The following is a 144,179-nucleotide window of genomic DNA, read 5'->3' as shown; positions in this document are numbered from 1 at the left end:
ATAAGAAAGTGTCATGGAGTACAGGATTGTAGGATGAATGGCTCTCGGTGTGATCTTGCGGACAGGCAGCAGAATTCCACTGCAGAAAGTGCAACTCAACCTTGGCATCTATGGAATGCTGTAGACCACAGGAGCAGCGGAAGCAGAATTCTAATCAACCACAATCCATATATTTCAATCGAGATATTCCCTCATTTTATTATTAAAATCAAGCTGATGATTGTTGCTGTGACGTCTGTGGGCGACCATACCACGGTCATGACCATGTGCACCTAAAACTGACAGCAACCGTTAAAGCTTTTGCACCTGACTGCTTCCATTCCAAACAGCAACACTAGCATCTGACAGAGTGCGAACCGATCTCAAGACAAATAGACCCATTTAGGCTCTGCGGTCCTGAAAACCAGCCATCAATAGAGATGCCCGGTAAAACAACTTAACGGTGTAATGGGCTTCACAAATATCCCAACCCAAACGAATGTAACAGCCTTGCACATCGGTGAAAAAGGCAAGGGTGTAGTAGCTGCTCCATCCTCAGCCAAAATTGGGTCTATTGTCCACCTCTTCCTCATAATGATGGACACAGAATCACAGATTTCAGTCTTCATCGAATGCGATTCGTTGCAAGTGACATGAAGAAACGGTTGAACACAGAAGAAAAGATAAAGGTAATGGATCATGAGACCATTCCTGTAATAGGACTGAGACTTGTGCTGCACAACAAGCCGTGTCTCTGAGGAAGACCGTTCACATTCCAGCTCCAACTCTGACATCTACATGGCGATGTGGAAAATTATTCATATATTTCCACTCTCCAAAGAGGCGAATCATTATAATCTGACCAATAACCACCCCCTAAGTCCCATCGAGAGAGTAAAATTGGTAGGAGTTGTTTTGAAAGAGCTGTCAAGAAACAAAGCTCTCAATGTGGTTTTGGATAGGTTCCTGTGGAGCCTTTGTGGAAATGTCACTGGATTATTAATCCAGACCAGTCTAATACTCAGAGAAAGTGAGCATGCAAATGCTGGAGGTCAGAGTTGAGAGTGTGGTTCTGCAAACTCACAGCAGTCAGGCAGCATCGGAGGAGAAGGAGAATCAATGTTACGGGCAGCTGTTAGCTTGTCCAAGCCAAAAACAATTACTAAATTATCGAGATCGAAGATTTAGTATCAGTAATAGTGACCTTGAAGCCAACATCGACTGTGAAGACCAATTAACTCCCTTGATGTACTTCAAGGAAGCGAACATCCCATGCATTCCTGGTCTGCCCTAAAAATGACTCCAGAAACACAGACATGTGACGAACGCTTCAATGGCCTCAGAAACGACCAAGCAAGGCAATCAGTTATATCACACTGCCCCGAATTATTAACGGATATAATCGGTCAGAATACCTGGCACCAGCCTCTGTATCAGAAAAGGGAATGGGAAACACAGTCCCGATGACACTGCAGAGGCCGACAGACTGCACAGAAACACCGAGAACAGAGTAGCGCGTTCAACACATTGAGCCTCCTCCATTCATAATCGAACATCCACTCAATGCAATGTACCTATCTCTTGACGTGATTAACTATCAGTAGTTATGAAATACGAACTGCAGTAGTTTCTCTGATGCATCAAATGTTCTGCCCCATTCAATACTACATTGGTTATTTCTCCATCTTCATATCTTTCACCTGCTCACGCCCCAGTCCTATATTGTCGAGAAATCCTTATTAATGTTCAATGTCTTGGCTTCCACAGTATTATGTGAGAATGAATTCCCCAGATTCATCAGTCTCTGAGTGCGCAGACATTTTTCAGAGTGTCTGATCTATACCTAATACTGTGAGGCCTCGTTTTCGAGACCCAGCCAGGGGAATGATCATCCCTGCTTCCACATTATCTCAGCCTGTCAGAATTTTATGTGCTTCACTGAGATCGCCACTCATTTTCCGAACCCGGTGCAATGCAGGCCCAGTCAACCCAAACTCTGCTCCCACATCATGCCCGTCATCCCAGTACTGTCTGGTCGTCATTTTCAGCCCTTAAATATGTCAGATTTGTCCTTTAGTGGTTTAAGGAGACTAAAAGTACACAAAATGCTTGAGATGAGGTTTCTCCAAGGCCTAGTTCAGTGGCAGGAAGATAACTTTGCTACTGAACTTTAATCGTTAAAATGAAGGTCAGCATACCATGTATCTTCTGAACAGTTTCTGCTTCCGCAATTTTACATTATGTGACTGGTATACAAGGAAATCCAGATCCTCTTCAAAATTACAGCTACGCACTTGTTGGATCTAGGTACACTTGACAGCGTGTCAATGCTATTCCCAGTATTGACTTCTGGCTTTAGAACTGACTGCCCTGCACGGGGTTTCAGAACACTGCGCAGAAGAAAACAAACAAAATGGTATTGTGGGTCAATTTACACATAATTTCCCAACCAATTCTTTCTCAAATGGTAGTTTGCTGTTCATTTATTTTCCGAATGAATAACACAGCGTTATATCTATCCACATGGTTCTTCATCTGTCATGCATTTGTACATTCAATCCACTCGTCTCAAGACCACTCACAATCGCAGTTTTTTTTCCAACATAAAATTTGAAAACATTGCATTTGATTCCCTCAACAAAATGCATTGTGAACAGCTGGGACAAGCACCAGCCCCTGTGATATCCCACAAGCCTTCCACTCCAAAAATACCGATTTGTTGTTACTCACTAGTTCCTGTTAGCTCTTCCATTACAACATCATGTCCATACAATAACGCCTAGCCCATATGTTTTCACATTGCACGTTATGTTTAAGGTTCTATCAAAAATATTTTCCTAAGTTCCAATGCCTTGCACCCATTGTTGCTCCATAATTTAACTGTCACTTGGTTTCTCAAATATGATCCCCTTTCATAAATCGATGATGGCTTGTTTTCTATAGCCGTTACTTTCAGTCCTAATTATTTATTCAAATGATTTTATCTCCTAATTTCATTCAATTTCCTTACTTGCCTGACTGAGGTTTTCTGTTATTGCTGGAGATGATTTTGAAATGTCCTTTTTTTCTGTGAAGACAGAACCGAAGTAGTTAATTCAAGTTTCTTCCATTTGCTGGATTTCCGTTCTCTGGTTGAAGACTGAAATGAAGCTGCACTGGTTTTCCCTTATCTTTCACATTGACATAACTTTTGAAGCTATTATAGACAACTCTTCTCATCCATGTTAACGTACTGTTCAGGAACTTAATATCTGTAAGTCCTGTCAGAAGCTGCTCAATGATTGACCTTCCAGAACCATATAATCACAGGTAAATAGATCGTGGACCATCAGAAATGCAGCACGGTCTATATTAGTCCCAATTTCCTGCAAGAGACCCCTAGCAGGTAATGTTATGAAACTTCAAAAGGTCATCTAAGTATTTTGTAATGGCTGTGAAGTCACCAGTGACAACACCCCTCTCAGGAAGTTCATTCCATACCCCAACATCCGCTGGATACAAAGCAATCCTACGATGCTCTCTGAACCTCAAATCCTTTACTTCTAATGAGTGCTTAGTTGCTCGTTATCATTTAAATAAAAAGAACAGCTGATCTCTCTGTGCTCTGCTCATGCCGCTCATATTTTAATGTCTGAATTACTTACCACCTCAACTTTTTCTTTCTACGGGAAACCTGACTGACATTGTTTTCCATAATGCGACCCAGTACTTTACCTTCACTTGTTTATCTTCAACATATAGATACAAAACGCTCTATGGAATCCATGCCAAAACATCTGACTGCCCCTCACAATACATGACACTTGAACGAAATGCCTGTATAAATGTTATACATATAAGCGAATTGCTACTTCATTTGTTCCTATAGCTTCTTCTAAATGGGGATGCGTAAATGAATGCCAGTGGTGTATGTGTCATCTTTTTGTTTCTACATTCTGTGCATAAAGCCTTATTTGATGACCATTGCAATGCATCGTCTCTCCTTAGGATCGTACCTGCTTCCTTAATAATGCAACACGACTTCGCCTTTTGCACGCTGTCCTGTCCTGCATTTAGTTACTATCCCACAGAACACTCAGTTGCCAATCCTTACCATATTCAGTCACGTCTCTTGGCAAAAATGCTACAACTCCGCATGTCAATCCATACCTTTATGACATGTCTCTGAGTTATAATATTTTCTTTATTAGGGTAAATGACATTCTGGAATTATAACCTGGAACTCTCTGTAACTCGGAATTCTGTAGTTATTCACTGTTTGCTATTAAGCTGAATAATCCATGAACCAAAACTGCAACTCTGGGACTCAGAAAAACGATATTTGTTGAATGGCACTGTTTTGGTTTTCAATTTATTCAAGAAATCTAATTTTCAAGAAATCAGCATTCTACTCCAAATCCCATGAGTTTCTGATGATTACCTCATTGCTCAATGAGCGGACTGGCAGTCTTGAGAATGCAAAGCATTGTTTGTGTTTCACACAAGATCACGGCCGACCAGCAATTTTGCCAGACTATCCAGGGTGCCAGCTTGGACTGACCCTTTGCAAGCAATGACCAGTTTCGCAGTGGTAGTTCTCCGGAGATGGAGTTTGTCACACAAAAAAGTTTGGTGCCTTTCTGTATTTTCCATTTCCTGATCTATAGAAGATTGCAGATCATACTTGCGCAGGAAGGCAGCACAATACATAGCCCTGAAATAGAAAGCAGTCTGTCAGTGGGATGAACAAGGCACTGTGGAAAAGACGAGTTGAGCAGATGCACAGAAGATATCAGTCAGATTATGGATTGTTTTCAATTGGTGAATACGTGATGAAGTGGGGTCTGTGACATCAGGAACCTGCGGAAAGGGTGCTCAACCAAGGCTTCCACTTATGGTGCATATGTTTAAATTTAGCTGAGTCTCAGTGAGAGAAGCATCCAGTTATCTACGGCAGACAAAATACACAAGAATTAATTATTAAAGTGATTGTCTTTCCGTTAGCTGTTCTTTTCTTCAGCAACACTCTACCAGTCCGATCTCTTTTTGAAACCACTCAAAACTACATTGGTGACTCATTTGTTCATGCGTCGTCTTCCACGGAGGCGTACATTCCTTAGTTTGATACAAGTGAATCAGAAGTTGAAATATACTAAATATGGTTTCAGAGGAACGACTGAGAGAGGTCAGATGCTTCAGCAGACTGCCAAATTCGTAATGAGTTCGTCAAGGGTCTTGACTGGGATATCGACTTATGAAGACTTGGAGGCAATATGAATGTCATCAACTTAATTAACTTGTGCAGCTTGGTTATGCCACTCCATGTCCACACATTTGTGCTCTACAATAGGCTCTAACTGCAGTTGGGTTTGAAAGACCCAGTTGCTGGCTAGTCATTGGTATCTAGTTCCGACAACATTTGTACCTATATAGAGACCAGTTACAGTCTGTTGGTTAGATTTTCACCTGCTCATCTATGACTTCAAATTCTTTATTGTAAAGGAAATATTGAATGAATGTCCTGACCCAGGTTGGAAACTCTCTGTACAGATTTCGAAGCAGAACCGTGTATTACTCTGTATCATAGGCAGCTGTGAGTCCGAGCATCAACGTGCCAGAATTCAGTTCTTTTCAATCTATTTACAATGTAATTCATGCTTGCAGGAAGATGATATTACTGGTCCGAATAATAATCAGATGTTTACTGTGTTTTCTGATTTGGGCAATAATCAGATGTGAACTCTGCTGATTCAGCTAATTTTTTTGTATATCTGTGAAAACAATTAGTTAGTTACTTCATTTATGGAAATAAAATCAAAACTCATGTCAATGCATTATAAAACAAAAAAATACAGAAGATACATTTCATTTTATGTGAAGGATGTTGTCCCACTATTGTGGTGATCACAATTTCATGTTCAATATTCAAGTGAAAACGCTGTCGTTATAACATTCCCGAAGTGGTTAACCCATGGAAAACGATATGTTCCCAGTGACCAAATGATTGAACAATCAAATAGAGTTAGAATTCTTAATAATTTGAATAAAATTAAACAATTTAATTTCTCACTAAAATGTCCGAGTTTCAGCTATTGACAAACAATTTAAAATTGACAAAAATCAGCAATGCACTTGCATATGAACTACAACATTGTGTTATTCAATTGTAGTGGACAATGCTTTGAAAACTTACAATGTTTTAAATGAATGATAACTTACGGACAATATAATTATTGAAAAAATATAAACATATGCTCGTTTTAATTAAAACTCAGACCTTTGGAAAGTTTTTGTGTCAATAAACAATTAAATATTTGTTTTGGTACTTGGTATACAAAGTTTAAAATGTACATGTTCTGAGAACTAACAGACTTTGTCATGAAACTGGACTTGCAATAATTAGATTTTAATTAGATTTGCACCAAACACGATCATTCTCTACCAGCATTTAGAATGGGGAATAATCTGATACTGGTTTTTATGAACAACTGTACATGGTACAATACAGAAATTTAAATTACAGAAGAAGTCCAATGGGTCGCAGTGCATGCGTCAGGTCCTGAAGTGTCTACTCAGCCCGTTCTATTTGCGACCCAGATTTCCATAGCCCTTCAAAGCCAACATCTCCTGTTTCTGTTTTCAATCCACATCTTTATGTCTCGCAGGCAAGGGACTCCAAAGCCGAACAGCTCTCTGAAAAAAAGAAGTTTTTCCTCATCTCACTTTGTGCTGTTTTGTTGATTATCCTGAAATTGGGACAAGTTGGCACTGTAGCGCCATGTAACGAACGCATGATATTTTTTTCCTGTAGTTTTTTTTCCCGTAATTTTAAGCGCGTCAAAAATTTCACATCTTCGTATTTTCTGCCACAAGAATCAAAAGAAAATTGTCTCATCCTTCTTCAAACCAAGTTTAAATAGCAAAACACCAGGTGACAATTCTACAGTTTTATTTGAAAGTATTCGCTTTCGAACATCTGATTCTTCATCAAGTGATTGTAGACCAGAACCACAAAACGCAGAATTAATAGCAAAAGTGTTGTGGTGTCATGCGGCTGACATATTAAACAAATTTAGATTTAGCGTTCCATCGTTTTGGATGATTTTGCTAACATCAGCTCGTTAATATGTAAATCCCGTAAGTCCTCTTAAGTCACATTCTGAAGATAACTTCTGGTTATCGAACTAAAAGTCTCATTCCAGCTCAGACAATGCATAAAAGGTGTGAGATTAAAGTGGGATTTAGATATGGAACCAGGCTGACTCACGACTGGGACACTGTCAGACTTTCACCGTCTTTAGCAAAACCATTCTAAAGGATAAAAAAAACTTTATCTACGTTCAATCAAAATATTTCAGTTGCGTTTTGCTATAAATTCTGTGTTGTGTGGTCCAACTCCACAACCACCTGATGATGAAACAACCCTTCAAATGTTAGTATTTCGAAATTAACCAATTGGACTATAACCTGGCGTTGTGTGATTTTTTATTTGGTCCACCTGAGTCCTCAGCTCTCAGCTCCTCCAAATCATTCCTTCAAAGAGTCCTTCATTCTATTTAGCTTTCTAATTGTTTATAGTGTTGTTGCTGATCATTGACAAAATAATGAATTTGTGTGTGTGCGCGTGTATGAGTTTGTGTGTGCGTGTACATGTTTGTGTGTATTTATGCATGAGTGTGTGTGAACAATCCTCTATAATGGGACTGAAATGAATACAAGAGAGTGTGGACTGAGAAATTAAATCATTAAAGGGCAGGACGGTGAAAGATTAGCGGTAAATACTTATGAAGGTACTAAATACATCTCAATTAATCCAAATCGCTGTGAGAAAAATTGATTGTATAAAGGTGAGAAAACATCTATATCTTTACAATGACGTGAATAATTGCATGAAGACACAAACAGGGCATTTCATTTTGCAGGGGTTTGTTGTGCCCTGGAAGGTTGTACAGGCATTTGCCTCGGCGTATTATTTTGGACAGTTCATGGAGGGACACAGAGAATTTTGTGGTGATTGCATTTGAATGTTACCCTTGAAGATGGTGGTGTTCCAATTCAACTCTGGAATTAATAGACAAATGGTGACCAGGAATCGATTTTCAGGGAAAAAAAATCTAATTCACAAAAGCTTTTGCTGAAAAGAAACTGACATTCATATCCAGTAAAGCTGACACATGACTTCAGATCTACAGAAATACATTTGTTTCTTAGCTAACATCTTAACAAATCTGGATGAGCAATAAATCCCGCCACATCCAGCGACGTCCTCATTTTAGGAATAAATAAAATATAAAACTTTAAATTCAGCCCACAGTCACTGAAAACAAATGCAAAATTGCTTATTTGACCGACGAAATGAAAGGAGTAGAAAAACATAGCACTGCATGCCAAAAATCTTTGCAAGTTTAAACAAAGGAAGATCAGAGTGAAAGGAGACGTTGGCTCTTCAGAATACAGCAAATGTTCGATCATAATGGAAATTCAGAAATGGCAGAGGTACTCAAGCATAGTTCCAGTTTTCTCTGCGGAAGGTAATCTCTTCTGAGAGACTGCAGTTACTGCAGAGGATTGACATGGAATTATTATGATTTGGAAGATTTTTCAAGGTAAACTGATAGGATTGAAGGGAAGTAAGTCGCCTGGGCCTGATTCCTTGAACGCAGGCATTTGAAGGAGGTGGCAAGAGAGACAGTGAATAGATTAGCTTTGATTTTCACGGAAAAAAAATTCCTTCGAATCTCGAAACATCGTTGAAACATCGTAATACAACACATTTTTCAAAGAAGGACATAAGCAAACATGTAATTTCTTTTATTCATTTGTGAGACTTGTCAAAATTGATAGTCCGCTACGATTTGCCCTTCAGAAGATAGTGATGTGCTAAATTCTTGAATCGCTGATTCAAGAACACCCAGATTCTATGGGTGTTTTTGCCTATGACATCCGACTGATTGAAACAATTGACTGGCTTTCTATGCTATTTTGGAAGGCCGTTGAGACTCACACATCTTGTTGCGGTTCTGAAGTCACATGCTCACAATTGACTTCAGATTATTTTATCCAATTCAAACTTTATCCTATGTCGTGCCAGGATTCGAATCTATGTCTCAAGAAGATGATGCTTGTCTTCAGAATTAGTAATCAAGCAACGATGTTATTAGGCCAGCATCTATGCGGAATCAGAAGCCACGGAGATTGACGTTTGTAGTGGAAAGTTGATGCATAATTGTCAGAAAGAGTATCCTAGTTTCTTATTACAGATAGATTTTGGTAGCCAAGCTGAATGTGCAGAATCGGTCAGATTGAGATTTCTATGAATAAATGTGTAGTTGTCCGTTTTGACACAACCAATACATGGCTAAAGTATTGTGTAAATAAGGGAATCAAAGTGCACTCATGGTGAAGGATCTGGGCATCTTTGTACATGAATCTCAACGTAGTTATTCAGGTGCAGCAGATAGAAAAGGGAAGTTATCTTTATTGCAAAGCAATTCGGTGACAACAGTAAAGTATTGTTACAATTGTAAAAACACTTTGGTTCGGCATTTGGAATATTGCCTGCTTTCGTCTGCTTACTTGAGGAAAGATGTCGTGGCACTGCAGGCAGCTCAGAGGATGATCACGAATTTAATGCCATTGCAAAAGGGAAGACGGTGGAGGATTGGTTGAATACCTTGTACTTGTAATTGCTGAAGTTTAAAAGAATGATGCGTGTGTAGGATTGAATTATACGAAATTCTAAAGGAGATTGATAATATGGATGTTGAAAACTTGCCCTCTTGTGGGACAGTGTTGAACAAGTTGTCATAGTTATAGAGTGCACGAAGGCAGGTTCAAAATTAAGACGAAGATAAATTGTTTGTCTGGGAGGGCTGTGACTCTGAGGTACTCACTGTCCCAAACTGTAGTGGAGGGAGAAACAATCGAAAGGTTTTATGAAAGTAAAGACATGTTTCTGACTTAAAGTGGGAAAAGGACTATGAGGAGTCCGTAAGAAACAGTAGAATAAGATAAGACACGATCACATTAATTGGCGCAGTGGAATCGATGTGCTGAATTACCGATTGCCCCACCTAATTCCTATGTTTCCACGTTGTTCCATTTGCAATTCTTTGGTTTCAGTCATTGTTAATGGATGAGGTGGTAGGAGTTGATGGGTTGCGCTGAGCACATTTCACGCTTGCTCGGTTTGTGGGAAGCAGGAGTGCAATGTCGAGGTAGGAGTGCAATCAGGTCATAATGATTGCTGAAGTGCACCTGGGAACCACATGACCATTTCAGTCCTTTGTTAACGTTCCCATTTCATAATAAATGGTAAATGCTTACTTAGATTGGAAGTAAACTGAGACACTATTCTTTTGATATTGAAAGGTTATTTTCTGAAATTGCAGGCGGGCAGCTAATTGTTGGAATTGCGTTAGCTTTGTCGCAAGTTGATAGTTTAGATAATGTGGCCCTATTCAACATCTTTGGCAAAATATTTTATCTTTATTTTAGTAAAATATGAAATTTGAAAAGGTTAGAGACAGAAAATAAGAAGAGGAAGAATTAAACGTGTTTCAAAGGAAGAGGCAAATGTTGATGTCTGGAACACAGTAGGAAAAACGTTTTTGTGGTCTAAGATCCTGGCAGGTGGAATGGAAAAAGCAATATGTCCTTTCAATGGAGCATAGAGAAACTGGAGTACCTTGATCACAATGCAAAAAGAAAACGACATCGGAATGCTTTGATGGAGGCAATATAAATATTGAAACTTTCAGTAACAGAACATTTTCAGAAGTACAGAAAATGTGTTTATCTTCAGTTGATGAAAGTAATAATGAAACCACATCGAGAGAGTTCTGGTGTAATAACATTTCAGCAGTCCAGAAAAGATTCACTTAATTTATTCTTGTAATGAACATTTATCTCAGGAGGAAATCTTGCCCAATTATCTGGCTGAATCTATTGGACGTTGTACCAATGACAAAAAGTGTTACTTAAATGCATAACTTTCCACGCAACCTATGGAAATTGAATTCTGAAACAAAAATTCAATTTGTGTGAGAGATTTCCAATCTGAGATATTCAAACGAAAAAAAAATTCTGGAAAGAAGTGCTAATTACATTATCCCTCTGAAAGTGTCGTGTGTTTGTGGACCTCTCTTCCCAGAGAGCGATGGAGGAGAAATCGTTGAATATTCTTAATGCAGAAAGATATAGGAGCAACATGATGGTGCAGATAGGAGATTTTAATTTTCCAAACATTGACTGGGATTCACTTCGTATTACAGATCGAGATGGAGCAGAACTTTTAAGGAGCGTCCAGGAGAGTTTTCTAGTGCAATATAAAAATACTCCAATATAGGAAGTGGCCATGCTGGACCCAGCGTTGCGACAGGATCACGGCCAGGGGCTGCGTCCTTATTATGGTATTGCTATATGAATAGAGACCAAAATTCTGGAAATTTTTGAATGCCCATGGAAAAAGACGGTCCTAAAGGAAGAATTCTATATTGGGGCAAGACAAACTATGTCAAAATTCGGCAGGAGCTGGGGAATATTGATTGGGAGAAACGGTTTGAAGGTAAATCCATATTTTATACATCTGAACCTTACATAAAAGATTGATTAGAGTTCCGGAGATACATGTACTTGAAAAAAAGAGGCAGAGAAATGTCAAGATTAGGGAACCATGAATGTCAGGTGAAGTTGTGAGATCAACGAAGTGGGAAAAGAAGGCGTGTGGCTGAAGATTGACGAAGCTTTGTAAGAATATCAGAAATGTAACAAAAATCTGAAACGATGAATTAAGAAGGCTAATAGGGGTCAAAGATATCTTTTGAAAACGCCTTTCCTCATAAGGCATTACCTCTATTCCAGCTAAATCCCAGTAAATCTCCTCTGCACCCTTTCCAAAGCTTCCACATCTTTCCTATAATGTGGTGACATAAACTGTATACAAAGCTCCAAGTGCAGTAAAATCAGGTGTTTATACGTCTGCAGTATGACCTTGTGGCTCCGAGACCCAATCCCTCGACCAATAATAGTCAACACACCGTATGACTTGTTAACAATCCTGACAACAAGGGTGGCAACTTTCAGGGATCTACGCACATGGACACTGAAAACTGTCTGCTGAACCACAAAACGACAATAACTTACCGTATGGAACGTTATCAAACGCCTTATTGAAATTCATGAAAACCACCTGGATCAACTGCTTTACGCTCATCCACCCGTTTGGTTACAATTTCAAACAATTCAATGTTTTGTGAGGCACTAATTACCTTTCACAAAAACGTGCTGAATATCGCTAATCAATCTATTGCTCTCCAGGTGAGTATAAGTCCTATCCCTTCTAACCTCTTGCAACACTTTACCCACAAACAATGTAATGTTCAGGGATCTTTAATTAGCAGGGTTCTCTCTGCTTCCATTTTTGCACAAGGAAACGTTTGCTATCATCCAATCTTTTGACATTGTTCCTATCGCCAGTAATGATATAAAGATCAAAGCCAAAAACTCTGTAATGTCCCCTCTGGCTTCCCACTGAATGCAAGGATACATCCCATCCAGCTCAGGGAGATTATCTATTTTCAGACTTTCCATAATTGCTAACACCTTCTCCTTTTGAAACTGAATCTGTTCTAGTCTAATAGCCTACATGTCAGCATTCTCCTCGACAACATTTTATTTTACAGTTTGAATACTGACAAAAATTATTCATTTAGCGCTTCCTCTATCTCCTGGGACGCCACGCATAGCTTTCCACTACTATCTTTGATTTGCCATTTCTTCCTCTGGGCATTTAAAAATTCCTGGCGTTCCCATAGAAAGCTAGACAGTTTTCCTTAATCCTATCGACCAACGTCTTTTCATGTCCTGTCCTGGCTCTTCTCCGCTCTCCCTGAAAGTCTTCCCTTGCTAACTTCTAACTCTCAAACACCATAACTGAGCCTTCACTTCTCATCCAACAAAAAGCCTTCTTCGTCCTCTTGACAAAAAAATATTTTTTTAACGAAACCACGGTTCCCTCGCTCGACCACTTCCTCCCTGCCTGACATGAACATACTTCTCAAGCACACGCATTAGCTGATCCTTGAGAAAAGCTCCACATTTCAATTGTGTCCATGACGTGCAGTTTTCTCCCACATCATATGCATCCAAAATCTTGTTCAATCGTATCGTAGTTGTCTTCCCGCCCCCCGCCCCCCCCCTACAATTACTCTTGCCCTGCGGGGTTTTTTTTAATCTATCCCTTTCCATCGCTCAAGTAAACCTAACTGAATTGTGGTTTCTAACAAGAAACTGCTCATCTTCCTCGAAATGTAATCCTTGGTCAGTTTTATTACCCAGTGCAAAAGCAAAGTAGCCTTGTCCCTTGTTGGCTTTTTTCACACGCAGTGTCAGCAAACCATTCTGCACACATTGGACAAAAATAAAACTATCTATCGTACTTGAGCTTTAGTATTTCCGGTCAATATTTGGAAAGTTAATGCTCCTCACAAAATATGTAACCTCTTACTCTCGCTCTTATCCAGAATTATCTTTGCTATCATTTCCTGCACATCTCTGGAACTATTTGGAGGCCTACAGAAAAGTCCATACGGTTGCCCTCTGCTTTCCATCTTTCTAATCTAAGCCCATACTACCTCAGTATACGCGTCCACAACCGTCCTTTCTGCCAGTGTAATACTGTCCTTGACTTACCATGCCACATGTTCCCCTCTTTTACCATCTTCTCTGTTCGTACTGAAACACCTACATCCCGGAAACTGCAACAATTCCTGTACCTCTTCTATCCATGGCTACGAAGTGGCCACCACATCGATATCCTGAGTGCCCATAGTGTTGTGTGGAGATGTTCATGCCTTACAAATCTATTAGAATTCTTTGAGGAAGTTGCAATGTTGATTAACGAGGGAAGGTTTGTGGATATCATATATGTGGAATTTATAAGACATTTGATTAGATTATACACGGTAGGTTGACAGAGAAGGTGAAGTAGCATGGGATCCAATGAGTACTAGAGAGATGAACAGAGGACTCTGCGGGCAGCAGGAGACAGAGTAGTCCGAGAGGGCATTTCTGAAAAAAAGAGACCTGTGGTCTGCGCCGTTCCACAGGGATCAGTGCTGGGACAACAATTGTTTATGATATACATAGATAATTGGATGAAAGTTAAGGTGGTCTGATTTTAAAGCTTGCAGATGACACTAAGATTGCTGGAGTAGCAGGTAGAGAAGGCGGCTATCACCGAATACAGCAGAATATTGAAAGATTGGAGTTTTGCAGAGGTGATTGGCAGATGGAGTTCAGTCTGGGCAAATGCAAGCTGACCCATTTCATAAGCGAACTATACAGCGAATGAAAATTTGCTGCGGAGAATCGATGTTAAGAGATTTCAGTGCTCAGGTATATTGTACCCTGAAGGTAGCACCATAGATAAATGTAGTGGTCAAGAAGGTATACGGATGTTTTCCTTCATCGGACGGCGTATTGATTGCAAACGTTCGCAGGAAATTTCAGAGTTGTAGAGGATTTTGTTTCGACTACATTTGAAAGATTGCATACAGTTGTAATTGCCACATTACCAAAAGGACGCGGATTCTTTGGAGAGGGTGCAGAGGATGTTCTTCTGGATGTTTCCTGATATAGAGAGCACGAATCATGAAGTGTTGCCGAGCAGTTTAGGATTATTTTCATTAGGAAGATGAAGGTTGAGTGTGGACCTGACTCAGGTCTACAAAATCATCAGAGATACAGAGATAGTTGAGCGAAATACGTCTTTTTTTCAGTGTGGGGGATTTCATTAATTTTTGGACAAGTTAAAATTGAGAGTGGAAAGGTTTAGTGGAGGAATGCGTGTAAAGTTCTTCACTCAGAGGGTGGTGTGTGCCTGGAACGCATTGCGATTGGAGGGAGTAGGGACGGGCACCGCAGTATCATCTATGATGTATTTAAGCAGATAAACGGATGGGAATGGAGCGAAGGGGTACAGATCCTTAGGAATTAGATGACAGATGTTGTTAGAAGACCTGGATTAGTGCAGGCTTGAAGGGCCGAAGTGTCTGTTTCTGTCCTGTAATTTTCTCTGTCTTTTTATTGTATGTCAACTTGTTAAATCTTTTGAAATCCACATACATTAAACTCTGTGTCTGTATCTGTGCCCGTTGTGTGGAAGATGTTCAAGAAGGCAGCTCTCTGTCAAGGTCACCAGGACACTTGGATGATAAATAAACTCTGCTGTTGTTATTGCCTTCCAACATGAGGGGACGTATGGGGATATATCTTGCTAAAAATAACAAGATTCATCGTGCTTTCATAGTTTACATTAAAATCTCACAAAGCTAAGGCCTTGTTGAATGAATGAGAACCAGGATTACCTGATGCACGACATGACATTGATATTAAAACTCCTGTCATTTAGTTCAGTCACATTCAGAGACTTGATCGTGTATTGACAGCACCGCTGAATTCAATACTTTCATGTCAATTTATCACAATGCAAGACGTCATCGCTATTAGGTAACTTTAACACAGAAAATATGACACTTAAAGTCAATAACTAAATGTTCGAGTGTCAAATGAAAAGAAAGCTTCTCTTTTCTGATTCAGATCAGGCAATTTGTAGCAGTCCAGAAAGAAAACATATTCGAAAGTGCTCGAGAGAAACTAAGCAGGTAGGACAACGTCCAAGAGGAGGGAAACAGAATTTACTTTGCGAGTCCAATATTTGGAGATGCCAGTGTTGGACTGGAGTTTACAAAGTTATAACCGGGTTATAGTCCAACAGATTTAATTGGAAGCATACCATCTTTCGGAGCGCCGCTCCTTCATCAGGTGATAGTGGAGGACACAATTCTAAGGCACTGCATTCATAGCAAAAAATTACAGTGTGATGTAACTGAAGTTAAACATTGAAAATATCTTGATTTGATGTTGAGTCTTTCATCTGTTCGAATACCATGATAGTTCCACTTCTTTCATGTGTAAATCACAAAATCCTTTTTTTTTTAAAGTTGCATTCTCAGGTTAGCTGTCACAATGTGTGTTAGCAAGACAATATGTTGAAAGTGTTAGCCCACTGCGTTTTATGTCTATGCCATGATGTTTAGATTGATTCTAATCTGAAAAGTGAAATAACAGAATTTTGCATGAATTAATGCAGTTTTTGAGAAAAGTATAATGTAACTCTGAAGTACAAACTCACCCCACAAAATGTTTGTGTGCATGTGGGCCTTTGTCTGTTTGTGTGTCTGTCTGTCTGGCTTGGGGGTTGTGAGAGTGAGAGAGAGTGCATATGCGCATGTAGGGAGTGTAGAGTGCCTTAAGTCTGTGAGGGCGTGCATGTGTGAGTGTGGGAGTGTGTGTGCATGTCTGGGGTGGGGGAATTTGAGTTCCTGTAAAGCAAAGGCTACAACAACGGATGAATGGGTGCAGCACAACAATCAACAAACAGGAGGGTTCCCTTCTGTATGGGGAACACTTCAAGGGTCCAGGACATTCGACCTCGGACCTTCGGGTGACCATCCTCCAAGGCAGACTTCGGGACAGGCAGCAGCGAAAAGTGGCCGAGCAGAGGCTGATAGCTAAGTTTGGTACTTATAGGTAGGGCCTCAACTGGGACCTTGTGTACATGTCACATTACAGTTGACCACCATTGCCCTATACATACATAAAGACACTCCTAAACACACACACACACAGGCACTCCGATGTATGCACTTACTCACGAACACACATGTACACAGACACGCACACAGACGCTCACACACGCCCTTACAAACACACACACTCGCACACTCACACAGACATCCTCTCAGAGACGTTGACAACTGTACATTGATGCACACACATATACACTCTCTCATAAACACTCACAACCCCCACCCCTGACACGCACACACACTCCCATACTCGCACGTGCATTTCCTCACAGATTTAAGACACTCTACAATCAAAACACGCACATATATACTCTCTCGCACATCTTCCCAACCCAGACAGACGCACAAACGCAATCAAAGACCCACATGCACACACATATTTTGTGGGGTGAATTTGTACTTGCAGAGTTACATTCTAATTTGCTCAAAAACTACATGACTCAAAAACTCTGTTATCTCACTTTTCAGGTTGGAATCAATCTAACCATCATGACAAAGACAGAGAACACAGAGGGCTAACACCTTCAACGTATCGTCGAGCTATCACTCATTGTTGTTGATAACCTGAGAATGCAACTTTTAAAAAAAGGTTTTGTGATTTACACATGAAAGAAATGGAAAGTATTCGAAAAGATGAAAGGCTCAACTGAAAATCAAGGTATTTTTCAATTACGATTTTAGTTACATCACACTGTAATTGTTTCCTATGAATTCAGTGCCTTTGAATTGTGTCCTCCACTATCAGCTGATGAAGGAGCGTTGCTTCCAATTAAAGCTGTTTGACTATAACGTGGTGTTGTGTGATTTTTAACTGAGCCCAATGTGGTTGGTTTAGAACAGTTTAATATCAGACTGGATATAGTAATTATGTTTGTCTCTCCAGATGTTGCCTCAGAGTATCAACGATAATGGAAACCTTTACTTCTTTCCATCAGGTCCATGCCGAACACAATCCCAATCTAAACTGTTCAAACCTGACTCCTCTTAGCCCATATCCAACCAAACATTTCCGCGTCAAGTACTTACCGAAATATGCTGTAGATGTTGCATTTGTACTGATCATTTGCATCGAATAGTTCCTCATGAATATCATCCCACATGCGAAACACACTGCACGTAAACGATTTCTCTCTCTGAATTTTTTTCAGATCTCCTTTTTTCTGCGTTTCTCCAACAGTTTCTGTTTTTTTATTTCAAATTTCGATTATCCTTAGCACTTTGCTCTTACTGGCGCATCCAAACGGTCAATTGCTTATATTTGGACAATACGATTCATTCCAGTTCTTATTACTTTCCTGCCATGCCTGTGACGTTGATATCTCGCAAGAGTCTCTTTCTTCTTTATGTTCCAATAAAACACTTTTTGTTGTTATCCTCCTGAATGCGCAATCTTAGGAAAATCATTTTGTTTGCACATCATGAAACAACAGAAATAGATTATTAATCATTCCACATTCTGTGTTCTTCTCTAAACATTTTTAGCTTCACATGATCAGAAACCATTTAATACCGATGCAAAGGGTGGCAAGGGGGCTCAGTGTGTTGCACGGGAAGTGAATCATAATACTTGTACTGGAGGAACGGTTCCTCAGCAGTTAGCACTTCTTTTTTATAGTGCGAGGGAATGTGGTTGATTATCACCATCAAGCAGCAACGTGTGTGGAGTTCACGCATTCTCCTAGTACCTGTGATTTTTCCCTCGGTACCTTCAATTTCTGCCCCCAATCTATAGATGTAACATTAGGTGGATTGACCATGTTAGTTTGCCGATGGTATCCACTCTTGTGTGAGTTACATGGATTTGCCGTGAGAAATGTAGTCATAAGATTGTGTTGAGTTTGGGTGGGATGGTCTTTCGAGGGTTATTCTGGGCTCACGGTTCTAAATGGCCTCATTCAATATTGTGAGGGCTATGTGCAATGATTTCAGCAAACGGGATGGTCCAGGAGCCATCAAATCTGCAACCAATCGTGATCACCTGTGTTTTCCTCTTATTTGTAATAATCCTGTTTTCTTCCCGTCGCACTTTACATTCTGTTAGCCGTGTATCTGTTATTAATTTTGAATACCCTATGCAAATATGCGCAATCTTATGCACACCTAATGATTAGACGGTGTAAATAATATTCCCTCCATTTCAAAGCGTCCTGTTCAGTTCACATTGTCAACTGGCATTGTCGCCCATATTTGTTTCCTTGTTCTGCATTACATTTCATTCCTTCTGTTAGAAAGCGTGATGGTGACAGGGTCATAATTTCCAGACTCCATTACCAAGGCACTTACTCATTTAGTCCTCCTAGCCGACGTTGTATTCATTCTGATCCTCACCCATTAATACATGGATGTCAATGAACCAATTTCTTGTACATGCCAATCCTCGTTTCTGACTGAACTCAGATTATACTAATGTGACTGCTGGTAAAAGGCAATAAAATATTTGTCAATTTATTTTTTCAGAAAAAAGTACTGAAATGTATTATGTGTTGAAGATATGAGATTGCATTCTTCGAACGTCTGAACAAGTCCACACGTCCCCCATGGAACAGATCGTATGGGCAAACGTTCCTAGTGACAACCCTTTGGTGAGTATTTGTTTCAGATGAGGAGAGATCAAACTCGGAACTAAATTTTGTTTATCATTTCTTTCAGAGTTTCCGGGTTGGGGTCAGGTGGCCACAGAATTGTACATAGACAACACAGCAGAATCATGTAGTCTGAAAAACAGAAAGGTCAATCATTTCTTCCTATTACGTTGTTCATCAAACCAACTGGCGAAATAAGATGAAACCAATGGCGAACGACATCAACATCCAATTCAGTTTATTTAATACTGTGAACAGAAATTGATGCCTTGGAACTGGTTAACAAAAGCTGTTTGTTTAGTAACTGTTATTGATGACAGTCTCCATGGATTGTCACTGTGTTCCCAGAGATTTGAGCTCATCTATTAATAATGGGCTTCTTTAAACAAAGAATCCGATTTGAGGATCACATCGCTTACCTCCGACAATAAAGGGGATCAGCATCTGCAATGACAATGTGAGGACAGATCAGAATATTAGGAAGACAGACTGGAAAGTTATAATAATGGAGCAGAATCTGGAAACAACATACTTGAATGTTTCAACAACTGGTCAACCTCCAACAAGAATCGTCTGGAATGTTTTCACATTGGACAGGAGCATATCGACTGGGTTTTACTATCTTTCCTCGGAATCATTACCATATCGAATATTAGGCATTCTGATGTTTATCCAGGTGTGGTACTATCCCCTCCTTGCTATTATTGGTGTTCCTGGTAAGTCTCTCTATCACTGCACATTAATTCATTTAATACATCTCGCCAAACTTTGGTGCCATATCTGCGACCTATATTTGCGAAAGAAAGAAAGCATGCTTTAACATTCAGTTACAAAGTCAATTTATTTGCCCCAAGTTCAGACTTGATTTTGCTATTTTAATGTGAAAGCAACTTAACGTTCTCAATGAAGCCATGTTTGTTTTTACCTTGAAAGTTAGCACTTTATGTCAGTATTGTAACATGACTGTTTCCGGTAGTTTGACAGCACAAAGTGAATGTTGTCCAGGGTTTGTGGCGCAAGGAGCTGCTTTAGAAGTTGAATGGAAGCAAAGTGTCATGGATTCGTTGTGATCGTCAGTGAAGATCCCCATTTTTGATCTTGTAAACTGGGGAAGACGTTGATGAAGCAGGTAAAGTTTTTTTTGTTTTTTGCACAGGCAACTACTGAGGATTTCGTGCACAGATGTCATAGAACAAATATGCACCAACCACAAACATGTTCCTTCGTGCTGTCCATGTCTCTAATCAGTGGCAAATTGTCCACTCATTTTCATTAAGTTCAATATAGCTCGAGCTTCTGGATTTCATCACCAATTAAATATTGCCTTGTTTTACCAGGCCAGGCGCTCTGGAATTGTATCCAGAGCATTGTCCATGTCAATAGAACATGGGGGATACATGGGGAGTGCTTCCTGCTCACAGAGCGTAGTGACTGGACTCCACAAGAACAGGGAGCTAGGGGAGATGCATCACTGATATTTTGGATAGGAGGTGGGGGTAGGGTGGTTCGATTTTTCTGTGACACGACAGAGTTTTGGGGCTAGACGGAATTGGACTTGAAAGATGGTTTGTCGTCTAGAACAGATGAGCTATCATCTTATTGTCGAGAAAGGCCCAATTCATGGACTGAATGCTGCACTCACGTATGCTATGTTGTCATATGCTACTTTGGAAATATAGTATTTGATATGTTCCTCGAAGCTTATTAAGAAATGTTACAGTCGGACAGATCCGGAGGATTTCTTGAGTCATCTCTGCGTGCGGTATGAGGACTGCTTTCACAATGAATCTGGGACGAGAACTTGCTCAACAAATTCAGACAAGGCAAATTGCGTAATGAGAGATGATTGGGTTGCTTCGCACTGAATGATCTCCTTGATCTGTGCTCTAGGTACGAGGAGTAGTTGGCCTCCACCAGCTCCTGTGTATCAGACATGACGTACCAAATATAACTTCGGACATCGGACTGAGAAGCAGGAGTCGTTCCTTCCACACGTTGACTCTGCAACATTAAAGAAACAATGTAACTGTGGTCTCAGCCACATTTTCCTATCTGTAGTCCATTATCCTTCACTCAATTTTCTGTCAAAAGTCTAAATAACCCACCCATGAATAAATGCAGAAACATCTAAGCCACAAACTGCTGGGGAAAATAATTTCCACTGAAATGGCCCTCTAAGAACTTCTCATCCCTGAACAGATTGGAGATGGACATTTCGTATTTTCATTTCATTTCCTACTCATTCATGGGTCATGACAAATCTAGATTGGTTGGTCTCAGACTGTTAACAAAGAACACAGAACGACGACAATTACATCACAGCAATAGACACTTCAGCCCTTCAAGACTGCTCCAATCCATAACAACTATCTTAAACTCCATCCTGTTCTCTCACGATTGCATTCCTCTCCTCCCTGCCCATTCATGCGTCTTTATAGACACATCATAAGTGAAGCTATCGTGCCCGCTTCTACTATCCACGCTGGGAAATCGTACTAGGCTCTGTGAGAAAAAACTCACTCACTTCTATAATTTCAGTCCGAGACAAGATCTGAATCAGTAGTGCCCTTTATTTCTCGCTTGCAAGCACGTGTGATTTCCACAAGGCAGGGACAAAACACACTGAATTCAACAAATACTAGATATTTATATAATTTGGTTTCTACATTTTTTTTCTTATTTCATTGTTTCCCACCCCCGTTTACATCTTCCACTTCCCTAAGACCGGTACCCATTACTCCTGTTTATCTCTTGTCTTATCCGGCCCTATCTGTGACAAAATGCTTATGTCTGGCTTCACAGGGCCATTTCACCTCGTCCTGCTGTGGGCACATCCTTGCCTTATCATTATCTACTCCTTCCATCTGTGCTGCCCTTCACAGTATCTTATCTCGTGCCTGTATGTTTTACCATTGTTTTGGAGTCCCGTTTCTTTCTTGCATACATTTTTAGCTATAATGCAAAAAACATTATTCATTTCCTCCACATAGTTCCCATTCTTGTTGACTCAGCTCCTGGCTAAAACAATTACGCACTGATGTGAGTTCATTTATTTGTATAATCAATTATAATTGCAGAATTCCAGAAGTAACATTAATTTATCTATATCCCGCAAATTTCCCCATTTTCTTTCTTTACCATTTGTTCTCTTCTGCATTTTTCTTTTAAGCATCGCCCCCGAATTTCGCAAGCATCATTCCGGAAATTCCATCCATCTTGGTCTCACTCATCTCCTCATTATTCAGTTGATAAAGTTCATCTGCCTGATTTCCTTTTAGGGGCATTTGTTTCATCAAGACTGTCTCAATCAGTCTTTGGGTGAGCCCTCGTATACAGGGTGTGATACAACAGCCAGTGGCGACCAATACCCCAACTACTACTATCAGGGAAGTAAGGATGGAAACTACCACCCCCTTCCATCTTCCAAACCAGGATTCAAGCCATCCCGTGAGAGATGCGTCTATTCCTGAATTCTCAGCCAGTTCCTCTGCTTAGGTAGTCAATTCCCTTAAGGCCCGAGTAATTGAACCATCAGGTGCAGTGTTATTAGGAATAAAGGTACAACAGCTTCCTCCTAACATTACACACACACACGCACACACACTCTTTTTCTGCTAAAATCACATCAAGGGCCATTCTGTTTTCCCATGCCATCCTACTTGTCGCATCAAGCTTGCCTGATATTCCTTTAACCGCATCTCTTGTATAATTTATAAATCGCTGTTGATTATAGAAAATGTAATTTATCCAATCTACATTTTTATTAATTGTTACCCACCAAAACAGAGCTGACTCAAAGCCTGCTGCTATCTGGCTATGAGCCTTGAATTAATCAGGTAACCCCCTAGGGACTCCTACCGAATAGAAATAAATCCTGTCATCGAAATAAGTGCCTAACAGTGATCATTTATCCCTTCCCTTTTTCCAACTGTCTTTTCCTTTTCAAATGCCAGTGTAAATGGAATTGCCAATTGTACAATTGCCATTTCCAATCTGGAGGTAGGGTGTGTCTCAATATTTTGCCTCCACAGTACACAACAGATCCGTTCGGGGAACCTTTAGTGCTGAGTACTTTCCTCCTTTCTCCGTTTCGGTAACATTTTTAATCACTATACACAATTTCATCTCCCCCAAATCTCTAGACCGATTTGTACCTCGTCTACACACACACACCGTGTAATTTCCAACTGCAGCAGAAAATGTGAGGGGTGCTTGGACATCTTTCTTCTCCAAGGGAGGGAACATCAGAGATAGGGAGGTACAATTCCTATCATTCCATGCAGCCTCATCCTGACACAGGGCTATCATACATTTCATGCCCTTCCTAACTCGCTTCCACACGAGCGGAAAGGGTACCACCTGGGCCATTGGCCGACCGGAGGCACATGCACAGCAATTGCTTTTGTTCAGACTTTATGCAGTATACTTTACCCATTCAACCCAGGCATTTGCATCCCCGTACCCAGATTCTATTTCGATGGTCTGTTTCAAGTTCTTTCCCTCTATAATTTTTACTACTTTAGGATCAGCGGGAGGGGTGAAAGGTTGTTGCTTATTATCCAGTAATTCTGCCCGTTGTCCCTGTCCGACGCTAATTCAAAAACAACAGCATGAGAAATCCTTCCCATTTGCTTTCATTTCCATCCCAAATGTTTCATTTAATTGTACCTCATAGGTGCCCCCCACCAAAAAAATTTGCTTTGTGTCATGTGGTTTTCTTTATTGTTAGGTATATTGAGAAACACTTTTTATTGGGCCAACCACGAGCTGGTTGGAAGGGGGTCCGGTGTACTGTGATGACACCATTATAGCAAGTACCATCCGCAAGGCCATCTCCATAGGAGTTAAGATGCATCTCGGATTATCTACATCACCACAATTTACTAAGCTGCATGCATCAGCGTCTATTAATTGTGGATTATCTGACTCAGGAACCATTAATAATACATATGAAAATGATATTTGACAACATCCCAATACTAAGAGGGCTAGCATCATAACTCTAAGCATTCCCAGTACTTTAAACATCATGCAGAAGCACAAAATGACTTAATATACATTCCTACAGAAATAATCCCTGCGCTCGCGTCGCCATTGTATAATCAGTTACTCAAAGTCTCGTTAGTCTGAGTTTCAGCGGATCTTGCATTGATTCGGCTGTCCAGACGTCTTCCTCAACTGGAGATTCCATTGGCCCTTTGATCCGAGTGTACTGAATCCAGCCTTTTTCCGCCGACCTTCTTGCCCTTTCGGTAGTCAAAAAGAGCCTGGTACGGCCCTTCCCAGTCCGGCTGAAATTTAGTCTCTGTCCATGATTTTACTAAGACCCAATCTCCCGCCTGGATGGGATGAACGGTGAATTCAAGGGGTGGAATCTGTGCCAATAAACCCAGTTTCCTGAAGAAAGACAAAGAGGACAAGCCCAGTATATACTTCTGGAAGAAAAAATCTTTCGTTTTGGGAATTAGCAATTCTCCATTCGTTCCCAGGTGAGGTAATCCAAATAAGATTTCATAGGGGGATGGTCCCAAATCTTTCCTCCGCCAAGGGACAGGCCCAAAAGGCATCCTTTAAATCTATCACACTAAACCATTGTGATCATGAGGGATCTTACTCAAACGTATAGGAGTTTGTCACCACTGGATGTCTGATCTGTACTGTTCGATTTCATGTTCTCAAATCCTGCACCAATCGATAAGTTCCATCAGGTTTCCGCACAAGTAGGATTGGGGTATTATGAGGAGACATACATGGCTCCACCAAGCCATCTCTAATCAGTCCCTCAATTACTGGTTGCAGTCCTCATTTACCTTCTATGGAAATGGGATATTGTCGCTCACAGACAATGTCCCCGTCCTTTTTTAACTTTACTTCAAGGGGAGGGATCTGTAGTCCTCCACGCTTCCCTTCCCTAGCCCATACAATAGGGTCTATCTCTCTCTCCATATCCTCTGTCAACATTGCCATTTGTACAACTAATTCTTTTTCCTGAATTCCAATCTCCAGTCCTAAGAGGATAATTAAGTCTCTCTCTAGTAAGTTACTTCCTATATCAGGGATATAAAACAATTCCCCTGTGACCCTGTCCTTAGGACCCTCTATCATCATAGGTTCAAATACTGGGATAGTAAATCCCTCCCCTTTCACCCCAGAAACAGTAATTGACCGTATCGACATTTTTACTTTCTTTGATTTAAAATTCAGCGATGACTGTGCTGCCCCCATATCTACTAGGAAGACTACTTCTTCCCTACAGGGTCCCATTTCAAGTTTATCAAGGGTTCCTGGTGGGTCACCGAGGGCAGGAACCCCTGATACCCCTATTCATTATCAAAAGTCATAAGCGGAATTGCTCTTTCTTCCCTTTGTAGATCAGGACAATCCCGCCTAAAATGCCCTATCTTTCCACAATAATAGCATCCTTCCTGTGGAGACCACCATCTCTGCCCTTGTCGCTGGAACCCTGTATCAAATGCTCCCCCTTGTCCTCTCCTTCTCCCCGTTCCTCTCTGCCCTACATGCCGCCATCCGCTGCTCCGGTTGCTCAATCCTGGTTCCATTCTTTTCTTAACTACCTCATCAACAGTAGGTACCATCATTTTCACCTTCTGTTTCTGTCTCTCATCCTCTCTCTTTACAAACACTTTCTGTGCCTCTCTTAACAATTCATCTAATGGTTTTTCACTCCACCCTTCTATCTTCTGTATCTTTCTCTGTATGTCCTGTCATGCCTTTGACACAAAATGTACTTTCAAAAGACCCTGTGCCACTGGGTCCTCAGGGTTCATGCCAGAATATTTTCGCATTGAGTGTCTTAATCTATGCAAGAAAGCTGAAACAGTCTTATCTTTCTCCTGACTAACTTCAAAGGCTTTAGTCAGATTCTGCAACTTTGGAACTTCCTCTCTTATTCCTTTTAGAATCATGTCTTTCTTCTTTATGCTCTGGGTTTTGATTTTCCCACTGGGAGTCTCTGAGGGGAAACTTCGTCTCTCTCTGTCCAGCATTCTCATCTCCAATCGGGTGTTCCCTGTCCCATATTGTAATGGCTGCTCCCCGTATAAGTCCCCTTTCCTCCCCAGTAAATAGTGCATTCAAATAGACATTAACTCAGTCCACGTATACAGACTGGGCCCCCAAAATTGAACAAGTTGTTCAGACAACCGTACCGAATCCTCAACCAGGACCTTCATTTCCTTTTTAAATGTTCTGACCTCCCCACTAGTGATGGGGGCACACACAAACCCAATCTCTTTGTCCGCTATTGGTACCTCCCGAAGGAGATAAGTCATTACGTTCTTTCCCTTTTTCTTTTTTTTTAAAGAAATATTGCAATGTTTTTAGTTCCCCATAACTTCAAATACCAATTCATCAATTCATACTTGACTAACATTAAAGCCTGTTCCTCACTTGTAAATATATCTACATGTTTAAGTTCATTTAATCTGTATTTAATATTTAAAATGTAAAATGCATACAGTTCCCAATTTTGAAATCCACTGTAATTACCCAGTTTTAGTCCCCTAATTTAAATCCAAAATTAGTTTTCTTATGTAGTCCTGACCAATCATTGCTTAACTGCAATACTATAGGTCGTGAAATAATCAGAGCTGCCTTAAAAAGAATTTGTCTATTCAAGTTTAAAAAAAATGTAATGCATGAACAATGGTCGAATCCAAGGTCACAGATATTAACCATAGAAGTTTCGTTTTTACTACAATCTAATGTTGGACTGAAACTTCAACTGTCCTCCATAAATCGCTTTTATGTAAGGATAAAAGAGATTAGTTAGAAACTGATAGTAAAGCAGTCATGACCTGTGAAAAGAACAGGAGTTATCATTTTTTTCATAATCTCTATAGAAGCCTTAACCTTAAAAGAAATCATGTTAAGTTTCCATAATCAAAATCAGATTCAAAACAGTCCTGGAACTCAAGCTCCAGGGAATAAAGCGCAAACATTCAATCACCAACAAACAAATGTGCATGCAAACCAAATCACAAGGGGTTAAACTTTCTACCAGCTGTACAGCTCTTTTCATTCTCTCTCTTTCACTCATTGACAAATAAATTCAGATATTTACAAACCGAGCCTTCGTCCGACCTGTACTTTGGCTAGAAGACGCTGGGACCAGCAATGGATTCCTAAGTCCATACAAAGCAAGAATATTTAATCATTTTTCCCTTGTACAAGTATAATTTTCCAATTCCACAACATTCTGCCCAATGGACTTTCTGGAGGTCTGCTGTAAGAGACCCGCCTCCATTTCCATTGCCTTGTTCTTCTTTCTTTTTCACGGAAGCTTTTTCCTTACCCACGGCACAACCCATGTTGAGTTCCTTCATTAGTCCCTTATTAACTACTAAAACTCAATCCCGGCCACCAAGGTAATACTTGTAAGTCAATTTTCTGACCTTGGTCTGTGCACAGAGTTGCCTGGCCCCTTTTTGCCGTATTTTCTAACGATCTTCTTTCACTGTCTGATTCAGATGTCTCTCTTGTGGGATTCGTACCAGTTGCCCAAGGGAGCGAACCAAACCGGGACAGGAGACCGCTCCTCAATGGGGAATGGGTCGCGTCTTCCCAGGGTCCAGGGCCAGCCACTCCCACCGGGGATGGAAGAACATCCCGGACAGCCCCAGTTGTGAGAAACAAAGCTCACTCACTTCAATAATTTCAGTCCGAGACAAGATCTGAATCAGTAGTGCCCTTTATTTCACACTTGCAAGTGGGTGTGATGTCAACAAGGCAGGGACAAAACATACTGAATTCAGCAAATACTAGATATTTATATAATTTGCTTTCTACATTTTTTTTCTTATTTCGTTGTTTCCTCCCTTGTTTACATCCACCACTTCCCTAAGATTGGTACCCATTACTCCTGTTTATCTCTTATCTTATCCGGCCCTGTCTGTGACAAAATGCTTATGTCTGGCTTCACAGGGCCATTTGACCACGTCCTGCTGTGGGCACATCCTTGCCTTACCATTATCTACTCCTTCCATCTGTGCTGCCCTTCACAGCATCTTATCTCGTGCCTGTATGTTTTACCATTGTTTTGGAGACCCGTTTCTTTCTTGCATACATTTTTAGCTATAATGCAAAAACAAATTATGCATTTCCTCCACATAGTTCCCATTCTTGTTGACTCAGCTCCTGGCTGAAACAATTACACACTGATGTGAGTTCATTTATTTGTATAATCAATTATAATTGCAGAATTCGAGAAGTAACATTAATTTACCTATATCCCATAGCACCCACTACCCTCTGCGCAAAGAACTTGCCAAGCATATCTCACTGGAACATTGCCCTTTCAGTTTGAACTCGTGATGCCAAGTAATTGTGTCCCCCAATCTGGAAAAAGGTTCTTCCTGTCCACCCTGTCTACTGTTTCCATTACTTTGTAGACTTCAATTAGTTCCCCCCTCAACCTTCATTTTTCTATTCAAAATAATCCGAATTTACTCAACCCCACTTCATAGATAGCACCCTACATACTGCTGAACCTCTTCTGCACCCTTTCTAATATATGCACATTCGTTGAGTAACGTGTCGACCAGAATTGTACGCAAAATTCAATATTTCGCCAAAACAATGCATTACATAACGATAACATGACTTAGCACCACGCCCGATGAAGGAAATCGTGCCATATGCCTTCTTCACCACTCTATTGATCTGATTTGCCACATTCATGTTACAATGGATCTGAACAACCAGATCTGTCTGTTCATCACTTTCCCCCAGGACATTTCCAGTTACCATACAATTCTCTCTTAAATTGTATCTTCCAGAATTCATCACCTCACATTTGTGCAGACTGATCTCCATCTGCCATTTCTCCAAACTATTTATATTGTACTGTATTCTCTGATATATCTTTTCACGCTCTGCTACTTCACCGAACTTAGTGTCTTCTGCAGACTCGTTAATGTTATTGTCTACAACAGTGGTCCAGGCATAGATCCCTATGGAGTACCACTGGTCGCAATTCTCCACTTTGAGAAACTCCCTTCCCCTACTACCCTGTTTCCAACCAGTTTTTTTTCATCGCTCTAACATGTACACCCCGGACTCAGTGCGACCTCACATTTTCCCTCTGTTTCTTTTCAAACACCATCCAAAGGTCCATGTATATGACTTTGACATCCCTTCGTTCATCAATTCACTCTGTCATCTCCTCAAATAATTCTATTAGGTTAGAAAGGCATGATTTTCGCTGCACAAAACTGGGTTGCCTATCACTCATAATCCTATTTTCATCCAAATGAAAATAGGCGCCATAAGGTTCAGTTTGAGGAACAGATCAGGTAAAAGTTTGAATTTTTCAATAGGAACTCATCCATGACAGAAGCAACATTACTAAATCAAGGATGGAAAGTCTTTTTGGGAATTAAGACGTGTTCACATGAATATTGTGTTGGCACGCCGGTGAACTCTTCTACATTCAACGAAACTCCCAGGAAAAAAACTAACCTCGCCTCATAATCTGTCAAGGTATTAGTGACAGTAAACTCCCACATTCTACTGTCGTCAAGAAGGAATATCAATTTATTATTGAACTCCAAAAGTGAACATTAAACATCAACTTACAACTCTATGCCAGCTTTCTCTTATCGGTTTGCGATCTACCTCCCACTCTATAACTATACTGTTCCACTCATTCCCCGAATAAAACTGCATCAACAAAGTTTTGAAACCCAGACGGTGGCGGTAGTAACCAGTCTCTGCCTTACTCCGGCTGTAGTTATCCCCGGCTTATTTTCCAATTTTTGCTGCAGAGTTGTTTCATATAAAAAAAGTGCCTTTGAAAGAAAGTGACATGAATGACAGTCTCTCTCGATGGCCATTTACTGTCTCCAGCCTCTTTCAATTTTTCAACTCCTTTATATGCCAAATGTCAGATCGTTATTTTTTTTTCATGTTGTCAAAAACAATAAAGTCAAATTCGACTTGTTTTTAGTGTCTTGGGTCAAAATTAAAACTGATTCGTTACTCTTGATCCGCTATGACAACAGCCAAACGTTGCATATTTTCAATTTTCCAGCCCGCTTGAGGGACTGCTTGTCACTCACATCACAGATGCCTGCAAGATTAGATTAGATTAGAGTAGATTACTTACAGTGTGGAAACAGGCCCTTCGGCCCAACAAGTTCACACCAACCCGCCGAAGCGCAACCCACCCAGTCCCCAACATTTACCCCTTTATCTAACACTACGGGCAATATAGAACATAGAAAAATACAGCGCAGTACAGGCCCTTCGGCACTCGATGTTGTGTCGATCCAAGCCCACCTAACATACACTAGCCCACTTTCCTCCATATGCCAATCCAATGCCCGTTTAAATGCCCATAAAGAGGGAAAGTCCACCACTGTTACTGACAGGGCACATAGCATGGCCAATTCACATAGACTGTGAGAGGAAACCGGAGTGTTCGGAGGAAACCCACGCAGACACGCGGAGAATGTGCAAACTCCACACAGTCAATCTCCAGAGTCGGGAATTGAATCCGGGTCTCTGGCTTTGTGAAGCAGCACTGCTAACCACTCTGCCACTGTGCCACCAACCAATGTAGGGGTATGGGTGGGCTGCGCTTCGGCGGGTCAGTGTGAACTTGTTGGGCCGAAGGGCCTGTTGCCACACTCAAATGTAATGTAGTCGAATGTAATAGTTGGATTTGATTGAATTTTATTTGCAAGAGGCAGTGGGGAGATCTAATCAATCCTCAGTTGGAATCTTCCACGTCTGTGAAGGATGGCTCACGGATTTTCAGCTGTCATACATTGGAATAAACAAGATCAAAAAGAAGATGGTGAAACAGTTCGTTACTTCTCAGGCAGGTTACATATCCACGTTCTCTCTAAGTTGAAACATTTATCCAACCAACAAATTCGGACCATATGAGAATTCCTTTCAAATTTCTTCAGGCTGTGTAACTCCATCTCTTCACCCGGGAAGAGAAATTCCGAGCTCGGAAATACATTCGTTAGCATAATGTTTCTACAAGAAATTCATATATTCACGATATCTGTATGAAAACGAATGCATTGTTTTATTAAAAGTAAGTCTTTATTTTTTTGTCTCCCACAAAGGAGAAGTTATTCATCAGCTTTGCACCAGACACACTCTCCTCTAAATCTTATCCTAATTCTCAGGCTCAAAATGTTATGACTTTGTACAGGTTTATAAGACCATGACTGACATGGATACCCTCCAATAGCAAATGTTATTTTCCAACAGTGGGGCAGCCTAAAACTAGAGGACATAAATTATATCTGAGAGGAGTGGATTTAAAAGTAACGGGAGAAGTCATCTTTCTATGAAGAGAGTGGTGCATGGATGGAACGAGCTGCCAGAGGAAGTGGTAAAGGTGAGTAAGAGTAAAACTTTCAATAGGTAAATGGATGGGTATATGAATAAGAAATAATTGGAAGAATATGAACCTCTTGCAGTCAAATGGGTCTAGATACTCGTTTAAGATGGAGTTCTGTGATTTCTGTTCATTTAAGTAGCTTCTTGTTGTTTTTTTTTCCTTCCATCACAGCCTCAGATAAGCAACGTTATACTATTTCTGCTGAGGATTTGTATTTTCACCCTGCTGTCTGTATTCCATTCCAGACCCTCTACTTTCACTTGATATCCAAATTGAGTTAATTGCGGTTCAAACTAATCCGTCTCTTCATTGAACTTATTGATGTAGATTGGATATCGTTGCTGATCTCGTACTGATACTAGGGGCACTCCAAAAAGTTACTTAGTGTAACCATTTCCTGATAATTAACCAAGGTTCCCCTTTCCACCGAGAAAGGTTTCATGGACTCGTTCTATGACATGTAATGTGCTGAACGTTCTGAATTACTTAATTCTATTGTAGCGTAAATCCTTAGGAGGGCAGAACTGTCACCTTCTGTCTCATTGTAATGATGCTGACTGACAGAAAGTGATCTTCCTTTTCCTCTGTAAGAGCGTCGAGGAGTTCAGTGAGAGCGCACGCATGCATGAGCGGTAACAGATGGCTAATTGGGTCCTCGAACCTGCTGTTTGTAGATGTGATTGCAGCTGAACACCCTCTCCTTTATGGTCCCAATAAAAAATCGATTCTCTTGTTCTTCAAACATCGATGGAACTCCGACTGGAATATTTCGAATAACCCAGTTTTCGGGATGTTTGGAGACGAAAATAAACAAATCGCACAACCCTGAAGATAAAGGAATATTCCTACCTCAAACTGCAAATGAAATACCGTTTTTTTAATGTATTACCTCAAACCAATCAATAATATTTTGAGATAAAAGAGCGCAACAATTATGAACACATAAACACTATTTAGCTCCTTAAACTCGTCCACGTATCTATTAACTCGCTTCAATCAAATGCTTATCAAATTCATCCTCCCTTGAATTAACAGAAAAACAATGTCACATATGATCAGGTCGTAAAAGAATCACAATCTGCAATAGATTTTGGATATTAGGTATTCGACTCTTCTGTGTCTTTTTAATCAAACCAATTCTCCTGTTTTCACGAACTAACAATTTATCCCCTCGTGGACGAAAAAAAAACGTAGCTATCTCTGCCAGAAAGACACAATGTTGTGGCAATCTGATGTGAACCCCGCTCTCCCTGCCGCATTGAATACCTGGTTGTTTTCGCCCTCGACTGTCGTTGATGCATTCCAGTGTGAAGGCCAAAGGAGGGGGGCATGGCAGGACCTTAAACACTGTCTCGTCTGTCAGATTCGTTGCTTACACATCTACACACAGAAGCGAGCACTGATGCAGATATATAAATGCACACTCACACGCACAGGTACAATGACACTGTTACAGATACAGAAACAAATACTAATAGACAGACATTTATACCAGTGTTTATTTTGCTCCAATGTGATTACCTCATTATTGACCTTGCCCTGTCTGAATTGTGTCAGTATTTTTTTGGTCGCTGCGGAGTGTGCTGGTTGTTCCCATTATCATGTGATTGAGTTATCAGTATTTCAGAGCTTCTGTGTAAAGGGTAGCTACAGCACAATATCAATTCCTGCAGATCCCAAACTTTGAAGAAATTTAACGTACGTGGAGGGTTGTGTAGCAGTCATTTCGAATTATTGCGAAGTGAAACGTCGATTCCCCCCTCGCCTTTGATGTTCTGCGTTTGCTTTGATTTTAGTTCCAGCTCCAACCTTTACACACTCCGACTCTTCACTTCCTGCAATCCTCGCTCTGTACTGGAACACGAAATGAATGGGGAGAAATTAGCTTGGTGTTCAGCCGATGTTGTTCAACGCAAAACATCACGACGTGATGCACTTCATTAACATAGAAAGTGGAGGCAGGATGCGCCATTTTGTCCTTCTAGCCTGCATCAACATTTATTATGATCACGGCCGTTCAGGCAAATTCAGCATCCGGTTGCTGCTTTCTCTCCATAATCTTAATTCCATCAGGCACAATACCAAATCAAGCTCCTTCCTGAATATATGCAACGGAACGGCCCCAATCGTCTTCTGTGGGAGAAGATTCCACACGGTCAGAAGTCTCTGACTGAAAAAAATCCTCATCCTGTACTGAACATTGTCTTAAACGTGATTCCTAGTTCTGGCCATCCAAAATATCGGGATTATTCTTACACCATCCAACCTGCCAAGTTTCAACAGGATTCTATGTATTTCTCTGAGATCGAAACTCATTTTTTCAAATTCCAGCGAGAAAGGTCCAGCCGATCCAAATTGTCTTCATATATCAGTCCTGTCATCATGGGGAGCTGTCTTGTAAATTTCCACTCAAAAGCACGAACGTCCGCCTGCAGTATAGGAGACAAAAACTGAACACAATACGTGAAGCATTGCCTCTCAAAGACCCTGGATAACTGCCGTAAAGATATTCGCACTGCAACTTCGACATTCATGATTGCTTTCACCAAGATCGACGGACAGTACACATACTTGAATACCAAAAACTTGAACGTCCATTTGAAGCCTTTTATCATTCTGACATGGAAATAACTCGGTATTACTATATTGTCGCTTGGTAAAAATCCTGGAATTCTATTTTCAATGTCATCCTGTGTCAACCCGAAACAGGTGGTCAGCAGCAGATCAAGAAAGCAATTCAACACAATCTTCTCAATGAGAACTAGGGAAGGGCAATATATGCAGGTCAGTCTGCAACGTCAAAACGCCAAACTGAATATTTAAATAAGTATCATGCACGTTGATGTGACGTTGTACACATTTGTGGAATAAATAGAAGGTTAATACCTCTTGAAGAGGACTTAGATCCAAGATCTTCAAGTACATGAAATTCCAATACCAGTGTGCATTTACCCCTCCTTTCCCTACCCGCAAGTGGGAACTTGTCAAATTTAAACCGTTCTCGATCTGCTTGTACATTAACTACTGAAAGAAATATTACGGAAAATAGTTTGGGAGATAACTGGTGCGTTGTTCTTTATTTCAAGGATTCTTTGAGTGAAAGAGGGAGGAAGTCTTACTGAAGTTGGACAGGGCCTTGACGGCGCCGCATTTCGAACATTTTGCAGCATTGTGTTCAGATTTGAGCACGTTATCTAACTAAGGATGAACCTGAAAATGAGGCAATGCACCTGATGATGAGCAGACTCATCTCGGGGACGACAAGCTTGTTGCATGACCAGAGTTTGGAGAGCATGGGTCTCTATTCCGTGAGGTTTATGGAAATGAGTTGGGATTTTGTGAAAAATAACTGTTGCAGACAGAGTGAGATAGATTGAAAGCAGAAATCCGACTGGGACGTCAAAAATAAGGGGCCAATTCATTTGTTAGTGGCAGGCCACTCTGCGTGGAAATGCAAATATCTGTACCCAAGGATTGGTGGGCCTGGAGAATTCTCTTCGACATAAAGCTGTGGAACACAAGGCACTGAATATCAGTCAAGATTTATCAAAACTGAATGGACGGGGCGAGAGCAGGAGTATGATGTGGAAACAGAGTTTCGACAATCATTACTTTGAATGTAGGTCCAAAATGGATTAACAGAAATAGCTGCTTCAGTTCTTATTCTCAATATTTCTGATGATAAATCGCTCTCTGTGATGTATACCATGTGTGGGAAAAGTGAAACGAAGAGATGGCCAGTCATGAACGAGAAAGAGCAGAGGCTCAATGTGTTGAATGGCCTACACCTTTCACAATGTTTCTGTGCAGTCTGTCGTAAAGTTATGCGAATATTGACACAATTTCGCTGATATAGGAAGGAGGCCTATCAGATTCGATTGGATTGGATCTCTCGTTAACTCATCTAACAGCGAGGTTTATGCCAGGTGTCCTGTGTGATTTGTTCCTGCAAGAGATCAGAACGGCTTGATGCAAAAAAAAACCTGCTTAGCTTGGCCGTTTACAGATAAGTGAAGAGTTCATTAAGTGTGTGCGTGTATGTTTGGAGTCACTTTTAGACTAGATCAGGAATGCACTGTAGTTTTGCTTCTTGAAAGAACATTGGTGAAGCAAATTGTTGATTGCAATCCACTTTGGCTTCAAGGTCACTATTAGGGTCACCAGTTTGTAGATCTAGTTATTTTAGTAATAGCTTTTAATTTCCATCAGCTACCAGAGCATTTGCCTTGTCTCTATTGGTAATTGAGAGACAGTTCCACAGCAGTACCATCTCCTCATCAGAACTGCTGTAAATTACACTGAACAGATTATTTTCTGTGCTACCTGATAGCTCTGTCAAATTGACTATGGTGATGAGACTCAGGAAATGTCACATATATTGTAATTACTGTCCTATTAACTTACTAATCAAAGCTGAGATATTTTCCACGTTGTCAGGTACACGTCTGAATCTGACCTGGAATGAGACAGCTTTCCTAGGGCCCGATTCGATGTACCACAAGCCTTCAGTTCTTTTGCAGGAATAGCGTCAGGGTTCATTTCCTTTGTCTTATCTACTGTGTTCGATTGTTTAATGATGTCCCATGCAGCGAATCAAATTGTCTTTAGATTGTGATCTCAGATTCCGTAGACATTAGGATGTGTGTGAGGAGTATCGCCCACTCAACACGACTGGCTAAAGATCTTGGTGGTGAAAGTAATGACTGCAGACGCTGGAAACCAGATTCTGGATCAGTGGTGCTGGAAGAGCACAGCAGTTCAGGCAGCATCCAACGAGCAGCGAAATCAACGTTTTGGGTAAAAGCCCTTCATCAGGAATAAAGACAGCCAGCTGGAAGCATGGAGAGATAAGCTGGAGGAAGGTGGGTGGGGGTGGGGAGAGAGTAGGATAGAGTACAATGGGTGAGTGGGGGAGGAGATGAAGGTGATAGGTCAGGGAGGAGAGGGTGGAGTGGATAGGTGGAAAAGGAGCTAGGCAGGTCGGACAAGTCCGGAAAAGTCATGGGGACAGTGCTGAAATGGAAGTTTGAGACTAGGATGAGGTGGGGGAAGGGGAAATGAGGAAGCTGTTGAAGTCCACATTCATGCCCTGGGGTTGAAGTGTTCCGATCTTGCAGATATTACATCTTTTTCTGTCGTACTGACGTTCTGGGTTGTTCATCATTTAGGATTGGGATATTTTTAAAGCCCTATCCGAGAGTGAGTTGCCTATATCGTCTCACTCCGATTATGACTGGATTTAAAAGGGCTCAAAAGCGTGGGCAGGATCTGTAAGTCTTCGGATCGTGTCACTCTCGATCAGACAGTTGTTTTGAATGCAAGCAGTCATGGGCCAAAAAGGTTGCCATCAGTTTTGGTACCCGTAGTTCTGACACCGGCATGTGCACCAAACTCGTGATTGGACCATAGATTGACTTTATGGTCATGATAAACTGAGGGATTGTCACAGGGAAAGAATTTACAGTCTGTGGTTTAATCAATTCCGCTTCTGTTGCCGCACAAACTGGACATTAAATGTTCGGCTCCAATATTTGTGATGGAATTCTGCTGCCTGTGATCCAATTTACAAGGAGACCCATTCATCCACCATCCCTTCACTCAGCGACCTAATCCGTTTTACAATGTAAGAAAGCTTTCATTTTAAAAGTGTCATTTTTTTCTGAAAGTCTCACCGTGATATCACGCTTCCATTTTTTCACATTTATAAAAAAATGTTTAATATATTCACCTGAACCTTTTCCCTGCCAGCAGTGTTATTTTCTGCGTTCGGTGTCAATCCAACTTCCTCTGCTTCTCTCCATAGCCATGATTAAGACTCATTTAGTTTCAGTGACAACAATCTTATCTAACCTCTGAAGCAATGAATGTGTGAACCTTGCACCTTCCTTCATTTCCCGCTGTATGGCCTTTCCTGTTGTACATGGCGCTTGACCAGATTTAAAAACACGGATTTGAAACCTGCTCACAAGGGAAATATGCAGGTCTGGCAGTGTCTGTGGAGCGTACATCAAGTTTATCTTTGTGACTCTTCTTCAAAGCTCCCAGTTTATCCAACAACTTTTGTTTGGAGTATCACATTTTGTTCATTGAAAATGTGGTCTGCGCCAGTTCATTTCTGGAGACACACAGCAGGTCTGGCAGCATCTGAGGAGACAATGACACAGAATTAAAGTGGTGAGGAGTTGTGACGGGAAAAATAAGTGTATGGAATTGCAGTGTAAAACAGAAACATTCTTCTTTACTGGTGAAAGAGAAACATATGTAAAATGCATTTAAATAAAGTTGTAATTGCGCAAATGGCTTCTCACAGTTAAGTGGAAGATAAGTAAGACACTGCAAAACAAAGACAAAGGGAGAATATGAGGAAAAAATCATGACAAGTGGAGGAAAGTCATAATGTGCTCAGACTGGTGAGATATTGAATTGTGCATTAAGTCCTGCTAGGTGTAAAGCAACAAGTGTCACGTGAGATACTGGTCAAGCTTTGTCCATCTTTCAACCGAGCATTTAAGCTGCCCAAGACCAAACTGTTGCATGAGAGCAAGGTAGGTTATTTAAATAAAAAGCAAATAGAACCTCGGGTTCATTCCAAAACACAGAGTGGACGTCTTCCTCAAAAAAGTCTCTGCTTCGTCTCGCCAACGGAAAGGAGACTGCATTGTGAGCAGCAATGACAGTAGATGTGATTGAGAGAATACAATTGAAATATTTCTTCACCGTGTAAGTGGGTTGAGGGCCTGCGATAGTAAAGAGGGATGAGATTATTGGGCAATTTCTGCAGCTTCTGCAAGTATATGAGAAGATCTAACAGTCTCCTGTTCCTCTTTAACAGACTCGTGAAGCTTAATGGCTTATGGCTGTGTAGCTGGCTGGACAGATGCAATGACCTGTCTAGTTCCTGTGTAACATACTTAAGATTCTGAATGATCTCCTCCTTTTCTGTGTAAGAGAATCGACAGGTTGAGTGGCGTACTACTGTTCCTGTGTAACAGGTTGAAAAAGCTGAAAGACAACTTATTGTTCCTTTGTAACAGGCTCGAGAGGCAGAATGAATAGGTACTGTTCTTGAGTAACTGATTCAAGATACTAAATGGCCTTATCTTGTTCTTTGGCAACAAACATAACAGGTTAAACGACGTACTCCTGTTCCAGTCTAAAAGGCTTTAGTGGTTGAATGGCTTCTGGCTGTTGCTGTTTGAGAGAGTTGAGGGGCTTTATGGCCTCTTCCTGTTCCTGTGAACAGATTCGAGAGGCCAAATGACCTCCTCCGTTCGAGTATGACAGGATTGACATGCTCAATGGCTAAGTAAACAACATGTATTTTGTATAAAAAAGGGGGACTTTCATTGACTTACCCCGTTTCTTTAGTGACAATTTCAGATAATCAATTACCTTCTTCATTTTTTTCTGTACAATATACACAAGAGGTTGAGTAGTTTCCTTCTATTTCTCTGTAACAGTTTCGAGAGGTGGAATGGCCATCTTCTGGTCACGTATAAGAGGAACAAGTTGCTGAACGGCTTACTGTTGTTCCTGTTCAACTGACCGGAGAATCACAATTCCAGCTGCTGCAACTGTTGGACAGATTCGAAAGACTGAATCCCCACTCCTGCTCGATGAAGCAGACTTAAGAGGTTGAATAGCCTCTTCTTCTGACTGTGAAAAGACTCCACATGGTGAATGGCCTCCTCCTGTCTCTTGCTAACAGTCTTGAGAGGCCTAATTATCTCCTCCTCCTCTATAGCCGTCTTGAGAGTCTGAGGTGTTCATATCTGTTCTGCTGTCGGAGGCTTGATATACCAAATGACCTCAGAGTATTCCTGTGCGTCAGGCCAGAGAGACAGAATCGGCCTACTCCTTTTTCTGTGTAACTGAACTGAGAGATTCAATCGCCTCTTACTCTTCGTGTTCAGCAGGCTGGAAGGCTGAACGGCATTCCCCTCTTTCCCCATGTGAGAGTGAGAACTGCAGATGCAGGAGACTCGGAGTCAAACAGTGCAGCGCTGGAGAGCACAGCAGTTTAGGCAATGTCCGACGATCGAGACAGTCGACTCTTCGGGCATAATCCCTTAATCCGGATTGGGTTACATTATCGGAAAAGTCGACATTCCTGCACGTCAGATGCTGTTGAATAGTAGTGCTTTTCCAATGTAACATTTTTGATTCCGATTTTCCCCAGAACAACTGATGAACCACCGGATTAAGGATCAGCTCTCCGAAAGCTACTGCTTCCATATAAACTGTTAGATGATAACATGGTGTTGTCTGATTTTGTACTTTGTCCCTATGGCAGGATGTATAGCCCAAATGGCCTCCTTGTTTTCCATGATAACAGCCTGTCGAGGTTGTGTGGTCTCGTCATCTTCCTCTGTAGTTGGAAGATGAGATGGTCCTTTGCCTCTCCAAATTTAACAGATTATGGTGCGAATTGGGTTTCTCGATGTGTTGATTTTAAAATTAGCAGAGGGTTTCAGCCCTGTCTTGTTACAGTTTGGGGGCTTTTGCTCGTGATTTGAGCAGGTTCAGACAGTTCCAGTCTGGTTTTCAAAAGGTTAGAATTGATTTTCTGCGAAAATAAAGCCCTAGAGATTTGAAGACTTGCTGCTTCGTGTTCAGTTACTTTAAACAAGACGTAGTTGAGACAATTTATTCAACATCGGTTTATTATAGTTGTTTAAATTAAAATAGAGAGAAAGGTTCTTAACAATGTGAAAGAGTTTCGGAAGTTTGTAGATGATTCCCAAATTTGCCAACAATGTTGAGAAAGAGAAGAAAAGATAAAACCCTGACAGTTAACGAAGAGGTTATAATTGGGTTTAACCAAGTACAACATTAAAGCTGAAATTCTCAAACACAGAAGTGCAGTAGAGTAATAGAAACTTAATTGTTACTGAGGAAAAGTGAGTTAGAAGATAAACAAAGGGAGAGAGAAAGGGAGAGAGGACAGAGAGAGGGGGAACGACAGAGAGAGGGAACGTTCTTAATTGAGCAAAGAGAGCGAGAGTAAAAGGAGGCAGAAACAGACATGGAAGAAAGGGAGAAAGGTAATGATATATGCAAATATTTCAACAGTGCCACACTGTGTTGAGAAAGATGTCGACGCCTTCTTTATTTTATCTGAAAAATTGACTAGGCAGATGGGGTGGTCTGAGGATTAAGGGGTAATGCCAGTTCAGACAAAATTAATAAGCAGAGCTGGTGAGGAATTTGCTTCACTGTCAGATGAGGGGTCAAGATATTATGAAGATGTCAAACAGACTATTTTCAGTGTTTATGAATTGGTAAGAGAAACGTATAGATATCAGGTCAGAAACAGAAAGAAGGAACCAAGTCAGACTTATTTTGAGATAGCAAGCATTAAATATAGTCATTTGATACTTTGGTGCATGCCTGAATAATTGATAAGACATATGAGGCTCGAAGAGAGATTATTGTGCTGGAGGAGTTGAAAAACTCACTTCCAGCGATGATAAGAATTAACGTGGAGGAACAGAAATTTCAGTACTTGAGAGGAGCAGCACAGTAAGCAGATGAATCCGGCCAGAATTTCGTCCAGTGAGAGATAGAAGTTGGAAGAAGAAGAGTTCGTACGCTAGGAAAACAATGAGTAGTGAACACTGGTATTTGTTGACCACAAGTTTAAAAAGCCCAAGAGAGCAGAAACGACGTAGAAGGCCTCAGGTATTTCAGTTGCAAAAAGTGCGACATGTAATGTTACAGTGTTCTAGGTTAACGAAAGGCACTTTGGGGAAAGACGCGCTAAAACATGATCAGCGAGTGGCATGAGTGGAGGGAGTAAAGGAAACCCCAAGAAGAGCTGATGAGTTGCAGGAATGCAGAGCTTCAGCAGGGGCTGTGTTAGGCGTTAGTGCCTGATCTCGATTTTTAAAGCAATTCGCCAATGTAGATAAGGTTCAATCAGAAATAACAGCGGGAGAAGGACAAGGAGTTATAATTTTGAGAGGTACAGGATCCAACCAATCGCTAATTGTAAGAAATGAACAAATTTCTGACCTGTTTCAGTAGAGATGTGTTAATTTGTGGGATAGATGAACAAAAAATTCAGCATTCTTCCATTAAGGTCAGTTTGGAGTGCCAACTCATGTCAACGTAAGTAGAAGTGCGAGTGATTGACAGCATTTCAGTTGCAGGAATCCAGTTTTCTTTCCTTGGGATTGGCTTAGGAGGCTCTACAGTGGGGCTGACACCAATTGTTGTGAAAGCCAAAGGCAGATCAAACTCTGAGAGGTCAGAAGTACAAAATCTTCCAAGACAGTGGAGTTATCAGATCCCATGATCAAAAGTCACAGCAGGAAGTAAAAACTATGGAGAATGATGGCAGAGATCAGGTTCAGTTAGCGGACACCATGTTTGATGCAATGATGCAGGTAAACCGCAACAGCCAGAGGATCAGTCAGACGTGTTTAATCCTGAAAGGCTGAGATACTTGCAAAAGCACGAAAAGATACATATATATATATATATATATATATATATATACACACACACACACACACACACACGCACACATAAATTAATGCGTCCACTGAAAAGAAAACAGGCAACATTCTGGAGGTTTATTGTCTGTAAAATATAATCCTCTCGGGGAAACGCAGGCCACGGAAGGTTAGTGCAGAGGAGAAATGGGCCGAAGTGTTCCAGATCGTGTTGCCTGTAGCACACAGACAGGAAGTGTTATGAAATGTTCATGAACCAGGTAAAAATGTTCACAAGGGGTACGAAAGACTGAGCTACACATAAACCGTATTTTTATTGACCTGAAATGCCAATGTTTAAAAATTTTCGTACGTGTCAAACATCTTTGTTGTCTATTCGAATGTTGATGAAACTTCCACGTAGATTATAATTGACTGTGTGGCTGCCCGCTTGAGAACTAAAATTGGATTACAATACTACAATACTTGTTTGCCATAATGGATGTGTCTACCAGATCTTTGGAGGATATTCCATTACGGTGTATCAAGGCAAAAAGTGTGGTAGGGGAGTTAATAGTTTTCTTCACAAGATATGGTTTACCCAGAGAGATTCAGCCTTACCACGGGTCAACGTTTACTGCTCAGTTGTTTGAAGAAATAATGAATAGTTTAGGTATACACCATTTGAAATCATGTGTGTGTCGTCCTGAATCTCAGGGAGTATTACGAAGGTAGCATTAAACCTGCAAGGCCGTTTTGAGAGTATACTGCCAAGATTACCAGAATAATTGGGAAAGAAGTATCCCATTTGTATTGTTTACAAACGAAGACCCCACAAACAGTTTTGTCATTTCAAGATAATATTCGGGCATGAATTGAGAGGACTTTTGAATTTTTGTTTAAATGTCAGGATGAATGTCGGAGATCTCTCACTTAGATTATGCTTCGGAGTTGTGGGAAAGATTACATCGAGTAGCAGAATTAGCTGAACAGCATCCAAGGAGGGCACAGTAAATAATGAAGCAGGTGGCATGTAAAAACTCCACCTCAGCGGAAGGCGTGTACGTACCAGTGATAGGAGATCCCTTCAAAATCAGGTTTAGTTTTCTCGATCAATTCGAGAAAAAGTTGAGTCAGGTCAAATGTCTGTTAAAGAAGCTCATTATTATAAAACGGTATCGGGTATACCGTGTGAGCATCTTGAAACAGTACTATATAGGTGAGAAAGTACTGGAGAAACGAATGGAAGTTACTGGCCCACAAAGTGCGGAATAAAATTCAATTGTTGTGAATTTAAATATGCCTCATAATATATTCACAACTAAAGAATTCATTAAGGAGACGGATAGTTCAGTAAACTATCTGTCTCAGGAGCAAAGAACACAGTTAAAATGTTTGGTACTACAGTATGAGGACATTCTTACGAATCAGATGGGGAAGACTCATATGACTGTACATGAAATAGAGGTAGGAAGTAATGCTCCAATAAAGCAACATCCCTACCTGGAGATGTATTCAAAGCCAGAAAGGTTCAGAAGGAAGTGGAGACCATGCCCGAAGAGGATATTTTTGAACTGAGACAGAGAATGTTGGGACCAAAAGTTGTCTTAATTCCCAAACTTAACGGGCTTCAATGATTTTCGTGGATAATCTTAAGGTTCATGCCGTTATGAAATCGTAATCATATGCAATACCGAGATTGCAGGACTATATCGAGAAATTTGAACAAGACAGTTACATTATCAAGTTGGGCTTACTGCGTGGTCATTGTTAGCTACCTGGATCAGAGTAGGGGAAAGATGCTTCTGCGTTTTCAACTCCAAATGGACATATTACAACAAGGTGATGGCCTTTGTAATGAAGAACGTACCCACCACTTTCCAAATACTCATGAAAAGAGCAGTGGCCGGGTTGACAATCGGTGCAGTCTATTGGGATGATCTCGTGATCTTCCCTGACTCCAGGATCGAAGACATGGTTCAAGTGGCAGAGCTGTTCCAACGAGTACGAGAAGCAAAACTGGTAACAAACATAAACAAAACTGTCTTCGCAAAAGCAAAGGTGACGTTCTTGGGACATAATATCGATCATGGAAGATTGACCCCACGGAAAGCGGAGACAAAGACTATCGAAAAATTTCCATGAACAAACTCGAAGAAAGACCTCCTTTGATTCTTGGGACTAAGTGGTTTCTTTCAGACGTTTGTTCCGAAATTGAGCACTGTTGTATCATGAGCAGCTGGGTTCATAGTACCAACCACGTGGAACCCCACTAGTTTCTGCCTGCTAATTTAAATAATACCCACTATTTCCTACCTTTCTTTTCCTTTCTGCCAATTGTTTTTTCCCTCTATCTTAATAAATATCATTCTATCCCATGCGTGTTCATCTTGCAAAATAATGTCTTCTGTGGGATATTGCCAAACGTTTTCTGAGATTCCAATTGTACCACGTTATTAATGTCCTCATGTATCACATCGACGGACACCCCCAGTCAACCGGACAAGCTACATTGGCAAAGATGTCCAACAGATTGAACAAACATGATTTCGCCTTCGTATTCCATGCTCATTCTGCCTGATCCTGCCACTTTTAAAAAATACGGTGCTGTATAGTCACTTAATGAATTTGAGCATTTCCCCCAAACACGATAGTACGCCTGTTGGTCTACGGATTTTCAATCCATGTACATAATGTTGCCTTTTTGTTAGCCTTTTGTTACCCTGACCAAAACGGATGACCTCATATTTATCTCTGTTAATTTTCATCAACCAAATGCATGTCCAATCAACAAACTATTGTGGTGTCATCCGCCGAAAGTTTGCCTAAAGTATCTTCAATCACCTTGTCGAAGTATAAATATGGATTGCAAATAGTTGGGGCCTTAGATCTGAATTACCTTCCGCCGCAAAATTTGCCAACTGGGAAACGACACAACCAATGCATCGTTCGGTATCGTGCTGTTTGTCAACCCTCTGTCCAAGCTAATAACTTAATCTTAATCCTATACGCTTTTCCTTTGCAAATTAATCATTGTGAAGCACTACCATAGATGCTTTCCGTCAATACAAAACAAAATCTAATATCCCCATTTTCCAATGAACTTGTTATGCATTTAAAGAACGCAATGATCATTTGAAAAATCTATCTTAAAATAATGTTGACTCCATAAGTTGTGATTTAACTTTGCAAATCTCGTGCTATTAACTCCTTGACAATGGATTCTAACGAGTTATCACAACTCCCAATAACTGGCTCAATAACTTTTGTTTTCCTCAAGTGAAGTTGAGTATTCGAAGCTCTTCCCTTTCTATAATCTCGACATTCCCTTTCACTTCCTGTGAAACACACATAAGGCTTTTTATAGACCTGCTCCGATTGCTCTGTTAGAGGCATGAATAGACTCATACTATTCCTGATTTACAAATTCGATGATATGAATGCCCTGCTTGTTTTCCTACATTATAGTCTGACGATCTGAATTCACTGATCCCGAGTAAGATGTACAACGTCTGCAGGTCCTCCTTCTCCACTTGATGTGTAAGAATTTTGTGGCCTTATGGAATCTTCCTGTTGCTACGTAACAGGTTTTGGGGCTAAACACCCACTTCACTTTCCCCCATAACAGACTCTTGATGCTGAACGGCGTTCTGCTGCATTGCTGAAATGGAAATCATGAAATTATTCGCCTTCTGGCCCCATACATGAGAATGAATTATCTCCTCCTTTCCCATAAAAGAAGTCGGATTTTTTTTTCTAACTTCTCTCCTTCCCGTGCAATAGGCTTAACGCATTGAACGGAACAATCTCCGATAACTTTTTTGGCTCTTTCAATTCATGTGTTGCAGATTTGAGGCCGAATTCTATAGCTGTGTGACAGAATACCGTTGCTGCATGACCTACTACGGCTCTAGTCTAATGAGCTTGAGGAGCTGAGTGGCCTCCTGCTGTATCTGCATAACAGGCTTCTGGGAAAGAACAGCCTCGTCCAGTGCTGAGGTAACATGTTCGAAGCCCTGAACATAGTTCTCATGTTCCTGTGTAACATACAGGAAGTTCAGAATGGATTCTTCTATGATCTGTGTAATTTAATTCTGTTGCTGACTCCTTCCAGTGTCCAACGGATTAATGTCATCATCTTTTTATTTTAAGGTAATGACTTCATTGCAGGATTCAGTTGTGGGAAACATCACCGATCTACTTCCTCAAACAATTCCATTCTTCAGTGAGGAGACTAAATATGTATGCCCTGTTCCAGATATGATCTCGCTAAGATGCTGAACATCGTCAGCGACACTTTGCTAGTCTGTTCGAAAGTTTATACATAGATTAGAGCCGTCTCAGCTGTCTGGAGGGAAAAAGAGCAGTGTTGAAATATCATTGGCTTTCTGTCCTCCACCAGTATAAGCCGCACAATGATACATGAGGAGAACGAATGCGATGTGTCGCGATAATCTCAACATCGGGAATTGCCTCGTTCAATGGATCGCCTGAATCGACCATTATTTTGCCCATTCAGGGCCTTTCTCAAGCTCACCGAAACGGGGAACGTTGAGCTGAGAAACAAGAAGGAAATGCAAATATTGAGGATTGTAATATATCAGTTAAAAATGCCATTTCAATTTTAGCGATGTTCAGAAAAAAAAGCTGAACATTACTGGTAGACATCTGCACGTATTCGAGAATTTACGTTGCGCATAAACTGTGTTAAACCAAGTGAATGCTAATCGTGAGAAAGTATGGATTTTAAGAATTTGTCTGAAGTGGTTTCATTTAACATGATGTTGAGAAATCAGCGATCGATCAGGTTATTTTCAGACTGGTGTTGTGTGATCAGAAGGGCCAAATGAAAAGAGTTGTAAAAACGACCTTGGAAGTAGTGGTTATAAAATATTAAACTTCACAAAATGCCTGAATACAAGACGGGTTGTTTGTGTAAGTATGGTTATGATCCTGAGTCAGGCAAGCCATGAAGGGACAGGCGACATGTTGTCTTATGGGAATTGGAAAAGTACAAGAAAAGATTTAATGGAAGGCAGGCAATGTCTGTTTCTTACAGAAACAATGGAAGGTCCGCAGTTTACATAACTCACTTGTAAGTGCAGAGTTCAATGAACGATGACGAAATGATAGTGAACAAAAGTATTTAAAGATTGCGTTAGATCAAAGGCAGCAGAGCAGAAAAGTTTCAGGTATTGCGGTAAACTATAGATTCAGGGTAAATTAGGAACAAAGAATCTGGAAAAATTGGCAATTGTTGTTAAATGACTTTCTGCAATTCCACAAGATTAACTGTGAAGGTCTTTAACAGATGTATATAACATGCACGCAGGGACTGAAGACTTTTGATGGACGCAACCCAAGTTCTAGGTGCCTTTTATCAAAGACTGCTCCAGGAGACGCAAAACTAAAGGCACAAACCCATTTTGTTTTATGTCGACACTGGTCACGGGGGGGTGGGGGGTGTACCAGAGAGTGAGAGAACAACTAACATCCTTCCACATAACAGGAAGAGTGGTGGAGGAAGCAGAGGAGATTATCAAACAATAAGGCTCAAGTGAATGTTAGAGATTTTAATGCAGAAGTTAGGATAGGAAAAAATAAATTTCATGTTAGAGATCACGTATTATTCGTAACAGCTCACATGAATTTGTTAGACAGAAATCGTCACAAATCAATTTGAATATATATTTTCAAGACCGTGCTTCGAATGTTTTTTTTTCAGCTAGGCCTTTGACTGCGTGCCACATGCGAAACTGACAAAGAAAGTGAAATATAATAGCCTTGAAAGTAAGTTGATAAGTTGCATCCAGATTTGGTGCAGTGGCAGGTGGTAGAGGGTGTTCGTTAAAGGCTGTGCAACTGCAGGCCGGGAACAAGTAAGAAACCATGGGGTTCAGTGCGATGTCCTTATTATTTGCGGTATTCGTAAATGCATTAGATATGAATCTGGAGGGTGTGGTGAAATATCAGAACTTTTTGCTTGACAGAAAATGTGTCAATATGGTGGAATGTCTTCTGTTACTAGGAAATATTGATGGAATGGGCAGATGGAAAGATCGAGTCAGATAGAATTGAACAATGATGAATGCGCCACGACCTATTTGGAAGAAGGAATCAGGCAGATGAATACTCAATGAATGGCAGTACAGTCCGAAGTTTAAAGGATGCGTGTCCACAGGTTCATGAAGTGACTGTAATCTTTAAAAGGCCAGTTGAGAAGGCATCAGGGACGAGTGGCATAGGCAGCTATTTATTCATCAAGCAATAGATTATAAAAGCTACACAGAAGACGGCGAGTCCACAGATGGAGCACTAGGTGCCTGTCTATGCATCATGCTACAGTGAGAATGGAATTCTATTGGATCGGGTGCAGAGGAGATTCACCAGAATGTTCCTTCACGTGGAACAAAACAGGGATAAAGTGTGATTTGGGTAATATCAGGTTGTTTGCTTTGGAGCAAAGAACATTGAAAAGGACCGCAATTTAAATGCGTAAGATTAAAGTAGGAAGGGAGAGCGTGGAAAGTAAACAACTTTGTATTTCGTTAAAGGCACAAGGTGACGTGAGAACCCGTTTAACGTGAAAAGCTTGAGGATCAGAGAGGATTGGAGAACTACTTTTAATCTAGTAGGTGTCGGGACACTGGAATGCATTGCCTGAGAGGGGACATTAGGTGAATAACCTCACAACTGTTAAAAACTAATTGAATGACCACCTGAAGTCGCATAACATTCTTATGGGAAAGTGTGTATTGTGTAGATCTTACTTGTGATGGTACATAGACTGTTCTTCTGATGGTTTTGGAAGGTCTAACGTTGACCAGCCAACTGAGAAAATGATGGGTTTCCAGCGAGTAATTTTGCAATTGTCAAAGCTTCTCGAAGTGTACCGACGTGAAAGTTTAGAGGAGACAAAGGCAGCTTTCTTACCGTCTGAAACCAAAGAATGGAAAATAGGAAAATAGCAGAATATGAAGCAACTACATCCGTTTTGTCTCAAGGGCAGAAAGCATTAAAACTTATGTGTATTTGTTTGTTTTTTCCCTTCACAGTACGATGAGGTATATGCATAACATGGACTTCTGAAGCCATCTGTCATAAAGATGAAGTTTTGGTACGCTGATCAAGGTGCACAGGACCTCTGATTGGGTATAAGTGACGTAGAAAATGATCTGGATCTCCATGCGCACAAGTCAATAAAAGCAATATTGCAGGAGCAGAAGTCCTTTTGGGAAGATTTGTGGAACAGGGTAAGGTTGCCTCACTGATGCTGGGTACAAGTACTTGGTAAATCCTCATCGTGAATATTGTGAAGTATTTTGTGTAGTTTAATCTCCTCAACTCATAAAGCATGCACTTTTTCGAAAGGGATGAAGCGAAATATGCACAAACTGTACAATGCGATGACAGGTTTGTTGGTTGCACGCATTTTGGGTGAAGTAGACATGCATTTGATGAAGTTTAGAAAAATGAGTGGAGATCATAGCGAAACGTATAAATCCCTGAGAGGGTTAAGGAGACTGAAATCAGAAAAATGTAACCCCTGGCTGGGACGTCTAAAACAACGGGCCACCAGAATAGGTACAGTTAAGCCACGCTGCATAGAGATGAGAAGTAGCCTTGAAATTTTGTACGACATAAATAATAGCAGAGGGATAGGAAAAGAATTAAAAAGAAAGGCAGCGTTGGTGGTAATCTTCAGACTGACCCCGGTGTGACGTGCTCGTGAGTTCAATAGGAGGAGGATATGACAGACGAATGTGTTTCTAAAGAGTTGGTGCAGGGGACGGGGTTCAGATTTTTGAGATTGATTGAATCTATACTGGATCAGACTTCACCTGTTCCAGAGGGGTGTGTTGCAAAAAAGCTTGAGGAATCCAAAACGATACAGCCAAGTTTGCTGGTATAAGAAGTACGGGTGTAAACCAGGTTGTCAGGTGGGTGTGATCCTCAACAGTGAGGAACACAATGTAGTTTCAGTCATCAGAAATAGTAACTTAAATAGACAGACTAGGCTGGAGCATGAAAGGGTTTGAGGTATGCCAATTGGATTAATTTTCACTTACGTCAATACAAGATGGCTGGCAGGTGAGGCAGATGTACTTAGCACATGGTTAGATACGGGGGCTAAAATAAAGATAGCCTTGACAGAAACATGGTTAAGGGAGGGGCAGGAATGGCAAGCGAAGAGCTGTGTAAACTTGTGAGTGGGGATTACATTTTTGGTTAAGTTTATATTAGATTCCATGCAGTATAGAAATAGGCCTTGTAGGCCCAACAAGTCCACACCGACCCACCAATGTGCAACCCACCAAGAACATTCTCTGGCATTTTCACCTGACTAATGGACCTAAACCTGCGGACAATTTAGCATGGCCAGTTCACCTGACTTCCACATTTTGGATTGTTCGAGGAAACCGAACCACCCGGAGGAAACGCACGCAGACATGGGGAGAATGTGCAAACTCCATAAAAACAGATTCCCCTGGCGGGAAGTGAATCCAGGACCTTGGCGCTGAGAGGAAGCAATGTTAACAACTGAGCCACTGTGCCGCCCAAAAAGCCGAATGTCGTACCAGTCGTCAGAGATAAGATTACTGGAAGATCATCTGATGAGTCTTCATTGGCAGCGCTTGAAGAAGTGGATTGTGACGTTATTGGGGCTGCATTATATGGCTCCCAGTGGTAACTGGAAATAGGAGAAAAAATATGCAGGGAGATTGGGGAGACTTGCCAGAGCAACTTCGTGAGCGTATGGCTATAATTATAACGTCCAAAAGACATTTAGATACTGACATAAATAGGAAAGGTTTGAAGGGATATGGGACAGGAGCTGACAAGTGGGACTGGTTCAGTTTGGGATTATGTCCAGCATGACGGGATATAAGCGTCAGTTTGCGTGCTGTATTATTTTATGGCTCCTTGACTCCCGAATGTCATGGGAGCTTTGATGATGCTGTTCCTTTGGTAAGGTGATGTTGTCTTTGGCTTTGCTTTTCTCAAGAGTTCGTAAAATAGATAGACTCTGTACAGTCTCGGTTGGACGGGTTATAGAACCAAATTGATGACAAACAACAGATACCGCTTCAAGAAGGAATTTACAGTGAACGTGGAGTGGCCCATTCTCCCAGCTCAGCGTTTTCTGATTTGATTTGGTTTTGGCAGGGTGACTCGCCAGTGAAAGCATCAGGCAGCTGGAAAAACTGCTCATAATAGAGAAAGCGTGTCACTGTTGATCCTCCTCGCTCTCTGACACCTCTCCTGTTATACCCTGTGTATTATTTAACCTTTTGGGTCAAGCAGTGTTTATGGGGACTGTTTATAATATTAGTAGCATCATCACTAATTTGATAAAGTCTGTTGGGTATTCGGATAAATTACTTTATTTGGTACGCTGTTCTCTTTATATTCTGTCAGAAAACTTATAAACAAATTCTGTGTTGTTTAAAATTAAGTGCTTTGACCACTTAAGTGGTCAAAATTAAGTGCTTTGACCGTGGCTGGCACGGTGGCAAGCACTGCTGCCTCACAGCGCCTGAGACCCGGGTTCAATTCCCGCCTCAGGCGACTGGCTGCGTGGAGTTTGCACATTCTCCCCGTGTCGGTGTGGGTTTCCTCTGGATGCTCCGGTTTCCTCCCACAGTCCAAAGATGTGCCTAGTGTTAGGTAAGGGGTAAATGTAGGGGTATGGGTGGGTTGCGCGTCGGTGTGGACTTGTTGGGCCGAAGGGCCTGTTTCCACACTGTAAGTCTAATCTTAAAAACAAAATGTATGAATATCGGGTAACAATCTATTTGACAACCCAAACGAAACGATAGTACAACTCTTCGAAGTTGCTGCAATCCCTGTAACATCCCACACAACCACTGGCAAAATATAAATTAAAACGCAGGGTTGTCCTGGCATGAGAGATTTCGGTGAATAGAAGCTGGCAAAAACAATCTATTGACCGTGCAACTTTGTTTCATTGTTGTCGTTTCTCTGTTACCAGCAGTTTTCTGACTGCATGCTAAAACCTATCCAAAATAGAAAGCACTTGCACTGGGAGAACTTCGCTCTCCCCCTTCATTGTACAACTATAGATGGAAGAAACCCGAGAGGTCTCATCCGTTTGTTGATTTAAGCCATGTATGTTAGCTATTACAGCACCATTGACTTTTCATCACCTCTTGAAAAATAAACTGGGATAACATAACCTTGTACATCATTTCACGTAGCTCCTTTTCATAGCAATGAAAGAGTGTGGAATTGTTTCAGGCATAATGTTTGCACAGAGTGGTTAAATACAGTTCTGTTGCTGCTGTATCATTTAGCAGCGCAACGATACCTAATTTTGAACTGAAATTTCTGCAATATAATTCCGCTGCCTGTCCCTCAATTCACATCCACAATTGACCACCGTATTCAACGACCTACCCTGCCTCTTCTTCAGACCAAAAGGGATTGGATAATAGGCATGTCAACACCTCGATAGAGCCAGAGAAGGGGTGATGGATACAGAGGTGTGGAATTCCATTGCAAAAGGCAGAAGTGTTGTACTTGTGGCAAGAGAGAAAGAGAGATTTGAAACGGGTATAATTTCACAAATGGAAGTGCGAAATGGGTCCTATCTACTGAATGGAATGCAACCAGGACACAAATAAAACTAAGCCATAGAAAGACGTTTAGAACAAATGTGAGAAAACATAATGCGACCAGGCTCAGAAGTTATGGAATTTACTATGCATTCGTACAAGTTTAATATCTTACAAAGTGCGAATGTAGAGACTGAGATGTTACCCAAGCTCGAGTTGTGATTCTTCGGAATAATTTTGCATACCCAACGGTCGAAAAGTTAGCATATGTTAGTTTTTATTCAAAGAGAGACAATTAGAAAACCAGAGATATTGCCTCAGAAAAACTGGAAGAGTTCCACAAGACCTTTTCTGATTTCTTCGGTGAATGCAATTAGACTATGCTGTGAGCAGAAATGACGGTCGACTGGATGAGAGGAGAAAGGGTGAAATGCTGCGAAGCTTGGAAGTTCTGTTTGTAGCCTTCGACTGCTGGGCGGGAAAAGGTGAACGTGCACGTGTTGCAACTACTTTAATAGCATGTTAAGATGCTACTGGGAAGTGGGAAACTGTTTGCGGTGTTGGAGTATGTCACAGGGGTGATGTTCCCTGTGAATCAAAGACGTGGACAAGAGGGGAATGCATGCGTTTAATCCAAGTATCCTTCTGGATTTGGCAGAAGGCGCAGATGAAGACCCCTTGAATCCGGAGATGAAAGTCATGTAATGGCAGGACAATGGAATCTCTAAAATTGTTATGGAATCGACGGGAGGCGGAGAGGGCAGAAGTGTAGGAGATGTGGCATTCACAGCTCATGTTTCTGTCCGCAAGAATTACAATGCATCGCTTTTTTGATGTCGGTAAAGGACTCCATGATGGAGGCTTCCAACTGGAACATAGCATAATTGGACTAAATCTGGCAGAGATGAAGGAGGAACTGGGAGAAGAGAGTCACTCTACAGCTGGTCATATATTTGGGCACATGCATACCTTTCCCTCCACTCATTGAAAAGAAAAAGCCAATTACAGTAAATTGTGACTTTCTGTTTTACGGCTTGTCAAAAGTGAGATTTGACAATAGTCCAAGGGAAAGTCAATAGATGCACAGTGAAGACGAACAAAGGTTTCATGTTGCTAAGCAAAGATCAATCCTGGTTAAAAGGAAGAATCGTTAAAAAGACGAAACACCCACAGCTCACAAAGCCTTTCAAAGAAAGATACATCGAAAAATTAAAGAATTCAAATTGGTGAGAACAACACATATAAAAGATATCAGCAAGAGCTTTTCAGTTAACATACATGAGAAAAAGACCAAAATGTGTTTCTGTGAACCTTGGAAGAAACAAATTCCCGAAAGTACAGCTGGATACTTTGATGACATGTCTGGTGAATTAATTGCAGAAAGCAGACAGTTGGCAGAAAATGTAATTCAATATTTTGCTTCAGAACTCACAGTGAAGACAATGCATACTTTTTAAAGGTACAAGCAAGACTGTAAAGGGAGGAAGTTTTTGTTACTCTCGAAGTCATGTGATGAGGCTTTTGATAAACCAGTAAGACTAACAGGAGAAAAGTCAACAACAACTGACACCCGGTTTTAAAAGTAAAGTTAGCAGAGTGACTGGTGGCGTGGTTTGAAATATTCCACACCTTTCTAGATTCCTGCAGTGATCCAGCGAATGTTTTAACCTCGAACATGAGGCATGTCTTCAACAATGTAAAAACACACAAAGAAAACATAAAACCCTCGAACAGGTAGTCTTAGATTCATTATTTGGAGTCTGCACGTTCCCATCATTAACGAACAGATTTCAAAATAGTTCAAAGAAGTTTGACGCAATCAGAAAGAACACGATTTTGCAGAAGGTAAATCATGCTTTGTCATGTAAGAGCATGTAAAAAATTTCTCGAAGTTCACTCAAAACATAACAAGCAGGCTTGTTAAAGGGGAACTGCAGAACTGCTTTCCAGAGTTTCCAGATGAGGTACCACAAAATAAATGTGAAATTCCCGCGTGTTCCCTGTAACAAAGGTAATGTATTAGCATCAGGATTGGTTAACACACAGTTTTTGATCATTGGGATTTTTTAAAAAAAATGATTCTTGAGATTTGTACTTCTCTCGCCGAGGTCAGCATTTCATTGCCCACAGTGCAGTTAAACGTCAAGCACATTGCTGTGGGTATCGAGTTGCATGCAAGCCAGACCAGGAAGGCGGACAATTTCTGTCCCAAAATGCAATCATTGAACCAAAAACGTCTTTTGTTTGTTTAAACCAACAATTGGCAAAGTATTCATGGCTATCATTGAACTCGTAAATCCAAAATTTTATTGAATTTAACTTCCAAACTCTGCTCTGGCAGGATGAAAATCCAGTCATCAGGCTATGGTCCAGGTACCTAGATGAAACATCCAGGGTTAGTACCACTCGAACATCACTTTCTCATTGAGCTTCGCAGGTTTAAAACATGTCTCTATTACAGTATCTCAAATATCAGCTCAATTAAATGGATTATTCCTCTCCACAGCAATAGTTTGATTGAGAGGGCTATTTGTATTGCAGATACTTATTTGTGGATGACAAAACGATCGGTGGGAGGTCGTGTTGTGTTAATGATGCAATGAGCCTGAAATGTGAAATGGTTAAGGTGAGACATTAAGTAGACATATATTGTTACAGGAAACAAATACAGGGATATATCATGTTTCAGATTTCAACTGAGACGTGTGACCAGGAGCAAATGGGTAATCCGTGCAAGAAAGTATGAGATTGGCACTGAAAAAAAACAGGCAATTTTGTATAGAGAGATCTCCAGAAAAGGTGCATTACAAAAGGATCGGTTTGTTTCTGTTTATGAAACAGAAAGCACAATGGTGCAGCAAATAATTTCTGATTCAAGAAGCTGATTCCTGGGATGAATGTTTCAAACTGTTATGGTGTCTAAAATGATTCGCTGTTGATTCATTGCAGTTGAGTTGATGAGAAGTAATATTACTGTAATATATAAAAGACAGAGGGGACGTTACGGGCCAAGTGTTAAGAAGATATTTCCACACTTGGGATGAGTCTTGAGCGAGGAAACATACGAACTGAACAAGAGAAAGCAATTTAAAACGGAGATGCTAAGAAATTTCTTGTTTGAGAATGTACTGAATGTCTGGAATTCTCTACCTAGATGGCTCGAGACGATAGATCATTGAATGCATTTAAAGACGTTTACAGAGAGTTTGGACACATTGGCGATTTATAGGACACTTGGAATTGACATGAAAGCTGATGAGCTGATTTGGCCAGAGAGCAAGTCACCTAATCTTTTCTTGAATGTCAGGCCAGGATTGAGGGGTGGAACGGCCTATCTCTGATTCGAATATTATGGTCTTATATAATAGGCCAGACCAAATGCCCTTAAAATATTCAGACGATTGACTAACACTTTCGTATTTTAAACTAAGTGCAAAGTGTTGCATTCAAAATGCATTGCTTTGTTCAAAGTACTAGACTTCAACAAAAAAATGAGTTTATTAATGAATTCTAGCTACAATACAACAAAAGAAAGAAGGAACTGGAACTACTTATCTCTACTGGAAAATTTAACATGATCATAGATATAACAACAATTACTGTTCAACTTCCAATAGAGAAGCATTTCATAATCACAACCTTGAGAAACGGCAAATGCAGAAAACAGTTTGTCTCACATGGAACTCTCCGTGCAGATAGACTACCCCCAGAGAAACAAAGAATAGCTTTCACTTCTTCAAGACCCCAACAGTAACGAGAAGTTTAAACTGAAATTACCGTTTCTCAGCGTGCTTGATCATACGTATTCAGTCTGCTTCAAACATCAGAAACAATCCAAGTTCTGGCAAGCTTTTTCCGTGAGTTGTTCTGGTTGACATCTCTTCAGATGTGTTTCGAAGCCACTCATCCGAAAACAATATAAGATTCATCTCCTAAAGCCAGTCTTAAGTTCTATTTTTGGAAAATCATATTTTACTTTTGTGTATGTTGTGTGAGCAATGCTGCATTCAATGAGACCAGAGGCCTTGTTTGAGACAAATCTGAGTGAGCTATGGAGACTGTATTGACAGTGACCTGGGTCTGCACCATGACAAACATCTGGAGCAAATATTGTTATCTTAGAGCTGTAAAGAGAGATTAGAGGTCTCTTCCTGACATAAACGGAATTTGAACGTACGTTTGCCATCTAACACATAACAACTGAAGTGGCGTGGATCAGGTCCTGCTTAGTATTTTTGAACGTATGGACGGACACTGCTGCACCAGAAAATAAGCTTGTGGTTCATCTCATTCTTGTTTCAGCTCAGTTTTTCTCTCCAAGCACCACTATTCCTGAACCAGAAATCGAACATGGTCAGCCTAATCTGTACAGTCACATTCGCATCTCATCCCCGTACTCGCTGACTTACGTATTTGCAAGCAACCAAACAGTGAATTGATCTACGCTGTAACGTTTACTCATCACTTATTGACCGACACTATCCTGTTCACCCATTACCTTTGTATTCACTGATCTACACTGATCCATTCACGATAAAAACCCTATTCCCACTGACATACAATTTCTTGTTCTCACATCACTCCTGTCCTCACTGACTAACATTCTTCCATTAGTCCATCACCCCTATGTTCACTGACTTACAAGGTAACGATCACCCACCATCCCTGTAGCTTTGAATTACATTCCTCAGTTGATTCATTCCCTGTAACCATTTACCTACTCTGAGCGGTTCAACCATCACCCCTGCACTCACTTACTGACACTGTCCATTCATCCATCATCTCTCTGCACACTGGACTACAATGTCCTGTTCACCCATCATGCCTGTACTCATTGTCCTACTAATGCACCCATCACTCGTGTACTCACTGTTCGACAATGTCCCAAAGACTCCATCACTCAAGAACTCACGCACCTGCACTGTTCTTTCGCCCATCACCATTTTGTGACCCACAATGTCCAATTCAAACATCACTGCACCACTCACTGACTTAAACCGTGTCTTTCATTCATGACACCTGCAGTCTTGAGCCTTCACTGTTCTGTTGACCAACCACGCCATTATTCAATGACTTACACTGTCCCGTTCACCAATCTCCGTTGTACACACTGAATGACACTGTTCCATTCACCCATCAAGCCAATACTCACTGACATATACACTGAATTCATCAATCACACTTGGAATCACTCACCTACATTGTCCCATTCACCCATCAGACCTGGACTCACTGACCTGCACTGTCTAGTTCACGCATAAGCTGCACTGACTGACCTACACTGAAACAATCAAGCATGCCCACTGTTCGTACTGACACATTGCTTTACGACAATGAACTCCGCTGTATTAGGTGATCGACATTGTTCTATTCATCCATCACCCCTGCATTCAGTGACCAACTTTGACTCATTCATCCATTACCACCGTACTTACCCATCGATACTGCTGTTCGTTTATTTCCTCTGTACTCAGTGACATGCACTGTCCTGTTAAACAATTACTTCTGCACTCCGTGACATACCATGACCAGTTCATTCATAACCCTTTGTAGTCACTGACTAACGCAGTCTCATTCAACACAGTGTACCCATTGACTTACGCTGTCCAGTTCACTGATAAGCGCTATAGTCTATGACCGAAAATATCCAGTTCTGCTATTATGCCAGGACTCATTCACCTGCAATATTCCGTTCAATCATCATGACAGTTCTCAGCAACCTAAAGTGTACAGTTCAATGATCACCCGCACTCAACGACCTGAACTGGCCATTTCATCCATCACTCCTTTTCTGACTGACCTACAATGTTCTTTCTCCTACCACCTGAGGCTGAGGGAACTATTCTGCCCCATTTACCCATTCCCCCGTACACATTGATCTGCACTGTCATTATCACCCATCGCCTACGTTTTCATTGATCCACACAGATCCCTTGACTGACTGCTACTGTATTTACTGACCTGCAATGCATATTCACACGTCAACGCTCTGTTCACTGACTTACACTGTTCTGATCTCCCATCACCACTGTACAGTGGGACCCACATGTTCCCGTTCACCCCATCACCTCGTACACATTGACCTACACACTTGCGTTCACACATCATGCCTATAACCACTAACCTTCACATTTACGTTCAGCAATATCCTGTACTCACTGAAGACGTTGTACGTTTCCTACATCACCCTGAAACAGATTGACGGGCACTGGTCAGTTCACTGCTTCGGCCCGTAATCAACACCCTGTACAGTTCCATTCTCCCATCACCATTGCACGTTTGACCTACACTGCATAGTTCACCAATCATCGATGTACCCACTGATCTGCAATGTGTCGTTCCCCATCAACGCTGCACTGATTGAACTGCACTATCCCGTTCACCTGTCACACGGAGACAGGCACATTCACCGATCACTGCTCCACTCACTTACATGCACAGTCTCAATCACTGCTTCCCACTGTAGCGAATGACTTGTAATTTCTCGTTCAATCATCATCACTACATTCAGCGACCTACACTGTCCAATTAGCCAATCACCCCTCTATTCACTGACCTACACTGTCCCGTTCAGTAAACGTGCCAGTACTCGCTGACCAAGTGCCGACTTCGCTGAAGACTCCGTTCTCAATGACTTATGCCATCATGTTAACTCATCACTCCTGTTGTCATGAGGCGACACTGAAACCTTGAATCGTCAACCCAGACTCAGTGATCTATACTGTTCCATTTATCCATCCTCCTGTACTTAATGACCAGCACTTTCATGTACACATTTCACCCATGTAGTCACTAACCTACGCTGTCCCCTTGGCTGTTAATACCTGTGTTCACTAGCCAACACTGAACTGCTCCCCCATTAACCATGTGCTCACTGACCAACACTGAACGGCTCCCCCATCACCCTTGTACTCACAGACCTGCCCTGTATGGCTCCCCAACCACCCCTGTACTCACTGATCTACACGGTTCCGTTCAGACATCACGCCAATGCTCATCGACCTGCACTGTCCCGTTCACCCCTCAGCCTTGTAATGTTTAACCTATGTTATCCCATTCACCCATCACTGCAGTAACCTGTGAATTACGATGTCCTGTATACACATCACTTTTGTAGTCACTGAAATGAACTGTTTCAATCACCTGTTTTTCCTCTACTTACTGACTTCGACTGTCTCTTCACGCGTCACCTCTCTACCTATGACCGACTTTGTCCCTTTCACTCAACACCAATATAGACGCAGACTGAAACGGTCCCATTCATTCCAATAAACCCTCCACTCATTAATCTTGACTGCCCCTTCACGCATTATCCCAGATTCAATGACATACACTGTTACATTGACTCCTTACTCCTGTAATTGCACTAATCTACTCTTCATCCGTCAGCTCAGTGCTCACTGGCTTGCACTGTCGCGTTGATGCATTCCGCCTGCACTCTCTGACCGACACTTTCCCTTCACCAATCATGAATGAATTCAGTGGACTAATCTGGCCATTTTACCCATCACCCGCGTACTCACTAACCTACACTGTTCCATCACCCCTCGCCCTTTCACTACCAATATTGCCCAGTTCAACGCTTACCACTAGACTCACTGCCCTACCCTGTCCCATTCATGCATCATTCCTTTACGACCGGACCTACATTGGTTTATAATGTGTCGACAGCTCCATTTTAATTTTCTCAGTCTTCTCGACCCGCTATGCTGTCTATCATCCAACTTGTTTCCTTTCTGCCATGGCTTTTGAACTAATACTTACAATTTTCTTTAATGCCTTTCACATAGGGATTAGTTCTATGTTTTCAGTGAAAATGTTTCCGTATGTGTTCCTCCCAACAGTAATTCTAATCTCTGTATTGTCGGTGATTCCGGCACAGGTAAGTTCAGAAACAATGAAGTTACGTGGCTTGCCATATATATCCGTGCCCCGAATGCCGTGTGTGTTTTTCTTTGATGGATAGAGCGTTTCCACATCTTTGACTCACGCCTTTCAAAATTGTTCTGCACTTGTTCATTGCAGGTCTGTGTTAGACTCTGTCAGCTGATACAATGTCGTGGGATCCTCTTGAAACATTACACAGAACCAGGCATGCAACCAGCAGCTGGGAGGCTTTGGCTGACTTGTTGATTGAAGTGGGAAGTGAATTTCGACTGAGAGGGAAGCCAGTGAACAATGATAGAGATTTAAGCCGATGTTTGAAATGTCCCTAAAATATTTTCCTGCTCAACATGAAGGATTCTATGAGAAGATGATCCACCTATGGTTAACGAAGTCAGTCAATGAAACGAGACAGTAAAAAAAGAGGCAGCAATATCAATGAAAAAAAATTGTAAGCCATAGGATTGAAAGGCATTTTAGTAGTTCGCAGCAGTTGACTGAAAACTTAATCATGTAACATAAAATGCTTATGGATGTAAATTGGCTAAAATTATATAAGCAAACTGGAAACCTTTGTCTGTATTTGTAAACAGAGAGAGAGAGTAATGCATGTGTGTCTGGGCTCCTCAGTGAATGGGATTGAGGAATTGATAATCGGATCTCGAAAATGACAAGTAATTATTTGGTGATCACGATAACGGATAAAATAAATATTCTGAAGGGCATAAAAGAATGGTAAGGAAGGGAAGCGTTATGTTGCAACAGTTTCTTGTTTGCAAGGGACAACGTTTTGCGCAACATAATGGGACTGGAGGCAAGACAGATCACTGGAATTTCATGGCCTGTATACATTGATTTTAAATGAAGTGGCTGTAAAGATATAATTGAGGCTTTCCTTGAAATATTCCTGAGCTCTCTGGATTCAAGGATTGGTCCAGCCGATTAGAAAAATGGTAGAGTGACGAGAATCTTAAAAATGAGAAAGAAACAGAAAGAAATAACTATAGACCAGTTCGATGGAATTTTTTTGCTGTATAAAGGCTTGTGTCATTTAATTATTATGAACTAACAAGATCATAATACAACTTCAACATTATCGAGCAGATTCACCAAAGTTTCGGCAAAGGATCATCGACATTGACAGATGAGCTTGTGTTTTCTGAGAATCAGACAAACAAAGCAGTAAAGAGGAACGAATGAATGTTCTGCACTCAGAATTCGAGATACATTCGATAAAATGTCAAATGAAAGATTATTGCACAACGTGAGAGCTATTATTTTTAACGTGATTTTTATAGAATCCCTACAGTGCGAGGAACAGGTCCTTTTGGGCCAACAAGTCCATACTAACCCTCCGATGAGTAACCTATCAGACCCATACCCCTGCATTATATTTACCGCTAACTAATGCACTTAACTTCCATGTCCCTGAACACCATGGCAACTGAGCATGGCCAATTCATCTGCACGTCTATGAATTTTGGGAATAAACCGGATCAACTGATAAAGGAAGATGGATAAAGGGTATGTTTCCAACAGAGGGCCCAATAAAGGGCCTCTGCCGGTTAGAAAAACCTAAGTAGTAGAACACCAAAATTATATGCCGTAGATGCTCAATTACGTTTGGTCATTAGAAATAACTTGCAAGAGCAGAATGCAATGTATCCATATGAGCAGATGAGTCCAAAATATGGTAGAATATGTTGTGCGGAGTTCATAAATAAAAACTGATGAGATACAGGTAAAATACATGTGTATGCTCCGACTATGGCACATGGATGATAATGTCGGAAAGTGTGGCATTATTTGTTCAGTTGAATCGAAGCAGTTGTTTGTTATTTCAATGGAGACAGACTCCAGAAGCAGTCAAGCACAAACGGCCTGGGCATTCTTGTGTTTGAAACTCAAATCTTCAGCTTGTAGCTGCAGCAAGGAACGGTGACAGCAAAGGGAATGTTGGCCTTTATCGTGAGGGGGCTCTTTTTTTTTATTTTTGTATTTAAAATTTAAGTTTATTTCCAACTAAAATGTTGTTAGTGAGACTGCACCGGAAATATTGTGAACTGTTTTGATCTCACACCAGCGAGGACAATTCCAGCTTTGGAGGTAGTTTAACTGAGATTGACAAGACTGATTCCTGAGTTGAAATTTTCAACGCTTAAAGAGTTACAGGTAACATCTTTACACATTAAAGTTTGTAGCAGTAGTGGGTGATCTCATTCAACGTCGTGATTCAGAGCTGGCTAAAAACATAGACGGTGAGAGCATGTTTCCACTAGTGTTTAAACGTGGAAATAGGGGACGTAGTTAAACAATTAGGGGCCACCATTTGAAACGAAAATATGAAGATATTTATTCTCTCATACGATCGTGAATATCTGGCTTCTCTACCGTAGACAGGTCTGGAGGCCAGACTATTGGAAATGTTTAAAGACACGATGGAACACATTTTGAAGCATCAGGCATTTTTAAGAATGAACAGCTCAGGCAAAATTGAAGTTGAAATCTGTGGGCGATCAGTCATGTTTTTAATGGATGTTGGTACAGGGTTGCAGAACTGAATTGTCTTCTCAGAAATTTTGACCCAGGATTTTCGGCCTATCACCTCCACAAGCTGAGTGTTAAATTATGCCTGCTGGCATTTTACGATGCGCATTACGACGTTGATATGTGATGTAGGCGCCTTACAAGAGCATCTAATTGAGGGCGTGCTAAGACAAAGAAATTATTATGCCATGACGTAGAGATTTACATCATTCAGGCTTGGTTTGCGTAATTCTTCCTGAACCTGAACTTGGCAGTCGTAATCTGTTTCAACACGGAATATGCTGATATTGTTGGGCAATAATGTTCCGTATGCGGCTACTCTATCTGATACCTGTGCCAGTCATCTACATGGTATATACAATGTGGAGCAGGCCATGTTTCTCCCAACCCTCGATATGTTCTGCTGCTTGTGTTCCACCTGACCATTCTCCTACCCACTTCATCCATAACCATGACCATTTCCAATAGTTACATTTAGGCACATGTGCTGTATCGCTGTCAAAGCACAAAAGGAGGATGTTTGAGCCATTGTCAGGACACTAGCTACAGATGTGAGAAATCTGTTCAACGGAAGAGCAAGATCATTTTTCTGGCCTCTCAATGTGTTCAGCCTTTCCTTGTGATTCTCTCATTGCTTTCATTAATAGCTGCCATTGATTAGTCATTCCACCTCCTGCGCCAGTGTAAAACACCTTGACAACACACTTTGGCACGTCTCTTGTAAATTTTAAAATGCAAATTCTTTGGCTTCTATGTTTAATCTTTTCTGGAAAAATGTGCCTCAAACTCTTCAGTCATTTCTGGACAGGTAGATCCTCTCAGCTTTTCATATCCTGGTAATATCGTAATGTGCAATCCACAGATCAGACTGATCCACAGTGATCTGAGTCTGATCAGACAATTGAAAACAAAGGAACAGCCTGCGGCGCATTAACGTGTGTGACTGTGATTGGATGACTCCCCATTTCCTTCAATTCCCATAAAGTTGATTGTGAATCTCTCATACTTCAGTGATGTTGACGGAATGCAGAAGTTGGTGCTGTTTTGCTTGGGGAAGCGACAGTTGAGAGCAGATTTTATGAACGCATTCAAAATCAGGAGGGGCCTGGACAAAGTAGATACGTAAAAAAAATGTTTACAACTGCTGGAAGGATCGCGAACAAAAGGGTACAGTTGCCGAGTAATTGTCCAAAAAAGCAATGGCAAAAAAGTGGAAAATGTTGTTTTGCACTGAGCTTTTCGGAACCGGAATACTCTGCCCAACATTGCAATGCAAGTAGTTTCATTTGAACATGCCTGTATTATTGCCTGAAAAGAAAGAATGTGCAGGATTACTGAGACCGAGAGGAGACGAGTTGTGTATTCAAAGAGTCTGCAGAGAAATGGTAGTAAAAATAGCCACCTCATGTTGTGTAACAATTTGTGTTGCATGCGTCAGCAAACGTAGTGGTTTTTTAAAGGAATTGACATCACAGAAAGCTGTATACAGTCGGGACTGGCGGAGGGTGGAGACGGGTGTAATGACGCAAAGACGAGTGAAAGAAAAGCATATTTTTATTTGACATCTTGGTTTCACTTCAAGCCTTTTTCAGGAGATTTCTTTCAACCTGTGAAGTGTGCACGACCAGCATTGCTGACAATTTCGTTCACTTGGAGTTGTACTTTCAGGAAGAAAACTGATTAATTGTCCTGTTCCTTTTAAAGCAGAAGCGATTCTGCGGAGACAGAGGTTCAGAATGGCTATGCATGCATTGCTTCCAAATCTCACAGGTGATGGCTTGGTAAACTGCTTCCCAAGTTATTGTTGAAACATTCAAAATTACGAGGGACATAAAATGACAAATGCATAGAGGTTGTTTACCTTAAAGCAAGAGTGTACATCTCGCAAAATAAGTAGTCATCCTTTTCAGATAATGAAGAAAGACTTTTCAAACAAAAGGGAGTGAACTTGTTTGGGTGTTCCGTTTGATGATAGCTGGATAGATAGTTTGGAACGCAAAGATATGCCAGAGGCATGGCAGCAATTTTCTAACTGGCTGAGATCGACATTTAAGAATCTACACATCCACTTTCGCGGTACCTCATGCATGAAAGCACGAAATTTATATGGCGGCAAGTCATCTCTATTAAATGAGAGATCAGGCCTCTGCCTAGGCAGCACTGTGACATCATTGATATAACTCAACACAAGACAATATCCCGTCATCAACACACCCTTTATTTACACGTGGAGAGTCCTTGGCACTGTTTCGACTCTCTCAGAGTCAACTGTCCAAGTGAAATGAAACTGTTTATAAATGTCAACTAGCGTTGCTTGATTGGACCGGAATGACAGCCTCAGTCATAGAACTCATATTCCGAGGTCCACCTCATACAATCACAGGATCAGAGAGAAATAGAGTTGAGAGGACAGACTCAGGCCATTTGGCCCAAACTGATTCCTGGCAAAAACACATATCCATTCAAGCTATCACTATTCCCCTGCACATGAACCACATCCATCCAAACCTTTCCTGTCTATATATTTGTGCAAATGCCTTTTGTTGTTAATGTGCCTGCCTCAACTACTTCCGCTGGCAGCTCATTTAATATGCCTACCACCACCTGTTTAAAAAAGGCTGCTCTTCAGGTTCCCATTTATTCTTTCCCTTCTAAACTTAAATTGAATGCCCTCTCGTCGTCGACTCGCCAAATATAGTGAGACGACTGAATGTATGCAACGTATTAAAACCCCTCATGACATTGCAGACCTCTATAAGTTGTGCCCTTTCTATGACAAGGCAACCAAAACTGAATGTAATACTTCAAGTGTGGCCTCACTTGACTAATGTAGGACATTATGCCAAAATACTTCTTCACTGCTTTGTCTACCTGTGACTCCACTTTCAAAGAACGATGAACATAAGCTCAACAATCCCTCTGTACTCTATGTTCTACGTTGCTGACCTGTAAATCTGTACATTGACTGCTAGTCATTCATTGAAAATCCAAACCTCAGAAAAATGTCAAGGTCATCTCAGTAAGTACATTCAAGGATGAGATGTACTTTTTTTCATCAGTAGGAAAATCAAGGGGAAAACGAGGAAAGGCCATTTGAGGGTTATCAGATTAGCGAAGAGTGGAGAAGCAGGCGAAATGGCGTATTTCTTCTCTTTTGATATATTAGCTTAACCCAGGCAAAATCCTGTTGAGTCTCCTCTGCACTCATTCTAGTGTAATCAAATACTTCCGAGAATGCAGTTGCCAGAATTGCATACACTGCTTCAACTGTGGACTAAGCAAATATCTCAACAGTGAAAAACAGCCTCCTTGCTCTAATGATCAATGTCTAAATAAGTAATATCTGCCATTCTCATTCTAACTTGTCCTATTAAAGGCATTTTCCTCTGCTGCCTCGCTGATTCCACTATACTACCTATTCCTCTGCCTACATTTATGTCACGTGCAAACTTCGCCACAATCTCATCAGTTCCTTTGTCCAGATCTCTGAGTACCACCTGAACCCTGGTGAGCCCAACACTGATACCTGAGGAAATCTACTCGTTACTGTCTGCTGTCCTATGTTGTGGAACAGGCCATACATCTCAAAACATTCTCAATCAGGTGACTCAGACCATAAGTGTACAGTGAAAATAACCCGCGGTATGATAGCTAGGTTGACGACCAGGTTCGAAAGCAGGCAAACGTGTATTCACAATATTATACAATGATTCGCAAGGAAGAGAATAAAGAACCCTTACTGAACTCAGCCTATCAAAACTAGACATAATTAGGCTGTTCTGAATATTCACAAATGTCCCAATACACAAACTCCCTTTATAACAAAAAGTAAAAATGGAAAAAATGCTTATAGTTTGAATGTGCAAGGGCCAAAGGAGAGAGACAGAGCTTCGCAACCGGTTTCCACACAACTAAACTCCAAACGACCTCTGGATTGAACAGCTCAACTCGAGAGCAAACCAATCCACTTTCATTATACAGGTCACTCCTAAAACATGAACACGTTGGCCTGTAATTTCATCTATTTATATCTAAACAAAAAGGCCGATGAGTCGCTTTTAAGGTCTGTACCAAACCAATGTATTTGGAACAGGGAGCTGCTTACGACCCCTCTCAAAAAAAATCAAGGGCACCATATTCTTGAGAAAAGGAACACCTTCGGAAAAAAAAGGACCAGCTTTATTAAAACTTAAAAAAACGCATCTTCATTCTTAATTGCGGCCTCCCACTAGTCAGGGAATCCTGTATTCATATCCGTACCTTTCTCCTTACAGCAATGGATCTGATTTTATTAAGCAGTCTCCTGTATGGCATCTCATCAACGGCTACCTGTAAATCCAAACTCCCATCCGCGTCACATGTCTGTTTGTTACCACTCCAAAGAATTCTGGCACAATTGTGAGGCATGCATTATGCTTGAGTAAACTGTGTTGACTTCGCTGTATTTTAGGATGCACTTTAATGTACTCCACCATCTCATTCTTAATAATGGATAACAAATCGAATCATCGACCGAGGTGAGCCAAACTTGCCCGAAGCATCGATTTTCCTGCTCCTCGGATGCTACCTAACCTGCTGTGTTTTCCCAGCGCCACTCTAAACTCAACTCTGATCTCCAGCCTCTGCACTCCTCATTTATACCTTGTCTATAATGTCTATCGTCTGCCGACAATAAACAGGTTGATCACATTTACTATTTTCATATCCTCCCCGTCACTCCGCTGACTATGTCCTTTGTTGTTTGGGATGAAGTTCTGCTCTGATTCCTGAATTAGCCCCAAAAGTCCAGTCTTGTCTAATCCATGGAATTCCCTGCTCGTCTCTCTTTCTAACAAATTGTGATCAGCTCCTCTGTAAGGTCTTCGTCGACCCATTTAGTCATCCGTGTAATTAGATCTGATTCAAGGATCTCCTTCTCAGATAGCAGTGTGACATTGATCATATTGTGGTCTCTGCCCCTGAGGGCTTCCTTCACCTTTAACTCTATTACCAAGTAGCCTTATTACAAATCAGCAAATCCAGAATTGCATGTTCCCCAGTTGGATCTACCACTACCTGAGCCAAAGCCATGTTTCATATACATTCCACAATTACTTTTCCTTGGGGTACACGACCAATCTGATATTCCCAATCCACCTTCATATTGATGTCTTCCGTGATTATTGTAATAGTACATTTGTTTACATTTCTTTTGCATCACTGGATTTATTTTCTGCCTCACATCGTGACTGCTGCTGGGAGACTTTCTGCAAATCCCACAGCTGCTTCTTTTTTTTTGTCCTTCTGACCACATATCACTTCTTGGTATTGAGTTCATTTCATCTCTTTTGAAGAAGATATCCCTGCCTGATTTGTCCACATGCCTGTTCATCAAAAGGGCATATATCCTTGCATGATTTTTTTTTCCCCAGCCCTGATGTCTTTACAACAAGGTCGCTGTAATACCCACAACATGACAGCCACCAAATTCAATTCAATCTGGAAGTTTGTTAACCTTGTTTTGTGTAATTCACTCATCGAAATGCAATATTCTCAGTGATATATTAACTATCTCCCTTGTTATATTTGTGCAAGAAGATCTGTTCCAAAAGTTAGATTACAGACTCGCTCCACACTTTCTCTCCGTTTACAAGAGGTAGGCATAGATTCCGCAGAGAAACACTTCGGTTCACCCAGTCCATGGTAAATATAGTCACAAACCAGACTAATCCCAACTGCCTCTTGGCCCGTATTCCTCTAAACTATTCCTGTTCATGCACTTATCCAAATGTAATGTAAACGCTGCTATTACATAATTGTAGATGGACAGAATATTGTCTGAGGATAGAAATTGCCAAATATATAAAAATAAAAATCTCTCCTCTCAAATTAAAAGTGTGCCACCGGGTTTTGAAATCCCTAATTCTATAGAAAATATACGTTTCATTAAGCATCCCTGGACTCTTCATGACTTTTAAACAATATTTCAGGTTGCCTCCCAACTACCTTAGCTCTAACGATAAGTATTCCAGTCTATCCAGCTTTTTCTTATAACATTTCATTTCGTGGCAACATCAAGGTAAATCTATCCTGAAGCCTTTCCAGCTTCCACCTATAATTGTGCGACAGGATTTGGAAACAATAGCACAGAAATGATTCACCAATGTTCTGTACAACGTTAATCTGACTTCTCAACTCCGGTACTGAAATGACTGAGTAGTGAACACCTTTTTAATCAGCCTGTCTCTATATAATACAAACTTTAAATAATTTTGCACCAGAACCCGAGGTCCATCTCTTCGACAACACTACCCTTGTTTGTTTGAACAAAATACAATATCTCACATTTATCTTCATTGATCTCCATCCGCAGCTTTCCGGTCTATTGATTAAAAACATGTCCTAAGTATGTCCCCATCCAACGCCACCAAACCCCTCCCAACACCCGTTTAACTAGTTCGCAGTTCTGAGACCTCAGCATTTCACCATTCCACTCCAGCACTGCCTGCTGAGCGGATCAGGTCGAGGCTACCCCGAAGGTCCAATATTTTCTACCCCAATTGCTAATAACAGTGCCAAGGAAATTGAACCCCTCTTTCCGGTACTGCTTGTCCATTGATTTCACAAAATTGTCTTCTTTCTGTGTCAGATTACAAGTAGATCTGAAAGTATTTCAGGTGTTATGACTCTTGACCTCGTGCTTTTACATTTCATTTGTAATTCCTGATATTCCCTGCACAGGAACACTTATTTTATTTTACGTCACAATGACGCAAGTTCATAGATGCTTTAATTGTTAAAATAAATTAAGGTGAGTCAAATGTAATAACTATATCCCCTAATTGTATTTGAATCGCGATACCTACACAATTACTATAATTTGTTGATAGCGATACTTAAAATACTCATTAAAAAACATTAAGCTTAAATCTGATGGAATATACCTTTTGGTAAGTTTGTCTTTGTAGAAATGGCTACCGAACACTTGCTTGGTGAAAACTTAACTAATAAGTGTTGAGGTGTCGTCTGGTTAGTGCCAGGTGTGCAGAGGGCTGAATGACTGTACCTTTTGTGACATGTTGACCAGGACACCATTCAATCAGTCACGATCTTCATGAATGGTGATTGAAAGAATTGAATATCCCTATGACTAGGAAACACAAAATATGGCATTACCCATGGCCTATTTCAGAATATAGGAGTTCTTGCGAATATTATCCGATAACCGTCAGTGCCCAGAATGTGCAATAACCGTATTCTTTTGTAACATTCAATAATCAACATGACCTGGAGCATTCTGAAAGCGACATTCCCCAGAAATGCTATAACTGACCTTAACGGACGTAAGGTAGTGGAACAAAAGATAAAATCCCAAAAGAAGGTAGCCCATTCCAGGTTGAAGGAGATATTTTTCCGATGTCCCTTTCAGAGATTAATATTTGCTGTATTTACATTCCTCCAATAAGAGGGTTGGCCATAATTTAGATTAAAAGACCGAAGTTTCCAAACTGCATTTCCTCCATTTTAGGAACTCTGAGGAAGTGACCTGCGTCCACTGTTGAATGATTGATTGCACGGGAATGCTTCTACAAGTTAGCTATCCGCATGAATGTGCGCCTCTGAGGTTGGTCTTGTGGGTATTTCTAATGCATTACATTTCTGCATGTAATTCTGACCTCAACATTTGTTTCTGCAGTTCCAACTATTTTATTACTTTTAATACATCTCTCAATAAAGTGATACGTTTGAAAATCTCACTGTCTCCCCAATCAAGATGGTAACATTGCCTCTAGGCTGATGTATATTGTGTTTGCTTACCTTCCTCACAGTTAACGTAGTGACGATCTTCGTCCTGCTTTATAAAGACTGTGGATTGTCTCCATGTGTCAGACGTTACCTGGGGGCCATGGCAATGGCAGATCTAATGGTCCTTATCCTCGACCTGATACTGCGACACATTCCAATTGTTTTTCAAGAACAGTTTGCTTTCCTGGAGTCCATCCCCGTGTGTAATATCCACGCAGCCCTGCTTTGTGCAGCCACTGACTGTTCTGTCTGGTTTACTGTTACTTTTACCTTTGATCGATTTGTGGCCATTTGTTGTCAGAAGCTGAAAAGTAAATATTGCTGTGAGAAAACGGCGGCTGTGGTTCTGGGAACAGTGACAATAGTGAGCTGTTTAAAGGACATCTTCTGGGATTTTATGCTCACAAGTCAGTATTGGCTGATGAACAACCCATGGTTTTGTGGTGCAATAGGTGAGGTATACTTCTTTCAGATCTGGGTCACTATCGAGTTCCTTTACCATATCCTACCACCCGCTCTCCCATTTCTCCTGATTCTGCTGCTCAATGTTTTCACCGTTAGACACATTTTAGTGACCAGCAGAGCCCGAAAGAGGCTACGGGCTCACATGAGTGGGGACCGTCATTGTGACACAGAAATGCAAAATCGAAAAAAATCCATCATTTTATTATTTGTTATCTCGGCCAATTTCATTCTGTTATGGTCAACGTTGATGGTATATTCTATATGGAGTCGCATGCATGATTTTGGATATCGGTCTGTGTATCTCGATTTCTTTGTAGCAGAATTGGGATTTATGCTCCAGCTCCTCAGTTGCTGCACAAACACTTTGATTTATGCTGTAACCCAGACTAAGTTCAGGCAGCAGCTCAAGAATGTGCTGATTTATCCCTTTACCCAAATCAATCGTTCAATCAAATGTACTCATTAATAAATCCATTCAGGACTTTTTCATTTCAATTTGGTTATGCCCAAATAAAGCGGCCTGTTGCTCGAGTAGCAGACAGAATGTTACAATGACACATTTCAAAGTTTCTCTCAATTCAAGGGGCAGTCAGAAAGGCAAAATTCGTCTGATGTATATATAATTTAAAGTTTAAACAATAAAAAAATCAATAAAGATTTGCCAAATGAAGGAGAGAGCCAATGTTTGCTCATCTGCTTTGAGTGAGAGTAACAGACTCGGCGTCATTTCCTGTTCCTCAGAGAAGGGAAGGGCACCAAAGCCAAGTTCTGGAGTTGTGTTTAATCCGCCCCGTCCTTCATTTCAACTCTGCATCAACGTGGTCTCGGCCAAACCTACCCTCGAACATGCTCCCTCCCATTCCATGTCATCCTCAGAATTTACAATATCACGTTGTCTTCCTCTTCTCCTGTTCTGACGCAATCGTTTTGACTGTCCAGCGTTGAAAACTTCTCCTTCCGTCTCTTTCCGTCTCCCACACTCTCTAGCTCCCAATATGCATCTCACCAACTCCCTCCAAATCTTCATACGTTCTGTTGATAGGGCAACAGAGTAAGCTTGGGTTCATAGTTCTCTCTCTCTGTTCCTGACTATTTTCTCATTCAATAAATCATTAACTTTCTTCCTTCCTGTCTCCCTCTCTATTTCTCTCTCTCTCTCTCTCTCTCTCTCTGTCTTTCTCTGTCTCTCTCTCTCTCTCTCTGTCTCGTTCTCTCTCTCTCTCCCTTTGGTCCTATATATGTTTTTATTCTCCCTCTGCTCATCTCTCTCCCTCTCTCGATCCCTCCCTCTTTCACTCCATCTCTTTCTCAGTCCCTCTCTATGTCACCCAAGCATTCTATCAGTCCTCATCCAATCTCTCTGTCTGTGTCTCTCTATTCCTCTCGCTCACAGTATCCCTCTCACACATTCTTTCCACAGTCCTCTCTCTGCCTTACTCGCATCTCTCTCTGCCAAAACCTGTAACTCAACATTTCCCCATCTCTATCCCTCTCTCTCACACTGAGAAACACTCTCGCTGTTCCATTGTAACAGTTTATTTCTGTCTCTCCGCGCCTCTGTCTCACTTTGTGTCATCCTTCCTCTCACTCTGTCTCTCAAATTCACACACCTCTCCTTTGCCCGCATTCGGCCTCTCCCTGACTTACTTTCTTTGTCTGTCACCACCCTCTCGCTGCCCACCTCTAAATCCGTGCTCCTCTATCTGTCTGTCTCTCTTCATCTGTCTCTGCCCCTCTATCTCTCTCTTCCTCTCTGCCTCTTTCTGACTTTTTCTACCAATTTTTCTATCTCTATCTCCACTTTCAATCGCTTTCTTTCACTGGCCCTGTCATTGTCCCCATCTCTGTGTTTCTTCCCCTTTATTTCTGTCTCTTTGTCACTCTCTCTTTATGGTCCTCTCTGCTTGCCTCTCTCGCTTTCTCCCTCACCCTGCTTTTCTTTCATCCTCTGTCTCTCCCGAAGCTTCTCTCTCTCTCTCTCTCTCTCTCCCTCTTTCTCTCTCTCATTGTGTGCCTCTCTTTTCTTCTGTCATGTTCGGCGTCTCTTCCTCTGTCTCCATACGTACCACTCCCTCCATCTGTAACTATCACTCCCTATCTCTCCATCTCTCCCTCTCTTTCACTGAGCTGCGCATTCGCTGTTCCACTGTCACTGTTTATTTCTGTCTCTCCGCCCTTCTGTTTCACTGTGTTTTATCCTTCCTTTCACTCTGTCTCTCTCAGTTCACCACTCGCTGTCAATGCACCCTCCTCCTCTCTCTCTCTGCTCTCTTTCTCCATTTCTTCTTATGCCTGTGTCTTTCTGCATCCCTCCTTTTCTCTGTCTCTTTCAGACTATGTCCATCTGTCGCTATGTTCTACTGTCTCAAAATATCCCTCTCTGTCTCATCTTTATCCCCTCTCTATCGGTCTCCCTCTTGCCTAAACCCAACGTGTTTGTGTATGTGTGTGTGTGTTTTCCTGCGCTTGTGTGTGTGTGTGTCCCACTCATTCTCTCCCTGACCTCCGTCTTTCCTCTCTCACGCCCTTTATATTGCTATGTGTCTCTGTCTCTCTCCCGCTCTCTCGCTCTCCCTCTGGCCCCCTCTCTCTGTCTCTTGACTCTAGCTCTATATTATTGTCACTTTCTCTCTGTCTGACTGCCATTCTCGCTAACACTCACTCATTCTCTATCTCTCTCCCACTTCCTCTCAAGTCCTTCCTCGGTCACACTCTGTCTTTGTGCCCTTTTATCACGCTCCATTTCTTTACCTCTTCCCCTCTCACTCCCTCTGTCCCTGTCTGTCTCTCCCATTTTGCCGTTCTGTCAAACATGTCTTCTCTCCGTTACTGTGTGCTCCTCTCCCTTGTTCCCTATGCCGCACTCTCCCTCTTTCCTTAATATTCTCTGAAACAGTTCCAGTCTCGTTTCTTTTTATCCCACTCTCTGGGTCCCGCACTTTTTCAGTTCCTCCCTCTCTCAGCCTCCCCCTCTCTCTCTCCCCCACTATCGTTCTCTCCATCTTTGCCCTGACCTACCTCGATATCCTCCCTCTCTCAATATCCTCCATCTCACTTTCCCACTGTGTGTTGCTTTCCCTGGCTCTCTGCCTGAATGCCACACTGTGTCACTCTCTATCTCTTACCCTGTATTTCTTTCCCTCCTTGTCACCTCCTCTCTCGTCGATTTCTTTCTATTTCATTTTTTTGCTCTCTCTCTCTGACCTTCCTTTCTCTCGCTCTTTGCCTGTCTCTCTTTCTCGATGTCCATCCCGCTCTGGATGCCTATGTAGTTGCCTTGTTTTTTTTTCTGCTGCTTCCTGTCTCGCTCTATTTCTGTCTGTCCCCTTGTTCCCTTCCGTGCTCTGTTCCACTCACTCCCTCTCCCTGCCACTCTTCCTCTGTCTGTCTGCTACTTTTTCTCTCACTTTTTGTCCAGCTTTCTCTCTCGGACCTTCTCTATCCCAGTGCTACTCCCTCTGTATCTCGGTGTCCATCTCCCTCTCTATTTCCATTTCTCTCCGTGCCCCATCGCTTTCTCTCTGCCATGTTCTCTGTTTCTGCTCTCCCTATTTCTCTCCATATCTCACTCTCCCTCTATCTGTCCTTCTTCCAATCTCTCTCACTCGGTCACATTCTCTGTTTCTCTGTGTCTCTCATTCTTCCTGTGACTTTGTCTCTCGTTCCTTGTCTCTCCGTGTGTCCCTCTGACAACTTTCTCTCTGATGCTCTCTCTCTTTGCCCCCTGTCTTCTCTCTCCCTCTCATCCCTGTCTGCATTTGTGTCTCTCACTACCTCACCCTCTGTCCCTTTCTGTCTCAACATGCAACTCTCTCTCTTGGTCGATTTCTTCCTCATTCCAATTACCTTCCTCCATCTCCGTCTCTGTCCCCTTCTCGTCCCTGCCTACTCTTCTCTGTCCCACTCTTTCTCTGTCCGTTTCAGACCCGATCTCGCTCTCTGTTTCCCTGCATCTGTTTGCTCTCTCTCGTTCCCTCTCCCTTCGTTCCTGTCTACCCCTTTTCATTCTATTCCACACTCTCTATCTCTGTGAAACTCCCTCCTCTCTGTCCTTCCCTCTCATTTTTCCTTTGCATTATCCTTCCCACTATTTCGTTGACTGTCTCTCCCCATCCCTCTCTATCCTATTCTGTGCCTGGTCATCATTTTATGTGTTTCTCCCTTCCTTCTCTTCTACCTCGTTGCCCTTCTCTCGTGACTCTTTCTCTCTATTTCCCACTCTCAATTAGTGCTTCTCTCTCTCCCGTGTTCCCCCCTCTCTCGCTGTCTATCCCTTTCTGTCCTGCCCTCTCTCTGTCTTCCACACCGCTCTCGCTCTCTGTGCCTGTCACTGCCTCTCTCCCGTGTTCCCCTCTCTCTCGCTGTCTATCCCTTTCTGTCCTGCCCTCTGTCTGTCTTCCACACCGCTCTCGCTCGCTGTGCCTGTCACTGCCTCTCTTCCTCACACCCTGGCTCTCTCTACGTCTTGATACCCCCCGCCTCGCTGTATCTCCCTGCCTTTTCTCTCCTCTGTCTACTCGCCGTTGCACTCTTTTGGTCTTACTCCCTCTCTCTTTCCTTCCATACTCCCCACCCTCTTGTCCTATTTCTTTCGTGCTCTCACCTTCATTGCCTTTCTCTCTGTCTGTCACTCTCTATCCTCCTTTCAGAACCTCTCTTTATCTCTGCCCTTCATTCACTGACCTGTATCAACCTCTCTGTCTGTTTCTGTGCTCTCTCTCGCTGCTCGCTCTCTCCCTGTCTGCCCCTCTCTATGTATCCCTCTCCATCTCGTTTTCTGCCCTCTCTCTCTCTCTTTGTCCCCGCACGATGTCTCCCTCTCCATTCCTCTCCCAATCTCTCTCACACACACACTCTTTCCCTTCCCCTCGGTCTCTCCATCTCCCTTCTGTCTCTATCTTTCTGTCCAACTCTCTCGGTCCTTGCGTCACTCACACAGTTCGTCTCCCAATCTTTCTCCTGAGCCCTCTCTCTCTCTCTCCCATCTCTGCGTTTCTCTCTACCCCTTTCTCTTTCCCTCCGCTTGTCCTTCTCACAGCCACTGACTCACTGGCTCTATAACACTATCTATGTGTGCCCCCTTTCTCTCTGTTCTTCTGTCTCCCTCTCTGTCTCTCCATCAATCCCTCTCTCACTCTGAGTAAATTTCTATCTATCTATCTATCTATCTATCTATCTATCTATCTATCTATCTATCTATCTATCTATCTATCTATCTATCTATCTATCTATCTATCAATCTATCTATCTACCTATCTATCTACCTACCTACCTACCTATCTATCTATCTATCTATCTATCTATCTATCTATCTATCTATCTATCTATCTATCTATCTATCTATCTATCTTTCATTCTGCGCCCTCTGCCTCTCTCTCTGCCACTTCCTCTCTCTCCGCCCCCTCCATCTTTCTGTTTCCACCTTTGTCTGTTCCTCTCTTTCTTGATAAGACGAAAACTCAATCACTTTTGCATTTCAATTAACGTGTCAGATGTTGGACTTGGGTGGATGAAGTAAATAATAACTCAAAACCAGGTTGTACTGCAACAAGTTTATTTGGAAGCACAAGCCTTCGGAGCGCCGGCCTTTTATCATGTAGTTGTGGAAATTAAAGTCATGCTCACTGAAATTACATCCATAGGTTTCCAATGTCATGGAGATGTAATACAGTAAATGATCTTGGATTAAACCTTTCATCTTCGAAACTGGGATATGCTAGTTTCCCTTATTTGATGTGTAAATCCCAGAACGTCTTTTCCATTCCTTTTTTAAGGTACATCAGGTTTTCAAAAAATAGTTGTGACGTCTGTCTGTGCACCAATGGTTTATTAGACTTACAAACACAGTGTACAGCTATATAGAGCTTTTCATGCAGTTTGCGAGCAAAATAAAATGTAATTCACTGAAAACAAGTTTTCCCATAATCTTATATGTGTACGCATGCAGGGGTTTGACTGTGCGTGTGAATTTGTGCGTGTGGATGTAAATGCATGTGGAAGTGTGTGTACATAGGAGTGCGTAAGCTTGGTTAAGTGTGTGTGAGTGTGATAAGGTATATGTGAGAGGGTGCTTATGTTCATGTAACTGTGGGGCGTTCAAGTACATGGATATGAATGAGAGTTTGTGTATGAGGGAGGGTCTGCATGTGTTGTGATTATGTAGGAGTGTGTTTATATGTGCGCACGCGCGTGCATGCCTGCGTGTGCGTGTTTCCTTTGAAAGCATTCTAACAACCTCAGGCTATGTGTTCAAACCCATCTCTATCGAACTGTCCCTGCACCATTCTGCAGCTGTTGTTTTCACAGAACTCGCTGAATATTAGCTTGTGAGATTCTGTGCTCAAAGTCGACTCTGCTAGCTTGTGATAACAGTTTTTCAAAGCCACCATTTTGCTAACCTATACATTCACATTAATGCTGCATCAAACATGCTAATTATTACAATGCAGCCATATTTATGCTACAACCCAACCTTGCACAATTGAATTATGATACATGCGGTGAACCCATGACGACTTAAATTCTCTGAACGCTGGCGAGTCTTTTACTATTGCAGGAAGGGCGTTCCACGCGCCTACTAAGCTCTGAATAAAGAATGCACCTCTGAGATCAGTTATGAAGATGTGGGTGTACTGTACCTTTAAGAGTGTTAAAATCTAGCAGAACTACCTGATACTTAGCCACGTGCTAAGTGCCACGGTGGCACAGTGGTTAGCACTGCTGCCTCACAGCGCCAGGGACCTGGGTTCAATTCCCGACTCAGGTGGCTGACTGTGTGGAGTTTGCACATTCTCCCCGTGTCTGCGTGGGTTTCCTCCGGGTGCTCCGGTTTCCTCCCACAGTCCAAAGATGTGCGGGTCAGGTGAATTGGCCATGCTAAATTGCCCGTAGTGTTAGGTAAGGGGTATATGTAGGGGTATGGGTGGGTGGCGCTTCGGCGGGTCGGTGTGGACTTGTTGGGCCGAAGGGCCTGTTTCCACACTGGAAGTAATCTAATCTAAAAAAAAGATATACTGTCACATTTGTTCAAACTCCTAGATTAGGATTTTGCATAGAGAAGACAAATTAAATTCACATTCAGCCAATCACTTTAAACCGGAAACATACAAAACTCATGCCAAATTTTAATTTAATGCATTAAACTCTTAAAAACGAATGGCGCAATCGCTGCTTTGATTGATTAAGACATGGGAACATTTTAACAATTGGGAGGAGAACTGCCAAGCCAACCTGCAGACTTCCCGCAGAATAGCCCTCTTAAAGATCACTTCATAGAAAGAAACAGAAGTACCTCAGGAGAAATGAAAACCGAGGAACATACAGGAGAATATTCGACAATTGACTGTTTTACAAAATTTGAATTTCAGGTAAATTTAAATCGTGTTTTTTTTTAATGGGACCACTATTTTACAATGGGAAGATAAAAGATAGCTTATATAAAGGAGTTGTAAATAGCTGTCAATTAATGATTCTCATTATTGAATAAATAAAGTTGTTAATTTTTACTTTCGTTATTGGTCTCTCTAATTTTCATTTATTCATTCAAGGGATACATCTTGTCTGTGTTGCTGGTTTAAATTAAGCAGTAGGGTTTACCCCATGTCAAAATAGCTGTGGGCTCGTCTTGGGGAATTGAAATGGTTTAGCCAGTTTCAAATAGATTTGTGGTACGAAAAAAGCCCAGCAGATTTAAACACTTGCAGGTGAGTGTCCTAGATGTTTAACTTAAACTTACGTGAGACATTTTGCTTAATTTCGGTTATTTGATGTTATTAAATTCAAATTGAGAGAAATGGTTCTTTGAATTGCTGACAAGATTCTGGGATTTGAAATAAAATGACAATGCGTTTAGAGTCAGCAATGAAATTAGATTTGGGTTTAACCAAGAATAATACTAAAGCAGAAATTGAATGGGAATTATTCAGACACGGATGTGTGCCAGAGAAACAGACAAGTGCAGTAGAGGCAGAAAAATAAATTGCAATTGAGGGAAGTAGTTGTTGTGGTCTTGTTCGCTGGGAATTTGTGTTGCAAACGTTTCGTCCCCTGCCTATGTGACATCCTCAGTGCTTGGGAGCCTCCTGTGCAGCGCTTCTGTGATGTTTCCTCCAGCATTTAAAATGATTTGTCTCTGCCGCTTCTGGTTGTCAGTTCCAGCTGTCCACTGCAGTGGCCGATATATTGGGTCCAAGTCCATGTGTTTGTTGGTAGAATCTGCGAAAGAGTGCCATGCCTCTAGGAATTCCCTGGCTGTTCTCTGTTTGGCTTGCCCTATAATAGTAGTGATGTCCCAGTCGAATTTATGTCACTTGTCATCTGCGAGTGTGGCTACGAAGGATAGCTGGTCGTGTCGTTTCGTGGCTAGTTGGTGTTCATGGATACGGACCGTTAGCTGTCTTCCTGTTTGTCCTATGTAGTGGTTTGCGCAGTCCTTGCATGGGATTTTGTACACTACATTGGTTTTGCTCATGCTTGATATCGGGTCCTTCGTTCTGGACAGTTGTTGTCTGAGAGTGGCTGTTGGTTTGTGTGCTGTTAATCGTCCTAGTGGTCGTCGTAGGTTAGCCATCTGCAAATATCCGTTTGTCTTCCCAGAAAATCGAAATGCTTAGCTACAGCTCTAATTAATCTCCATTTCTGATGAACGATAATAACTCTAACTTCTGGTAAACCGCCAATCCCAGCAGCTTTTCCTCGTTCATCTTTTGTAAGACCCTCAAAGTCAGTTCTTCCATTTCGAAATATAAACTCTTAGTGACTGAGAGGGAAATTAATACACCAAATATTATTTAAATCAACCACGTTTCAGCAGCTGGAACACAGGTTACTCACACTCGCTGTCTTTATATCCAGAAATCCCAATCCCAAATCTGAACTAGAGAAGGAGTCCCACAACCAGCTTCAAATATGTTATGGATCGATCTAGAACCCCTCAAAAGATTGCTGGAAGGCCTACCAGACCGTAACATTTTCTCGCTGTTTTAGGCAGGTGTAAGGTGGATATGCCAGGAGTGATCCAGTTGACCCAACCACTCAGTTTCAAGCAAAATAGAATTTACTTCACACAAGAACTAAACACAGCCTACTTTAATAAAATATAAATATTTGAAAATCAAATCGAGACCACGGCAACTACATGATGATGTCCCAAATACTTGTAATATCTCCATAAAAAGAAACCTGCGAAAAAGTTAAAATTTGGCAAAAGTGCTCACAGAAGATGTCAGAGAGTGAGAGAAAGGGGGTGTGGAGAGAGATAGAGGGAGAGAGGGAGGGCAGAAAGAGTGTGTGTGTGTTAGAGAAAGAGAGAGAGAGAGATGTTCATTCCCATGAAGCTGCATTACTCTGACCCAGTTCGGTGATAACTTCGTTGAGCATCGCACCCCGTCCTTCTGGAGCGATGTGGGTTTGTGAGGAGTAAGCCTGTAAGGGGGTTGTTTTATCGGAACAGCATTCCCCACTTCCACCTCCGAGCATTGCATTAGGCCTTCCTATTCTATTCTTGTATATATCGTTGTGGTGTTACAGCACAATTTCGAAGTCGTTTCTTTGCTTCTTAGACAGGTAGCTCACCAAACAATCCCACTCCTGAAGTATTCCATCATTATTTAATATATTTTGAGGCATATCAAATTCCACACCATCTGGATTTGATTTCTCACTTTGAGGAGAGTAACAAACATCTGTTTATGCATTAGCTTTTCTCTATTATAGCAAGGTTTCGCTGTATAAGCAAGACATGCCCGAGACAGTGGTGGATGTACATTGCTCGCTGAGCTGGAAGGTCCATATTCAGATGAATTACCACCATATTAGGGAACATTTTCAGTGAGCTTCTGGATGATGCTCGAGACAGTGTTCGATCCAGCAACTTTACGAGGTCGTTTACTTTGTTTGTGACAACTAACCCTGGCTTTGCATGGACATCTTATCACTAATAACAGTACTTAGAAACCATCTCTCTGGGAAAATATGCGAAATTTGGAATTGTGTCCCTCTCGCCTGGTTAAATTTGTGATGTGCCCTATTCTGGTGCTGTTTCGCGAATCGCTTTCCCTAAATTCAGATACATAAAGTGTGGATTATGTCACTGAAATCTCCGACTTCAGTCCTATCAATGTTTCATTAATTCGTTCCAATGGCACTCTCACTTAATGTCGAAATATGAATTGAAAAGGAGCAAACTGAGCAGATTCGTTTGGGACATCCCAAGTAGCAAATAATATGAACGGGATGTATTTATCCCAATCATGTTGGTAATCCTGTTCGTGCACTCTGACTCAGGTCTTCAGGGTCTAATGCGATCTTTCCAATGGTTCATGGCATTTAGGAGTGTACACAATTGCTTTGACGTTCTGTATGTCTAAACTATCCATGATTTCCTTTAATTATCGAACAGTAAAATTTGGGCTCGTGTCGGTTAGGTGGGCTTGGATCTGCGCAACATCGAGGGTAAAAGGGCCTGTACTGCGCTGTATTTTTCTATGTTCTATGTTCTAGCACTAAACACCGATTCTGACCTGCTATATGTTCAGGAATTTCCTGCATCATTAATTCAAACAGTTTCCCACTTACTGAACCTCAACTCCTGCATTTTTCTTCACCATAGTATCGAAAAGTACACCACAGAATCCCTACAGCGTGGAAACAAACCAGTCGGGAGAACAGGTCCAACTGACCCTTCGAAAAACATCACACTCAGCCCAATTCCCCTACAAGTCAGCATTTCACATGGCGAATACCCGTAACCTACTCTTCCTGAACAGCATGGGCAATGGAGCACGGCCAATGTAACTAATCATCACAACTTTGCACAATGTGAAGTAAACAAAACAACTGAACGAAACTCACACAGACATAGGGCGAGCATGTAAACTCTGTCCAGCTAATCGCCCGAGTCTGGGAACGAACTTGCCATGTGAGTTAGCAGTGCTAACCTCTGAGCGATCTTAGTGCTGTCGCTTACAACAGTGAGACTTTGTTACTACACAGGAAGAAAGTGAGGACTGCAGATGTTAGAGATCAGAATCCAGATTAAGGTGTGGCAACACTACGCAGGTCAGGCAGTGTTTGAGAAGAAAACGAATAGAATTTGCAAGCAAAATGCCTTCATCAGAAATGAGACTGTGAGCCGACGAGGTGGAGAGGCAAATGGCTGACAAGTCCTCCGCGTCTTCCTCTCCAGGTGTCCCCACAACTACTCTTCCAATGACATTCTCAATTGTTTGGCTGAACTGGTCCTCGCCCGCAAGAATGTCTCCTTTGAATCCTCCCACTTCCTCCAGCGGAAATGGCTAGGCATGCGGATCTGCATGGGCTCGAGCCTTGCCTATCTCTTTGTTTGCTTCCTCGGTTAGTTTGATAACTGTGTCGGCGCTACCTCGTGCTCGCACGATTAGGTAAAACTGTTCATCAACTTCACCAACGCATTCAACGCGGACCTTAAGTTCCCCTGGACCATCTCGGACACTTCCCTCCTCTTTTGGACCTGTCCATCTCCATCAACGGTAACGGTGTCTCCACACTGACAGCTTCTGCAAAACCATCTTGTCCAACAGCTACCTGGACTACACCTCCTCCCAGCCTGTCTTCTGTAAAAACGCTATGCCTCATTCCCAAATCCTCTACCTAAACCCCATCTGATCACAGGAGGACCAGTTCGACCATAGAATGCACCAGATTGCATCCTTCTTCAAAGACCGCAATTTGGCCTCTAGGTGGTGATGATCCCATCTAGTGCATAATTTCCACTTCCTGCACGTTCACTGTTGAACACTACCCTTCAACTGCAACAAGGGCAGACACGCTCTCCTCCCCGGTTATCACCTTCCACCCCACAAACCTCCATGTACTCTGTATCATCTTCCGCCTTTTCTGCAGCCTCCAAATGGACCCTCTGAATAGAGATATATCTCCCTTGTACCCCTTCGGCTCACGAAAAGACAACACCCTCTGTGACTGCCTTGTCAGGTCCACGCCCCAAACAAACCACCCTCAACTCCCAACACATTGCCCTGCCACCACAGGACTTGGAAAATCCGCGGTCGCACCTCCTCCTGACGATCATCGAATTCCGCTAATCAGTCTTGCACATCTGTCAGCGTTTTACTTGCCCTCATACACATGCCATTTACTGTGTCCTTTGCTCTCGATGCTGTCTCCACTCCACTGGGGAGACAAGAAGCTTACTTGCAGGGCGCATCAGAAAACATCACACGGCACCTGCACCGACACCCCCACCATCCCATGCCCAAAAAACTTCAACACCCCTTCCGACTCCGTGAAGGACATGCAGGTCTTGGGACCCCACCACCCCCACTCCCTAACCAACCGATTCTTGGAGGAAGAACGCCACATGTTCCGCCTTGAGACACTCCAACTTCATGGGATCAACGTGGATTTCACCAGTTTCCTCATTTTCCCTCCCACACCTTATCGTAGTTTCAAGCATCCGACTTAGCACTGCCCTCATGTCTCGTCTTACCTGACCATCTAGCTTGCCAAAAATCCACTCTAACCTCCGCTGCAAAAGATCACCAGTACCACCACTTCGATCTGGTTCTCGGACTCTCAGCTACCGTGTCCCCAGCCCCACCGTCTCCCATTTATCGCTCAGCCCACTCAACACACAGCCTCATTCCTAATGGAGTGTTTTTGCCCGAAGCATCGATTATCCTTCTCCTCCGATGTTGCCTGCCCTGCTGTGCCTTTCCAGCACAATACTCTCAACATTTGTTATTTTACAGACTGGAAAATTGTCAGGATATTTTTCTTTTAACTCATCAATTCACTGATCTTCCCTTGGCTTATCCACCACAATCCGCGTCACTCACTCCTCCTATCCTGCTCGGTCGTTTCCAACAATAACCTGTATTCCAGAATAGACATTCTGCCAATCATTCGCACGGTTGCTTCACCAGTCTTGATTTGCCTTTCCGTCTTGATCTTACAAAGAGGCACGTTAAATTCCTTTTGCTCTATTCCACCAATTATCACCGTCTCGTGCAACATGTCAGGAAGAGTGCGAATAATTTCAGCTCTCAGTATGAGATACTGACCAAATGCCATATCGCTTAAAAGTTCAACGCCTTTCCCTTCTGTCCCTGTTACGTTCTGAGTAAACATTGCCCACAAGTTGACTCTTGACAGAGATCAGCCTTTAATGCAATACCCAGGCCTCGTATAGGATGTGCACTCAGGTGCAGCTCCTCGAATTTTCTTATGTGTCTTTCCTTTAGGATATGCACTAACCCGACTGGCTTTGACCCTTTCACCACATCTTTTTCCAGAGTGCTTTTCTTCAAAGACAGGCATTGTGTCATTGATTGTACAAACTGATGGCAATAAAAGCAACTTTTTTGTAGTGCCTTTCTTAAACCATTGGCATTGTAATGTTGTGCTCCACTCTATTAAAGTGAAATTACCTGAGGCTTTTCTACTCCTTTTCACCGTTGCAATCTTCATAATTCAATTGTCACAAAGTATTCCGGGTATAATTGACTATTTATTAGTGAAAAAAAGTTATCCAATTCTCCAAAATTCCACACAGGATGAAATTCCTGCTGGAACCTCAATTTCGCCTTGGGCCCCAGTGAATATATGACTGTCTTATCTGCTGTTCCTCTCACTTCCTGAACATTATGCTCATTCACACATGTTTTGTCATGTCTGAAAGTGCGTTTATAAACTCCTCCAACACAACCATTTATTTTTCAAAACCAAATGTCCTGTCTAGTATTTGGGAGATAGTCATACTCATCTATCAATTTTGATTCCCTCAATTTTTTCGAACTCAGCATAAGTCTGCCTGGTTGCTCCATGACTTGTGTGAACCACTGTCTATATGCATTTGGTACAAATTCACAGCCACTTACAATAGCTGCTTGAATATCTGCACAATCTCTGTCCCCTCATCTGGAAGTTCAGGAGATTCCTAACTAGCTCAAGCTGCCAGAATACTCTGAACTAACGATACTAACACGTTCACCAGTCACTTCATCTGCCGAGCCAGTGCTTCAAATGCAATTTTATAAAACCCCTTCGACATCACTCTCATAGATACGTGGCAATGCTTTAACTTTTTTGTAGAGATCTAGATCACCTCCGACCATCCCCGTTCTTGTTAAGTTGAATATCCTGACAAATTTTCAGCTTTTAAAATTCAAAATCTCTCTCCCTTTCTCTTTCTTTTCTTCCTCCTTCTCCGACTGCTTTCTTGTTCTTTTGTTAGCGAAGACCCTTCTCTCCCTTTACTTTTTCTGATAAGAGCCATTTTCCTCACTTCTAATTTAAATAAACAGATGTATTGGAAATTTAAGAGATTTCCTCGCCTAAGTTTTATTTCACGAGGAAGAACATGGATCACCAATTGTTCATTTCTGATGGGACCTTTCGTACATCAAACCAGTTCAAATCTGTCCAATTGTGACCATATCCTAGATTTCATGAATTGAGATCCATTCCAAAACTGTCAAAATCCCAGACTGCATACTATTAAAACTGTTCTATTGGCTGGCAAACTGTTGCGACGACATGATTGACACACTGTGTCAATTAAAGCTAAACATCAAGAAAAGCTCGCCTCGCCATGTGAGATGTTAAAATGTGAGTGAGGGACACAGAATCCCTAGTTTCCCAAAGTTAATCAAAAAAACTCCTCATTCTAACATTGAACACGAAAGAAAGCTGTTCACAAATTCAACCCCTCTTTTCTCAACGAATTACTATCTGACCCCAAAGTATACAAATGCTGTACCAGAAATACAATCATTAAAAAGTGTATTAATGTAATTTCAAATCCAATTGTCTCTGCTCTGTCTTCAATGTTCCATCTATAATTTCCCCAGTTCTTCTTTCCTTTCACTGCGTGAACACGTACCGCTAATAGGATGTCTCGTCCAATTTAATTGAAAGCAAGATGTTAGCTGAGCAGTTAGCTGACCGACACTACGGCATTTTTTTGGCTGTTCAACAGTAACTGTTCTGACCAATTTCTAAAATGCCTACTTTATTTTCAAACCCTTAACGTCGTGCTGTGTCATTGGTCCAATTTTGTTAAAACAATAAATTCAAACTCGATTGGATTTTAGTATCCTGGGTATAATTTGAACGACTTGGTTCAACTCGAATTGTTGTCAAACCAAAAATCAAAACCCATGTAAGCATTAAACAGCCATTACCTACATGTGTCTATTTTGAAACAGTTCGTCTCCCTGACTTTCTCTTTCGGTAGTGCAACCTGCACTTTGATTTTCTATCAAAATTCAAAAAACACTTTCTATTTTAAAGTCAATATATTTGCTTTCGACTTTGTAACAGTATCAGTAAATATTTCACTTCGACCCGTGGGTATAATGCTCGCCCACCCGCCGACTAATGCAACTACTGATACATTTAAAGGACCCCTCCCCACATGCAACAGGACGAAAGTAATATTCAAAATATCCTGCAAGGACTACAACAAACATTGAATTGGAAAAACCCTCAGTTAACTAGCCACCAGGACACATGAGCACCAATTAGCCAGCAAAACTCGTGAGCAACTTTCAGCAGTGTCCAGACACACAAACGAAGAAGGGCATCAGTTTGAGTGGGACAATGTATCAATTCAGAGACAAGCTGAACAAAGAAATGCACAGCGATCCCTAGAGTCTTGTCATTTTGAGCGTGAAAATGAAGAATCCTGTGGAGTTCTTTCATCTTCAGACTGAATGTAAACAGTTTCTGCGAAGAATGATCACAATATGGATATGCAGGAATATCTGAATGCAAACGCCTATTGATACTGTTCAAGATGAGATTTTCTGGAGGACATTAAACTGATGGAAGCATTGAACACAGGAGCAGAAATAGGTCATTCAGCCATTTCAATACGCTTTCTCAATTAGTATGTTCATGGCTGACCCTACATATCGGTGCTATGTTCCCCATTTGTGGCCATACCCCCGATGTGTATATTATGTAAAAGCATTATCTTCTCTTTCCGGAATATATTGTGTGGCATCATCTCCTATGTGAGAGAATTCCTTAGGTTGGTCACTCTCCGAGTGAAGACAGTTCTCTTTATCTCTGTGTGAAACGGCCGAGCACATATCTTTAGACTGTGACCTTTCAGTCGAGACTCCCTCATCAAGGCAAACAAGCTCAGTACTTCTAGATGTCCATCTCTGTTAGAATTGGATGGGATGCATTTTGACCCCTCCTTTCATTCTTCTTAATGCAGGCTGAGGCAAAACAATTCCATGGGACAGTCCTGCCATGCACGTTTCGCCCCAGTGAATCTCTGCCTCAGTCTGTTTATGACAAGACCTTCTCTCTTAGATATGGAAACCCAAACAATATAGAATCCTTCATGTCTGGTTTCAGCGAGGAACTTGTTTCACTGTCGACAGACTTCCCTACTTATAAACTGGAATTTTCTCACAGCGAAGAACAATGCAACATTTGCAATAGTAATTCCTTGTGACAGCTACCCTGTTTCCCTGGTCTCATTTACTAGGACGCCAAGATTGTTGGACTGTGACCAGATTCTGGGGGAATCTCAGCAGGCTGGGGAAATGCACAGAGACAGGGCAGCTCACAGAAACACTGAGAAAATTTCGACGATTCTCTTCGGATGGAGGTCTGAGGACAGGCAGTAGAAACCGAACAGTGCCAATGTTAAAACGGACACATGGCCAGAGAACCTGGGCTTTCATCCTGCTGGTGAGTTTTTTAGAGTCATTGTGGGTCTTAGGACTTGTCAGTGAAACTTATATTTACAAACTTGATAAGTTGAAACATGTTTTGTATTTCAATCTGGATATGGTGGTGTAATTTAAGGAGATGGTCATCTCAGGGATCCGCCACAATCCTTTCTCTCAGACTCTATCTGCAGTTTCTGACTACCCCACTCTCTCTCTCCCTCCCTCTCTCTCTCTCTACTTAACTCCTTGTTCGTCTTTGTGTTTTCCACTGTCCCCATCTCTGACTGATCTCTGACTGTGTATTATAAAATTGTAAAGTGAAGGCAGAATCAACGTACCAGTGTTTACTGAGTCTTGCAAATTAGCAGATTGGCTGGTGGACAATAAACAGAGTAATCTCCAGCCTAGTGATCTGGTAGTGCTGGGGGTGCCAGAAGAATTATTGGAAAAGCCACAGCCATTTACGATCAATATCAATTGTGTTGATGAAGGAAACAAGTCAATATGCATCCCGTTTCAGTGACAGTATCAGTTTTTGTGGGAGAGAAAGCCGTGTGGAAGACCAAAAAGGCTGGAAACAGATAAGGACAGATTCACATTTGGGCACGTAATTGGCAAATGGAATAAAATTTAGGGAAATGTGCATATGCAGCAGCGATGTCAGATAACCTCAGTGATAGGTGAACACACACGTTCCTTGCTCAGTGCAGTTTTGTCGTGTGGGAGGGCAGCATGAAATTATTCAGTGTAACAGGGTTTGCTACATTCCATCATATTATTCACTTTGCTGTCTATAGGTGTGAGGTATACATCGAACATTTCCGGGGGAAATTAATGTGTTGAAATATGGTTCGTGCCTGTAGGAAGAACGTAAAATGCAAAATAGAAAGCTTTCGTTTCAAACGTGGATAAATTATTAAGTCTTTTTTTAGTCCAGAGGCGTTTGTGGAATCGTAAGGTTAATTTGATAGTAGAGTCACCAATGATAATGACAAATATTGCGTTGCTGGTTATTGCTGGAAGATTGTATCAGGAACATGAGGAAGTAATGCTGTGAATTTCTCTAGGTTCCAGTTTCCTTAACTGAATGTTTTAATATCCCTTTGGAGTTTCTCCTTTACACAAAAAAAGCACTCTGAATCTTTCACAAAAACTGAAAAACACACGCATACACAAACGCACACAGTCACTGATTCGAACATAAAGCCCTTACACTTCTGCACAAACAAATTCAATCATCGAGTCACTATTCGTCAAGTGACTCATACATATACTCTGTCATAACAACCACCAATCCCGACACACACACATGAAACCTTGCATCCTCATCATCACACACAGTCAGTCAAATTGCACACACCTTCTTTACCATTCACAGCAGTTTCTCACGCAAATATAATCAATGATAATCTCAGTTAAACTCACGGACAGACAGAACCGTTCACACCAACATACTTTGTTACTCTCGCGCAAATTCTCTCAAATACACACACACACACACACACACACACACACACACACACACACACACACACACACACACACACACACACACACACACACACACACACACACACACACACACACTCTCTCTCTCTCTCTCTCTCTCTCTCTCTCACAGTGAATCATTCCAGTTGGTTTTTGTTTTCGTTGCAAATTTTGTTACTTTTTATGCAACAGACCATTTGATCGGTTTTGGGACTGTATGGCATTTGACAATTGTCTGCATGTCAGATTAAACCTGTCAGATTCCAGATTAAAGCCCCTAGAAATGTATATTTAAATTATATGCCTCAGTTGCATTGATTATTTTGCCATCGCAGGTTGTGATTTGATTTGATACACGTCAGGCCGTTCTGCCCTCCACCCAACCCCCAGGACATTACGTAACCGTTTTCGCTTTATCACAAACTGAAAGCTCTCATTTTTCCCAGGTCTATATTGGTTGAATTCTGCACTTCATGTTGATTGGCCATGAAGTGTCTTGTGCTCTTGCTGCGAGTGTCTAACTGAGACAACATCAGGAATACTGTGAACCTTTTTCATTCTCAGATCTAAATAGAAAGCACCTGCCTTTAACCTCGGAAAGTCTGTTCTTCTTCTCTTCCCTGTATGTCATCTGCCGCTCTGAAAATATTATCTGTCTCACGGAGTTAATGCAGATCAAATACCCCCCGACAGTGTCTGCTTCAAAAACTCCCAGGACAGGGATAGCACTGTATAACATACAGCATAAAGTTTCCTTTACGTGTGGTGTCAGAACAGCACGGACATTTCCTTTACAAATATGGAAAATGAAGAAAGAATGGGGCCTTCAGAATCCATGTCCTTGTATCATAAGGTCACTCTGAATGTCATTTCCATTCTGCCCTTTTACCACAGAAACCCGCACTCTCTTTCTCCAGTAAAAAAAGTAAGAGAACATGTTATCACCGCTGACAACTCACAACGTCAGGACATGTACAGGATTGAATGTAAAGCTCCCCCTAAATTGCTCGAAATTAAAACACAGAGAACAGTTTGATACATGATTCAGTTGCAGAGTAAAACTGTCTCTATTGTATCACCATCAAACACTTCCAGGACACAGACAGCACAATATTACATATAGAAGAAAAAAAACTGTATCTGTAATGTTCTCATCAACACTCTCAGGACTGGGATAGCGCAGCGTTAGTTATAGAGTACTAAGAACAAAGAATATTACAGCACAGTAACATGCCCTTTGGCCCTCCAGTCCTTCATCGAACCTAATCCTCGATCTAAACCTTCCACCGATTTTCTAAAGCTGTTAAACAGATATGGACAACTTCATTGACAGTCGTGCACGCCCTCCTTCACCTTCTCTCATACAATCACGCTCACAGTCCCACTGTCACATCAATCCCGCATTGTCACACTCACTCCCTGTGTCTCCCGCTCACATTCACACTCACTCCCTCACTGTCACTTCCTCAATCACTCTCACTCCCTCAATTTCACACTCACCGACTCACACTCATCCCACACTGTCACAATCAGTCCCTCACAGACTCATTTACTAGTCTTGGTCAAACCCCAATTCTCACTTACACTCACTCAGACTCGCTCACGTCCTCACTGTCAGACGCACTGCTCACAGTCGCTCTCTGATTGCCACTCTCTGTCCCTCACATTCTCACTGAGTGCACCACAATCAAGCTCACTCATTCACTCTATCACTCACTCCCTAGCTGTCATTGCCTTACTCTTTCTATCTCTAACACACTCAACCCTTTCCTGTCAGGCAAACTCCCTCAGACTCACTAGCTCACAGTTCCACTTACTCTACAGCTAACACACTCAATTCCATACTGCAGCTACCCCCACGACTGTCACATTATTTCCCTTATTATCACAGTCATGCTTCAACAGTCAAACTCATTGTCTCACACTCACTGTCCCTCTGTCACACTCAGTCACTTAACCACACTTATTCATTCATTATCCCTATCACGCAGGCATGTTTACTCTCCCAATTCTAAGTTGACTCCCGCACACTCACTCCTCATCATCTCATTCACATCACAAGTATTCTCCTACTGTGGTACTCACTCCCCACAGTCTCACTCACTCCCTCACAGTCTCACACACTGCTTGCTTTTCTCACTCACTCCCTGAAAGCCTCACTTACTCCCTCACAGTAGAACTCGCTACCTCCCCGTCACTCTCACTCCTCTCATGATACATACACTCCCAGCTGTCACACTCACTCCAGCACACGTGGAGACATTCCCTCACAGTCTCCCTGTTCTCCCTCCACAGCTTCACACATCCCTAATAGTCTTACCTACACCCTTCTAGTATCACTCACACCTGCACAGTATTTTTACTCTCTCACAGTTTACCATATCCCCCCACTCCATGCCAGCTTTACGATTTCCCTTACTGTCACACACTCTCCTTCACTGTCACACTCACACCAAATTTTAACAGTCACTTTCTAACACTGCCACACACTTTCAAACTCTTCAACTCCGTCATATTCTTTCTCACTCCCTCAGTTTGTCGTACTCACTCACAGTCTAATTCTCTCTCTCACTCAATCACTGTTCCTCTCACTTTGTCACTGTCGCATTCAGTGGTTTACAATTATCCCTCATGGTCGCTCTCACTCCTTCACTGTTTCTCTCACTTTGACACTTTCCGACTCACTCCCCTACTGTCACACTGACTCCCTCACACTCAGTCCCTCACAACCTCAATATCTCCCTCACGATTTCACTCGATCATCCAATGCATCACTCAATCTCTCTCAGCCATACTCCATCAGAGTCTCACTCACATTTTCATAATTTTATTTACTTCTTCTCAGTCTCACTGACAGTCACTCAGTTTCATTCACTCCATCACTGTCAGACGCAACCCTTCACTATCAGACGCACCCTGTCACAGTCACATTGACCGAAACATTTAGTTCCTCACTGCCTTACTCATACCCGCAGTATCACGTTCACTCAACCATTGCCAGGTTCACTCCATCACTGTCACGCTGTATGCCTCATTTTCGCTACCTCACTGTCAACTCAACTCCTCACTTCCACTCGCACTCTTCCACTGCCTGATTCAATTCCTCATATCACTCTTACTCTCTAACACACATTCAGTCACAGTCTCATTCACATGCCACTCTCACATTCACTTCCCCACCATCACAGTCACTCCCCTACTGCCACCCTCACTCCAACATTGTCAGCACCACTCAGAGAGCACAGAACAGTGAACATGAAAGCGCAGTACAGGTACTTTGGCCTTGATGTTGCGCAGACCCGTGAAAACAGCCTAAAATCCATTTAACCTACAGTATTCCTTTTTAACCATGTGTCTATCTAACGGCCAAAGTGCGAACTGCAGATGGTGGAGATGAGAGTTGCGATCGTGGTGCTGGAAACACACAGCAGTTCAGACAACAGCTGAGGAGCAGGAATCTGATGAAGGGTGTTTGCCCAAAATGTTGATTTTCCTGCTCCTTTGATGACCTGCCCTACGCTTCTAGCACCACACCCTGGACTCATATGTATATCCAATGACCATTTAAATGCCATTATTGTTTGCGAGTCTACTACTGTAGCTGACAGCCCGGACCATATCCCTTATACTCTCCGTGTAAACAAACTACTTCTGTCATGTGTCCTAAATCCATCACGCCTCAATTTAAAAAGGTGGCATCTTGTGTTAGCCATCATGATCCGAGAAAGAGGCTCGCAATGTCCACCCTACCGAAAATTCTGATGATCTCATATGACTGAGTAAGGTCATTCAAACAAGCTCTGTTAAACTTCTGACTCATGTGGCTCTGTCTTTGACAATTTTTTTTTGCTATGTAGCATTTTCCTGGTAATTTATTTCTCCTGAAATGATAAGACTGATAGTTGGTTCTATTCCCTAACCCAGAAATCCTCATCCTGACGAAAACAGCCTATAGTCCCTCGGCCTTTCCCTGAAAGATCTTCCGTCCACGCCAGGGAACATCTAAGTAATTCCTCTCTGAACACTTTCCAAATCTTCCACATATTTCCTACAATGTGTTGATCAGAACTGTCCGCAATACTCCAAGTGCGGCCAGACCAGAGATTTGTACAGCTGCACCTTGACCCCATAGCTCCGAAACACAATTATTTTACTAATAAATGCGAACACACGGCATGCCTTCGGAATAACTGGATGGATCTGGATGGCAGCTTTCAAGGATCGATGTCCATGGACACCGAGATCTCTCTGTTCATCAACACTACCATAAATCTTATCATTTTCTCAGGATTCTGTATTCCTGTTACTCTTTACAAAGTAGATCACGTCATACTTATCCGCATGAAACTCCATTTGCCTCTTCTTAGCGCAGCTCTGCAGCTGACCATTGTCCGTCCGTATCCTGCAGCATCCTTCACCGCTCTCCGCCACTTTACCAACTTTACTGTCATTGTCAAATTTAGTAACCCATCCTTCTAAGCTCTCAACCATGTAATTTATAAAAATAACAAGCAGCAGCGGCCGCAAAACAGATCCACTGGTGACTGAACTACAGGAAGTGCATTTCCCATCAACCACCGCTCTCTATCTTCTTTCAGCTCGCCATTTTCTGATCCAGAACACTAAAACACCCTCACTCTCATGCCTCGCTAATTTTTGCAAAAGCCCAACGGGGGCAACTTACCAAGCACCTGACTGAAATCAATACCCACCACATCAACAGCTTTACCCCCATCCACCTGTTTTGTCGCCGACTCAAATAACTCCTTGAGGATTGTGAAGCACGAAATGCCCTTCAGAAAACCGTGTTGACAATCTCTAATAAAATGACTACTTTCTAGAGAATTGCAAATCCTATCCCTTAACCTTATCCAATACTTTACCTTCAACAGAAGTAAGGCTCACTGCTTTCTAATTGCCTATATTTTCCACACTCCCACTCTTGAACCAGGGAACAAGGTTTGCTGTCCCCCGTTTCTGACACTATCCTGCAGAAAATGACGACAGAAACAGAAAAGCCGAAGACACTACAATGTCTTCTGTGGCTTGCCAGATAATCCTAGATTAAATTCCATCTGGCCCAGTAAATATATATATTTTCACACTTTACAGAATTGCTAACACGTCCTCCGAGTGACCTCAATCCCATGTAGTCTAGTAGCTTCTTTCCCAGTATTTTCCTCAACAAATTGTCTTTTTCCAGTGTGAACACTGACAAAAAGCATTCATTTAGCACTTCGACTATTTCCTCTGACGCCACGCAAAATTTCCCAATGCTATCCTTGATTAGCAGTAATCTTATTCGAGTCATACGTTTATTCCTGAAATGCCTATAGTAAGCCAGTTGGCTTTCCTTGACCTATCCACCAAGAACTTCTCATGTCTCCTCATGGCTCTTCTTACTTTTCGCATTTAATTTCTAACCTGTAGCTCTCAACCCCCGGAACTGAGCCTCCACATCTCATCCTATCATAAGCCTTCTACTTCTTCTTGACAAGAACATCAACTTCTTTTGTAAACCACGTGTCCATGACCTCACTCCCTCAGTAACTCTCACGCCCTCACTGTCTCATTTAATCTGTCATTTTCATCCTTTCTATCTCGCACTCACACAATCAAAGTCTCACTCTAATGACACTGTGAAATTCGCTTCCCCACGCTCACAAACACGCCCCCAGTTACACAATCGTTCACTCAGTCTCAGTCATTCCTTCGTAGCCTCACTGTCCCTCACTGTCATGCTAACTCCATCACACTCATTCCCTGACAATCACCCCCAATCTCTAACTGTAGCATCGACACTTTCCTGTCACACACGATCCTTCCCAGTCTCACTCAATTCCACTTTGTCATTACCACTCCTCACGATCCTACTCATTTCCTCACAGTCACTCAGACTCACTCAGTGTCACACTCATTCACTCACGATCATACTAACATAGACACATTGAAATCTTCACATCCTCCCTCATTGTCATCCGAGTCCTTCACATTCGAGCTTACGTCCCATCAAACTGACTCCCTCACACTCACTCATCACTGTTTTGCCGAAGAATGGCCTGTGAACCCATTCCCACTCTGTTCCTCCAGCAATGGCCTGTGCATTCAACCTCATTGTCTTTTCATCGCACCCGCCTGCGGACGAATCTCCATTCTTTTTCCCGAGGCACAGACCGGATTACCATCCCCACTCTGCTCCCGAAGCAACAAACTGTGGTCCCATCGAATCGGTTCCATTCGCAATGACCTGTTATTTCACACAGAATCTTTTGCCCTAGTAACAGACTATGCAATCACCTCCCTTTATATCCAAGAACTGACAGTGCATGCATGCCCAATGAGTTCCTTCGCAAAGATATTTGCCTCAAAATCCATACTGTTAGTCTAGAAAAGAACTGAACTCTGCATCAGTTGTGTTCACTCGCGTAAGACCATTTTCTCACACCTATTTGCGCCACTAGCAACAGAAGGTGAAAGAGGATTCGAGGATTCGGGGTTTGAAGGAAGTGACAGAGAAAAAGGTAGAAAAAATTGGGGGGATGATGGAGAGAGAGAGAGAGAGCATGTGAGAGAGGGAGAATGGGAGAGACATATATGGTGTGGGAGGGATGGATAAATTCAGCTGAAGGCATGTCCTGGTGGGTGACCCAGAAGCAACAATCAATCATAGAGTGAATTTAAACGTATTTCTGAGTTCTGCCCCTGACCCCTCCGCTTCTGTGAGGGCTAGAACTTGGGGCCCAGTCTGTCGCTTTCCAGCTCAATTTGTTCAACGCAACCACAAACAACAATATAGTTCATTCTGCTGCTTGGTATCTTTAACTAACAATTTCTTAATTATAAGTTGATGCCATAGATACAGTCTTTGTAATGGTGCCTTTTCTCAATGGCCTCTGAGTTGCGAGAAACATCGAAATGTGCCCTATAGTCCCCTGTGAGTTACGTTTGGCGAAAAAACACTACTTTCAGTCTGTTCCCATAGCGACTGGCTGCGTCATTGTTGTAACATTCGAATGAAATGAGGAAATAGTGAATACATTGATGAAAGAATGATTCAGATTGATTGATGAATTTGGGTAAATGGATGTTTGAGCACATTCTTCAGCTGCTGTCTGAACCTCGTCTGGGTCACGGCATAAATCACGGTGTTTGTGCAGCAGCTGAGGAGCTGCAGCATGAAGGCCAAATCCTGCACAAAGCGAGCCAGATTCATTGAGTCATAGCCCAACCACCACATCCGCTTCCATATAGAATATACCATTAACGTTGACCATAACAGGATGAAATTGGAGGAGATAACAAACAGTAAAATAATGGATTTCTTTCGATTTTGCATTTCTGTGTCACGTTGAACGTCTCCATTGGTGTGCGCCCGGAGTCTTCTGCGGGCCTGCTGGTCACTATAATGTGTCTGACTGGTAAAGCATTGAGTAACAGGATCAGGAGAAATGGGAGAGTTGGATTGAGAATGTGGTGGATGGTCTCGATTGTGACCCAGACACGGGAGTAATAAACAGCGTCTGTTGCATCACAAAACCAGGGTGAGTTCTCCAGTACATACTGAGGTGTGAGCATAAAATACCAGAAAATGTTCTTCAAACAACTTAACATGGTCACTGTTCCCAGAACCACAGTTGCTGTTTTCTTGCTGCAGTGTTTACTTTTCAGCTTTTGGCAACAAATGGCCACAAATCGATCAAAGGTGAAAGTAACGGTGAACCAGACAGAACAGTCAGTGGCTGCATAAAGCAGGACGGCATGGACATTACACAGGGGAATGTACCATAGGATACCAAAGTGTTCATAGTAAACAATGGGAATGTGTCTCAATATCAGGTCGAGGATAACAACCAGAAGATCTGCCACTGCCATGGACCCCAGGTAACGACTGACACATGGAGACAATCCACAATCTTTCCAAAACAGGACATAGATCGTCACTGCGTTAACTGTGAGGAAGGAAAATAAACAAATTACATATCAGTTTGGAGGCAAAGTATACCGTTATATGAAGGACTCTGCGAGATTTTCAAATGAATCACTGCATTCCAAGAATATTTGAAATATTTGGAGCTGAAATAACAAATGGTATGTTCTGAATTACTTACAGAATTTCAAAAAAAAAAGCAGAAGAATCCCTCCCTCCAAAACGCATATAGCCACATCTTTACGAAGAAATGGTTTCCAGAACATTCCCACACATTCGATCACTTGGGAGCAGACACCACTTTCTTTCCAGAACCTCATACGTAGGAAGAAAACATTGCCATTGTGAGGGATTCTCTCCCAGCCCCTTGAAGACAAGCGGGGAATGGAAATTTCTGTCTTGTAGTCTCAATTGTGGTTTATCCTCTGTCGTGAAGGAATGTTAACCGAGGGAAAACATATTCACGCCTCTAATTGCCTGAGGGGACTTCGAAGCAGTTTGTTCTTATACTTGGAACTTGATCTCCTCCCTCTTGATCGTATCTTTTGTTCAAAGTACTGACATCCGACCGTTCACAAATAATTTCAGTTCCACATGATTCAAGAACTCTCATTTACGGAAAGTTCTGCAGAATGTCGGTTGTAATTTTTCCAGTAAATGTCAGTTATCAAATGTTATGGAGAAATTCGTTGTAGAATGTTCTGGGCAATGCCGGCAAGGGAATGTTCTGGGGAATGCTGGATGGAGAATGCTGTAGGTAATGTCAGTTATGGAATGTATAAGGGAATACCGGTTGGAGAATTTTGAAGAGAATTTCGATTTCAGAATGTTGCAGGGATTTGCAATTGATAATGTTCTGAGAAATGGAGTTTTTGGAATGTCAGTCATAGAATGTTCTAGGAATGCTGTTTGGAAAATGTTCCAGGGAAAGTCTATTGTGGTTTACTCAAGTGAGGCCCACTATGGAATGTCCTGGTGAATTTCTGTTGTACAACGTTCTGGGAAATGTCAGTTATGGATTATTCCATGAATGCGGTTTGGAGAAGTTCCCGGGGAATGACTATCATAGAATATTCTGGAGAATGTAGGTGACAGAATAATCTGAAGAACTTTGCTAATAGAATGATCCAGAGATTCTAAGTTAACAAATGCGTCGGAGAGTCTCAGTTGTAAAATGTTGTGGGGAATGTCGGGGATACAATGCTCCACTGAATGGAAGGGACAAAATGTTCCAACGAAAGTCAGTTACTGAAAGATCAGGAGAATTTCGTTAATGAATTATCTGAAGAACGTCAGTAAAGATCTTTCCACAGAATGTCGGGAAGAGAATTTTCTTGACAATGCCAGTTACAGAAAGTTCCAGGGAACATCGTTGTGGAATGCGTTAGATTCATAAATATGCATTTCGCAAAGGGCCTGACATCCATGAAGTTTGGTGAGATCAACGCCGCTTCACCGAATGAAATTTTGCCGAAACATGACTCAACCGATACTCTGTACTCCAAACCATAAAGGTGAAGGCAATGCTTTGATCGTTTGATGTTAGATCAGTTTTTACGATCGTACAATGTTACCTCTTAATCAGGGATCTTCCCCAATTTCTGTTCAGTTTTCATAAACACTCCCAGGTGTAAAATGTCCTGGATATTATGTTCCCTGTAGACGTGTTTCTCTAATGTCATTTAATTCAATGTATGCATTGAGTGATTCAATCATTTCAGAAAGTTTAGCAAACATTCAGATACAGAGCATTTCATTCAGCTTTGTGAGGTAAAATTACCAGGTCCGTTGATATTTTTATTCTTCATTTTGTCTGTTCAGGAAACAGTCTGACGTCGTCGAACTCACTGGATCAGACTGGATGAATAATGGGTCATGACGTATCATCGCCATTCCTGGGTTTCTTCTGCCCCACTGGAAGGACAGTCTCACCAAAATTGGTGGCACCGAACAGACAGTACAGAAAGTAATTATCCCGCAAATTCCCAGCATTGATTCCAGAACACAAGACATTTCATGGTGACAGGTCAAAGATGGTCCAACAATATCCTGATGATGGACAGTACAACATTCTGGACCACCTCTCAGTGATATCTTAGTTCTCCTTAATGTTGAAAACAAATCTGAGGAAGCATTGAGGGTGGCAGGAACATAGAAAGTAATCCTTGTGTATTTTTTCATGTCTATTACCAAGTGTGTCCCCTTAGGTCCACGCCTGAGAGAGCACGGTAACGTCTCTAATACAACACAGCCAGGTAATGGGAAGTGACATTTCGGTTAATAACCTTCACCAGGAACAGTGGCAGGAAGTCTCTAGGGTAGAGCGATAAATGGGGTGGGGTGGGTGTTGGGGCAGGGAAGAAGGTAGCAAATTGTACAATGGGTGAATGGGGGTGGGGATGGAGGTGATAGGTCAGAGATAAAGATGGGGGAAGGTAGCAAGGAGTACAATAGGTGAATGGGGTGGGGACCGAAGTGATAGGTCAGAGGGGAGGGCGGAGTGGACACGTGCGAAGGGAGATTGGCAGGTAGGACAGGTCATTCGGACGGTGCTGAGCTCGAAGATCGGAACTGAGGTAAGATGGAGGAGGCGAAATGAGGAAATTGGTGAAGTACACATTGATGCCCGGGGGAAGAAGCATTTCGAAGTGGAAGATGAGGCATTCTTCCTCCAGGCGTCGGGTAGTGGAGGTGAGGCAGTGGAGGAAGCCTGCATGTCGTCGGCACAGTGGGCCACGGTGTGGAGGGATTGATTAGTGCGGGTGGTCCAGAGATATTCCATGAAACGCTCTGCAATGAAGCATCCAGTCTCCCCAACGTAGAGGAGACAACATCGGGAACAATAGATACAATAAATGAAATTGATGGATGTGCTCGTCAAAGGTTGATGTATGTCGACGGCTCCTTTCGGGCCTTAGATGGCAATGAGGGAGAAGGTGCAGGAACAGGTTTTGCAATGCCTGTGGTGGCAGGGGACGGTGCCAGGATGGAAAGGTGCTTTGTTGGGTGGCGTGAACCTGACCAGGTAGTCAAGGAGGGAACCGCCTTTCTGGAAAACGGAATGGGGTGGGGATCGAAATATATCTCTGGTGGTGGGATCCGTTCGGAGGTGGCGGAAATGTCGGCGGAAGATGTGGTTAATGCGAAGGTTGGTTGGGTGGAATGTGAGGACGGAGGGGTTCTGTCCTTGTTCCGGTTGAAGGAGTGGGCTTTGAGGGCCGAGGTGCGGGATGTGGATGAGATGCATTGGAGTACATCTTCAACCACGTGAGCAGAGAAATTGCGGTCTCTAATGAAGAAGGCCATCTGGTGTGTTCTGTGGTGGACCTGATCCCCAAGGGAGCAGGTATGGTGAAGCGGAAGAGTTGGGAATACGGGCTGGCATTTTTCAAAAGAGATAGGTTGGAAAGAGGTGTACTTCAGGTAGCTGGGAGAGTGGATGGTTTTGTAAAAAATATCAGTGTCAAGTCGGTCGGCAATATTGGAGATGGAGAGGTACAGGAATGGGAGAAAGGTGTCAGAGAAGGTCTCGGTGAATTTAAGGTCGGAGTGGAATGTTTTGGCGAAATTGATGAATTGCTCTACCTCCTCGCAGAAGCACGTGGTGGCGCCGATGCAGTCATGACTGCAGCGGAGGAAGAGGTGGGAGTGGTACCAGTGTAACTAAGGAAGAAGGACTGTTCTCCGTAGCCAACAAAGAGACAGGCATAACGTGGCCCAAACGTGTGCCCATGGCTCTCCCTTGGGTCTGGAGGAAGTGGGAGGATTTGAAGCAGATGTTAAGGGTGTTGATCAGTACGGACAAACGAATGAGTGTGCCAGTGAAAGGGTATTGTTGGGGACGTCGGGAGAGGAAGAAACTGAGGGTTTGGAGGCCCTCGTCGTGGAAGGTGGAGGTGTAGAGGGATTGGATGTCTTTGGTGATGATGAATTGGGGCGTGGAAACGGAAATCCTGGAGGAATAGGAAGGCATGGGTGATATTTCGAAAACGTGTGGAGTTCCTGGACTCGGGGGATAGGACAGCATCGAGGTGGGTGCAGATACGTTCGGTGGAGCAGAAGCAGGCTGAGAGATTGGGTTGGCCAGCGAGGTGAGGCTTGTGCATCTTAGGAAGACGGTAGAATCGGGCGGTGAGCAGTTCCCGAAATACGAGATTGGAAGCTGTGGGTGGGAGATCTCCTGGAATGATGAGGTTCTGTATGGTCTGGGAGATGATGGTTGGTCATTGGAGTGGGGTCTTGGACGAGGGGTGTTTGAAGCAGTTGTCTATGATTTTGGAATCTGGCTTCTGCGGTGCAGAGATCAGTGCGACAAATTACCTCTGCACCCCCTTTAACTGCTGCTTTGAAGATGAGGTTTGGATTGGAGCAGAGGGAGTTGATGGCTGCTCCTTGTCAGGGTGAGAGGTTGTAATGGGGAGGTGGGTAGCCACATTGAGGCGGTTAATGTCTCGGCGGCAGTTGGAAATGAGGAAATCTAGGCCTGGTAATAGGCCAGCGCGGGGGGAAAGGGGTGGATCAGGTGGATGGAGTATGTTGGAGACGAGTGACAGTGTCCTCAGACAGTAGACGGGAGTCCTGATATCAATAGTATCAGGTGGAGGCAGTGGAAGAATTGTTTGACGTCACGATGCATAATAAAATCATTGATGCATGGATAGACAGGGATAAAGGTAAGGTCTTTCGTCCTCAGTGAGTAAATAAAGTGGATGCAGTGGAAGTTTAGCGCTCTGACCTCGACACCGCTGAAGCCGGATGCCAACTCGTAGATATCTCATCTTACCGTCCCCTCGAGCATGACCCCATCCCCCATCACGAAAGAACCATTTCCCAGACTATGACGAAGCAAATAATCTCAGGATATCTGCCACCCATAACCTCAAACCCCGTAGTCCGGGAAACCCATAACGCCTGATTCCCCCTCCTTCCCAACATCCACAAGCCTGACAACCCCGGCTGACCCATTATGTCAGCCTGCATCAGCCCCACCACACTCATCTCCACTTAACTCGATACCGTCCTATCCCACGCAGCCCAGTAACTCCCCACATACGTTCGAGAGACCACTCACGCCCTCCACATCCTCCAAAACGTCTGTATGGTTCTCAGCTACGTCTGTCTTTTTGTCGGTGACGTAGAACAGTTCATCTTCCGCAGTTACACTGGCACCACTCACCACCTCTTCCTCGACTACATTGATGACTGCATCAGCGCCATATCGTGCTGTTAGGAGGTGTTTGAGCAATTCATCAACTTCACCAACGCATTCCACTCCGACCTTAAATTCACCTGGACCATCTCTGAACCCTCCCTCCCCTTCCTGGACCTCTCCATCTCCATTAATGACGACAGATTTGACACTGACATTTTTACAAATCCACCGACTCTCACAGCTACCTGGATTGCACATCTTCTCACCCTACCTCCTGAAAAAAATGCCATCTTTTATTCCCAAGTCCCCTACCTCCATCGGATCTGCTCCCAGGAGGATCAGCTCCAACACAAAACACTGCAGATGGCATTCTTTCGACATCACAATTTCCATTTACACGTGGTTGAAGTTGCGCTCCAATGCATCTCATCCACATCCCGCACCTCCATTATCAAACTCCACCCCTCCAACCAGAACAAGGACAGAGCCCCCAGGTCCTCACTTTCCACCTAGCCAACCTTTGCATTAACCATGTCATACGCCGACATTTCCGGAACCTCTAAACGGACCCAAGCACCAGAGATATATTTCCCTCCCCACCCCTTTCCGCTTTCCGCAAAGACAGTTCCCAAAGTGGCTACCTGGTCAGGTCCACGCCACCCAACAACTCACCCTCCCGTCTTGGCACCTTCCCCACGGCCGCAGGACTTGCCAACCCAGCGCCAACACAATCCAAGGAACCAAAGTACTCTTCCAAATCCATCAACGTTTGACCTGCAAATCCACCGATGTCATGTCTTGTATCCGTTGCTCCCGATGCGGTCTCATCTACATTGGGGAGACTGGACGCCTCTTCGCAGAGCGTTGCAGGGTATATCTCCAGGCCACACGCATCAATCAACCCCACCTCCCTGTGGCCCAACATTTCAAATCCCCCTCCTACTCTGTCGAGGACCTGCACGTCCTGTACCTCCTCCATCGCTTTTCCTCACCATCTGCCGCCTGGAGGAAGAACAGCTTATCTTCCTCCTCCAAACACTTCAACTCCAGGGTATCAATGTGGACTTCACCAGTATCCCCATGTTCCCTCCCCCCACCTTACCTCATTTCCAACCTTCCAGCTCAGCTGTGACCTCCTGCCCTGTCCCACCTGCCAACCTCCTTCCATTATCCACTCTGACGTATGACCTCCATCCCCAAACCCATTCACCTATTGCACACTTTGCGACATTCCCCCACCCACCTCTCTGAGGGATCACGTTCATTACCACCTCTACTCTCCCATTGTGCTCTTTGCTACCTCCTATCCTACCCCCTCCCCCACACCCTCCCAATTTATCGCTCCACCCTGGAGGCTTCCTGCCGCTATTCCTGATGAGAGGCTTTTGCTCGAAACGTCGATCTTCCTGCTCCTCATATGCTGCCTGACATGCTGTGCTTTTCCAGTCCCTCTTTGATCTACACTCTGGGTTCCAGCATCTGCAGTCCTCAATTTTCCCTAGCCTATGGGAAGTGATGACTGAACCAACAAGAGGGAAGCAATCTCACCTACTTACTTGTCACCGCTGTACCTGTCCCAACCAGTATCTTTCCAGGAACCCACTACGCAGTCCTGGCTGCCTGAAGTTCTCAGCTTCATATGAAAGATTAGTCTTTATTAGTTTGATATAAGTAATTGATTACAGTGACAGGGTCGTCATTTATTTTAATCCTATCAAATGTATTCGGAAATGTAACAAATGTGTTCTCTCTAAATTTATCACTGACGCTAAGACAGAGAGGAAACTAAGTTACCCCAGAGATGGAGAGCTTCTGAATGGATAATCAATGGACAATCTGATAGCTGGACTATGATATGGGTAAATGTCAACCCGTGAATGTTTCACGACGAAATTGCTGAAATGTTGAGAGTAAAAGTATCTTGAGGTACATTGTGTACTGGAGTGTTCACTCTGTCCCATAAAGCATGAGGAAACTGTTGCTCCATCTCCCTTATGAGATGACGCTCCCTGACGCTCAAAGTATTCCCAATGCTCTCAGTATGCATGGAATATTTTGGGTAGTTGGCGGTGGAGAATGGTGAGAGTGATGGTGTTTTTAGCCTCGGACCATTGGGGTAATCTATATACTCGAAACTTTTTTTTTACTTCGTGGAGACACGCGGACGATGGGAATGGATAATTCATTCCCGACTGGAAAAGTTGTGGTTGCTTCTAGGACAGGAGGTATTTAGCAGCGAGATGAATACTGTCCTAATGCCAAACTGATGAAGTGCAAGAGTGCGTTCAACCATCAAAGTAATGAGGGCATGCCAACTCGGCTCAAATGACTCGTTTCTAAAATACACAAGGTAGAATAATAGCATCAGACCAGACACCGTAAAGCTAAATGAGATACCAGTTTAACCTTAAAAACGCTGCAGATATCGGGCGAGTGTAATTCTCAGTCCAACAGGGTAATCTGTCTTGGCTGTAGCTAGACTACTTCAAAGTATTGAGGGCTAAACCTGAACTAAAATGCTGTTCAGCGCAACAAGCGTCGACCACTCCAAGCAATTCAGCTATAAACATGGACGAGGTACCTGTCCAGTTTGGGAAGCTGTGAAGCGAAGAACAGTGAACTGACCCATAAAGCAACAGCAGTTACCGACCCAGCATATAAAGTTTTACAGACTACCTCCGCCCCTCTCACACCCAACCGCGTTGCTCGGTGGCACTGTTTATACATTGCACTGCCTGAGGAAAATTGCAGCATATTCTGGAAATGACAGGATGTGCCGCTTGCATTCATTTCCAGCTAAATATCTTAATTGCACTATGACAAAGGGGGCTGTGTTGTGACAATATCTGGCAGAGTGAGATGTGGGGAATATCAGTTAAAATAAAAACAAAGAACAAAGATTTAGACAATCCCGATATTCCATCGAGTCATGTCGCCTATATTCTCAGGATCTTTCTCCTAATGATCCCTATCCATCGAGCTCACACACCAGAGAACCCATTCGCCATCATCTTCTCCAACAGCCGAAGATAGGGAATCTTATCAAATGCCTGACGGAGGTTTCTCTGAAGCCATTCTCTCTTCAATCAACTTTTTCACTTCCTTAAATAATTCTATTAATTTTGGAACCCTGACTTTTCCAGCACAAAACTATGTTTCCTAACAGTGCTAAGCCCATTTTCATCCAAATAGGAATAGATAATATCCCTCAAGGTCTTCTCCAGCGTTTCGCTTTGAGGAGTTTGTGCAATAGACAGAAAGGGGAAGGTTCAGGGAAAATGTCAAAAACGGATGCACTTCCATGTTTTACAATAACAAACTGAAACTATTCCAGGAGCATTTTCAATACTGAACACCATTTCCTGCAGTTGAGGGGAATTTTGTGTGAGATCTGATGTCCGGGAGTGTTTGTTCTGCAGTTTTGTAATGTGAAGTGTGGACAGCATAGTCTTTGAATCATTGTGCTGAATCTTCGATTATTTTTTTCTCATTGTCATTTTCATTGACTGCGACAGAGGTAACATCTATACGAGGCCGATCTGGTTTTCTAGCGCTATCTTTCGATCTCATATCAGTAGCTACCTACCCATCCACATGGCAGCCCACTGACTGAATGCCAGCCGGATTCGCCCACACGGATGGCTGTCAATAGTCGCTGTCGACCAGATTCATCGGATATTCTCTGATTGCTTGTGCTGGTGCCTTGCTTAAAAGTCCAATGGACGACAGTTGAACATTTAATTTCAAACTTGCCTTGCACGTGTTACTCGAACAGTGCAGAAAAGGAACAGTTACAGCTCAATTTGTCGACAGCAGTACTCAGGCCCTGGTGGATGAACTAGTACACGGGAAGAACTTTCTCTTCCAAAAGGAGGCCATATCACCAGCCACACCAAGTAAGATCTGTGCTCACTAGCCAGCTCAGATGAGTATCTGCAGTCTGAACAAATGTCCAGAAAAACAGGACAAGCATCAATAACCTTCCACGGTCTGTCACGGAATACTCTCTGCTCCCTCATATACACTGCACATCTGTTATTCCACTAACCCGCGAAAAAGCTGAATGCTCCATCACTTTCACTGCTGCCTGAAGCACCTTCACGCAATCGCGTGAAGAATAACCTGAAAATTTAAAAAATGTTCCACAGAATATCAATGACAGAATGGAATGTTTTGGAGAATGCCACTGTCTGGATGATGTTGACTATAAAATGCTTCGGATAATGTTCCAAACAATGCCCGCGTTCATGAAAATGTAAGTCTCACAGGGCATAATACATAAGCGGAATGAGAAGAGTTTTACTTTGTTTTTCGAATCAAGTGCCATTAAGGTGCACCATGAGGTCATTCAACCGTGCAATGTTGCTTCACCATTCAGTGAGATCGGGGCTGATCGAATTGTGTTCCAAGGTCCATGTTATAGGAACGTTCGGTCAATCAATACTCCAGGTTCCAATCACTCACCGAACGAAATGAGAGCACTTTTCATGTGGGTTTTTCATTCAAGCATGTTTTCGCCACCCATTTCCGATGAAGGTCATCTCTCCAAGTAATGCATTCCATCAGTTTTACATTTTTATACAATGGTTAGCACACGTAATGCACACAAAAAATGCTCACTTATTTCAGAGTTATTCGTATTCAATCATAATTCACGTTTCTGTTTATTTCAGGTGTTTTGCCTTATTATATTCAGCTAAAAACAACATCTCAATTCATTATAAAATAATTTCTAGCAGAACTGCTTTGCACTGAGCGATTATCCTGAACTGTTACCTTTTTTGTAGCATCTCCAAAAGTTTCTATTGTCTTTTACATTTGACTATTTCTGTCTATCACAGTTACATAATCTCCCACTCAGTTGGCTGGACGGCTATTTTGTGATGCAGAGGGAGATTAACAGCGTCGGTTCAATTCCCCCACCCACAGATGTCACCGTGAAGGTCTAGGTTTCTCAATCTGACTGCTCGATCCTCAGTTTGACCCTTTATTTTGCTCTCTCTCACTCTCTAATGAGAGAGGACCCAATGGTCCTCTGTGTACATATTGGATTTATTTGATCACCGCTATTATTTTGCAATTTTCTCTGCATCAGCATTTTTTTTCGATTGGATTCCTGGTGTTCTGAACATCCACAGTTCTTATCTTCGTCGGCCACATATTTTCCCAAATTGCATATTGCTTCCTACTCCTTGATAATACTTAACACGTCATCAATCAATCTGCCTATGCTACAAAAATATGCAATATCTCTCCCTCCAATGCTCTTTGGGAAAGAGGTTTCGAAAGTCTCACGGCATTCTGAGAAAATAAGATGAATCTTCTCATTTGTTTAATAAATTGAATATTTCTTTGTTAAACTTACTTTGATTATACCCGCTAGCTGTACTTCAAATCAGGTAGATAAAACCAATGACTGCAGATGCTGGAAACCAGATTCTGGAACAGTGGTGGGCTGGACGAGCACAGGAGTTCAGGTAACATCCAACGAGCTGCGAAATCGACGTTTCAGGCAAAAGCCCTACATCAGGAATAAAGGCAGTGAGCTGGAAGCATGGAGAGTTAAGCTAGAGGAAGGTGGGGGTGGAGAGAGAGGAGCATAGAGTACAACGGGTGAGTGGGGGAGGAGATGAAGGTGATAGGTCAGGGAGGAGAGGGTGGAGTGGATAGGTGGAAAAGGAGCTAGGCAGGTCGGACAAGTCATGGAGACAGTGCTGAACTGGAAGCTTGGAACTAGGATGAGGTGGGGGAAGGGGAAACGAGGAAGATGTTGAAGTACACATTGATGACCTGGGGTTGAAGTGTTCCGAGGCGGAAGATGAGGCGTTCTTCCTCCAGGCGTCTGGTGGTGAGGGAGCGGCGGTAAAGGAGGCCCAGGACCTCCATGTCCTCGGCAGAATGGGAGGGGGAGTTGAAATGTTGGGCCACGGGGAGGTGTGGTTGATAGATGCGGGTGCTTCAGAGATGTTCCCTAAAGCGCTCTTCTAGGAGGCGCCCAGTCTCCCCAATGTAGAGGAGACCGCATCGGGAGCAACGGATACAATAAATGATATTAGTGGATGTGGAGGTAAAACTTTGATGGATGTGGAAGGCTCCTTTAGGGTCTTGGATAGAGGTGAGGGAGGAGGTGTGGGCACAGGTTTTACATTTCCTGCGGTGCAGGGGAAAGTGCCAGGATGGGAGTGTGGGTCGTCGCGGGGCGTGGATCTGACCAAGTTGTCACGGAGGGAACGGTCTTTGCAGAAGGCGGAAAGGGTGGGGAGGAAAATATTGTACTTCAAATCAGCATTGTCGGGAGAGAATACTGCTACAGCTATATGCAGTCTGACTAAGATCACATCTGGAAGGTTTTGTTTGAAGGCTTATTTTGTAGTCTCTCCTGATAAAGGATGTAATTATCTAGAGTGGAGTTCATAGATGTTTCACTTCTCTTATTACTTGAATGGAAGTTCTTTATTATAAAGGTGAAAATTCTTCCACTTTGAATAAGAGGTAATCTTACTGAGCCATCAACTATTTTCAGGAAAATGAATCAAGTGGAAACCCAGTGGGTATTTGTATTGACCAAACTTGTTGACATTTTCTTTGAATCGCTACAGCGTGGACTCAGGCCATTCTGTCCATCGAGTCGTCACCGACATTCTGAAAAATCTCACATCTCGGTTCATGCCCCTATATTTTGCCTGTAACCGTGCATTTCACATCGTTAAACAACCTAGCCGACACATATTTGAATGGTGGGAACATATTACAGCACACAGAGAAAACCAATATAGACACAGGAGAGCGTGCACATTCCTCAAAGAATATCACTTGCGTGGGCCTTTTTTGTTATGAGGCAGCAGTACTCACCACAGAGACATCATGCTCACTCAGTGGGTTCTAACTCAGTGGCTGCTGACTAAATAATTCTGCCTTAGTTGTCTCCGTCACGGAAGCTGAACCTTTCTGAACCCTGTATGATTGGCCATTTCACCAAAATGATTATATTGAAACCATATTGTGACCATTGGAGGAGCAGGACTGAGAAAAAAAAGCGGCATTTCCAAACACGTTCACAACAGGGATGAGGAGAAATTTACGAAGTGGGAAATCATTCAAGTGGGAATAATCTTTTACAGATGCTTTTGAAATTAGACCTTAAGATTATATCGAACCTGACTTTGCATGATATCCGCTCAACCAGTCAATCGCGTAGAATGGGATATTAACAGAAAAGTGTAGCTTGACCAAAATGAGATGAGACACGTTTTTATATTCTCGTTCAGTAGTGGTGACAAAGGATCGTATGGATCTCTCGTGCCCTTCAGTGTTATGTTCTCAAGTTCCACTCAGCCTTTCGGATCTGTTAGACATGAGCAGATTGAGGATCTTCAAATTTAGTTGTCTATTTGGAAAACTAACTTTGAAAATCCAGGTAGGTACGACACCCTGCTCCAATCCCTCTTAGTACCTTTTTCCGTGCAATACTCCATGCAGACATTGATATTGATTCTGAACATCTACCTTGTCAAGTCTCAACTGTGTCTTGTACTTTTTTTCAGAAATATCACCTCTCACTCATTTCAGCGACATTGAATAATCGCCTAAACATTGCAGACATTTTTTTGATCAGTCAACGTCTTTATCTGCAAGAACCAGTCCAATGAAGAAAGGCATTTACTTGGTGCACCAGCATATTAACTTTCCATTTTATATATAGGAACATCCCGCTCACTTTGAATTGCATTTTGTTTTGGGAATCCGCTCTATTAAATAATAAACTTGTGCTTTTTTTTTCCTGTGACCATGTCCATGGTCTCACACTTTAATTTTACCATTGACACCATCTGCTAATCATTTTAACTATTCGCTGATTTTACCTGTATTCTCTTTCAGATTCCTTACATGCAAGCGCTGTCCAAAACAGTTTCTACCAGTTTCAATTCTTCAGTTTGTGATTGAATACTCTCCTTGACAGCCTCCGTGATAAACAGGTGGTTAGTCTTCTTATTGAGGCCTTTTCTTTGAACAGAAACAACCATTTTTAGTAGTTATGAAAACTCCCCTTACGTCTGTACAATTGTACATCAACTGACTTCCACCACATCGATTTTCACATTCGGCTTTAGAACACACACTAGATAAAAAGCTGCAGTCTGGACGCCAGGTTCTTGTCAATTACTATTTTGGGGATTCCAATTGTGGTTAAACATTTGAGAGTGACTCCGTCTGTCCAAGTTCTCGATTTCTATCACATTCCATTGTCCAGCATCCGACATGATCTCCTTTTCCCTCTCTCAAGTGATCGACAGCTCTAACTGAGAGGGACATGATCTTCAGGTGTGAATTATGCATCTCCTGTGATTCACTGCCCAACCTTTGCTTCCTGACCGGAATTATAGAGGTCCCCTTGACAGCATTTTGCACTGTATTTGAAACCAGAAATAATCACTATCCGTTAATTCCAGCACCTCCAGCAGGACTGCGCCATCAATCACAGATGTCAACACCACTCCCTGCTGCCACGACCTACTATTATCAGCATTTCACAGAGGCCATTCCCTTTGTGACAACTCCATCACTTCCAACACTTCCACATTCCTGCATGGCACCTTCCCATGAAATTGCATAAGGTCGTGCATGTCCCTTCACCTTTTCACTCCTCACAGTCCAAGACCCCAAACACAACTCTGGGTGAATCAGAATTTCACTTGTACTCTTGCAAACCAGTCCCTTGTCGTTGCTGTGCACAACTGAGCCTCCTTTACATTGGCAAAACCAAACGGAGTCTGATTTGAGGACTACTTCCACTCTTTAGGAATAACCTTGACCGTCTCATTGCTTACCGTTTCAATAAGCGACATTCTTCTCATAATAAAATTTATTTCCTGGGCTGCTGCAATGTCCCAGTGAAGTACATGAGTAACCATGTCAATAGCCTGCATGCAGGAATCAATTGTACTCACTCACTCATTTTCTGGACCAGCACATTGCCATCACTGATGCCCGGGATCAACCAGAACCAGCCACTTTACCGGGGAAAGAGAGAGACATGGCGGCATGAAGGTGACATGGATTTAATTTTCTCCTCACTAGCAAAATCCAGCAATTGTCAAAGCCATTGGGAAGAAAATGCATTAATTTAAAGCAAGACCTGCATTTCAGCAGGAACTGAGATCTTGCTACAAGATCTGTTTTACATTCCTGCTGCACCCGACTATGCCTTTCAACCTAACGTTTCTCAATGCATCATATGGAGTGCATAGTGATCTCTTTTAAAGCAAGAGTTGATGAGGTCTGCCTCTTGATCAGTAACTCCGAGTTCTCAAACGTGGAGCACCTCGTTATTTACTCTTCCTCTGACCCAGAACATGCCATCCTTCCGACCACCCATGCGAGTTGACATCCACCATTCTGACAGCAGTCCATATCACATACCATGGGGAATTGCAAAATAAAATATGTGCCACTACAAACGCACTTTGTTCGGAATAAGGGGGGTGTAGCCAATTATCTAATTGGAAAAAGAAAAACAGGAATCTGGAGCGTAAGGTGACATAGGAGTCTTTGTCCAAGATTCTCTTTTGGTAAACTTGCTGGTTGGCATAGCAATTCAGAAGACAGGAATAATCGTATCACTCATTTCGATCGGACTTGTATACAAACGCAATGACATGCTTCTGTGGATTTACAAGGCTCTGGTAAGACAACATTTAGAGTAGTGTGAGCATTTTTGGACTCCATACCGCAAGAAGGATGTGCTAGCCATGGAGTGGGTAAAGGGGGAATTCACGAAAATTATCCCAGCAATGAAAGGCTAAACAATTGAGAAGCATCTGAAGATTCTGAGACTCCACTCAATGGAGATTAGGTGGATGAGGAGGGATGTCATTGAAACATAGCAAATGTCGAACAGGCAGATCAGGGTGGATGTTGTGAAGATGTTTCGATTGTAAAGATTGACTGGGACCAAATGGCACAGGTTTCGAGTAAAGGGAAACCAGTTAGAAACGATTCATGGACAAACTTCATCAGTGAATCCGTGGAATAAACTACCAGAGAATTCAGTGGAGGTCAGGTCATTGAAAATTTCTAAATCACAGATAGCTAAGTTTTTTTTGTTGATAAGGGTATCAACAGTTAGAGGGAGAAAGCGGGAAAATAGAAGTAAAAACCTTTCGGAATCGAACAGCGAGGCGCTGGAAAAAAAAACATAGATCAGGGAGAGTAATAGGAGCAGGAGAGTTGATGTTTCGGATATAAATACTTCATCAGCAATGTGAATGGCTTATATCCGCAACGTTTACTCTCCTGCTTCTCAGATGTAAAGCCACCACATGTACTTTGCCAGCGCCACGCTTTTCGATTCTGACTTTCCAGTATCTGCAGTATTCACTTTCTACGATTTGCTGAAAGACCTATCATCCATAACTGAGCGGCCGAATGGCGAAGATTTTGCGCCTATGGACTTACGGTCTTCAAGGGACTTGAGATGGAATATCCCGAGGATTTAATCATCCTTGGTGTCGACTTCAAACAGGTCAATCCCAAGAGAGTACTTCCAAAATACCACCAACACGTCCCATCTCCCACAAGGAGGCTGAACATCCTTGAGCTTTGCTCCAAACCCTATCCACTGCTTGGAAAATCAGATTGCAATGCTGTGTTTCTCCTCCCTGCTTACAAGCAAACGTTTAACTTTGAGGATCCACTGCTGAAACTGGTACAGTGCTGGTCTAAGGCAGTGGAATAGTTTCTACAGGATGGCTTGGAAGCTTCAGATTGGTCCATAACACCATAAGAAAATAAGATATTGAAACAGAAATTAACCAATTCAGCCCATCGAGTCCACTCCGCCATTAAATCTTGGCTGACAAGTTTCTCAGCTCCATTGTCCCGCTTTCTCGCCATAAAACTCATTCCCTTGACAATCAAGAACCGAACTATCTCAGTCTTCAGTTTCCCCAACGACCTGGCTTCCAGAAACTTACGTGGCAATGACTTTCATCGATTCAGCAATCCCTGACTGAAGAAGTTTATCCCTATCTCCATTATAAAAAGGTCCCCTCTTTATTCTGGACGCTGTCCCCTCGTATCCTAGATTCTCCTACCAATGGAAAATTATTCTCAACAGCCAATCTCTCCAGGTTACTCAGTGCTTTGTACGTTTCAGTTAGAGATCACTAAAACTTCTTGTCATAGAGTCATAGAGATGGACAGCGTGCAAACAGACCCTCCGTCCAAGCCGACCAGATATCCCATTTCAATCTTATCACACCTGCCAGCATCCGGCCCATATCCCTCCAAACCCTTCCTATTCAAAGAACCATCGGAATGCCTCTGAAATGTCGCAATTGTACCAGCCTCCAAAACCTCCTCTGGCAGCTCTTTCCTTACACGCACCATCCTCTCAATGAAAATGTTACCTCTTAGGTTTCTTTTATATTTTTACCCTCTCATCCTAAACCTATGTCCTCTAGTTCTGGACTCACCGATTCGAGGGAAATAACTGAGCCTAATTATCCGATCTATGCCCCTCATAATTTTTAAACGTCGATAAGGTCACCCTCAGCCTCAGATGCACCAGGGACAACAGGCCCAGCCTGTGCAGCCTCTCCCTATAGCTCAAATCCTCCAACTCAGGCAACAGCCTTGTAAATCTTTTCTGAACCCTTTCAAGTTTCACAACATCTTTCCGATAGGAAGGAGACCAGAATTGCACACAATATTTCAACAGTGGTCTAACCAATGTCCTGTACAGCCACAACATGACCTACAGCACCTGTACTCAATACTCTGACCAATTGCGGAAAGTATACCAAAAGCCTTCTTCACTATCCTATCTAACTGAGACAACACTTTCAAGGAGCTATGAACCTACACTCCAACGTCTCTTTCGTCAGCAACACTCGCTAGGATGTTACTATTTAGTGTAAAAGTCCTGCGAAGATTTGCTTTCCCAAAATGCAGCACCTCGCATTTATCTGATTTAAACTCCATCTGCCACTTCTCAACCCATTGTCTCATCTAGTCCAGATCCTGTTGTATTCTGAGATAACCCTCTTCGCTGTCTACTACACTACAAATTTTGGTGTCACCTGCAAACCTACAAACTGCACCGCTTATTTCCTCTTCCAAATCATTTATGTAAATGGCAAAAAGAAGAGAGCACAGTACAGAACTCCACTGGTCACAGGCCTCCAGTCTGAAAAACAACCTTCCACCACCGCCCTCTGTCTTCTACCTTTGAGCCCGTTCTGTATCCAAATGGCTAGCTCTTCCGGTATTCCATGAGATCTAACCTTGATAATCAGTCTCCCATGGGGAACCTTGTCGAACGCCAGACAGAAGTCCACATAGATCACATCTACCGATCCGCCCTAGTCAATTCTCTTTGTTAATTCATTAAAAAACAAACTCAATTAAGTTTGTGAGACGTGTTGCCCACGCACAAAGCCATGATGACTATCCTTAATCAGTCCTTGCATTTCCAAATGCATGTACATCCTGTCCTTCACGGTTCCCTCCAACAACCTGCACACCACCGAGGTCAGGTTCACCGGTCTATAGTTCACTGGCTTGTCTTTACCGCCCTTCTTAAACAGTGGCACTACATTTGCCCACCTTCAGTCTTCCGGCACTGCACCTGTGACTATCGATGATACAAATCTCTCATCAAAAGTCCCAACAATGACTTCTCTGGTTTCGCACAGCGCTCTCGCGTAAAACTGATCATGTCCTGGGGATTTATCCAGCTTTACCCATTTCAAAACATCCGGCACTGCCTCCTCTGTAATCTGGGCATTTTGCACGATGTCACCATCTATTTCCCTCCAATCTGAACTTTCCAAATCCTTTTCCACAGTCAATACTGATGCAAAATATTCATTTTGTATCTCCCTCAATATCTGTGGCTCGACACAAAGGCCGCCTTGCTGATCTATGAGGGGCCATATTCTCTCCCTAGTCACAATTTTGTCCTTAATATATCTATTAAAGCACTTTGGATTCTCCTTAATTCTATTTGCCAAAGTTATCTCATGTCCCTTTTTTACCCTCCTGATTTCCCTCGTAAGTATACTCCTACTTCCTTTATAATCTTCTAAGGATTCACTCGATCTATCCTGTCTATACCTGACATATGCTTCTTTCTTTTTCTTAACCATATCCTCAATCTCTAATAATTCTAAATACCATTGAGTATAAATACTGTATCGTTAACAAACATTCCTAATTTGTTAATCTTTTCTTTACTGGGTTCATTCTCGTGAAGCTCCCTTGAAGACGCCCCAGTGCCAACAAATTGTTCTTCCGGCATGGGCGCCAAATCTGCACACAATGTTCCAATTGTCGTCAGACAAGAGTTACACAGGCTCAGACGTACATCCCTACTTTCATATGCAATTCCTCACAAAGTAAATGTAATAATTGCATTTATCATCCTAAATAACAACTTATTCTGCAAGTGTACCTTGAACAAATCCTGGAAAATAATTCAAGTCCCTATGCATTTCAGACTTCGGAAATGTCTCCGTATTTAGAAAAGAGTTCATACCTCTCTTCTTCGAACTAAAGTTCATGACCTCACACTTCTCTATTCCCCTATACAAATCCTTCTGCACCCTCCCCGCCCCCTCAATACGAACTGGCCCTCTACTTGTTTTGTCCCATCTGCAGACTTAACCTGAACGCACAGTTCCTTCATGTAGATCGCTAATGCAGACAGTAAAATGTTTTAGGCCCGAACCTGAGCTTTGTGGGCGAACACTTGTCTCGAACATCCGTGCTGAGAACGCACTTTTCCTCTTCACTCCTCAGTTTTCTGTCAGACAGCCAAGACTCTGTTCAGACATTTTTCCTACTCGATAGTCTCTCATGCAGCATCTTGTCAAAGGCCTTCTTTATGTCCACGTAGTTAACATGCATGGACTCTCGTTTGTTTGATTGCTCCTTACTTCCTCAAAGAATTCTTGCCGTTTCTTAAGGCAGCACTGCCTCTGAACGAAACGTTACTGACTTTTCTCTATTTTACCACCCACAGCCTAGTATGCAAAACTGTCAACGAACACAATGGATTCCAAGATGTTACCCATGACCGAGGTTCGGCTAAACGGTTATAATTTTCGGTCTTTTGCCTTAGCCAGTTTTGAAACATGTGTGTTGCATTAGCCTTTATTCCATTGCGCTCAGAGTCTCTCTCATCCTCATGGTTCCTGAAACATCACCATTAGGGTGTCTATTATCTCTTCGGCTATCTTCCTTAGACCTCTGAGATGTAACATATCTGGTATAGCTAATGAATCCATCTTCAGGCCATTCAGTTTTTCGCATCTTCTCCTTGACCAGCACACTCAGCTCTGCCCCCTCACCCTCTTGAGTTTTTGAAAATAAGATATTCAATCATTCAGTGGCTCATCTGAAGGAGTATGCCACCATCATCAGCAAATGTGGAGAGATCACCAACGAGAGCAATCAGTATATGCGCCAGCCGGAAATCATGGATGAACCAGTAACTACACAAGGCCAAATGTGTTTATTCAATGCTGACGACTCGCACCTTAGGAATAAATCCAGATACAGCTTCGATAAGGCCATTAAAGATACGAAGAGACAACACTGGACGACGTTTGAGAACCAAGTTAACCACGTGGACATCTGTCGCTTTCAAATGGCTAAAAATAAATGAAGCCAAACACAATTACTCACACCATACACCCCCTTCTCCCAGCGGGCGCATATTGTTATAGAACCCCAGCAGTGTGGAAACAAGCCATTTGGCTTAACAAGTCCACACCGACCCTGCAAAGATTAACCTACCTGGATCCATTCCCTGACGCTATTCGACTCGACTAACCCCTCACTAATGCACCTACCCATTACGTCCATGAACAGTAAATTTATTATGTCCAATTCACCTAAACAGCACAAAATTGGATTAGTGGGAGGAAAGCGGAGCACCCAGAGAAAACCCACACAGACACAGACAGATTGCACAAAGGCCTCGTTGACAGTTGCCCCGAGCTGGAATGGAACATAGATCCCTGCCTCAATGAGGTAACAGTGCTAAACACTGAATCATTGCATTGTCTGCTTGGTTGACACAGCAGGTCATTGCAAATTTGTCGCCTGCCTGAAAGCCATCGTGCACGTACTCTCTCAGTCAACATCACATACATCCGACCAGCCTTTTTATGAGTGAACTCAAGGAAAGTGAATGGCCCAAATGGATCCTCCGGCACTGTGTGGATCAGCTGGTGGGAGTACTGGCTAACATCTTCAACCTGTAGTTGCTACAATCTGAAGTCCCCGCCTGCTTTAAGTAGGCCAACATAATCCGGGTATCACACAAATCAAATACAGGATGTCTCAATGACTACAACGCTGTGGCTGTCACCTTCATAATTATGCCTCCAGCCTGAGTTGATCTCTTGCAATTTGTCGACCTACCCAATAGGTTCACGTTACATACCATCTTTCTAGCTCGACACTACTCACTGGAATATCTGAACATCCATATGAACTACATCAGGCTTCTACAATGTGACTACAGAACCGCCTTACACCACTATGTTTCTAACCAAGCTGATCTCATCGCTCTCAGACCTAGGTAGTGGCTATTCCACCTGCAATTGGAATCCTCAGTTCTTGACCCACAGGCCATAAGCAGTGAAATGAGACAAAATGATATCCTCCACGATAGGCCTCCATGTCGGTGCCTCAAAACATTATGCACTCAGCCCGTTATTATAGTCCCTGGATCCGCATGAATGTGGCCAAGCTCCGTTCGACCTTCATCTCCAAGTTATTTTTAGGCTCGATATCAAATAATACTGCTACAGAAAAAAAAATGATGTGCTTTACGATGTTATGCAAATCTAATAATCATTACCTCAGTGTCACCTAAACTAAAGGGCTCATCATATATTTCAGGAAGCAGGGACTCGAACGCACCACTATCTACACCAATGCATCTGAGGTGGAGAAAATCGTTGGAGCCAATTGCCGAGGAATTGCAATCATTAACAATATAACGTAACGTTCTATGTCAACTCGACAGCTAACAGGTTGCAACGAATTGACATAAAAATGCTTAAGGGAATGAATGTTCGTTTGTCAGCCACTTTGATTAGTGTTGGTCAGCAATGAAAACTTAGCCCTCTGCCGTCATAATGTTTTCCCAGACTTTTTTATCTTTCGTTTTGAGTTTTCCACAATGAATGCTATATTTAGGTAGCATTTGGTAAGTGTACTTGCACCCTGTTAACTGTCAATGAATGTATTCTCACTCACTACTTCAGAAAACTTTTTACTTTTCTCAAGAACTTGAGTTTTGTTCAGTCTCAAAAGAGTTACGTGATTACATCTCATGTTTTTTTTAGCTAACAAATTTTGTCTCAGTGTGTTCATTCAAACCACATTCCAATTTCTGCTAACCGCTATGTTCAGTCCTTTTTGTTTTGATAAGAGAAAGGATAATGATCGTCCTTTCCGTCGGAAACTCATTTGAATCTTTTCGTCTACTGCGTTTAAAGGTTTTTGGAACCATAACTTCTTCGCAATCTAAGATTCTCTGAATAATATTCACCAGAGCCTACTTTGAATATTGTCCCAGACTGATTAACTAATTTTGGAGAAACAGCTGATGAGTTTGAAACGTTCTTTTGTTTATCTTGTGCGTCAAAAACTGCTGCTGATATTGAGATTACAGAGGTACTATTGCTGCACTTGTGACGTTTATACGCGCCCTATTTGCTTTCAGATATATTTTGCTGCATTTGCCATGTGCAACTATCAGTCATGTTGTGCAGTGCAGACTTGATTTGTCCAAGCCGAGACTGAGGGATATTTCACTGACAGATGTGATTATGTGCTTGTGAATACGAACAGAATGTCTTTGCCAAACGCAATAACAATATGTTTCAGCACGCACAGGAATGATGGATGGATGGGAGTTTTGTGTCAGTTCAGAAACATTACGTGGAATATTGACTCACAATTGCATCTTCAGTTTTGAGGTTAGGAGTGTCATCAGCATGTTATTGGTTACATTCAGACTGTATTTCATTGCTCCAGGTTCAAGTAGCAAATGGGATGAGCGAGTAAAATATATCCTGGAAGTGTAAGTTGTTAAAATTATGAATGGTCAGGATATGATTTCAGCAATCAGCTCATGGTTAAAAGGATCATCACATCTGGAACTCATCTCAGCCGCAGATGTTGCTGAGGCATGGGATGGAGTCAGGGAAGGAAATCGAGTTTGCAAACAAAACAGAAGATAGTGACCTTCAGGCTACAAATATTTACATAACAAGAACAGGGGTGCAATGAATCATGATTCAAAGATAGAATGCTAACGGTCAGCACATAAACACGAGGGAGAGTGTCAGAAGCAAAGATGGAGAATGTGGATGAACAATTTCACAGATGTGGTTAGTAGTGTTTTTTAGACTGAATAAGTGGACTCGAAGTCTCAGCAATAACATCAGTGGAAACGAATGTTAAGTAAATTTATTTAAAATAACAGTAATACAGTTTAACATGGTTAATAGAAAAAAATAATGGGTAGCGAGACTTACCAGGGACACCAACGATAGCCAGGATAGGATAATAAAAATGTTGAACAATTAAAAGTGAAATTTTGATCCGCTGTGATAATGGCCATTGGTTATAATATGTCGAAAGATACCAAACAGCCTCAGATAAACCTTTGGCAATTGTTAGAACATTGCAATCGATCGTTCTCAGACTTTGATTCATTTTCTGTACATTCAAATTTCTTGTTCTCAGACTCTGAACTCTCCTCTCCCTTTCTCTGGAGCTGTTGATGGTGTTGGTGACGGCCCCACTCTGACGGTGGGATCACTCATTGAATGGTATCAATTTATTATTAAAATATGGAAAATATCCACTGGGAAAACGAGAATCCAGTGAGACTGACATTATTCACAGGCACTGAACAAACATTTTCAACTAACGTAATTATCACTTCACTTTCATCTCGCAATAGTTGAGAACATTTTCTCAGTCTGGATAAAATGGATGTCTGTTGCTAAACGACCAAACATAAGCACTCCCATGGATTTTTAGTCTTTCATCCTTATGTATGGGAGTAGTGCCAGGGATATGCAAGATTGTGTAGGTTTCAAACCATTTGGAAAATAAAGCAAGGATAAAATAATTTACTTGCTGAACAAAGTGACTGCACAGTACACTGGTTAGGACACTTTTGTAACATTGTGTGCATTTACGCTCTGCTTCCTATAGGAAAGATGTGGAATTCGGAAAGGTACAGGAAAGCATTTTGCCAGAGTTGAAGGGTTTGTGCTCTTGGGAGAATCTGAACAGGATGGGGCTGTTTTACCTAGTGTGTTGATAGCTGTAGACTTTTGTAATTCCACGAAGGGCAATGAGGTGGGCCACAAACACGGTCTTTTTGCTGGGAAGGGCAAGTACAGATATGGAGGGGAATGCTTTAAAAGTGATCTTTAGGACAACTTTTATCATGCAGAGAATGGGACATATATGATGTCAGTTGACAGAGGAAGTAATGGCAACTGGGATAATTTTAAAATTTCACAATATATCTAGGTCATTATATGAATAGGAAAGGATTTACGGAATATGTGCCAATTTCTGGAATTTTGGAGAGATAACATTATTTATTGTTCTTTGACTGTAGTGGTTCTGTTCGCCGAGCTGGAAGTTTTTGTTGCAAACGTTTCGTCCCCTGGCTAGGAGACATCATCAGTGCTCTGGAGCCTCCTGCGAAGTGCTTCTTTGATGTTTCTTCCGGCATTTATAGTGTATAAATGCCGGAAGAACCATCAAAGAAGCGCTTCGCAGGAGGCTGCAGAGCACTGATGATGCCTCCTAGCCAGGGGACGAAACGTTTGCAACAAAAACTTCCAGCTCGGCGAACATGACCACTACAACAAGCACCCGAGCTACAAATCTTCGCACAAACTTTGTTCTTTGACTTTGTGTAATCCTGCTACTAGTTTAAGAGACCTGTTATATATTTTTTCAGAATATTAAAACATCATTCAGTGCATTGACACTGCTGCTCAATGATTGAAAGAAGCATTTATGCACCAAATGTGCCTCGTACGGACGGATAGGAGGAGGTCATTCAGCCTACTGGCGGCTATTACTGTACCAGCTGAACAGGCAGAAAGTTGGAATGTTGGCAAATATTATAAAGGTAATAGTGGAAAGTTAAGGAAAAGGTACTACAGCTGCATGGGGTCTTCGTGAGACTGGACCTGGAGTACATAACCTTAGCGTTTTAGAGACCTACAGGTCATAGATGGAGCCTTTAGTCCAAGCTGGTCTAGACCTAGCTAAGTGTTCACTCAAATGCCATTTAAATATTTTGAATGCAGCTGCTTCAACCACTTCAGCTTGCAACTCAGTCCAGAAGCATACCACCCACTGTGTAAATATGTTCCTCCGCAGTTCCCCTTTTATTCTTTTCTCTATACCCTTCAAATGCTGCCCACTCGTCCTCCATTCCCCAGTGCTAGAAAAATGTCTGACTGCATACGCCCAATGCATTTCTGTCATGATCTTATGCATCTGAATAAAGCCTGCCTCATTTCCCTATGCTCTAAAGAAATATGTCCTAAATTGTCCAACGTCTGTCCATAAGTCAACCACTGATTCCGAGCCACATTTCTTCTGCACTCTTTCTAGTATTTCAAGTGTGATCTCACCAACGTATTGCACAACTGAAAAATCACTTCCCGTCTTCTTTACTCAATGCCATGCTGGATGAAGGACAGTGTGCCAAAAGCGTTCATCACCGGCCATTCTACCTTTGAATCCACTTTCAGAGAAATGTGAGACGGAACACCAAGGTCCTTCAGTTCCACTACCCTAATTAACTTACTGCCATTCACTGTGAAACTTCTACTTTGGCTTGAAACTACTTCCAAAATGCAACACCTCACACTTATGTATATTAAACTCTATTGCTTATTTCAGAGGAAACCTTTAGATCTGGGCAAGTTCCTGCTGCAATTACTGAGAACCTTCCTCACTGTCCACAATACTGCCTATTTTAGTATCATCTGCAAACTTGCTAATCATACCTTGCACATTGTCACCAGAATCATTGATATCGACATCAAACAGCACTGACCCCAACACCGCACTCTGAGGAACTGTCCTAGTCACAGGCCTCCACCCCTTCCAATATTGCACTCTGCTCCTTGTCATCAACCAATCTTGTATCCAACTTGCCGGCTCATCCTGCATTCCATGTAATCTAACCTTCCAGAGCAGCCTATCACGTGGGGACATAGCAAAACACTGACTGAAATCTGTATAGATTTTTTTTGCCGACCAGACCTCGTCAACTTTCATAGTCACTTCCATTAAACAAATCTAACGCATTTGCGAGTCATGACCTCTCACTCACAAAACCATACTCGTAGTCAAACCCTGTTTTCCAAATGCATGCATATCTTTTTCCTTGGAATGTTCTCAAGCAAGGTATTCAGGACAGATCTTGGCCTTCTTTCTATAGTTCCCAGGTGTTTCTTTACAGACATTGAACAATGGTTCAACATGGAATCAGAAGAGAACTCAATTCGACTGTGAGGTGGAAACGAGAGATAGTTAGGATCATATAAAGATAACATTACTGAACAGAAGGGTAGGCAGAGAGTAGATGAATGTAAACGAACTGTTGGTCTGAAGTGCATACACTTTAATGAAATGCGTATTGTCGGCAATGCGGATGAACTTACCCTTTGGATTGGATCCTGCGTGTATGACGTTATCGCGATCACAGAGACTTGTTTGAAGGAAGGCATGATTGGTAACGTGATTTTCCAGGATCCAGAGAGGACAGAGAGGGAAATAAAATGGGTGGAGAAGTTGCATTGCTGATCCAGGATAATATCAAGACTGTGCAAGAGGAGAGCACAATGATGGGCTTGAACAGTGAGGCAATATGAGTAGTGCAGGGAAAAAAGAAGGATGCAGTAACACCGTTGAGGCAGTATTACAGGACAGATTTAAAATTTTCCAACTTTGACTGGGATACATTTATGTCAGTTGTCTGGAACTGACAAAATTTAAAAAGAGCGTACAGTACATTTTTCGAGAGCAGAATGTCAATTGTCCAATGAGGGAAGGAGCCATATTGGACCTTGTGTTGAGGAATGAGCCAGGCCAGTTTGTACAAGTCCTTCTGGAATAGCGGCTACAAATCTGTCAGTTTTAGAATACACGTACAGCAAGTTGACAGTGGTCCTTAGGAAAAAGTACTAAACAGGGCGAAGGCCAATTGCATCAAAATTCGGCAGGCGCTTCGAAATGTGAATTAGGAGCAGCTATTTGAAGGGAAGTCCACATTTGATATGCGGGAGGCGTTCAAATATAGTTTGACCAAAAGTGATAGGAGAGGCAAGATTCTTGAAAAGTGAATGACAGGAGAAATCGTGCGACGAGCCAAGAAGAACAGGGACACGTATGCAAGGACCAGACAGCTAAGAACAAAATGGGTCTTGGAGGTATATCAGCCGAATTGGTTCAATGTGAACAGAGGATTCAAGCTGGTGAAAATGAGCCATTAACTAACTTTGTAAAGCAGAAATAAGGGGAATCTCGAGGCCTTTTATTTACCTTTACGAATCAAGAGGTTCATGAGAAAAAGTGTTGGTCCACTAAAGGATAAGGAAGGAAGGTTTTGTATTGAACTTGAGACAATGGTTGAGATTCTCAATGATTACTTTGTATCAGTGTTCACTGAGTCAGGGGACATCATGAAAGTTGAGATTAGAGATAAAAGGTTGATACGTCTGGATCACGTTGTCATTTGCAGGGGCGATGAGCTGAGTCAGTGAAAAGATATAAACTTAGGCACATCGCCTGGACGGGATGTGATCTATCCCATGTAACTGGGGATGTATAGCGAGTAATAGCGGTGTGCCTGACAAATATTTTAGAGCATCCTTAAACACAGATGAAGAACTGGAAGATGGGCAAGTTGTTCATGTGGCCCCGCTGTGCAAGAAAGATAGTAGGGGTATTCCAGTTAACTACAGAGCAGTGAGCAAGATGTCAGTCGCGGGAAAGTTGCTGGAACAGGTACTGAGGGATAATATATGTTTATATTTGCAAAATACTGGGTGTATCAGCGATAGACACCATGATATTGTGCGGGAGAGATCTTACCTTACCAACTTAATAGGGTTCTTTGAGGAAATGACCAATTTGATAAAACAAAGCATGGCTGTGGATGCAATATATACATGGACTTCAGTAAGGCGTTTGATCAGGTTTCCCAGGGTAAGCTAATTGAGAAAGTGAAGACACACGGTGTGAAGTGTATTCTAAATAGGTGGATAAACAACTGCTTGATCAACAGGAGACAGCGAGTATTAGTTGAAGGGAGATTCGTGAAATGGAGAAAGATGACCAGTGATGTTCCACCGGGATCAATGCTGGGGCCACTGTTCATTGTGGTAAACATAAATCATCTTGAAGATGGCACTGTTGGTATGGTCAGCATGTTTGAAGATGACAGAGGATCGGTAGCGTAACAGAAACACAGCAGGTTGTCAAAGCACACAGGAGAATTTAGATAGACTGGAGAGTTTGGCAGAGAAGTAGCCGATGGAGTTCAATTCGGGCAAATGTGAGGTGATGCATTTTGGGAAGTATAATTCTGAAGAAAACATTCTGTAAACGGACGAGACATGGGAAAAGTTGATGAACAGAGGGATCTAGAAGTTTAGTCCCATTGTACACTAAGATGCTTGTGCAGGCTGATAGAGTGATCAACAAGATATCTGGTATGTTTGCCTTCATCGAACGGGCGGGGAGGTCTGCAGGCTTTTTTAAAAAAAAAATCGTGCAGCAGGTAAATTCACTCTCAGTACTCAGAGGAGAGAACAAAGTTTGGTCTCCAAAACATGGGGTACATGACATGCCATAGATGCTATTTGTTGGGAAGTGGCTGGTGTGTGGGGGGGGGGGGGGGAAATACAGAAATTTCCAAAGCTCATTTCACCAAACTTACATTACGTTTTGTTGTGCAAAGACAGTAATTCAGTTATCAATCCAAGCTTATGTTCGATTTGGGAGGATCAGTACAACAGAGGTTAAAGCAGACCTGCTACGAGAGGGTGGCATCGTGGAGTCTTTCTGTTCTGTGTTCTCTCTCCAGCACAGTATCGATGACATGTCTTGTGGACCAGTGTATTAATTATTCGAACTCCTGTAACAGTTCATATCTCTGTAAACCCCTCCCGCTCAAGAATCCCTCTATGTATTTGATCAATGTTCCAATCTAGACGACCGTCCCTATCTCTGCAACTAGGTTCAGTTTTTAAAACATACCTTATCTCGGTAGACTCCGCCTCCAGTAACTGGAGGTATGGAGCCATGATTTAGTGAAAAAGATCGTTCGGCCTCACTTGCCCATGCTGAAAAAGTTTAGTAAACTGAACGAGTCGCATTTTCCTGCGTTTGGCTCACATCCCTTCGAACGTTCTCCTCTCTGTGCACCTGCTCAAATGTCTTTTACATCTTGTAATTGTTTTCTTTTTAACATTTCGCCGAGCAGCTCATTCCACATACGTACTTTGCTCTGTGGAATATATTGCACGTCAACCCTCCCTTTACATCTGTGCTTTCTTATTCAAGGTTTTATCAGTTTATTTGGACTGGCCTACCCTTGACTAGTCTTTTCACGTATGTCCCGCATCGATTTATAAACCATTATAATAGTAACCTGTAGGCCTATTTGCCAAAGGGATCAATTCAGGATAATGTTAGAAATACCTCCATGAACGCAACACTCTGAGCAATGAAGTCATGTGTGCCAAATACCGCTTTCACTTCACTATCCACATGTGATATCAGTTCCAAGGTAAATTGCACCTGCACCGTTGCTTTCTCTCTCCATTCGACAACGTTGCCCAGGGCACTACCATTAACTCTTTTAGTCCTTCCTGGTTTGTCTTAACAGCATCGAACACCTGAATTAAACTCCATATTTTGTCCGTGGCCGAATGGTACGGTTGATCAAGATCCCTTTTGTAAACTGTGCTCACTGCCCATTAATTTTTCGTAGCCACAAAAATATTAGTGGTGCCTCCTGCCCTTTCACGAAAATTGTTCCTTTACTTGATACACAACAGTGGAAACACAGCAGACCATTACTCTATACCGCTTGTCACATGCCTCCAGTCTGAACAACAGCACTGAACCTCCACTCTCCTGCTCCTATAATGAAGACAATTCTGTATCCAGTTGTCTAGATCTTCCTGATCCTATCTAACATTAACTTGCTTACCTGTGTTCTCTGCTAAGCCCTGTCAAAGGTCTTGCTGAAGTCATTGCAGTGCATTAATCAATCTTCTCGGTCACGTCTTAAATAAACTCAATCAAGTTTGTGAGACACGAATTTGCATTAATAAAGCCGTGCTGACTATCCATAACCAATGCTTCCATATTCAGATGTGTGTAAGTCCTGACCACAGAATCTCTTCCGACAACTTACACACATCTGTCGTCAAGTTAATTGGCGTTTAGTTCCCTTGCTTTGTCTCGAGATTGATCGAAAATCCATTTTATTCTTAGTCATAGTCATACAACACGCGAACTGACCCTTTGGATGAAGCCGATAATAATCGAAATTTGAGCTCCCCCAGCTGCCCCTTCTGGGGCCAATACACTTTCAAACATTTCGCACGTCTTTTTATGTACGTCTCTCTCCTCTAAACTGAAATATATGGCTTCTGGTCTCGAAACTTTCCCATCTTGGGGAAAATAAAACTACCATTTCCTGTATCTATAGCCCTCATTATTTTACAAGGCTCCTATGAGGTCGCCTCTCAACCTCCAGGCACAAATGAGAAGCGTCTTAGCCTCTACAGTCTTTTATTATACGTGGAAATGTCCATGCCCAGCATAGAGAGCTGAAAATTGTGAATATTAATGATATCCGTCAAATAACTGGGTGAACAGAACTGGACACATTATTCCAGAACACGCCTCACTACACTCCTGGAAACGCTCAAAACGACGTCCTGAATCTTGTACTCAAAGTACTGAAGACAAGTGTGCCATGGCCCTTTTTAGTCACCCTATCTCTACGAGATGCAAAGGTCAAAGAATTATGTGGCTGAAGTTCATCTATCCTACAGCACAGCGAAAGGCCTTTACTTTAAATGTATAAAGTCTGCTCTCGTTTGCTGTACCAAAATGCAAATCCACACATTTACCCAGATTGAACTCCACTTTCAGTTTTAAACCCATGCACTGATTTCATCAAGTTTACTTTGTAATTTTGAAAGCCTTCTTCACTGTCAACCACCCTCCTGTCTTCCAGCACATCACTCATTGGTGTCAATGTACAAACATGTCTGCCAGGGGCTCGTCTATATCTTCCTTATTTTCGCACAATTTATGTGTTATACTTGATCAGGTCTTAGGGACTTCACTACCTTTGTGTTATAAAACCTTCATCAACACCTCTTCTTAAAATATGAAGATTTTTAAAGTCATAAACATGTGCAACAGGGAAAGAGACCATTGGTCCAAATCGTTCATGCCTATCAGATAATCCAGACAAATCTAATCTCTGTTGCCAGCATTTGTCACACATGGCTCTAAACCCTCTCATCCAAATGCCTTTTGAATGTTGCAATTATACTTGTGTCCGCTGCTTGCTTTTTCAGTTTATTCCGTACATATATGACTGTCTACAAGAAAAAAAAACCTTCAGTCCATTTCAAATCTTTCCCTCTCAAATTAAGCCTATGTCCTCTAGTTTTGTATTTAGAAACACATGGGAAAATACCTTGTTTATTTACCCTATCGATGCTCCTCATGTTTTCATATACCTCTGTGAGGTCACCTCTCACCCTGCGACGCTTCAGTGAAAATATTCCAAGACTCTTCAGGTTCTCCCTGCACCTCAAACTCTCCGAACCTGGCAACATCTTCTATAACTTTTCTTAAATCTTTGAATTTCAACAATATCATTCTCTGCCCGGAGACCTGCGTTGCATACAATATCCCATTAGTGGTCTAACCATTCGCTGATCGTTCCCTGCCTTCCCTTATGATCATACACAGTAACATGTGAAGTGAAACGCTTGTTTAAGATCATACAGAACAGCCATAGTTTCAGATATTGATGGCCGCATTGATTTTTGAGGGCCCATATCTTCTCCCAGTTACGTCTTTGCTCTCAATTTACTTGCAAGAATTCTTTACATATTCCTTAAACATTTCCCTCAAAGATACTTCATGTCCCCTTTTTGCGTTCATGATTTCCATCCAACGTGTATTGCTACAAACACGATGATGCTGAAGGGATTCACTCGATCCACCTGACTATATGTGATATGTCAGTCGTTTTTCTTCATCAGAGCTAAAAATTGTCAGCCAACGTTTCCTAATTCTGTCAGCATGAGCCTATTTTCTAGTAGGAACATGCGGACCCTGAATGCTCATTTTATCTCACTGTTATATCAATCCCACGTGTCAAACTTCACGTTTACTGCAAATAGCTTCCCCAATCAGCTTCAGAAAGTTCGTGTCGAATACTATCAAGATTGGTGTTCTCCTATATTATAACTTTCACTTTTGGTCCACCCCTCTCCTTTTCCAGAGACATTTTCAAATTAATACGATCATAGAAGCATCGATAAATTGCTCAACCATTAACACCTCAGTTTGGGCGGACCTTGCTTCCCAAAGGGAAGTCAGTTTCCGCCCCTTTCACCTGTCGGGCAATTTACATATTGATCGAAAGTTGTCTGGAATACACTTGGCAAATTTCTCCCGTCGAAATGCTTCACATTGTCGCTCTTCTCATCTAGGATTGGAAAGGTTACATACAAACACTACCATTATAATCCTATTTTTCTTCCTGATGGCTGCGATCTCCAATAAATTTGCATCTAAATCTCCCAATGTTTATGAGGGGTCAGTCGAAGAATTGCATGTAACTGATGACATAATCTTACTTTTTTCATTCCAGTGATGGAAGTTCCCTGGGCAATCCCGCAGCAATATTTTCTCGTAGTACCATTGTCATGTTTTCCCTAATCTTGTCTCCATTTCTATCCTTCCAGTAGCATCAGTATCTTGGGAAATTGAGCTGTCAGAGCTGTCCTCACTCAGCTGTGCTTCATAAATGCAATTTAATTCATCAATTTCCCTCTTATCCTTCAGTGCTCTAGCGTGTGTTGTCTTTTTAAGTTGCTCTCTTGAACGCCTGTCAAAAATTACAGAGCAGCAGGTGACAACCCAACAGCTTTATTTGGCAGTACGTTCTTCTGGAACGCTGTACCGTGGTCAATTAGTTGAACCCCAACTGAAAGTATAACTTCAGTAAAAGCCTCCATCTTCTTTTGGTCATCATAACTGTGTCAGGTCCCACAGCCCTGCCAGACCAGTTTAAGTCTTCTCCAGTATCTCTAGCAATTCGCCCCAATAGAATAAGAAACCCAGCCCTGTCCCCGATTCAGATACCTTCCATACCTGCGTTGACATCTTCAGGGATTAGCGAATCTTTCACAGATCTGACGCACGGGTTGAAACTCTGGATCCAAGTTTGCTCACTGGGGTGCAAGTCTTGCTTTTAGATGTTGTGTCACAATGTAGGTAACAATAATCAGTTACCCTCGGGTCAAACACTGCTGGTGGTAAACTGCTTTCTATTTATGTGTTTAGACTTCATTGGGTTGGCGACGTCATCTCCTTTGGTTAGATCATTTCCTGGGGTTTATCATTTTCTGTTTTACTTGCTCTTTCAGATTCTGGAAAATGTTGCCCAGTGAACACTGTCCACGAATTTCTCTGCAACACGCAAGCAAGCAAATCGCATCCAGAAAACCTTTGCCACTCTCCACTACATCAGGGAAATGATATACATAACTGCCAGACTACTCAGATCTCTTGACATCATAGTAACTCACAAACAATTCATCAAACTAAAACAGAAACTAATGAATTGAAAGAAAATATGCATTCGACAAGCAAACTCGTGACAATGACAAAATACCTTGCAAGAATGGTAACAAAAATGACATTGGACAAACAGGATGAAAACTAGCCACTAGGGTACATTACCATCAACTAGCCACAAAAGGACATGGCACAATCTCACTAAGATCCTTACATCCAGGTGAAGAAGGACATCACTTCGACTGGGACCACATCTATCTGACGACAAGCCAATCAGGGACATGCACAGATAATCCATATCAATATGGCATGTCAACAGGCATTCTATCAACAAGCACATTGAATTACACACTGAGATAAGAACAGGAGAGGACAGCACTACAAGAATTGACATCACCATACCGAATGACATCACCAACGGAATTAAAAGTAAACACATAGATTGAAAGCGTGGCACTAACACGTGCTCCACTTTTGGCTCATTGATGGTGTTTCCACGTATGGTAACGAAACATGTGAACACGAAATTTCGAGGTCAGGCAGCAAATTTACATCAGAACCTTCAGTACCCTGAGAACATTTTACCAAGATCCCTTTGTTCTGCAGTACCCACCATTGACCTGCGGTTTACTATTTCCACACATTGCTTATTAGATTTACCAACTCTCATTACCTCACACTGATTAGAATTAAGTTCGCTTGCCATTACTCTGCTGCGTTTATCATCTGATCGATATTAGACTGTAGCCTGAGACGATCTGCCTCACTGTTGATAACAACCCCAATTTTCATGTTATCTGCAAATATACGAATTGTAGCTTCAGGTTTCTCGTCCAAATTACTATGGTACAGAATAAATATCAATGGCTTATGCACAGATCCCTGTGGAACACCGTTGGTGACAGGATATCAAACAGCAATTTTGGATCGAATTTACCGACTCGCCTTGGATCCCATGGGCTCCTCCCTTTTGGACAATCATTCCATTTGGGGCCTTACCAAAGGCCTTCATGAAGTCGAGGTAAAACACATCATCTACACTGCCCTCAACATTATTTTTGTAAACCATTTTAAAAAGAAAAGCTCGACAGAATTCTTCAAACAGCCACTACTTCTTCCTCTCATGCACACGCATACATATAGGTCTGTGGGCTGAATTGGCATTCGCAGAATTATGTTTGCAAATATAATCTAATTGCTCAAGAAGCGCATAAGCTATAGACAGTCAACGCAGACAGTCAATCCATGAATTTTATTTGTTCATGCATTTCTACTATAGAACTAAAGCAGTCTGAATCAGGTTTGGGAGACAGGCAGACTCTAAGCTCCCACTTCAAATGCATTGTCTGAGATGAGATTAAACGCTTTTTCAGTAAACATTTGAAAGATATCTCGAGAATGTAACTTTAAAGGAGTTCTGCAATTTACGTATTAATGAATCGAAACTGCCACCCATTCTTAAATATCAAAGATTGAAATGCGATCTAGGTTTGTTCAATTGCTCTTTTCAGGTGCATGATACTGTGAACGTTCACTATAATGTGCATGAGAGAAAGCATGCGTATGAGAGCGGGTCTGCGTAGGTATGTTGGAGTTTGTATATATTTGTGCTTGGGTGTGCGTGAGAGAGTGTATATAGTGTTGTCGGATAACCTCTCATATGCCAGGAATGCGAAGACTCGATTGAGGCCATTGGTTTAGATAGGCTATCAGCGTCTGCTCAGCCACTGTGCATTGTTGCATGAACTGAAGTCCCCCTTGAAGGATTGTCATTTGAAGATCCAAGGCCGAATGCCCCTGATCGATAAAGTGTCCACCTCTCCACGCTGGTGTGACTACTTTTGGGAATTGCATGCAGTTCTGGCCAACATTATAGGACGGATGTGTAAGCTTTGGAAAAGGATCAGAGGTGAATCACTAAGATGTTGCCTGTTATGGAGGGAAGGTCTTACCAGGAAAGGCTGAGGGACGTGAAGCTGCTTTCGTTCGATAAGAAGGGCGAGAGGTGGCTTAATTGTGACAGATCCAATAATTAGAGGGTTAACTAGGTTGGAGTGTGAGAGCATTTTTCATCGGATGGCGATTCTGGCAGGAGGTGATATAGCTTTGAATTGAGGAGCGACATACATACAGCAGATGTCCGAGGTCATTTATTTTCTTAAAGAGCAGGAGAGGGATGGAACACATTGCCTGCAACCGTAGTAGACTCGCCAAATTGAAGAGTATTTAAATGGTACTTTTATAGGCATGGACAAGAATGGAATATTGCAGGTTAGATTGGTTTCGTTTTGGTTCACTGGTCGACTCAACATCGATGGCTGGAGGGATTGCACTGCGCTGAAATGTTCTATGTTCTATTTCTTATGACTTGAAAGTGACGTCACTATCTGTGGATTGTTGGTTGGTGTCCATTCAGCCGTTTTCATAGTATCTGCTTGACTTCGCGAGCAGTATCCAATGACCCCACTGGCATCAAAGCTGAAAACTGCACCAAAATTGACCACACCTTTCAACTGGAAGACACTGGAGTTCCCAGCTGAGGGCTCAATTTCTGGGCCACCACGAAAATGAAAACCGTTGTTCTTGGGAGAGACAGAAATGAATTCATCCGATGAATAAGACTCCGGGAATTCTTCGAAGTTGTCAGCACCGATCGAATGAGCCACCTGGTGAACCAGAGCATGCATCACAGAGATTCATGCAGGAGCGTGCAAAGAAATAGTCGATTTGAACCCCTCTGGAGGGCTGCTGCCATGGCTTGACATGTAGTGGTTCTGTTCGCCGAGCTGGAAGTTTTTGTTGCAAACGTTTCGTCCCCTGGCTAGGAGACATCATCAGTGCTCTGGAGCCTCCTGCGAAGTGCTTCTTTGATGTTTCTTCCGCATTTATAGTGGTCTGTCCTTGCCGCTTCCGGGTGTCAGTTTCAGCTGTCCGCTGTAGTGATTGGTATATTGGGTCCAGGTCGATGTGTCTGTTGATGGAGTTTGTGGATGAATGCCATGCCTCTAGCAATTCCCTGGCTGTTTTCTGTCTGGCTTGCCCTATGATAGTAGTGTTTTCCCAGTCGAATTCATGTTGCTTGTTGTCTGAGTGTGTGGCTACTAGGGATAGCTGGTCGGGTCGTTTCGTGGCTAGTTGGTGTTCATGTATGCGGATTGTTAGCTGTCTTCCTGTTTATCCTATATAGTGTTTTGTGCAGTCCTTGCGTGTTATTTTATAAACTCCATCAACAGACACATCGACCTGGACCCAATATACCAATCACCACAGCGGACAGTTGAAACTGACACCCAGAAGCGGCAAGGACAGACCACTATAAATGCCGGAAGAAACATCAAAGAAGCGCTCGCAGGAGGCTCCAGAGCACTGATGATGTCTCCTAGCCAGGGGACGAAACGTTTGCAACAAAAACTTCCAGATCGGCGAACAGAACCACTACAACAAGCACCCGAGCTACAAATCTTCGCACAAACTTTGATGGCGTGACATGTCTGCACAAAATGTCGGGTTATATGTTAACACCAGATTCACCAGCTCCACTTACAAGGTCAAGCAAAACGACATCCAATGACAACACAACACCATTCATGATCTCAAAACTAGTCACAGCATTATCATCAAACTTGCAGATATAGTAGGTACTGAGATTACATGGGGAGGATTATTAGTCAGGTTGTTGTGTATGTCCTTCTAGAAAGAGGAGAAATAATTTGGAAGCAGTTCAAAGAAAGTTCATTTGACTGATTCCTCCATTTAGATGTTGTTCTGTGCTGAAAACATGAACATTTTGAAACTATACTCATTGTAGTTAAAAACAATGATTGGCAATCTTATCCAGACGTAACCAGCACTGTGACAAGTTGACACGCCGAATTCTGAGAAGACACTTCCGAAAATGGAAATGTCTGGAAATGGCGGGCGCCAATTTAAAAGTTGGGTCTGCCATTTCAGACAAGGATAAGGACGTATCTAATGGCTTCCCCACACAGCAGCTAAGGCTGAATACATGGACTGTTTGCTCGAATAAAGAGATAACAATTATGTGAAACTGGAAGACAGCCTTCAGCCATACCAGACCTTGAGAATGAGGCACACAGAAAAAAAAATACGAGTTCAGTCGGCTCTTTGTGCGCATGAAATAGCGCTACAGAAGATCTTTGAATTAATTTATGCTGCTACAAAAGAACTGAGGAGCTCTGATTGATTAACAGGAAGAAGAGAATCAACGCCTTTTTTATTTTCAGGTCGAAAAGCTGAACACTTTGCAGTGCTTCAAAGATCAATATGGGTCTGAAGCCAGTTTTAACCTACGGTAATGCTTTGGACAAAGGAACTAAATGTTTTAGTGTTCGATTAAAAACACATACAGATAATCGTTCAATAAATTGTTAAAAAGAATGACCGACTTTACAAAGTAACATTGAATGAGGAATTTTTCGGTGTATGTTTGGCACGTAACAAATGTGTAATTGGAGCTTCTGGAAGATATCCATTTTGGCAGGGAAAAAAAAACAGAGCAGCATCAACTATTTAAATGTAGAGAGGTTTGAGAAGATGGTTTTCGAGAGATGTTTGTCTCGGTGAGTGAAATTGCGTCCATTTGTACATCGACGCAGCAAGCGATTAAGAGGTTAAATGAAAGGTTTTATTACTTACAAAATGTGGCTCAAGATAAAAAGTTTGGAAGAGTAATGTGTCAAAGCAATGCTAAGAATACATTGCTCTGTCGATATAAGCATCAGCGAGTGATAATCTGGTGGAATGCGTGCACTTGTGCTCTCCTTAATAGACATGAAGGCGTACTTGCATTCGAAGCCACTAAAAGACGGCACAGTCTATATCCATGATCCAATTTCAATTGTGTTGATTTTTTTTTGTTTTTCATCTACAACGTTTCTAGTCATGTTTAAATTTCAAATATATTTCCGACTATTAATGTGGCAGTTCTATTCATATATGGTAATTTATTTGATTCTGTTCTTCATTTTCAGTGAAAATATTCTGATTTTATGTTCAAATTAACAAATTGTCCAAGTGCGACCTTTGTTATCTATTCCACCAAGGAGGTTCCATTCTTGATGTATTGAAATTGTCTTTAACCTACTTTATCATTGGCACTTTGTATTCCATACCTTTCTGTTCCTGCCATTATTCTGAATTACATTTTTGTTCCACCTTCTCCAGAAGCCAATACGAAGAAGCTTCTCTCAAAGTCCACTGAGCATTTTACTTATAGAAACATGTCCAGAGCAAAATATTGGATTGCTGAAACTTACTCTTTGGTCACAGTAACTGAAGCCCTTAAAAACGAGTCCTAATATATTTTTCCTGTTGATCAAGGTGCGGTAAGTCGGATTTTCCTGACTATTCATTCCTGAAACACCAGACTAATAATGTTTTGGAGAATCCCAGGAATTCTCCGAATATGGAAAGAAACTCATCGTTTTATGCATTGAAACATAACGTAGAACATCAATGAACACGAAATCTCAATAGTTGCATTGTTATTACTGCATGGTCCTACCCTAACTTGTTTATCTCTAAAGCAGTAAGAGATATAAAGTTGTATCTATTGGTTCAGAATTAGATACATCTCGGCTGCTAAGTTGCAGTTAAAAAAAAAACAAATAATTAACTGTTGTGATCAGAGTTTGACAGCTGAAACTCGTTACAAAATATATTTCATCTCTGCTGGGAATTGACTAACAAGACATGAGACCATTTTTCATAATTAATCTTGTATGTTCTGTTATAGATCAACAGCATATAAATTGAATGATTTCAGAGCCTACTGACTCAGGCTTTAACAGAGTTAACAGAGAGATTCGGTGCATCAAAAGGAGACAAATCCCTTCAATAGAAATGCATTATCCAATTGACAATGTCTTGAAAATATATTACAGTATACTTGCTGCTGTTGGCTTACCTGGTAAGTGGATCATGGAACTTCTGTCAATTTCTTTGAGAGCTGGAACCTGTTTTTTGTTGTGTATCTGATAACATTATTTCTGCTTTTACTATTTACATCATAGAGGTACCAATAAATAACATTTTTATGTGGAAACAAATGTCCTGAATTCTTTTCATGTTGATAGTTTTCTCTCAAATATGATTATCTGCTTCCACGTCACGACTATTCAGAATCATCAAACAATTGCATTCCTTCAAATTCCATAAACATAGCTAATAATGCATTAGTGTTGGTAAAATGCCATTAATTATACACTTTATCGACTTCTCTTCTCTGTATTTCATTAACGTGTGCGTCATCTATCCTGAACGTCAAACAAGGATGGGAAGTAATTCTCTTTAGAAATACATTGACTACAGCACGAGACAGTAATATACATTTGAACCAGAAGATTTTATCTTATTTTGAGTATGTTATGGTTCTGTTTGCAGAGCTGGGAATTTGTGTTGCAGACGTTTCGTCACCTATCTAGGTGACATCCTCAGTGTTTGGGAGCCTCCTGTGAAGCGCGTCTGTGATGTTTCCTCTGGCATATATAGTGGCTTGTCTCTGCGGCTTCCGGTTGTCAGTTCCAGCTGCCCGTTGCAGTGGTCGGTATATTGGGTCCAGGTGGATGTGCTTATTGTTTGAATCTGTGGATGAGTGCCATGCTTCTCGGAATTCCCTGGCTCTCCTATGTTTGGCTTGTCCTATAATAGTAGTAACGTCCCAGTCGAACTCATGTTGCTTTTCATCGCGTGTGTGGCTACTAATGATAGCTGGTCGTGTCGTTTCGTGGCTAGTTGTTGTTCATGGATGCGGATCGTTAGCTGTCTTCCTGTTTGTCCTATGTCGTGTTTTGTGCAGTTCCTTGCATGGGATTTTGTACACTACAACGTCTGCAACACAAATTCCCAGCTCGGCGAACAGAACCACAACAACGAGCACCCAAGCTACAAATCTCCTCACAAATATTTTGGGTATCTGGCCGTAAAATATTTTCTTAAATGAAGGTTATAACTGGAAGTAAGCAAGTTAAATCTATTTTCAGATTAATATTTAGGCTCTTCCAATAAATGCAGCTTCCTCTGCATGTTTTTTGGAGTTTAGAAGCATTGCACAGAGCTTTATATTTCTGATGGTCTCTTGAAAATATACCGAGAGAAACGAAATCCTTCACTGTTCTTGCAATTTCGTCTCCAATAATGAAGCTTGTTAATTCTTCGAAACTGACTAAACATCTGTATGATGTTGCTAATCTTCTGCAATGGTTGCGAGTGCGGTCTTCTAAGCGTTGTCATTTCCAGTTGTGCTTAGATCCTCAGATACAATCGGGCAGGAATAACTAGTTCCATCCCGGGTGATGGGTAATTATACCCTATTGTGTTCAAGGTGTTTGGATATTGTCGGGCAGAAAGAAAGGAGAGCGTTTTCAGGTCAGGAATTTGCAAGTTGTCTGAGGGAAACGCAGTTGCATCTGGGTGTTGCATACATTGAATCAATTGATGAGTTCATGTGTTTAACCGTCTCAAATCTTATTGTGATGGAATATATCCAATATTTCAGTTTTACCCAAGCAGGGAACACCAATCCTGTAGGGGATTCGATTTCCTGAGCAGTGTCTTAACAGATACCTGGGTGTTTTCTTATCTGCACTTATCACACACTTCAGGAACAGCTACGACTTGAAGTTCGGCCTCTGAGACTTGGGTTACTGCGATTACACAATATGGCTGTTGGTTTAGACTGTGCTGTTGCTTCAAAGTGTGCTATGATGAGGAAACCGCAAGCTGTTCAAGAACAGCTCCTGTAATGCTTTCACAAATATTGTCTGGTCAATGTAAACTCTAGATCATTAAGTCCAAGGAAAGAATATAGTCCAAGTGATAGGCCCATCATTTAAGTAGACTGGAAAGTAAGAAAAATCCACGTAATTGAGCATAAGCCGACGCCTGGTCAGACGATTGGGCAACATAGCTGAAAAAAAGACGTAAAATAAATCCAACAATGACAGCACGGAGAAGATGTACATTAATATATCCGTATATAATGAGATTTTACTCAAAATAGTGGAAGAAGAAAACATTAAACAAGTTGTTTTTTGCAACATTACATCGCGAGTTAATATTGGGTCGTTTGGAAAAGGTAAATAAATTCAATCGATAGCTTCCATCAAACTGCGGATTAAGAGATAGAAATAGACTCGAAGAAATCACAATAAAACAATAAAGGAAGATATGGAGGAACTGAGAAAACTCTCAAACAATAGTTCAACGGCAGAGGTCAAAATTGCATTTGGAATCGGTTATGTATTGTTTTAAATGTTCCAAATTACTCTTGTTTTTATTTGAATGTAGCTGTTGCTACTCGTTAATTATAAAATGAGACATATAATTGAATGCTCAGCACATAAGATTAGATTTCCTACAGTGTGGCAACAGGCCTGTTGGACCAACAAGTCCATATCGACACTCTGAAAGGCAGCCCGTCTGGATATACTTCCCTGTGACCAATGCACCTAACACTACGGACAATTTTCTATTGCCAATCCACGGAGCCTGCACATCTTTAGGGTGACGAAGAAAACTCGAGCAACCTGCAGAAATCCCATACATTGAACGGAGAGAACGTGCTATCACGACACAGCCGGTTTTCCAAGGCTGGAATCAAACATGCATAGACATGGGAGGTGGTGTAAATTGTTTGGAACCTGGGCGTATAAAATTTTGAAAGACAATACAAAGAGCAGCAGATTTTCTGAATGCTCAGTAATTGCAGAACATGGAAAGGCTAATGATGCTGAGCAGCCTCGTGCACGAACCACAAAACTCCCATGTGTGGGTAAAGCAAGTAATTCGGGAATGATGTTAGAATATTCATTGCACTTTTTATGTCTGCATTTATGTTTTGTGTGTATGAACATTTTGATCAAAGTGACGGAGAACTGTTTCTAAAATTATAGTAATTGTAGAGATGGCTGTTTAAGTCGAAAGCAACAAATCTAGCAGTCATTACCCGTATTGTCCAGCCAATACTTTGAACAAACATTATTTGAAGGTTGACTTGTAGATGATTTGTATACAATAGATTATTAGAGATACAGCCTTTACTGATATTAAGAAGCCCACTGGTTTCTGGACGAGGAGATCAGTGAAACATTACAGTGTGCTTGCCAACAAATTTTGAATAGATTCTAATGGACTTAATCGACCGGGTCGAGGTAGAAATCATAATGGAAGGAATTATTTAGTTCTTCAACAGCTCGGAGAAGAGTTTTTTGAGTTTCTGCTGCCACAATTCACTAGATAACAGAAGGAAATAAATTATATTCCGTGCAATAATTGCTTTAGACCATGGTTTTTAGCTACTGAAGCATGGATGTTTATAATTGATCTGGTACCTTGTGTTTTAGGAAACAGTGAAAAAATTCATGGAAAGAGGTGAATAAACTCATTAGCCAGGAAAACAGTCAGAAGAGTCATCACATCAACAGATGTGAGAATAAAAACTACTGAAGGGCACTGCCCGTTCTTAACCTATTTCTAAAATTGGAACCTTTGCATTCGTTGTGAGTGCAAACTTAAATTTATAAATTGCTCATGCGAAATTACAGTGTTAATATGTCATCATAAGTACCGAATGCATAATATTGTTTACCTGTAAGTTGGATCCAGTTGATAGAATCCGTGCATGTCATATAGACTCTGCGCTGCTCACTGACCATTCAAAGTGCCTGCTGTCACATCCCCATGGCTAAATCCACATGCACATCGCTGGACACCACAGACCAAATTATCGTAGCCAATCTACCGAGATTGCACATCTTTCCAGTGTGGGAGGAAAGCAGACAGCCACGCAACCGCACTAAACTCCGCACTGACACTCGCACAATGCTTGAATTCTACCCGCATTCCTGGTGATGTAAAGCAGGTACTGTCCAGCCCACGGCACGCCTTTCTAAAAAAAATGGCTCCCTGTCACAAGAAAACCTAGTCAGTGATTGATATTAACCAGGGTCTAAAGGTCAGGCAAATTGTGGAAGTTTTCATATGTTTGAAAATATTAAAAGTCGTACGTTGACACTGGGAAAAGGGGAGTTCGATTGCCAGCTGATATACAGTGTGAGTGGCACATCATATTTAATTAGATTGAAATCTGCCGTTATACAGAGGAACGATGAGGCTCCACCAGAATACTAAGCTCATATTGTTCACCTTATTCAAGGTAGGTCTGAATGTAATGAAGCCAGTTCAAAATGTTTTATCAGACTAATACCTGAAACCTCTGAGCTGTACATTTTGGAAACGTCTTGCAAAATAACCTACTAGTTGCCGCAGTTAGATGTGATCTAACGCTGAGGTTTATGACATTCAGCCGACTTGCATGAAACATGTACTGCCCTGATCGCAGTATAAAAGAATAAAAGTTACAAGAATATTTTCACTTCCCGGCCCATCTCCAACAGCATGATAATGTTCTGATAAACAAGATTTCACTTATTTAAAGAGACATATATGATTGTTTAAAAACCGTAATTCGTGAATATTTCGACTTCTCTCTTTGGAAATGTGGTATAAGTTGATTTCTTAGTTATAACAGGGTAAGTGTGGATAAAATCTCGTTTAGCATTTGCAGTTGTGAATGTCCATTTGATTTTCAATCAGATCAGCCATTTACCGAATGTATAACAGAGAAACCTGCACGATATGAATGTAATGTTGCTAATTCTAATTCATAAGTCTGAAAATTCCAAGGGATAATTTGGAACTTTCGTCTTTGGATCATTGCAACATAAAAAAAGAATATTTTATGCACAAAAGGCGTGCTATTTAAATTTTACTTCTGAAAATTCATTGACAGTGCGGACAGTTGTTTCATTTTCTGTACTTGTTAAGCAGAATTAAATTTTTTATGAATCTGTTTATTTTAAAAATCTGTTTCTGTTTTTCCGTTTCACACTGTTTATGGAAATTGTAAAGGACAACTGATTCATCGCAATTCCTTGCAGAAAAGAACTTCTTATCTTCTGTCAAGTAGCTTGGATAAATCTAAGATCCATTTCACTGTATTTTCTTCTCATATCAACTACCACGCCATTTTAACTTATGTGTTTTGTTGCATATATTCGTTATAGCTCATGAGGTTTACGAACATGAGATGCTTCCTTTATTTGTTAGATTATTGAGTACACGAGTTGGGAGGTCATGTTGCAGCTGTACAGGACATTGGTGAGGCCACTATCGGAATATTGCATGCAATTCTGGTCTCCTTCGAGTCGGAAATGTGTTGTGAAACTTGAAAGGGTTCAGAAAAGATTTATAAGGACGTTACCAGGTTTGAAAGATTTGAACTGTAGGGAGACACTGAACAGGCTGAGTCTGCTTTCCCTGGAGCGTCGGAGCTGAGGGGTGGCCTTATAGAAGTTTACAAAATTATGAGTGGCATGGGTAGGGTAAATGGATAAAATCATTTCTCTGGTGTCGGGGAGTCCAGCACGAGAGGGCATAGATTTAGGGTGAGAGTGGAAAGATACAAAACAGACTGCAGGGGGCAAGGTTTTCATGTAGAGGCTGGTACGTGTACGGAATGAGTTGACAGAGGAAGTAGTGGATGCTGGTACAATTACAACATTTATGAGACATTTAGATGGATATATGAATAGGAAGGGTTTGGAGGGATATGGGCCGGGTGCTGGCAGGGGAGACTAGATTTGGTTCGAATATCTGGTCCACGAGTTGGACCAAAAGGTCTGTTTCTACGGTGTTCATGTCTGTGGCTCTATGACTCCATGATTCTATGACTCCATGATTCCACTCCTTATGACAATAAAACAAATAATTTATAATGAACATTCCCTTCTGCAGGCTTTCAAATCACCGTCAAGAATGCAACTGAGCAAGAGTGATCAGTTTTCAATATCTCGGCCTTGAACCTTATACAATTAATCATATAAATTGTTTTAATTTGTTTTGTTAATCCATGTTTCTTGTTTATACTCTACCTCATGAGAGAGTTTTGCATGTGTAAATTGTGATCAACCCGAGACAAGTGAGACCGTTGCATATGTCACAGTGAATGTCTTCACACGCAGTACTGCTGTTTCTCTCTCTCTCTTACAGTGAATCTAGTAGCGATAGTGATCCTGTCTCAGGGAAAATGCGGTCTGACAAAGAGCACTAGTCACTACCTATTGGCCATGGCAACGGCGGATCTACTATTCATTATTACAGAGGTCTTATTGTGGCGGATCACTTATTTTTACTTCCCATCGTCTTTCTTTCTCATTACACCTGTATGTAGTGTAATCCATGCTTTGCGTCGGGCAACCGAGGAATTGTCAGTCTGGTTCACAGTTGATTTCACCTTTGATCGATTTGTGGCCATTTGTTGCCAGTGCCTAAGAGCAAAGTATTGCACTGAGAGGACTGCAGGTCGAGTTCTAGCAACTACCAGTGCCCTCTTTTGTTTAAAAAACATTCCTCACTACTTTATACAAGAGCCTGGATACGTAATAGCTAACGTACCTTGGCTCTGTTACGTCAAACCGAGCTATTATACTGATCATGGATGGATATTCTTTAATTACTTCGATGTGGCTTCAACACCATTGCTCCCATTTGTTTTAATTTCGTTGCTGAACATTCTCACAGTTAGACACATATTAATAAGTAGTCACATCCGGAAGAGACTGAGAGGTCAGAATAACAAAGATAATTGTAATGATGCAGAAGTGGAGAGTAGGAGGAAGTCTATGGTTTTACTCTTCAGCATATCCATCAGCTTCATTTTACTGCAGTTGGTGCATGTTATAGATTTCCTATATTATAGCATAACAGGAAAAAGTACAAGGAATTATAGCAATTCTGAATTTATATTACAAAGAGTTGGATTCATGCTGCGCAATCTGAGTTGCTGCACGAACACATTTATTTATGGTGCCACTCAGTCCAAATTCAGAGAGCAGCTGAAGCGTGCAATACAATATCCTATCAAATCAATGTTTCATCTGATTAATAAACAGGACATTTGAGAGGACTTTCAAGACGTATCCCAATTGCTCTCAGTCTATTACTTTAAAACACGTCAGAGATGTTCAATTAAAAACATGACAATGTATTCTGGAATTCCATCAAACACTTATCCAATGTTTCTGCTATCCATTTCAAAACGCTTGGATTTTTGAAGACACAAGTTTCGTTTTGGAAATCCATGACATGTCTTCATAATCAACTGCTGTTTTCTATGTTATCGGCAATTCTTTCCACAATTCCTCAATCTCTAGTTTGTTCAACTGTCCGACGTGTAATTTCTGGTCTTCCACATGCAACCTTTCTTGAAAAAAGTAATTTCAATATTCCATCTTCTGACACATCTCCCGTATCTGAGAATGCCAAAAGATTGTGCCCAGTACACATTTCACACCACTTGCTTTGTCAATTTTTTTGATGAATCTTAATTCTCATCATTTTTTTTCCATTCATGATAAATTATTTCCTTCAGTTACCCGGGATTAGTTAGCATTTCTTTCTTTCGTAGGTAATCGCTCCACACTTCGCACAACATGAAAACTCATGGTTACCTTCCTTAAATTCAAACATATTGTGTAAAATTAGGGGGACACTGAATCACACAAAGAATAACTCCAGTGACATGCTGAACACAAATCTTCCTTTCAGAATCTTTCTTTAACATATTTTTGCTGAAATTTTTTTTTTGGTCAAATGCAACTGAAAATCTAATTTAATCCTCATACCACTTTTAATACTAATTGAAATCCTGTCCATCAATCTAATGTTA

This window comes from Hemiscyllium ocellatum, chromosome 51, assembly GCF_020745735.1.
Source record: "Hemiscyllium ocellatum isolate sHemOce1 chromosome 51, sHemOce1.pat.X.cur, whole genome shotgun sequence".
Taxonomy (NCBI): domain Eukaryota; kingdom Metazoa; phylum Chordata; class Chondrichthyes; order Orectolobiformes; family Hemiscylliidae; genus Hemiscyllium; species Hemiscyllium ocellatum.
Note: the sequence above shows the minus strand (reverse complement) of the source record.